This window comes from Serinus canaria, chromosome 23 (genome assembly GCF_022539315.1).
Source record: "Serinus canaria isolate serCan28SL12 chromosome 23, serCan2020, whole genome shotgun sequence".
In the NCBI taxonomy this organism is placed as follows: domain Eukaryota; kingdom Metazoa; phylum Chordata; class Aves; order Passeriformes; family Fringillidae; genus Serinus; species Serinus canaria.
In genome coordinates this window covers 2705234-2844695 of record NC_066336.1, presented here as the reverse complement: position 1 = coordinate 2844695, position 139462 = coordinate 2705234, and the positions used below count along the sequence as shown (strand labels likewise).

Genomic DNA, 139462 nt, shown 5'->3' with positions numbered 1-139462 from the left:
TGCCACTCTGTGTTCCCACTGGTCATCCCAGGAACCATAAAATAAAATAATAATAAAATAAAAAAAATCCCAAGACTCACAAAATAACACTTTTAATGACCCTTAAAAATTATTTACCAGCCCTTGAAGGGGCTGAATTAATGGGAGCCACGGCCTGGGTGGCCAGAGCCCAGGGAGAGATGTGTCCTGGCCCTGCAGATCCTCCAGGGCATGGAGCCGACCCCCCCTCAAAGAGCTTTTCCTCCCCTCATGGCTCTGCACCCACAGTTCCAATCACCCTGCTCTGGTCAGTGCTTTGGGGACTCAGTTTGTAGGAAAAGCTCAGTAAATCAGAGCCCAGAGAGTCCCTCCTGCAGGAGGACAGGGCCACATGTGGCAGCTGTTAGTCACATCCCTTTGTCTGTCTGTCGGGTCTCAGCAAGCCCAGCTCAGGGAGCAGAGCAGGCATGAAGGAACAGAGAAATTCAGCCAAAAACCTTGAGAGCTGTGCCTTGGATAACCCCTCAGCAACATCTCACTGCAGCAAAGTGTTTCTAGAAACACTTCTTGTGTTTGTCTGTGTTAAAAACAGGTTAGAAACTGTTGTAGAGTAGTTGATAATTGCTAAGCATGTACTGTTAGTTTGGTTATATTGTAAAAGGGGTTAAAAGGGAGTTATAAGAAATAAGGTACTCAATGTACCATAATGTCACTACAGGACACCAAATAACACAGCACGGACACGCTGCTCTTTCAAGGTAAAAGTGAGTTTTTAAATTTCTGACTCCAATATTTATAGATTCCTAAAAGTGACAGTGGGTTGGAGGGTGACAGTGCCACCTCTCCAATGACGCTGCACAAACCAACAGCCCATCAGATTTCTCCTCATTCATAATATAATGCAAAACAAAAAGTTACTTACAGAAAGTGTGTGAGAAAGTTCATTACAAGAATATCAACATCAGAAAGCTCAGAAAAACTTGAAAAATCAGGGCAACACCATAATACACCTCAGTGAAGTGCATCATTCCCCAGTGAAACGAGCCAGCCTGGACAGAACTGCAATGGCCAAACAAGCACCTTAAACCTTCATGCAAATGAAGGATACAAACAGAAACCAATCCAAAGGGACAAAGAACAGGATAAAAAGGGGCATCTGACCCAGGGAAGCTGTGCTGCCCCCCTGGACCATCGGGGCCATCGCTGCTCCATCCTCGATGGGAACGCTCCTGCCCGGCCCGGGCCCTGCTTTGGGCCTTTCTTTTATTGTAATAAATGCTGAAATCACTTTAGCACCAGGAGCCTGATCCTGTTTTTAACATGTCCTGTTAGTTTGGTTATGGTAAAAGAGGAGTTATAAGAAATAAGGTACTCACTGTACCATAACACACCTCAGTAAGAGCACCACGAGCCAGCCTGGACAGAACTGTCATGGCCAATCAAGGCCTAAAACCTTCATGCGAATGGAGGATACAAACCTAAAGAGACAAAAAACAAGATAAAAAGGGGCATCTGACCCAGGGAAGGCACTGGGGCCATCGCTGCTGAGCAGCCCCAGCACCATCACTGCAGCATCCTCAGCGGGAACGCTCCTGCTCAACCCAGGCCCTGCTTTGGGCCTTTCTTTAATTGTAATAAATGCTGAAATCACTTCAGCACGGGGAGTCTGGTCCCATTTTTAACAGTCTGGAAGCACCACAAGCTCCGAGCCCGTGCGGAGCTGCTGTTCCTGAGCCCCCCGAGGCACTGCGGGCACTCCGGGCAGTGCCACTCCTGGGGGAGTGCCCTAAATGGGGACAAGGACACCCCAGGCTGGTGGAAAGGAGGCACCCAGCTGCAGGCTCCCTTATCCAGCCCTGGCCCCAGCTTTTGTGTTAGTGGGAGGGAAATCTCCGAGGATTTGGCTGGAAGCAGACAATGATGCCATGAGCAGAGTTTTTCTCAGTGCCAATGAGTCTAACCTAATAAAAGGGGGAAATTTCCACTGACCGCAGGGGAGCGGGATGGTTGAGACGGAAAAAAGAGGTGGAAAATTATTTATGACAGTGTAATTGCATTTGAGACAACTTGTATCCAGCCAAGATTCCACAAGAAATTTAGGAAAGAACAACTTTAGGTCAATCTGATTTTTTTTTTTCTGTCCTGTGTGTAGGGGGGTGGAAACTTCCCTTTTGAAAATTGGGCTCTGCAACCATGTAAGAACTCATAATCAAAATTAATGTGGAAAATAAATTGCTGGCTGGCATCCCTGTCAGTGACAGACACTCTCTGCAACTCTGCTGCCCTGAGACAGCAGCACGTCCCAGCGTGCCCAGCCCTGCCCAGCTGGCATCTTCCCCTGGTTCCCTTAAAATCGGGTTTTATTGTGCCCAGGGCTGGAGGGAGGAACAAAAGGATGCCAGAGCTGTGGGCAGGGTGGCAGTGGCGAGGCAAGGAGGGGCCTGCTCACACCCTGGCCCAGGGTAGCACTCCCTGCTCTGCTCCTGGCTGTGCCTCATCCTCAGGGGCCCCCAGTCCCTCTCTGGGGGCACTTCTGGAGCAGTGGGGTTTCATGCCCAGCAGACACTGAGCCACTCTCCCTGTGGCCTCCTGGAGCTCCTGGCACCATCAGCTGCTCCCTGGCCAGCACGAGGCCAGGGAGTAAATGAGTAAATGATGAGTATGGGCTGCTTTGTGGTTCCTGGGCATCACACTTCCAAGTTTTCTCTGCCACCAAAGTAACCAGAAACCTTCATTTTTTAATACAGGTGAGACTTGATGAACTGCAAGAGCCTCTGGAGTCCAGAAGTTGGAGATTTCAGAAATCCCACCAGTTCCTGGGAAAAAAAAAAAAAACAGCATCATTTTTACAGCCAGAGCTGTTTGCTCTCTTCAGCAGAAACCTGGGCTCAGAGGAGTTCTCTGTGCCAGCAGGGCACTGAGAGGTTTCCAGAGCTGTTGCCTCTGCACAGAGGGATTCCTAAGTTTTAACCTGGCTTTGTTGGGGAATGTGCTGCTAATTCCAGTGGTAATTTTATTATGTGTCATTTCCCTCCATTATTTGGTTCAAAAGATGAAGACTAAACGTAGATTTTTAAATTATCCAGATTTCAGATCTTGCCTCTGGGAAAGCTTCAATCTCATCTTTTGTTTTCATTTCTGGATTTTTGCAGGTCTGCAAATGTGTTTGTTTTAATAATGCAGCTGCAGGACAGATTAAAAAAATCAAGCATTGCTGGCATTTAATATCTCTAATCCAGCAGTAAGACAAGTCTGCCGATGGTTTACTTAATGTTCAACAGCCTTTTCTGATTAAGCAAAAGGTTTGAAGTGATTATAGTTTATTTACAACAAAAGTGGACTTAAATGAGAGTTAATTCCTCCCCCTCCTCCCTCATTGGGCGGGGTGCCAGCCACCATGTGTCTGCTTCACTCCCTCCTCAAGAGCATCCACAGAAGCCACGGCCGATGTTCCCATCAGGCTCACCAAGAAGAGAGGTCCCAAGAAGAGGTTCTCCTCCAGGAATGGTGGTGCCCCTGGGGCCCCAGCTCAGCCTGGCACTGTCTCAGTTGGGAGCCTTGTTTGTTTCCCTGTGGAAGGTCCAGAATTTCCTCAGCTGATATTGTAGGAGGAAATTTTAATTTCAAGCACCAGCAAGTTTTATTTTCCTGTTTGTTAATCAAATAAGCTTGAAAAGCAAAGGGTCAGTGGGATGAGCAGTGGCAGCAGCTCCTGGAGCTGGAATGTCATGTCCCACCATGGCCCTGTAACCCAGAGAGATGGCAAGAAGGGGGGAAAAAGAAAGAGCAGGTGAGTGCTGGAAATGAGGAGGCAAAATTCACTCCCAAGAGATGCAAAAGCTAAGGAGATTTAAAAAAAATATTAAGTGGATTTTGGTTTGTTTTCTGGGCAAATTACTTCCAAGAGAAACTTGTGAATGGGTTCGTTTTCAGTAGACATCAACATCTGCCACTGTATAAAAAAGCTGGAGGGGCAGCACCAAGGGGCTCTTCCCAACGACTCACCTGGGACTCCCTGACACTGCCAGGTCCTGGCTCCACATGCAACACCTGCCACAGGTGCAAGGCACAGCTGGGGGCTGTGCCAAGGGCATTGTTTGGACCCTGATGGCCCTGGCTGGGCACAGAGTGCTGGGCACCTGCTGATGGCAGGGCTGGTGCTCACTGGAGCAGACCCCTCCCAGACAGGAATCCCCTTCCAAAAGCACCTCCTCCCTGGTGGGTGGGTGCATTTTCATGTTGGATCTCAGGTTTTCTGTGGTTGAAATGGCTCCTGAGGTTTCAGAAAGTCTCTTTTTTCCCAGCCTCACGACTGCAAAAGCCAAGATTCAACGGTTCTGCTTTTCAAGGTTGGTTATTTTCTCTTATCTATGTCATTCTTTCTCTGACCTGCTGAGGTCTGTCTGGCAGGTCAGGTTGTGGCACAGTCCCTGCCCTTGGGGTGGTGTTGGCTTTTTATACTAAGAACTACCTGTACACTATTTACAATAATTTTCCAATCCCTATCACCTGTGTTAGACAGTCTGTCTGTGCTCTAAACCAGTCCAGAAGTGCCACCATCACAGCAGAAGATGGAGGCCAAGAAGAAGAAGAAAGATAGGACATGCCCAAATCCTTCCATCTTGACTCTTGAACCCCCATTCTAAATCCTCAAAATTCTACTTATTCACCCAGTGACAAATTCACTGTCATTCTACTCAAACCCTTGTTGCTTGTAACTCTTCCCACAAAGTTGGGAATTGTTTCCATGGGCTAAAATGGAAGGCACAGGTGTCTGTGACTCCATGCCAAGGTCTCTGAGCCCCCTGCCAGGTCTTGAGTCACCCAGGGCAGCCAGAGGAATGTCCTGGGTTCCAACAGCTGGCAACCTGGAAAGTCTCAGACCTGCCTCGAGCACCGGCAGAGAGTGAGGGATGAGGTGGGGACACGGGGACAGAAGCCCTCTGATGCCCCAGGGCCAAGAGTCTCTGTCTGAAGCCCCTGTAGAACACTCACCCCTCCCCTGCACACCTATTTGTCACTTTGGTGCCATCCTTTCCCTGTCAATTGGAAGTAATTTTCCTGTAAAAATGTAAAAGTACTTCTCCAAACGAGCCAAGCTGTCCAGGCTCGGCGCCAGGGTCAGCAGGGCGTTGCCTCGGGGGGGGATTTGGCATTTCCCAGCAGCTCAGGGGACACAAAGAAGCCCCAGGGCCAGCACCAGGCACTGGCCCTGTCCCTACCTACCCCATCAATGGAGGGCCTGGCTCTCACCGGCAGGGAGTGCGAGGAAGAAAGACACAAAGGCTTCAGGGAGTGAATAAACTCAATTAGATCGCTGTAATTGCAACAAGAATTAGTGTGGGGGTCGGGCACATGCGCCGGCACAGAGCAGTAATTAAAAGTGCCATGTTTGCCATGCTGGGGAGGAGGCCTGCTGGGTCCCAGCAGTGCCCTTTGAAAAGCTCCATGATGGAGCTTCGAGCCTGGATAAATACAAATGTCAGTGCCTCGCAGCCTGTGGGGGGACTCTCAATCCACAGCTCAGTGGGAGAATCCCCTGCTTTACATTCCCATCAGTTGGGCTAATTTCAGAGTCAGGCTTTGATGTGCTTTGGGGAGCCCTGTGTGCTACACACTTTCCCAGCGAGGCATCCTCTCCCTTTCTCAAATGCTTTATTAATTTTCTCCTGTGGTTTTTTTCATCCTCCCTTTCTCTTGGGCCTGCCTGCAAGTTCTCTTTTGTGCTCACCCAGCGGGGTCCATAGCGGAGAATTTATATCATTCTGAAATATATATAAAGGAGGGATAAAAGAGGAGATGGGGGAACCTGCAGAGACCAGAGCAACGATCTGTCCTGGGAGCAAGGGTCCCCTTCCTGTGGCCACTGGCCCCATGTGGCCCCAGCACTGATGGCATCAGTTTCCCAGCTGCATCTGGAGCTGTGCCTCCCCACCTCTGCCATCAGCAAGGGGACAAGGACAAGTGATCCCCCAAAGAACAGCAAAGGTGGTCGTGGGCTGATGAGCTGGGCAGGGGGAGGGATGGAGCAGCTGCTCAGGGGTCCCTCTGGACCACCTGCCCACAGCCCCTGAGAAAGGCAGTGGTGCCAGGCACTGTGACATGCAGGTGGTGGCACTGCCATGGCACAGGGTGCTCCTGGCACCGCCAGAAGCAGCCTCACAGCCCTCAGCCCCCTCCCCAGGGCACTGGTTGTGCCCAGCACAGGGCCCTGCCCACGCTGCTGTGGAACCTGGAGGTTCCCTTGCCCCTGCACATCCCAGGTGCCCACCAGGAGCAGCCAGCACCCACTAGGTGCTGCAGCTGGGGATTGGGAGCATTGCTGCAAGGGGGTGTGCTGTGCTGTGATTTCAGGGTTTACCTCAGAACCTCGGGTCTCTCCCCTGAAGATTCCCCCCCAGGTGTGTCAGTCACCTCTCCTTTCCCCTCCCAGCACTGTCTGTCAGTCCTGGCATTCCAGAAGGGCTCCAGTGATTGGCAGATTCAAAGGATGCCCTCTACCCCTGGGGGGCACTGGGCCATCCAGGTGTCCTTTGTCCCTTGAGACCTCCCCTCCTGTACCTGGCTGGTGGCTCCCTGCCCCTTCCCTGCCCTCTCCCCGGGGTTAAAAGGAGCAGCACCCACGGGGTCAGGAGTTCTGCTGGAGCTGGGGCTGGGGTCAGAGGCTGTGGGCCAGAACAAAGCTCTGGATCCAAACCCTCCATCAGAACCCACTCCTTTCCTTCCCCATGGCCTTAAAGCTTCTCTGGCAGAGGGAAACCCGAGGAGCAGCCCCTGTGATGGGGGGAAGCTCCATCCTGCAGCCACCAGAGCTCCTGCACACCTGGACTTGTCCCCACATGCCAGCTGGAGCACCCAGCCAGCCAAAAGTGTCTGTGGGGTAAAACACCACCCAGCCAGCCAAAAGTGTCTGTGGGGTGAAACACCACCCAGCCATGGCCAAAAGTGTCCCTGGGGTGAAACACCACCCAGCCATGGCCAAAAGTGTCCCTGGGGTGAAACACCACCCAGCCATGGCCAAAAGTGTCTGTGGGGTGAAACACCACCCAGCCATGGCCAAAAGTGTCCCTGGGGTGAAACACCACCCAGCCATGGCCAAAAGTGTCTGTGGGGTGAAACACCACCCAGCCATGGCCAAAAGTGTCCCTGGGGTGAAACACCACAGTGCTGCTGTTTGGTTCAGCAGCAGGGCCAGACAAGCTCAGGCACGTCCTGTCCAGCTGTATTGGTGAATATTCCAATATAGGGGTGCAGCCTCCCCTTCCTGTCCCTCCATGAAACTTCTCTGTCCCATGGCCCTGCCCTCCCCAGCCTGGGATGCTGCTGGGTGACAGTGACACCCGCCCGGCCCGCACTGCCCAGCTCCTCTGAGGCTGGCATCCAGCTCCCTTCCTGTTTTGTATTATCAACTGGATTTGGCATGGAGGGGAGATCCTCTCCCCACATCCCATTGGCACAAAAAAGGCTCAAAAACCAGCAAAACCATTGTTTGTGCTCGAAGGGTGGGGACCAGGGTGAGGAGAACAGCATGTTTAGAGCCCAGAGCTAGGAACCAGAAGAGCATCTGGAACAGTTCTTGGGACAGAGGCGTTACAATTAAATCAGAATGGGCGATTACAGAACCATTCCCTGGCTCTGACACACACAAGGGCAGCTTCAGCACATGCCTGAGCACGCAGTTAGAGGGGATTCCTCTCCTACAGGCCCAGAATAAATGGAGTTTTCATCAGGAAAGGCTGAGGTTGGTGCGACTTCTACGCATGGAGCAGAGGAGCACGGCTGCCCTTTGCCAGGACATGGTGCAGAGGCATCTCCCACTGGAGGCACTGTGGGACTGTAGTGAAAGGAGCCACATTCCTGGGGGCCAGAGAGGCCCTGGAGGAGCCAGAGCGTGACAGTGGCTCCCACTGGCCACAGCCACTGCTCCCCACACACACTGGGGAGACTCTGGCACCTGCCAAGCTCCCCAGCCCCTTCCAGGGCACAAGGTGTTCAACCTTGGCTGTCAGTCTGCAGCTGGAATGGAGATTCTGAGCCAGCTTTCTCTTTTAACAAGTCCCCAAGCAGCATTTTTGCCCTGTCCCTGCAGTTCCTGCTGTTTGCAGGGATCTGGCAGGGCTGGACAGCGCAGCATTTGCAGATATACAAGTCCTGCAGAAAAAAAATCCTACTGTTCAAGGACCTCAGCCCCAGCCCCTGAAATGTGCTGTTTTCATTAAAGCAGTGAAATCGGATTTCAAACAACCCAGGCTTGGACAGTGGCCCTTGATTTGGGCCTGAGGAACAAGATCCAGAAGCAAAACAAAGGCAGTTTCCACAATGGTTGAAGGGGAAGGGAACCGGTCCAATTGCAAAACTTGGATCCTGGCATCGAGAGAGTCTTTGTGTGCAAGACCTGTGGCAATGGATGGCAGTGACTTTGGGAAATTCAATACTCCCCTAGCTCATAAACAGAAAACAAGGAAAATAAACTTGGGCAGAATGGGAGGAAGCAGAGAGCCAAACCATGGATTTCTGCCGGGCTGGAAAAGAGCCTGGCTGTCCCTGCATGACGGTCCTGGGCTCGATGGCCATGCCAGGGCCACTGGGCTGGGCAGCTGGAGGAGGCAGCAGCCACCCCTCTGCCATGGACATGGCTGGGAGGAGAGGCCACAGGGACTCAGGGCAGGAGTGGCATGGCAAGAGCAGGGGTGGTGACAGTGCCAGTGCCACCACATCTCACCCCAGGCAAAGTGCAGGGGAAAGCAGCAGATTGCCCTGTGCCTTTCAGTCTGAAAGCTGGAAACACTTGGCCATGGCAGAGACTGGGGTGGGAGGACCACTTGAAAAGAAAAGAGGTTTCTCTGCCAGCCTCCTCCCAGCACACGCTGGTGGTGCCACTGGAACCCTCCTGCAAATCCTCTACTTGTGCAACCTCCTGGGGCAGCTCCTGGTCTTGGCAGCGCCAACTCCTCCTGTATCTTCCAGCTGCTCAGGGGAGGAGAGCTGGGACCTGTGCATGGTGCCTGGGTGGGAAAGCAGAGTCCTTAGAACACTGACTGTCACTGCTGAGAGCCCTTAGAGCACAGACCATCACTGCTGAGAGGCAGAGGGGCAGCCCTAAAGCACTGAACATCACTGCAGAGCCCTTAGAGCACTGACCACCACTGCAGAGAGCCCTTAGAGCACTGACCATCACTGCACAGCCCTTAGAGCACTGACCATCACTGCTGAGAGCCCGTAGAGCACTGACCATCACTGCTGAGCTCTTAGAGCACTGACCATCACTGCAGAGCACTTAGAACACTGACCATCACTGCTGAGAGCCGTTAGAGCACTGACCATCACTGCTGAGACCTAAAGCACTGACCATCACTGCTGAGCCCTTAGAGCACTGACCATCACTGCTGAGCCCTAAAGCACTGACCATCACTGCTGAGAGCCCTTAGAGCACTGACCATCACTGCAGAGCCCTTAGAGCACTGACCATCACTGCTGAGCCCTAAAGCACTGACCATCACTGCTGAGACCCTTAGAGCACTGACCATCACTGCTGAGCCTAAAGCACTGACCATCACTGCAGAGCCCTTAGAGCACTGACCATCACTGCAGAGCCCTTAGAGCACTGACCATCACTGCTGGAGCCCTAAAGCACTGACCATCACTGCTGAGAGCCCTTAGAGCACTGACCATCACTGCTGAGAGCCCTAAAGCACTGACCATCACTGCTGAGAGCCCTTAGAGCACTGACCATCACTGCTGAGAGCCCTAAAGCACTGACCATCACTGCTGAGCCCTTAGAGCACTGACCATCACTGCTGAGAGCCCTTAGAGCACTGACCATCACTGCTGAGCCCTAAAGCATTGACCATCACTGCTGAGAGGCAGAGGGGCAGCCCACACCAGGCATGGCTGTGATGACTGAGGGTGCAACATGAGCAGGGAAGGGCTGGAATGAGGGCAGCACTTAAAGGTTCAGTGAAAGAAATTGCTTTTGAAAATGCTTTTGTGAAACAGAGCTGATGACTCCACACGGCCTCAAATCTGCTGCCAAATGATGCCAGTTCTTGTTCAAAAACCCAAGAGCTAACTCTTGGCCACAGGCAAGAGGAACCAGTATTTAGACCATTTATGGGCCACAGAAGATCAGTGGAGATTTGAAATCTGTGGATTCACTGAATTCCCTCAGTACCACAGCTCCACATTTGCAATTACACATTCATGGAGCTCAGCATCCAGCCTGCCACCAAGCACTGCCTGTAACCCTTCTGCAGCCCCGGAGCCAAGCTGGCTGCCCCCACCCACCTTAGGGGGACAGCATGACACAAAAGGTTCACCAAAATCTGGTATGGGGACACCTGAGTGTCCCAAGCCACCCAGCCAGCTCCACAGGAGCAGAGAGTGTGCGAGTGTAGGAAAACCTATGGAATTTCTATGATAAATTGTCTTTCTTTTGGCTCAGGAAGAGCAGCAGCATCATCCCCCTCAATTTGTGTAATTATCCGTGGTTATTTCAAGTTTTAAACCCCTGGCTCATAACAGAAAAGCAGCCAAGAGTGGAGCAGGATGAGCTGTGTTTGCTGGGACACAGCACCAGTGCCTGGGCAGCTCCAGAGCAGGGAGCAGGGCTGGGCAGTGCCAGCAGTGCTGCCCCAGACCCCACCCTGCCCCTGCTGTGCCTGCAGCACCAGGGCCAAGGGCCAGGACCTGCCCAGCCAGGGCTCTGACTGTCCCTGCCATGAAGAGGGCTTTGCCTGCACAAACAAGCACAAACCAGACTAAAGAAATCCAAGCCAGCCACCTACTGCTGCTCCTTGGAAATTCAGAGCAGTGACCTTCCTTTCTGACACAGAATCACATGAGAAATAGTAGGGATAAAATACAGTGGATACTTTGTTGGAGAAAAAAGATCATAAATCAGCACGAGAAGCACATTTGAATTTTAGAGGAATATGTCAGATACACTGTCCAGCCATTAAATTTCACAGGTTCAGATTAAGAACTTCAGGAGATTGCTGGCATTGCCTGAAAGGAAGAAGAAAATTATAAACATGTGCTGGGGGCTCTGAGTGAGACACAAAAATCCAAGGATAATCCTTATTGCTATCCAAGATATAACCAAAGAGGCACAATAAAGAATTCCATTCACCTGCCTGGAGAATGGCTGACCATAACCTCTAATGCCAGCAGGATTAAAGACATTTCTTCAGAGGGAATGGATCAGGTGTCTTCCCCAAGTTTGCCCCGGGCCTTCCCAGCCCCAGCTGATCTCCTGCCGTGCCACTAGTCTGCAGTGTTGCAGAGCTGATGCAGCCGAGCTCGGTGCCCTCCTGTGCCCTGGCAGGAACCCGGGGTGCTGCTGGGCTGGCTGCCCACCCCAGGGCGTGCAGGCACGGGGGGCAGAACAGCCCATCCCAGCAGGGACCATCCCTTCCCGTGGTGGCTTTGGGAGGGCACAGGAACAGATGGTGTGTGGCACATTCACATTCTCTGAAAAAAATCCCAGGATTGTTCTCCTGGGAAACTGAGAAGCCTCAGAGAAAAGGAAAACAATTCTTATCTCATTTGCTTCTCCTGTGTTGTGCTCATGTGGAATGTGTTTGGAGATTGTTCACCCACAGGTGATTGTTCCATTGCATTCTGCCGGGAGTTGTTTTCACTCTTTGGCCAGTCAGGGCCAGGCTGTGTCAGACTCTGGAAAGAGTCAGGAGTTTTCATTGTTATCTTTTTAGCCTCCTGTCTGTATCCTTTCTGTATTCTTTAGTATAGTTAGTATAGCATCCTTTAATATAATATAGTATAATAAAATAATAAATTAGCCTTCTGAGAACATGGAGTCAGATTCATCATTCCTTCCTCCATCAGGGCACCCAGCAAATACAATAATGCTGTTTGCCAGGGGATGCAGAGAAAACAAGGAGATGTAGTCCAAGTGCTTTAGGACATCTTTAGGCATAAACTGGGCCTTTGAGAAGGCAGAGGGAGGTAAGAACCAGGGAGGATGAGGCCATGCTGGCTCCTGGGACACGCTGTGCTTCACACATTGTCACAGCACCCTCCTGCCCTGCCTCAGGTGATGCTGAACACCCTTGGGGAGCACCAGGATGATGTAGCAGGGCAGTACCAGGACAGGAGCATGGACCAGCAGAGCTCCACCATTCAGGGTGATGTACCCAGTGAGTACCAGGGCTCAGGATGATGTACCCAATGAGTACCAGGGTGATGTACCCAGTGAGTACCAGGGCTCCGGATGATGTACCCAGTGAGTACCAGGGTGTAGGGCAATGTACCCAGTGAGTACCAGGGTGCAGGGTGATGTACCCAGTGAGTACCAGGGTGATGTACCCAGTGAGTACCAGGGTGTAGGGTGATGTACCCAGTGAGTACCAGGGCTCAGGATGATGTACCCAATGAGTACCAGGGTGCAGGGCAATGTACCCAGTGAGTACCACAATGCAGGAGGCTGGGCTATGGGAGGATGCAGCTCTGGAAATGTGTCCCAGAGCCCTGCAGATCCCAACTGCCAGGAATCAGGACCATGAATGGAGCAGTGTCACGTGGAAGTGAAGCACTGGGAGCTCAGGGGTGTCCATGTGGAGAAGCCAAGAGGCACCAGCAGCAGGGACTGCAGAGCTGGGAGACTCTGGATCCAAGGACATTGTTACTATACTTCAGATTATATAAATAACTCTCTGAACAAAACCACATGTGACCACATTCTGTTTCCCATCCCTCTGCTCTGCCGGCAGCACACAGGCTCTTGCAACACTTGTTTACTAGGGAGGCTGTATATAAAGAGAAAATAGTTTGCTGGGTCTTATGTTTTCACTTTAATTCTCAGTGTATAAAAAAAAAAAAAACCTGTGAATTTGCTAATGGGCCTTGAAAACGTATTTTTAAAGCAAGGGCAGCATGACTCGGTGAGCTGCTACAAAGGATTACAGAAGGAACAAGGTTTGCTAGGAAAATTATTCCCTTGAGAAAATCTGTAACAGCTGAAAGGCCAGGGCCTGCTTCTTTCCAAGAAAATAAACACATTTCTACATCCAAAATCAAGCTTCATCTCAGGTATGGAGTGTTTGTTCTCTGGTGTTGATGTGCTTCCCACATCTTTGGTGTTCAATTTGAGGTTTGGAGGCCAGACATTCACTCCTTTCTCTCCCCAAAGAAGATTCCTGTTGTGTCTTTAAAGCACACTTTTGGACAGAGATAAATAGCCATGAGCTGCAGGAGTGTCAGAGCCAGACAGTCAATTGAGATTGCTTGTGTGTTTCTCTATTTCACTTCAGAGTTGATCTTGCATAAAAAATATTTTTTTAGCATTAGCTCTGACTTGCAGCCTGGAGGGAACCAGGCAAACAGTCTGCTCAGGGGCCACAAACCCTCAGCTTGCTCTTTCCTGGTCATTATCATCCACGTGCTTTGGGAGTTTTGTAGCCAGGGGCAATCCAGAGCATTTGATTTGCTGAAGTTTTCTGTTAAGCAGTGACCATGTCCAGGGGAACAGCCCCTCCTGTCACTGGAACTGCAATCACTGTGAGCCTTGCTCTTCTCTGGGCAGTGAATTCCTTACTCACAGCCTAAACCTCCTGAATAGTCCCTGAAATTTTCCACAAACATTTGCCAGTTCTTCCTCTAACAGCCAAGAACACCTTGACAGTTGGGAAGGCAATGGGGGGTGATCAGATTGACAATTTTACAATTTAATTTTACAATCAGATCGACGATTTTCCCTGCTGGGGAGATATCCACGTCCTCTCCCACCACTGCTGTAGTCCCTGCAGAGTGAGCACTCTGCCCTTCCCAGTGAGGGCATGCAGTGCCCACAGCTCTGGGCAGGGTCACAGTAATCCAGATTATCTCCTGGCTCCAGGCAATTTTCACTGTTTTCCCCCTTTCCCTTTCCCCAGCAGAGTGGGGAGCTGCATTTTCTGCATCACATTAATCAGAACTGCATTTTCTGCACCACATTAATCAGAACAGCATTTTCTGCATCACATTAATCAGAACCAGGCGAGGCTGCTGCCCCTCAGGCTGTTGGGAGAGCAGGAGTTAACCCATCCCAAAGGAGAGGCTATAATTGCCCCTGGGCTCCCAAGATGAATGAGCTTTTAATGACTGCCAACTTCTGAATGGAGGCAGGGGGACCAACAACAGCACCGACTTCACAACCAGCAGCAGCAGCAGCAGCAGCAGCACACATGGAGGCAGCGTGCTTCAGCTGGAAATAAACCCTGGAGGTGTCAGGGCAGTGCATAAGGGCTCTCCTGGCAGCGTGGAGGTGGAAAAGATGAAATTCTGGCTGCTGGAGAAACAAACAAGGCTGCCAGGCTGGATGTGCGTGTGAGCCCTGCCTGCCTGCTGCTGCCTGGGCTGGGGAGGCTATCCCAGGCTCTTGCAAAACATCTGCAGGCTCCCAGCTCTACCAGGACACAGCCCTGCCTGGACTTGGATTGGTTTAAGTCAGCGGAGAGGCAGCAGAGACAAACAGAAAACCAGGAGCAGGGTTTGGCCTCAGGAGAGAGCAGAAAGGCAGCACAGCCTGGGACCCTGCAGAGCAGCACCTGCAGGGCCAGGGGATGGGCTGGGGCTGCTCCTGTGAGCCCTGCTGGGGTCACCAAGGGGCACCTGCTCCTCCAGGCCCTGTGGCACACAGGGGACCTGCAGTGGCCGTGGCCTGTCACAGTCACATTTTCTGGAAAAATCCCTTTGCCCAGGATTTTTCTCCTGGGAAGCTGAGAAGCCTCAGAGAAAAGGAAAACAATTCTTATCTCATTTGCTTCTCCTGTGCTGTGCCCATGTGGAATGTGTTTGGGGATTGTTCACCCCCAGGTGATTGTTCCATTGCATTCTGCTGGGAGTTGTTTTCACTCTTTGGCCAATCAGGGCCAAACTCTGTCAGACTCTGGAGAGAGTCATGAGTTTGCATTATTATCTTTTATCCTTCTCTAAGTGTCCTTTCTGTATTCTTTAGTATAGTTTAGTATATTATTCTTTAATATAATATAGGATCTTAAAATAATAAATTAGCCTTCTGAGAACATGGAGTCAGATTCATCACTCCTTCCTTCCTTCCTTCCTTCCTTCCTCCTTCCTTCCTTCCTTCCTTCCTTCCTTCCTTCCTTCCTTCTCCTTCCTTCCTTCCTTCCTTCCTTCCTTCCTTCCTTCCTTCCTTCCTTCCTTCCTTCCTTTCCTTCCTTCCTTCCTTCCTTCCTTCCTTCCTTCCCCTTCCTTCCTTCCTTCCTTTCCTCCTTCCTTCCTTCCTTCCTTCCTTCCTTCCTTCCTTTCCTTCCTCCTCCTTCCTTTTCCCCTCCTAGCCTTCCTTCTTCCGGTTCCTTTCCTCCACCCGGTTCGCTTTATGGATCCTGTTGCTTCCTTCGTTCCGGCCCATGTTCAGTATCTCTTGTCCGTTCCGCTTCTGTCCTTCCGTCCGGTATGTTGTCTCCGATCCTTCCGATCTTATCCTCCTTCCTATTCCTTCCACTTATCTCCTGGCCTTCCGCTTCCTTGTCCTGTCCTTCCTTCCTTATCCTTCCTTCCTTCCTCCCCGCTTCATTCCTAGATCTCTATCGCTTCCTAGTCCTCCTTTCCCTCCCACTTACCTTCCGTCCTTCCTCCTTCGCACCTTTCCTACTTCCGTCATCTGTCCTTCCTATCCGCTCTTCATCCTTCTCTGCCCTGTTCCTTCCTTCCTATCCTCCTTCCTTCTCTTCCACCACTTCTCCTTCCCCACTTCCTTCCCTTCCTTCCGCCATTTCTCCCCACTTCCTTCCTTCCTGCACTTCCCTCGTTCCTTCCGCAGCCACTCCTTCCTTCCTTCCGCCACTTCCTTCTTCCTCCACTTCGCTTCCTTCCTTCCGCCACTTCCTTCCGCCACTTCTTCCTTCCGCCACTCTCCCCCAGCAAGTGGCCCTGACTCCCAGCAGCTCTTGGGGACCTGCACAGAGTCTGTGAGAGCCTCACACAGAAGGTGAGAGTGCTGTGTCACATTCTGAGTGCTGCACATCACCCTGTGAGCAGCTCCCTGAGCAGGGACAGCAGGACATGGAGGAGCCACAGCTAAGCTTGAACATCTGGTTCTGTGCATTCCTATATTACAATAAAATAACTCTTCCCACAGATTTCACATCATCTTCGTCTGGGCATCAGTGAACTGTGACGAGAGAAACTTTTTTTCTTTTTTTTTGGTGTGGTTTTCAGAGGAACAAAGAGGCAATCTCCATCTGATGAGGTGTCCTGGCAGCCTCCTGTGCTCCAAGACTGCATCTCGTGCTGTCAGTGCAGCCCCGTGTCCTGGGACAGCTGCTTGGTCAACCTGCAGAGCCTGGGGGGACTGTGGTCCCCAAGCCTGGGGATGGAGAGAGACCCTCACTGCAGCCCACAAAGGCCAGGAGCAGCAGCTCCCAGCCAGAAAGAGGCACCAGAAACACACCTGCAATCTGCATCCCACCTTTCTGGTCCCTGCCCAAGTGAAAAGGCAACAAAGAACATAAAACAACTGCTTAAAGACTCACAGTCCCAGTGAAGTCCAGGGAGGACCATTCCCTGCAGGCTCCACAGGAGCAGCCTCAGCACCTCCCAGTGTGGGCACAGAGACAAAAAAGTGCATTTTCCCTGGAAAATGTGTACCTGCCTGGAGGGAGTGGGCATAGAAACCCATGGGAAATTACCAGTGCAAGGCTGGATGAGATCACACTTTCCATGGAGCATGGAGCTGTCTTTGCCCCCAGGAGCAGCCCTGAGGTCCCACAGCTCCTCCCAGCATTGCTGCTGCACTGTGGCTGCTTGTCCTGGTTTAGGGCAATTATGGGAGAAAAATCTCTAAAGAGGTTTCCTCTAGAAAACCAATTCAAGCAGCCCCTCCCCCAGCTGCATGGGGAAAAAGATTTTCTTGGAGGAAAGTGGGGAAAATTGTTTCTTTAACAGGTATAGCCTTCACCAGCACAAACAAATGATCAATGTCAAACAATAAAAATTCTTGCTGCTCCAGAAGAGATGACAAACTCAGAAAGTGCCCTCCGTGTGTAGCTCTGCTCACTCAGTCTGTTATCAGTCTGTTATCACTCTCTTATCAGTCTCTTATCAGTGCCCAGGCTCAGCCTGGTGGGCCACTGGTGGAGCTGCAGGAGTTCTTCTGGGTGTTCAGTCCAGAGCAGGTTTAAACAGGTCCAAAGTAAAAGAAAAACCACAGTCCAGGGAACTTCTCTGCCTCAGCTAGATAAAACAAACTAAAAGCAAAGAGAGCTCTGTCTGTCTGTGCTGCATACAGCACAGGAGCAGGGATATGGAGGGTTGAGTGCAGATTCTGATAACAAACTGCGCTTCTTCTGCCCCTCTTTGCTCTCAGAACGAGTCCTCAAGGTGAAAAACTTATTTCTGGGCTAAAAAGACAGATGGAGCTACGTGAAGCCACCCCAGGGCACTGCTCTGGGGCTCTTTGCCTTTGGTTGTGGCCTCCACTCGTCCTGCTGTGAAGAGCTCCTGTGGCTCTTGGCCTGCCTGTCATCCTGTGAGGACAAAAAACTCCACAGCACAACAGAATTGTGGAGAGAATCCCCTTCTCCTCAGCTGGCAACGCAGCCTGTAGCCCATCAGCTCACTGTGTTTGTTGGAGACTCCTCTGGGCTTATCTTAAGCAGAGGAGGAAGGCTCACAGGGCTCTTGAAGGTCAGGGGAACATTTGGCTCCAGCCACCCCTTGCTGATGACAAATGGCTGATGGGGGAATGTGAGGAAATGGGACAGATTGGATGTAAATGTGAGTGCACAAACTGGTTTCAGCAGAACCTGAGCATTTGGAGGAGGAGAATGTGGCCCCCACTCCCAGGGCTCCTCCTGCCCTGCTCTCCTTGCCCCTGTCCCCTGGTGCACCATGGAGCAGAGCAGGGAGACTCCAGCCAGAAATCTTCAGTAGCCATTTTTCAGTGGGATTGGATTACATCTATTCCATGATTTAGCAGTCTGTTTGGGAAAAGGGATTTCATTCCTTTGCTTCTTCTTGTCAGAATGGATTTGCTGATCCCAAACATGTTCCTCACACTTTATTTAGGGCTTATTATGCATCATTTACATTGCTGAGCTGTCACCAGTCTGTCTGCACGGAGCAGGCAGGCAGGCAGTGCACTTCTCTGCCCTCCTGCTCTCCTCCCAGATGTGCAGCTGGCAGGATGAGGCAGTCAGGAGATCCCTTGTCTGATACCAGTTGCCTTTTGGGGGGTTATTCCCCTCTGTGCAGGGGCCAGGCAGGCCCAGCACAGATGGACATCTTCTCTCAGCTGCATTCCCAGGGCCAAGCCGCCTGCAGCAGGCAGTTTGCTGGGACAAGGTTTGATTTTCTCATTAAGGGATTGCCCTGGTTTAGGGCAAATTTGGGAGAGAATCCCCAAAGGGGGGCCCCTCCCTAAAGCAAACCCACACGGCCCCTCCCCACAGCCGGTTTGGGAAGGATTCCCCAGAGAGAAGAGGACAGAACCTGTTTGTTTAACAGGCACAGCACCCCCAGCACACAGAATGAACAATTCCAGGTGACACCGCTCTGTCACCGCTCTGACAAAGGTGACAAAGTCAGAAAGTCTCTCTGGGGTGGTGGCTCTGTGATCAGTCCCTCGGGCGCTGGGGCAGCTGCTGCAGCCACAAGGTGCCAACTCTGGGTGTTTGCCAGGGCCCAGTCTGGAGCAGGCTCGAGTGGGTCCAAAAAAGGGAAAGGAAAACAGTCCAGGGAAAAATTCAGACTGTTTAGCTAAATTAACTAATGAACAGAAGCAAAAAGGCAAGAGCAAAGCAGGAGCAAAGCAGAAGCAAGAGCAAGAGCAAAGCAAAAAGCAGGGCAAGAAGCAAAAGCAGCACTAAGTACTGCCCTGTCTCCGTGTCCCACCAGCTGTGGGGGAGTGGCTGATAAGAAACCAAACCAAAACTTTCACTCTTCAGAGCCAGTCTTGAAGGCACAGCACATAATATCCAGCATACACAGCACACACGAATGGGGATACAAGCATCCTGACATCACCCTAGGACAGGGATGCCAAGTGATGGCTCTTGAGCCCAGCACCTTTTCCTGCCCCTGTATTTTGACAGGAGGTTCCCCAATGCCTGCAGTGCTCACTGGGGGGATCACAGCAATGTCAATATTCTTCCCTACATTACAGCCCTCCCTCGCTGTAATTTATGCTTACTGTAATTTATGTTTTAATGTTTCATGTTATTTAGTGTTTCCTCCCTGGCATGCTGCAGGGAGATCTGCCTCCACACCAGTACCCAGGATGAAAATGGACAGAGATCCCAAACCCCTCTCGCTCCAGAGCTGCTTTTTACCCAAAAGGAATCCATGGCTTCTTGCAGGACTCCATGAACTGACCTCTGGGAGCTCTGTAAGTAAAAGGAGCAGTGGCATCAGATGTCAGATCCCTGATGATCACATGGGAGGGGAAACACCTGCAGGACTGACTGCATGAGCACTGCAGGACTCACTGTTCTGTCCCATAAGAATGCTCTGTCTGATGCACTAAAAGCTGCATGGAGCATAAATATGGAATTTACTCACATTCATGGTTGCAGATGCCATCCTGCATCGAGGCAGGAAGTTCCCCTACATGCAAAGAGTAGAATTTGTACTTCCCAAAGCATGTAGCTTTACCTGCTACTGCCCAGGAAGGACAGGCCTGTCCTGGATTCTGCTCTCAAAAGAACAAACACAAATCTTGTTGGGATGCCAGGACCCATCCAGAAAGTTTTCAGAAGGGCAATTTTTTTCCAGTTAATTGACTGGACACTGTTTCTTTCCAGGTGAGTACCTGAACCAAAGGTGCCTGCAGATGTGGCTATAATAGCAGATGTTCCTGTTCAGCATTTGCCCTTTAGTTCAGAACCACTCACTCATGAAAGGACAGGAACATCAGCCTGGTGCCCAGCAGGTGCTGACCCCAAAAGGGCCTCAAAAGGAATAAGATGAGCCAGGGAGGGCACAGCCCTCTGAAGCTTTTTGAGTGAGGACCCCAAATCAGAGTCAGCAGAGCCTCAGGAGCTGTGAGGAAGTGACATGTGCAGGCTGCCACGTGGCCTGGGGCTCAGGTGAGCATCCTGGTCCCTGCTGCTCTTTGGCCAAGGTCTCCTCTGGCTCCAGTGATGCCTTGGAAAGGCTGAGCTAGAACAGAGGCTGGACAGAGCCAAAGAATAAAGTAGGGATTTATTGAAAGTCCTCAATGGATGCACCTTGGGCAGTGCAAGAGTCCAGCCAGGGCTACACCCAAGATGAACCAAAATGGTCACAAAAATGGACAATTGCTCATGGGGTCTCTCACTTTGATCAGTACTGGTCCATTTGCATATTGGAGTTCATTGTCCCATTCCAGCTTTAGGTTACGCAGTCCCATCGTTCTGTTTTTCTCTCTTCAGCCCATGTTGTTTGTGCTCCTGGGCCTGGAGATTTGGATCATTTGTCCTTGGTCCCCAGCTAGAAAAGGAATTGTTTTATCTCCCTAGTCTGTGCAGAGAGCTCACCATCCTGTGATATAAAGCTCAGACCCACACACTAAAGCAGCACAGAATCTGAAAAACAGAAAAGCTAAACCTGAGGCATCCCCAGCAGATGCTCTGCAAGAGCTGGCTCTCATTTCAAGGGATTCCTGGAGCACAGAACAGGGCTCAGCACCTGGAGCCAGAGCTGGGCCCCCCATCCAAACCTGCTTATTTTAGCCTATGATTGCCTGACTTCTGATAACCAGATTATCTTTCTGTCTGCTGTTAAATACTCATTGAAGTCCAGCATGTTTCACCTGGGTCAGGGCCCTTGTGGGCTGTGCAGGGTGGGAGGCAGGGCCAGGGCTCCTGGCAGGCTCTGGGGCACCTGGCAGCTTTCATCACACCTGGCAGGACATGCAGAGCCTGTTGAAAACAACTGCTTGTAAATGCAAAGCTCCATCTCCAGTTACTGCTCCCCTGCATCAGCCAGTCCCCTGCTCTCCATGAGATATGTTCCAAGTGATAGCATTTGTCTTTAATAAATGAGCACTACATAAACTGCCTCCCATGGGAAACCTGGGAGCTCTAAGCAAAACCTGATGTTTCCATTTCATTGTAATGCCTTTGCTCTGAGATGAATTCCAACCCATCCCCTGTTTAATATCAGCCAGAGGTGTGCAGTGAGTTTGTGTTGCTATTTATGAAATTCATATTGCTGGGCCTAGTCTGTTTCAGATCACCCAGCTGTCTCTGTGTCTGCTTCAGCCTGACCCAAAACAAGGATGTTCTTTTGCCATGGTCATTGGCATCACCAGCACTCAGGGCAAAGCTCCTTCCATGGCCACAAAGCATCTGAAAGCAGATATAAGGTTCTTTAGTGAAATATTTCCTCAGAATACCTTCTGTGATGTTTCATTTTAAGGCCAAATCTGCCTGTACTGGTCCCTACTCTAAAAGGTATCTGAAATGAAGGTTGAGTTTCCATGAGTCTGAAATGCAGGATGAGTTTCCACAAGTCTGAAATGCAGGATGAGTTTCCATGAGTCTGAAATGCAGGATGAGTTTCCACAAGTCTGAAATGCAGGATGAGTTCCCATGAGTCTGAAATGCAGGATGAGTTTCCACAAGTCTGAAATGCAGGATGAGTTCCCATGATTCTGAAATGCAGGATGAGTTTCCATGAGTCTGAAGTGCAGGATGAGTTTCCATGAGTCTGAAGTGCAGGATGAGCTTCCATGATTCTGAAATGCAGGATGAATTTCCATCCATCTGAAGTGCAGGATGAGTCTCCACATGTCAGAGCAGCCTTGCTGCCTCACTCCTGCCTGTGCTGTACACCTGAGGAACAGGCTGGCATGTGCCAGGATGGAACACCTTGGGTATTGGGGCTGTCATGTGTGCCCCTTGAATGGCTCTGGTGTCAAACACACTGATCTGTGTGCACAGCTTGGACCCTGGCATGCTTCAGCAGAGAAATGCCTGACAGGAAGGTGATGATTTCTCACCCCCCTGATGCCTTGAGAAGGCTGACCTAGAACAGAGGCCAGACAGAGCTAAAGAATAAAGTAGGGATTTATTAAAAGGCCTCACCTTGGGCAGTACAAGAGCACATACCCAGCTGCACCCAAGATGAACCAAAATGGTCACAAAATGGACAACTGGTCACAGGGTCTCTCACTTCTATAAGTTCTGCTCCATTTGCATCTTGGAGTTCATTGTCCAATTCCAGCTTTAGCCCATGCAGTCCCATCCTTCTTGTGTTTCTCTCTTCAGCCCATGTTGATTCTGCTCTTGGCCCTGAGATTTGAACTATTTATCCTTGGTCCCCAGCTGGAGCTGGAATTGTTTTGTCTCCCTGCTCTGTGCAGAGAGCTCACCATCCCCTAATATGAAGCTCAGACCCACACACTAAAGCAGCACAGAACCTGAAAAACAGAAAAGCCAAATCCTGAGGCACAATTCTCAGCAGACACCTGTCACAGCACCCCTTTAACACTGAGGGCCCAAAACCCACCCAGAGGAGAGCAAAGTGTCACAGGTAGGAGCACCTGTGTTTGATTAAACAGATGTAAACCATGCACTGAGAGACCCATCGAGTCCAGGGCTCGTGTTCTACCCCTCTGTCATGTCCTGGTGCTGCATCACCCAGGCACTTCTGACAAAAGCAATGAGATAATCTCTGCCTGTGGGAGCTGTTCTGCTGGTATCTTTTGTTGCAGGAGAGGAGAAGCAGAGTGCTGCTTTGTTACCTGCTCATCTTTGCAGAGATCCCTGTTCTGACTCAGCCTCAGAAGGGAATAAAAATCCCTCAAATAACCTCAAAAGATTTGGAAATCCTGCTCAGGGAGGCACCATCAGTTTGTGTCACTGCTGGAGAGGGAAGGGAAGGTATTACCTGAAGCTGTACAGCTGTGAAGAACTGGATGGGAACAAAGACATATTGCAGCTGGATTTCTCTGCTCCCTGCTTTTCCACGGCCACTAAAAAACCACCACCACAGACAGTAAATGATGGAAACCACAGTGCTTTTAGCTGAACTCTCTGGCCTCAAAACTGGGTCATTTGGGAAGGTCTGGACAGGACAAGCTCCATGTGCAGGGCTGGGGTGCAGGACTGTGACCTGCAGGGACCCCAGTGCACACTGACTCACAGGCTGGCTGCTTTCATGAGCCCTAGTGAGAACCTGAGTTTAGCTCACAGCAAATGCCTTTTGGGGATGGAAAAAATAAAACAGCAAAAGAGAGGCTGACCCATTTGAGTTCCATCTGTTGGGGTTTATAACTGTTCTCCTTATAATTGCCAACAGACAATGTGAATTGCAATTAGCTAATTGCTTGCTAACTTTGCATTCTAATAATAGCCATGTTCCAGAGTTATACAAGTTTGGAGGCTGCTGCTGTTCCCTTGCAACTGGCAATAATAAATAATATCATATTCCCTCAGCTTTGCCATTTCTTCCAAGTTTCATCCCCATGCAAATTGCTCCAGCATGTCCTAATCCCTGACGGGAGGGCAGAGGCATCAACAGCATTTATTTGTCGTTCCCTGCACTACAGGGAGGGTTCACCACATGCACAAGGATGTGGCACTGGGAAGCTGGGACTCCTGTGTCCCAGCAGGGCCAGGAGGTGCCTCTCACCCTGGCAGGGTGGCAGCAGTGGGGTTTGCATCCCTCGAAATCCAGCCCTACCCTCAGCATGTGCTTGGTTAGAGCTCTTTGAAGGTTTTGGGTTTTGTTTGGATTTTTGCTTTCCCTTCGCAGGCTTGGATGTGGCCCTGGCCCCTGTAGTGACATGTTTTATTACCAGTAGCTTCAATAATGTCAGCACAGACCCAGAGTGGAGCTTTCACAAGCACAGCCTCTCAGCTGTGCAGTGTCACCACGGCAGAGATAAGCAGGGGCTGGATCCCAGAGGGGCTCCCGGGGAGAACAGGGGCCAGGTTGGGTGCAGAGCCCTAGCATCCCCTGGCTGGGGGCATGGAGAGCTGCCTTCCACACAAGTGAACTTTTCAGCACCCCTCTCCTGGCTGTGTGACCTCCAGCTCATTACTGCCACGCAGATGCAGCTAATTGAGAAGCAGAGCAACAGCCTGATCCAGTGGAGTCAAGGCCAATGAAATGAACATCATTCCCTGGCACACGGGGAACTACTGAACAGGGAGCTGCCAGCAAGCTGACATCTCCAGAGCTTACAGACTAATCTCATTAAACCCGACCAAAAAGCCTTTCAGAGCTGGGGGAGATGTGTCCAGCCAAAGCTGGGCTGGATTATTCACCTCTGGGGCTTTTCCACATGCCTTCTTCCCTGTCCTCCCAGGGCAGGCAGAGGGTGTGGCACCCCAGCAGCACAGGATGGGCAGCACAGCCCAAACCCCCCTGTGCCAGGGCTCAGCCTCCATGAGCCCTGGGCTCCCCAGGTGGGGCTTGCACAGGCTCTGAGCTCCCCAGATGGGGCTCCTGTTCAGGTTCCTCATGAGCAGAACTTTCTCACTGCCTCAGGTGCCCCCAGCCCCTGCTTCCAGCAGAGCAGCTGCAGGCTTCTTGGTTCCAGAGCTGCTTCTCCTCTTGGCATAACTATACTGACTTTCTCAACCCTCACTTCTCCCCTTTCCTGCTCCTCACAAGTAGGTTTTTGAAGTTTAAAAGCACTCCTTGTGCAAGCCATGCTCCACAGCCTTGTCTTCCCTCTCACACAACCTGCTCTCAGCCCTTCCCTGGGGTTTGGGCAGAGGTACCAGAGCTGTACCATGAAAGGGAGTTCTCCTTGGCAAAGCCACAACAAGAGCTCTCCCCGAGAGCAGCTGGAGATTGCTGTCCCCTCCCCATGGTTCGGGTGCACAGGGCAGGTGAAGGTGGCTCTTGCTCAAACTGAGCAGTGGCACACAAGGAGCTGGAGGAATCCAGCCAAAGGAACAGCTTTGCTCACTTCTGCTTTGGCTTCATCTGTGAATGTTTTCTCTCAGCACTGGCTGATGAGTTTCAGACTGAGGGAACATTAGGAAACGAAAGGAAGAAGGCTGTGACACATTGCATGGTGTGCCAAGGAGCAGCGGTGATGCACGGCAGCTGCCAGGACTCTGGTGTGCACCTCACCTTTGCTGCCCCCTCTCTTGGTTTGGAAAGCCAGGTGCCTGCTAAAGAAGGCAGGAGCCTCCCCTGAAATGGAAAATGCAAACCCTCCCTACCCCTCCCAATTGCTATGAATTTTAAATTAAGGGGCTCTCAGGCAAAAATATGGGAGCAGGAAACAACAGTTCTTTAATAGGGAAGGAAAAAAAAAAAGGATAAAATAAAACAATGCAGTGAATTAAACCAACCCTGGCAGAGCCAGAGCACAGCCTGACACCCTGTGGGTCAGGGGGCTGGCAGCAGTGCCACTGGAATTGTGGCTCAGCCCTCCTGCAGGGCCAGGGCTGGTTCTGCTGGAGCAGGGATCCTGGAGAAAGGTGCACTCTGCCTCTGAAGGGCCAGGGGCAGAGGCAGCTGCTGCTCCTCTGGGAAATCCAGTGCAGAAGCCGTGCTGGTGTTCCAGAATCTCCAGATTCTATCCGGGTAGGAATGCTTGGCTCCTCTCCCTGGGCTCCCATCTCCCAGTGGGATGCTGCAGTTCTTATCAGCCATGCAGGGACATTCCATGGCTGTTATCAGCAGGGGTCTCCTGGGCGGAGGAGTGGGTGTGATCACTCAGAGAGAGATAAGGAAAATTGCCCACTTGACACCAGACAGCTGCCACACAGACGGTAATAGAATAGGTCTTGCCTTGCAATCTGGAACACCACAGGACTCCCAGCCTTACCCTGGCTGTCCCAGCACACCCACAGCTGGGACAGCTTCTCTGCTCACCCCAGCACCTGGGGACCATTGACAAGGTCTCTGGTGTGGAGATGACCCTGAGGTGTTGGAAAGTCTCTTTTTCCAGCTCTGAGACCAAAGAAGAAGTCAGGATTCCTTGGCTCTTGTTCTCATTTATTTGCTGTTATCTAATACTTCTGACCTGCTGAGGTCTGTCTGGAAGGTTGGGTTGAGGCACACTGACTGCCCTCAGGGTGGTGTTATCTTTTTATACTAAAAACTATGTGTACTTTATTTACAATAATTTTCCAATCCCTATCACCTATGTTAGAAAGTCTGTGTCTGCTCTAAACCAATCCAGGAGTGTCACCATCACAGCAGAAGATGGAGGCCAAGAAGAAGAAGAAGGAGAAAGACAGAACACGCCCAGATTCCTCCATCTTGCCTCTTGAACCCCCATTCTAAAAACCCCAAAATTCTACATTTCCACCCTATGGTAAATTCACTGTCATTCTCCTCAAACCCTTGTGGCTTGTAAATCTTCACACAAAGTTGGGAATTGTTTTCCATGGCCTAAAATTCAAGGCACAGGTGTCTTTGACTCCATGCCAATGTCTCCAAGCCCTTTGCCAGGGTCTCGAGTCACCCAGGGCAGCCAGAGAAACGTCCTGGGTTCCAACAGACCATCCCCTGCTGCCCCACACCCCCACGGTGGCACTGGCTGGGTCATGCCAGGGGGACAGACACGGGGTTTGTAGGAAGCCTCTCTACTCAGAGCAGGAGAGGAGGTGGCAGGAAAGCTGCCAGGGCATGGCAGCTGCCCAGCACAGTGTCCCCAGGGCCACTGGCAAGGTGCAGATATTGGCACAGGAGGACAGGGTGTCACAGGAGCATGCTGCATCCAGGGGAATATCCCCCCTGCTGCCCCCCACATGGATCATTGCCAGGTGCCTTGGGACATGAGGCCATGAGGTTTGGCCAGCTTGAATTTATCTCCCAGCCTCAGGGGAGCAGAGCAAAGGTCCTGTTGGGCTCAGTGTGGGGCTGAGGCTGGTCCCTGGCTGACAAGTGGCCATGGACTACACACAAAAATGCTCTAAAGTTGACAGCACCAAATGTTTCTTCTCCATCTAGCACAGTTGTTTAGGATTCAGTGAGAAACAAAACTGCATCTTGTAGATTTTAATAAAGCTCTTGGCCAGCAGTTCAAACACCAGGGGAGAAGCTGGAGAGAAAGGTTGAATTTATGGGAGCAGGAGGAGATCGTTTGCTTTCTTAGGAACTGGAAAAGATTAATAGTGTGCAAAGGCTCTTGGATTCATTCCTCACATAGCAGAATGGTTAGGAGACTTACTGGCTTGATGCTCTTAGTTCTGCCTTCCCCAGGCAGCCTAGAGACTGTCTGGGCTGTGGAGAGAAGGACCAGGGAGAGCAGGGAGCCATCCCACAGCAGCCCCAGGGAAGAGGCAGCTGTGGCAGGCTGGGAGACAGAGGGGAACCCAATCTCAGGGTGATTTGTTGGGAAATTAGATAGGTGCTTAATATTTCTGTATGTTGTGATGTGTGGGGAGGCACTGGTACCTGGGGAGGTGGTGGAAGTACAGGACAACAAGGCAGGGTCATCCTTCCAGCACATCCCCACTCCTGGACCCTGGGTGCCAACAGCACTGAACTATTCCCCACTCACTGCACACCCATCAGATCTGCAGAATCTGCCCCTCCTTGGAGCTCAGCAGGGCCAAAGCTGTGACACAGTCACAGGCACTAGAGAAACACTGAGCTAAGACTGGGGAACAGCAAAAAAGCCAGCTAACAGGTAGTAGAGAATGTTTGCTGTATTTCAGAGCAAATAAGTACTCATGCAGCCCCTCAGCAAAGTCACAAAGGAGTTCAGCTTCAGGCCAAGATGAAAGTCTCAAAGAATAAGTTCAAAAACCACAGGGACTTGTGAAACCCATACTTGGTTTGTTAAATTAATCATAAAGCTTTTTCTCACATATTTCTGCCTCTGAGCCACTTTACACTTCAGTTCAGGTGCCAAATCCTTTGTCTTCTCCATAACTGTGGGCTCTTGTAACACACTCAGTTTTGAAATCTGTTTCAAATCCATGAACTTACGCTGAAGCAAAGCTTTTGTGTTTGTTTTGGAAGTCTGGTGTTACCAAGAGCAGGTCCCCATTTCTAAGCAGAACTACAAAGGCCTCACAGCACCAGAAGCCAGTGCCCACCCCTACAGGAGGAAAAAACCAACCATACACGAGTCAGGTGCTCTTATAAATGTTTGTGGGCATTTGAATTTAGTTTGTACTTTTCCTCTAAGTGAAGAATAACTGTTTTCCAATGGAGTTAGCAGGAGGTAAAGCTGAAAATCAAAGTGTGAGCTTTGTGTTTCCTGACAATTTTCCTTTAACAAGGAAGCTCCAGCTGCTAACTGCATTTTATTGCATTCCTCAAAGACAGATCTCTGTGCAAGAATACTTTAAGAGCTCTACTCCAAAAATAAAGGTACTTGGATTTATTTTTATGGTTACATATAATTTACCAGAGCCCTTAGTGCTGTCTTATCCAAAGCTTCACTAAGACACAGCACAGGCTGGAGCCCCTTGATGCCATGACAAATTTTTGCTTTTTATATATTTTTTATAGATCTTTTCTACATATTTTATGTATTCTCAATGCTCTTAGAACACATACTTGTAATTCCTTAAATCTGATCATTTAATATAATCCTGGCATTCTGCTAAACCAGAAAAACAAACATCCTAAAGGCCTTGTAGATGAAAGCTGGAAAGCCCTATGCTATCTTGAAAATCCAAGGTCCCATCTAAAATACATCCTATAACCTAAGATTAAGCCCATCCTAAGAAGGAATAAGCCCACCTAAGAAGGAATATTTTGAGATGAGAAAATGTCACACTTTTCATTCAAGCATCTTTATTAGATATAGTAATTTGTAAAATCTATTAAATTGTATACACAATCTCTTAGGTGTACATTTCAGTGTACTCCACCTTGATGAAGTGTTGCACCACAAGGATCCTTATTAAATACCAAGATAAAAACCCTTTATCCCTTAACTGTGTCTGGCTCTTAATTTTAGGACCAAGGAAAAGGCACCACCCTGAACCTGCATTTGGCTCCCCAGGCAGCTACAGCAGCAGCTGCTCCCACTCACCTCCCTCCTGTCCCAGTAGCCAGGAAGGTGCTGAAATCTGGCACCCAGAGACATCCCTGTGCTGTGAGCAGGGGCCTGGCTCAGCCCTGCAGGCTGTCAGGCAAGGAGGAGCAGGAGTGGCCTTTGCACCTGCCTGCTGACACGTGTGACACTGAAAGGCTGAATGGCCACCCCGGCTCTGTGCATGGGGGAACCCTCGAAGCCACAGTGACTCCCAGGCTGAAGGGAGCTCTGCACACATGAGGAACCATGTCCTCCTCAGCTGTGGGGTCTCTGGCAGCCATCCTGACATAGGATGCAGATCTGCAGTGGAACAAGCCCACAGCTGATCCCAATTAGAGTGCTCTGATGCAGAGACTCACTCACACCCCACAGAGTGCTGCAGACAAATGCAGCTGATGACATGGCCCAGGAACAGCACAGAGCAATTAATCACACCAAAACTTCAATGAGCACCTCCTTCACCCCATTTCAGTCAGTCAGAGTCAGGGCATGGCCACTTTCAATGCAGAAAGCTCCCTCAGCACTTTTAGCAGGGCTCACAAAGACAGACAACAGGGGCGAAACATCTGGGAGAAGCAGAAGGGCCACCACTGAACTGTGCTGAACATCTCCCAGACTTTAAATCTATTTGCTCACTGGGCAGCTGTCCTGAGAGAGGCTGACAGAAGAGGGGTGTTGAAGGGTTGTACTGCATGTACACATGCAAGGACAATTCTGCACCCAAGCTCACCATGACCTAGTGGTCTGCAAGGATGACACCTCTGATTCACCCTGATTCATCAGCCGTGCTCCAAACCCTGTGTAAGGAGCACAAGGCTGCACAAACACATGAGTCCCCACCAGGAGCAGAATCCACCTCACCTCCACCCTGGGCAGGGTATTGTAAAGGCACAGCAAGCCCCGTGGCAGGGAAGAATGATGCATCTGACTCCATGTTCTCAGAAGGCTAATTTATTACTTTATTATACTATATTGTGTTAAAGAATACAGAAAAGATACTGAAGGCTAAAAAGATAATAATGAAAACTCCTGACTCTCTCCAGAGCCCTGACACAGCTTGGCCCTGACTGGCCAAAGAGTGAAAACAACTCCCAGCAGAATGCAATGGAACAATCACCTGTGGTAAACAATCTCCAAACATCCCAAAGGAGCACAACACAGGAGAGACAAATGAGATAAGAATTGTTTTTCTTTTCTCTGAGGTCTCTCACTGCCTTTCAGCTTCACAGGAGAAAGCCCTGGGTGAAGGAATCATGTTCAGGAAACGTGAATGCCACAGGCAGGGGAGCCAGCACCAGGAGCAGGTTTTCTTTGCAATTACAACTCTGTGTGTGAAGAACTGCAGCTAGAACTCATGATCCCCTGTCCCTGACAGGAGCACTGGCAGCCCTAGCCCTGAGCCAGCCCTTTCCCACCCTTGGCACCCTCAGCACCCAGATCTGCTCCCCTCCCCCCAGGGTTCATGGGACATGCAGTGCCCTCAGGTGGCCACAGGGACAACCCAGGTTGGGGACACAGAACCCTGAGCACAAACACCACACCCACAACCTGTCTCATGCAATTCTTTACTGGCTTTCTCCAAGAAGCTGCAGTGTTACTGTTATATTTTCTGAAAAATCTCCTTGCCAGGATTTTTTCTCCTGGGAAGCTGAGAAGCCTCAGAGAAAAAAAAGAAAACAATATTATCTCATTTGCTTCTCTTGTCTTTTGCTGCATTGGAATGTGGTTGGAGATTGTTTATCCAACATGTGAATTGTTTTTACTTAATGACCAATCACAGCCTAGCTGTGTCAGGACTCTTGAGAGACTCACAGGTTTTTCATTAATATCTTGTTAAGCCTTCTGTAAGTATCCTTTCTCTATTCTTTAGTATAGTTTTAGTATAGCACAATATAATTAATATAATTCATATCATATCAAATTAGCCTTCTAAGAACATGGAATCGATTCATTTTTTCCTGCCACAGGGGACCCCAGAAAATGCCACCCTGCAGCTCCTTACCAAATACACAGCTGAGAGACAAACACCCCACAGCTTCCTGGGAATGTTCAGAGGATCAGTGCCAAGGCCACCAAAAGGTGTCCCTGAAATCTCAGCAGTGGCTACCAGACAGTGAATTTTAAGATTGATTTCAGTGGTAACAGAGCAGTGTATTGCTCACCCTAGAAAGCTGCCCGTGTCAGAACTCAGGCATCCTGCACCTCTGGAATGACATTTTCAAGGCAGATTTGCTTCCTTCCTCCTCCATGCCCAGGTGGGATGAATGCAAACACACTGCTCAAAGACATGAGGTGAGCACTGTTTCTAAACCCTAATATGGCATGTTTTCTTTATTTGTAAGGACTGAGCCCAAATATCTTTCATGGCACCAGCCTGAAGGACTCCATTACACTCACACATCTGCAGCACCTCATGTAAGTGTCAACATTTTTACCATGACACAAAACAGGCATGTCAGAAGAGGGAAAGGACAAGTTCCACAGCTGGAGGTGACTCCTATCTTCATGGCTTTTTTTGGCTCAGCCTCTTCTTCAGAGACCAAGGCCATTTCCCCTTGAAAATGGTATAGTTCAAGCATTTCATGCATTTGAGGCCAAGACTCAACTCATTCAGCTTCCAAAAAGCACCAGGAGAGCTCCCTCAGCTCCTCATCCCCTCTGCAGCATCACAGAACGTGCCAGAAGTTGGGCAGTGCCAGTCCCTGCTGCCTGTCAGGAGCCAGGTGAGCAGCTCACCTCGTGATGGTTCTCCACAAACAGTGAGACCTTCAGGAGTGTATCTGAGGCAGAGAGAAAACAACAGCCCTGTCAGCTGAATATGCTATACCTGCATCCTGTGCTCCCAAAAACTCATTCCTAAAGGCAATAAAAAAAAAGTGTGGGTAGAACTGAGCAGCGAAATAGATCACAGAGCCCTTGCCACACTGTGAGGGAGGACGTTGCTTCCAGCTGTCCCCAGGTGTGATGGTGAGTACTTCACCTGAAGCTGACCCAGATTTCAGAGCAGGGTCACAAAGATCTCAGAGCAGGGTAACCCACTGCTGCAGAGACCAGCAGAGCCATGCCAGTCCCCAGCACGGAGCCCTGGGAAACACCCCTCAGCTCTCTGCACACAGAACTACCTTGAACGACATCGTCCTCTTTGTAACGCTCCAAAATCCTCTCCCAGGACTGCGGTAGGGCTTCCACGTCTGCCAGGCTGTCCAAGCTGAGGCGCTGTAGGAGCAGTTTGCTCTCCAAGTACCTTCGCGCCTGCTAAGGACAACAAGGACAAACCAGCCCCCCCAGCGCCGCCCTGACACCCCCAGGAGAATGGATACAGATGCCGGTAGTAGCGTTCCACGTCCTGCAGCCCCTCCAGCACGTCGGCCAGCGAGGGGCAGCGCGGACCCCGCCGCAGAACCACGGCCAGCCCCAGCTCGGCCGGGCCCCGCTCCTCCACGAGCCGCAGCACAGCGCTGCCGGCGGCCCCCACGGCGTCCCGCACGGCCCGCAGCTCCTCCCTGCCGGCACAGCGGGGTCAGCCAGGCCCTGGCGCACTGCCCGCCCGGCCCCGGCCGCCTCCTCACCGCCGCTCGCCGAGCTGCTCCAGCAGCGCCTCGGCCGCGCCGCGCTGCTTCCGCCACAGCCGCGCCCGCAGCTCCGGGAAGGCGCCGAGCGCAGTCGCGTCCCACGGCAGCCGCCGCGCCGCCCGCATCTGCGCTGCCAGCGCGGCCAGCGAGCCCAGCAGCGGGGTCGCGGCTACCAGAGCCGCCCGAGCCGCCGCCTCCCCCCGCGCCGCCGCCTCCGCCCAGGCCCGGAGCGCGGCCACAGGCGCTGCCATCACCGCCGCCATCATCGCTGTATCCGTCCGGCGTCGCTGCCTTGCGTCATCGGGCCGCGCCGCGCCGCCATTGGCCAGGCGGGCGGCGGTTGCGTTTAAAGGAGCGAGCCCTCAGCGAGCCCGCCCGCAGGAACCGCTGAGGGAGAACTCGCAGAACCCGTTAAAAGAACCTGCAATGGCCCCCACCAAGAAAAAGGGCAGCTCCAGCGCCCGCCGCCGCAAAATGGAGGCGTTCCTCCAAGACTTCGACAGAGAAGGTAGGGCAGGGAGAAGGAGGGGATCGCGGGGAGGAGAGAGGCCCCGGGCCCGCAGCTGGGCTCACGCCGCGTCTCCCCGCAGTGCAGCGGCGGCTGAAGCGGATCGAGGCGGACGGGGAGCGCATGGTGCAAGAAGTGGAGCACATGTACGACATGGCCATCCTGCGGCTGCCGCCGGAGATCCGCGAGATGAACTGGCTGGAGTTCTTCGGTGCGGAGCGGGGCCGGGGGTGCTGGGCTGAGGGACCCCTTCCCCCAGAGATAATAATGAACCCCAGCGGGTGTAAGGGAGGAGCTGAGATCTACCCTGCCTGCAATCCCCAGGGAAAGATCCTATGGGCTGCCCGTGGGTGCTGCTTCTGGAAACTGGTTTGTGCTGGGTTTTGCACGCCCATGGTGACAGCCCTGCTGTGTGAGTGTCCCCGACGCGTCCTGACGTGTCTGATACATTTTCTTTCTAGCTCTAGCAAGAAGTGAAAACACGCCAGAGGATGTGGCTAAGGTAAGTTTCCAGAACACCCATAAAGCTCTCTAGAGCCATCCCACTCTGCTCCTCACGCTGAAGCATTACAAGAGAAACAGTTACATCAATATTTTCACAAATGTTTCCTTAAAATTCACCAATAAGAGAGGCATGTTGTACCAGAGGTGGGATTTACCTGGTGCTGCTCCTCCCTGTTGATCTTTCCTTATCTGCTAGATGGCACTCCCAAATCCCTGATGGCACATCCATTTTGCAGTAAAGGACAGCATTTCCAAGCTGGTTGGGCAGCAGGGTGTAGGAAAGGCACACCTGCAGCTGCCAAGCAGGCACTGAGTCCTGAGGGAGGCAGAGATGCATGAAAGGGCCCAGTTTGAGCACAACAGCAAATGTGGAGCTTATCTGGCTGTAAAATTATTGGGAATTTGCTCTACAACTTTGACTTACGTTGGGCTACCAGCAATGGTGCCACAAGTGTTTTTCATTTTAGGCAGACATGGAAATAACAAAAATCCGCAGGCTGAGCACAGAAGTCATCGATCCCCTGTTAGATGTTGCTGAGAAAGGTGAGTTTAAGCATTGTGGCAGCATTGGTAAGGTGGAAGCATGCTGTGGTTACTTAATGTGAATAATAATTCAGTTCTTGCTCACATCCCTCAGTATGTTTAAACCAGGAAAATAATCCTACTTTTATCCCTAGTACCTGCAGTACCTCTAATTAATTGCATTAAAGCATCCAAAATAATCCAAAGTGGTGCTCTGGCAACCATTAGGATCGCATTGGAATTTGGATTTTGGAAGCAAATCATTGCCAAAACTGCTTGTAGCTATTTGCCTTCCCTGCTAAATAATAATTTGAAGTTGTTATTATTTACTTAGGTAGCACTTTCTCTTTCTAGTGAGTAAAATCAAAAGGAGTGTTGAAGCTGACGAAGAAGCAGAGCCTCCATCACTTCCACTGCAGAAGAGATCTCGACTTGCCAGCCAGTGTCCTTCAGAGGCTGAGAGCGGGGATGCAAGGACTGCCAAGGTGAATAGCTGTTCTCTGGGGTGGCATTATTCTCAGGATAGGAATTCCTGACTGAGCTGATGCCTAGGGCTGCCCAGGATGCTCTGAGGGAGACTGCACACAGCTGGGGGAGGGTCCCAAAGGCTTGAATGGTGATTTTTCTGGGCACTTGTGCCATGGAAAGGCACTGAGCATTTTGTGTGGAAGCTTCTTTGTGTGGACTCAGCTGTCCCACGAGAGGGAAGTAACTGATCTGGTGATGATGTGTGCTGCAGGTGAAGGCATCCACCAAAAAGCCACCTGTGGCCAGAAGACCCCCCTCAGCGAGAGTGAAGGGCATGAGCAAGAGGTAAAGGGGATGTCTCCGTCTCCTCTCTAGAAATGGAGAGTGAGAGTGCAAATATAAATATGTCTTTGGTGGGATGGGCTTTGGTTCAGTAGTGGTGAGGGGGAGAGCTGTGCCACACTGCAGGGCAAAATTGATGTGAATGAAAGATGGACAGCTGCCTGTCCTGGGAGAACAAGCTGTCCCCAGTTTTGGGGGTCACTGGTTTAGTGGTGGTCACCTTCCTTGAGCCTTTGACAAGTGCCTGTACACTTGTTAGAGGTCGTGTTATGTGCAGATGTTTATTTCCCTTTTACAGATCAAGCAAAAACAGCTTCATCACTCCAGCTACTGGCAGAGCGGTTGATATGTGTGCTCGGGGAGGCACCTCCATGGTTACACCCAGATTTGATCCCAGGTTTGTTAACAGAGAAAACAAATACATTTCCCTTCTCTCTCTGCTCCCATCTGCTTCACACCATCTGTTTACAACACAGCCTTTAGTGGCTCTTTGGACCTGAAATTAAAGACTTGGACTATGTTGGGAAGGATGGAAGTTTGATAAGAAAGTCTCACAGATTTGTATGCTTGGCAGAAAGATTTTTGAATGTAGAATGTGAAGAAGGAATAGAGTTGGAAGCAAGTTTTGATACAGAATAAAAGAATTGCTGAGCCAGTCTTAGTGGATAACCAAGGAGGCAAAGGGTGTGTGAGTTAGAAGGGGTTTTTATGGCTTAGAACAAAGGATAAACCCACCCCAAACAAGAAGATGTTTTTACCAAGCAGGAAGGAGAGCACAGGCAAACAAGCCTGCTGATGTTGCAAGAAAAAAGGTCTCAGAATTTTCCACTGCAAAATAACTGAAAACCAACTTCAGGCTGAAACTGTAATGTACTGACTGTGAGTGATTGGAGAGCAGTAACATGAATATGGTAATTACAGTAGTTATGAGAGGCTATAGATAATAGTTAAGGTATAGATTGGTTCTACTGTATCAAGATGCTCAGCAAAGTATAGAATGCAATGTAACCAAAAGAAAGGTATAGAATGCATTGTAATCTAAACTCAGGGTCTCCAGGTCTGCCTGCAGCTGGAGCTGACAGCTGTGGGCACAGGCTCTTACTGCTGTAACACCTTGGATGTAACAAACTGCATTTTGAGGAGCTGCCTGGAGTCTCACATCCCTCATTTAGGCTCTTACTGGACTGGAAGTGCTGTGAGCAATCATCACTCACTCCTATCTTGTCCTTTCAGGGTGTTCAAGACTCCGGGGCTGCGCACTCCCGCCATCAACGAGCGCGTTTACACCTTCTCTGCCAAGGGCAGCCCCCTGGCCGAGCCCGAGGATGTCATCCTCACCCTGCCCCTCGGTGGGGGAGAGGTAAATCCCAACCCTACACTGCCCAGGCAGGGCTGCAGGGGTGCACAGGCACCTATTGGAGCCTCACCTGCTTCAGTTCAGCTGCTCTTGTCTCTTTAGCTGTGCCGTTTATCTGAGGGGTTGATTGAGCTTCAAACAAACCTGAAGAGATTTTTAGCCAGAAGTGGGGCCTGCTCAAGCTGGTTAAAACAGAACAGGAGGATGTTTCACTGTGCATTTGCTTTATAGCCCTTACACTGACACTACTGCAGCTTTAGTGGGTTTGATGGTGGCTGCATGCCCGTGCACCCACAAAAAAAATCATTCACTCACTGGCTTTATCCCCCCTCACCACAAATCAAGCTATTTAAAACCACCACAGCCAGTAATGCATTAATGCACTGCAGGAAAGGTTTGAGATGAGCTGCTGTTCCAGCTGAATGTAGTTCTCTACCTGTCTATACTTAGATCTTAATCTTTTTTATTTTATTTAACTCTTTTACTGTCTCCAGCTGTTGCAGCTGGCCAGACAGAAAACCTGAGATTTGGGTTTGTTTCCACAGAGCATACGTTTGACAGAAAAGGATCTGACCAAGAAGAATTTTCTTCAGCTGAACCCCAAGGCCCAAGGGCTCATGAAGAAGCTGTCAGTAAGTCTGGGTGTTTTTGTGAGCCATGGCTGTAAGGCAGTGCTGTCCCTCTGTCATCAGTCAGGGGATTGTTGAGCTGCAACAGAAACTCCTAATTTCCCCCAGCCCCTTGTCTTGAATTTTGGCTGATGTCAGAGGTGAAGAAGCAGTGTGGAGCAGGGAAGGGAGAAGCAGGAGCTTTACATCCCCTCTGGCTCAGTACAGAGTGGGGAAAAGAGCTGTTGTCACTCTGAAAATCAGAGTTGTGCTTTGGGCTGGAGCTGCAGGTGGTTGTGGGCTGTAGCAGTCTCTGAGTACTGATGGATTTCTCTTTCCTTTCAGGTTTGTCTCACACAGGCTTGCAATGAGGCAAAAATTCCCCAAGAGGGAAGTCAGTGAGCAAGACATCCCTCTGTAGTTCTTGTTTTAATTTGTATATTCCTTTTATTGATCTACAAAATAGAAGCTAAAAACTAGTTATTTTATATATGATATGTAATGGGAGAAAAATAAATAGAACTTTGGAAAGAAATAAAATTAAGTTGGAGAGAAAAAACACTATATTTTTTTATTTCCTTTAAGTTGAAACCATTAGACTTCTCTTGACTTGCAGATTAGCAAGTGGGCAGCAAGCCTGATGATTGGCATGTTAAGAGCCATGTTCACAGTCAAGAACTCTGCTTCTCTAATTTTGTCTAGAATTTTCTAGACAAAAGCCTATTTCTTTGTAAGCTGGTGCACTGTCCTTTCCAAAGATGCCTTTGTCCTTGATTTAAGCCTCTTTATGGGGCTATAAACAAGGATGTTAAGACTTTGAAACATTTCTATATTTGAAAAGTTCTACTTTTGGCAAAAGCAAGCCTGCAGCGTGGTTAAAAGGGAGACAAACTGCAATCAGAGCTCTTTGGTGCAGGGTGTGGCAAAGCTTATAGAACAGCATTTCCACATGAATTTCCTTTGGAGAGCAAGCATTTTATTTTATGGAATACCTCATGTATTTGGAAAACTCTCTTTGAGAGGTTTTAGCAGATTCTGAATCCTAACTGCAGGTGGCAATAACATATCCCACTCAGCTGCACATACACCTGACTTGCTCTGCTGTGCACATATTAATTAATTAAAGGCATCAGTTAGTTGAGCTGTAAATTAAAAAAATGGATGTGTAAGTTGAGATTCTGCTTTAACTACACCTTTACCAGGAAAACTAAATTAACTAGAATTTTTAGCCTGGCTAGAGCATTCTTTTAAATCAACACTGATTTAAAAGCTCTAATTGATCAATCAACTCATTTAAAAGCTCTAGTTGCAATTTTTAAGTAAAAAGCTCTTCCAAAAGAAGTTTCCCTTAGGAGAGGGCAGGCTGCAGAGGGGGAGCAGCCAGCAGCACAGGGAACAAGCATGTGGCTCTTTCTCCAGGGCTGGGTAATTCAGCCTGGCAGGAAAAAAGCATTTCTGCTTCCCCTGGCTGTGCCAGAGCTCAGCCCTGCTTCCTTCAGGGCTTCCTGTGGCCTGGGGGGGCTCAGTGTGTGCTGAGCTGTGCTGTGAGAACTCCACACTTCTGCTCAAATTATTAATGGAAATGTGAAACTATTGATCTGGAGAAATAATGAGCCAGGGAAGCTCCTGTGCTGGCTCAGCTCCTGACCAGCAGCTCCCAGCAGCCTGGCAGAGCTGCACTGGCAGGTTTGTCATCCTCAACATCTTCCAGGTGGCCTTTGATTCATTGGCACTGTAAGACATAAATAGATAACAATTCCTGGCTTGCTGATGGAAGGGATGATGGTTTGGAACAAATTAGAGCCATCTCCAGGCAAATTTTTCATGCAGGAGTTCTTGATTTGAAGGTGTAGGACAGCACATGCAGCTCTCTCCCCTGACCTATGTAATTCTACAAAAAATCTGTGTTTCCTGGGCCAGCTGACTGAGTTGGGAGGCTCCATTGGTCCTGCCCAATTTCTAGCAAAATGGGAATTTGCTGGAGAAGTTTTTCTAAAGGAGCTGCTGTCCTGGGGCCCCTGAGTTGGGGCCCAGAGAGGGACCACTGGTGCTGGCTCCCCTCAGGTCTCACCAGGGCTCAGGGTTGGGAGGCTGTGCCAGCACAGCCCCAGCACATTGCCTCAGCCTTGCTGTGCCCAGTGAGCCAAGACATCCTGGACAGAAAAGAGATTTTTTGCTTCTACTCTACCACCTTCTGGAGGTTTCCAGGGTGGGGACAGTGAAGCACCTCTTGGGGTACTTGTTGCTGATTCCACAACTTCTTGGACTCTGGCTGGGCTCTCCTAGGAATGGTATTGGGTCAGGAAAGAGAGACACACTGGTTTTTTTTTGGTCTTCAGGTTTTTGCTTCCATCCAGTACATACTAAAAATCCTGAAACCTAAATTTCCCACCTAAGTGATACATCTACACTACTCTCTACAATCTCTTTCACACCCTAGTGGATCCTAGTCTATTCTGGAGTTTAAGAAACTTTCTCCATGAATGAGGGTCAAAGTCAGTGCTCCCCTAGAAGTCCAAGCACCACAGAGCAGACAGGGAAATATTCCCAGTGCCCTGGGTTTCCACAAGCACCCTTTACACCTGGTGTGCTTGAATGGGGCCATTCTGCCCTGTCCCATGGCTCAGGGAGTGACAGTGGCTCTGCAAGGTGGGACCACAGCTGCCTGCAGGGACCCAAGTGACGAATCACCAGTGACATTGTTGAGGGGAGCAGGCACAGGCAGTGATGGGGCTGTAATGAATTAAGTGCTGTTGAAATTGCTGCAGGACTGCTGTAAGGAGTGTGTGTGTGTGTTGTGAGGAGTAGGACACAGGTGTGATGAATATTGTCCATCAGCTGTGATAAAAAGCCCATCATCCCAATACATATTTTCAAAAATGAATTTAAGGCTGAAAGAGATTATTAAAAATGAGGAGAGGAAATTGTCTGGGATATATTTAGAGTCCCTTGCTAGGTAAGATGAATTCCAGAAGTCAAAATACTGCCTGTGGGGTGAAAGGGATCGATGCTGATATTGTGGTGGCTCATGATAAGAGGATAGGGCTGAGGCAATTCTCCTTCAAGGGAGAGTGTCTGGGGAAGGAGAGCCCTTGCCTGGGACTGCTGGGTGTGCTGGGCTCCAGGAGGGACACACAGTGCAGGGACTGTCCTGGAGCCATCAGCCCTCCCCCAGAGCGCAGCTGGGGGTCTCTGCCCCCAGCCTGGGGTCTGGCTGGTCCCTTCCCACCTCGGTTTCCTTCCTGAGCCTGTGGGCACTTTGCAGCTGGTGAAGGATCCTGGGATCCCAAGAGGAAGAAGGCTCCTGCAGAATGAGGTTTATCAGCAGTCAAGCCAGCAGATGCTGAGGAGAGAAGCCCCCAGCACTGGTGCTGGGTGGGCTCAGGCTGTGTCCCTCTGCATTTCATTCCCTGGTACTGAGGACACGGCCCTGTATCCTGAGAGCTGTGCCAGTGTGGGTCTGAGGAGATGAGCACAGCCAGCCTGCAACCTGCCATGCCCTGGACATCTGGAGAGCTGGGTTTGATCTTGGCTCTTCTCTCACTCTTTCATTTATCTCTCTCTGCTGTTCTGGATGACAAGATCATTAGAAACCCAGTTGCTGTTGCTGAGCTCTTCCTCCCGAGCTGTGTGGAAGCGTGGACGATGCCTGAAAGACAAGAGGTTTAATTGTGTTCTGCCTGCAGCTACAGGATGTCAGCCAGGCAAATTTAAAGCCAGGCTGCACGGGGGTGGGAGATGCACCTCCATTACTCACCAGCCTGGATTAGGTTCAGCTTTATTGTATCCTGAAATAGCCAGAGCCTGGGAGGTGCTGATTGAAGCCATTTGAAAACATGACAACATCCCCAGGACAAGAGGTGTCTAATCTAATGAAGCCAGAAGGCATTAGATAAGAGCTGTGCAAAGCCAGGAAAACACAATTAAAGCATTCCTGAGGACTGCTGTCGACCTGCATCAGGAACACAGGGACAGAGATATTGGTACAAGTCTAATGAAAACAAATGATGTTTTTGAAACATTCCTCAAGTCAGTGACAGAGCCCCTGCTGGGCTCAGCTTTGAAGGGTCCCACCAGCCACAAGCTGGTGCCCCCAGAGCAGGGCTGGTGGCACCTGCCTGTGCTGCACTGGGGGCATGGGGTTTTGTCCTTGCAGCAGAACAGCCCAGGAGCCTGTCACCAGGAGCATGTCACCATCCCATCCCCTAGAGATGGAATTAGGGAGCTGTAGGAGTGTCGGGGGTAGGATGGTAGGGAGGGATGGAGACCAGAGATCTCTGGAGCCAAGGCGTGGAACTTGTGGGTTATTGCACAGGGCCTGGGGGCAGGGCCCTGCTGGGAGCTGCCAGCCACAGTCCAGAGCAGGGCTGAGAGAGGAGAGTGGGAAAGAGGATGAGAGCGAGGTTCCCATTCCAATACCATAAATCTTCTTCTGTGCTGAATATTCTAATTCTCACTGACCAATCCAGTCCAAGATACAAATCCTACAGCATTTACATACAGCCTATCAGAATCATTACATTACCACCCTGTGTTCCATTTTAAACCCCAAAAACTCCTCTCTGGGCCCTCCTGCCAGGCCAGCAGGGTCTGCTCTGCCCCTTGGAGCTGCCTGCAAGCAGAGGGTGTTGTTTGATCCCAAGGGGATTCCCTTCAGCTGGCCATGCCATTGTTTTCCAGGTGTTCAGTAACTGAGGGATCTCAGAGCTGCTTTCATTCCCATCTCACTCACAGTTTCCATATTCTCAAAATCTTTTGCCAGGCAATCCTATTTATAAGGCTTTCCTGTTTCATCTTCCCCAACATGGAGCCACTGGTATTGGTGCCATGCATGGCACATCAGGGCTTTCTCCAGACAAAGGCCCTTCCCCAGGCTGGCACTCTGATGCCTTTCTCTCAGTTTGATAACCAGGCAGGACCCCTCCCTCCCTGCAGAGTTTTGTAAGATTTTGTCTCTAAATAACCCCTTAAAACCCCTCAGGGTGGTGAGGTGCAGGGGCCAGTGCTCTGGCTGGGGGGGCATATGTCCTGCCCAGAGTTCCCCTGTGTCACCACCATGGTGTTGGGGAAGTGGAAGTGCAGGAAAGGCTCCATTTCCTTCAATGCTTCATGCTGCCTCCTCCCAGCTGTGCTGCATCAGAGCTGCATTTAGGATCTGGGTTTCACGTTGGACCTTTGAATAGAAACACCTCCTTTTAGACTCTTGCTATCAGAAATAGTGATTAAACACACCCACCACTGTAAATCACTGGCAAGAGGAACCTGTCTCAAATCATGCTCCTTTGGCAAGAGTTTAAATTGACAGTGACAAGCTTATTTCTGGAAGAAAGTTTTATTTTGGGGAGTTGGATTCATTGTGCCACTTCTCATTTTGATGCAGTGTGATGTGATACCTAACACATCCTTTTTCCCCTGAGGCAAGGCAGGGATTTGTGCATTGCTGTGAGACAGTGTGTGCCTCACAGACCTACCCAGCTCTCCTCAGGAGGGACAGCACTTCCAACAATGATTTTAACCAGCTCAGGGAAACTCTCATCATTTTTGAGGTGCCTGTTTTTCCCCAGGGGTGTACAGCATTCCTGATGTACATCTCATTACCCTGGCAGGCTGTATTTACAGTCACAAACAGCCATTTATCCAACACAAAATTGCCATCACCCAGGAACACCTAAATCTCACAAAAATCTTCTTCATTGCCTTTTAAATCTTTTTGCCCTCTAGTGTTTAATAGAATTAAAAACATTTAACAGCATAAACCCCCAGAGCTGAGTGCCACCCCTAGGGCTGCCTGAGGGGACAGCCCCACCACCTCCTGCTCAGGACTCCAGGAGTCCCTGGCCCTGCAGCCACAGGCTTTGTGAGCCAGGTCTGGCAGCACTGGCTGCTGCCCCACTGCTGCTGCTTCCACTGTCACAGCCATGCTGTGACAGTGGCTCTGGGACACACCTGCACTGCTGGCAGAGCACAGCTCCTCTGCTTTTGTCTGTGCCCCTTCAGGGGTGGCAGCTGCCCAGGAGGAGCCGCTGTGCTGAGTGATAACAGCTGCTCTTTGTCTGCTGCTGAAGGTGCCTGTCAGCCCCAGGGAGGTAAAAAGGCTGAAGTTGTTTATAATTGTGTCAGTCAATGGCTCCTGTGCCTCCCAGGCTGCTCTTGCTGCTGTGGCCCTGCTTTAAGTGGCAAACCACAGGTGCAGAGGCAGCTGAGGGCACCCATGGTGGCTTGGTGGGGGCTGCTGGCTGTGCCAGTGTCACTCAACCCTGTGCCAGTGTCACCCAGCCCTCTGCCAATGTCACCCAGCACTGCTCCAGTGTCACCCAGTCCTGTCCAATGTCACCCTGTCCTCTGCCAATGTCACCCAGCCCTGTGCCAGTGTCACCCAGCCCTGCTCCAGGGTCATCCAGCTGTGCCTCAGCTGGGCCACAAACCCCACATCTGTCTCACCATGCCAGTAGAGGGGCACCCACCTAGTCCCGGCTGAGGTGGGTGGTGCTGGGCGCTGGGGACAACCCAGGGTGGCGCTGGGGACAGCCCAGAGTGGCACTGGGGACAGCCCAGGGTGGCACTGGGAACCCATCCTTGGTGGGGCAGGAGGGGCTGCGGGGTCTGGCCGTGTCCCAGCCTGGGCAGGGCTCTCCAGGCACACGTGGGAGGTGAACAGCAGGAGGAAAGCAGCTCACTTGAACTGACAGATCGCTGATTACCATGACAAATGGCACCTGCTCTTCCTGAGAATTACCCATTATTCACATTCAAACCTTGCTCTTCCTCCAGAGCCAGGTTCTTTTTAACCTTCCCAGGGCACTGCCCGGGACAGGGGGCAGCAAGGCCAGGCTCAGCTGAGCCCTGCACCCTGGCTCTGGCAGGCTCTCTGCAGTGAGAGCCCACAGGAGCAAGGGGAAGGTGATGAAGTTCATGTCTGAGAGGGAAGGGGATGGATTTCATGTCTGAGAGGGAAGGTGATGGATTTCATGTCTGGGCTGCTGTGGGGCAGTGAGGGGCAAGAGGAGCAGCCCTGGCTCCTGCCTTGCTCTCCCCAAACCCAGCCCTGCTGGTGGTGCCAGCTGGGTGCTGTGGCAGCTGCTTTCACCAGCACCATGCAATGAATGTTAAGGAGTGGTGGCAGGGATTCCCACCTGCCTGACAGCACCTGGCCCCCAGGCCAGCCCATGCACCTTTCTGACACCACAACATGCACCAGCAAAGCAAGGGAGGTGCTTTTTCCTCCCCACAAAATGTCACTAGCAAGAAACCACCCCTGCAGCCCCTCTACAGATGTCAGCCCACCTTAGCACAGATGTCATTTAACAAAACAAGGCACCACTTCACACCTTGATGCTACTAAAACTGTCCCTTACTCACCACATGCCACCTTTGATAAAGTGGCATTTTCCCCCAGAATATTGAAATGACCCACACAGACAAACCAGGGCAGGATTACTGGTTGGTTTTACTCAGGTATTTAGATTTCTCTTTATTGCCAGCTTCAACCATGGTTCAATAAATACAAAATATTAAAAAAATGTCAATAGATTTTTATTAGCATTTATAATAACTATTCTTATTATCATTATTAATAAATATTCCAAACCAACTAAGATTCCCTGGAGATGTCTGACTATAGTTCAAACATGAGATGCACACAGAGTCCCTTATAATATTATATTACATTTGTCTCAAGCTTATAAAAATATATATTGACTTCTCAAGTGTGTATTTACAGTACTTAAGATGTGGCTAATGAATATAAAAGCATCTGGAGATGAACCACCTTGATTCCCATTTGGTTTCTAGTGAGGGGAGTGTTGCAGATGCTGCTCCTGCAGGACTGGGCTCTCCCAGCCCATGGAGAAGGCAAGAGCCTCATGACTTGCCAGAGGCTGGATGGGAAGAGATCAGGGTCTGCCCTTGCAGCTGCAAAACAGCCTTGCTGATTAATTTAATTATACTACTTCCCCAAGGAGAGAAGCTGAGAGGATGCAAGTTAAATTTAATATCATAACAACAATCTATAGCTTAATCTACAAATTTTGTTCTCTTGTGTTGGTGAGGAGCTCAATTAAAAGTGTTTATTCTTGCAAAACCTGGGCTAGGAGGCTGCTTCCATGGAGGGCTTTCCTTTCCTTCCTTGTAGGAGAGAGCAGGGAAGATGATGTTTCCTGTTTCTGCTGGGTCAGAGCCCATCCCAGAGCTCAGCTCCTGTGGGACCCCTCCCCACAGCCATAGCTACTACAGGAGCCACCACCACGGCCACTGCAGCCCAGGGACACAGCCATGGCCACAGATAACTGTGCTGAGGTTCATCCCTTTCCAGCTGGGCAGCATCCAGAGGGACAGAAAAGCAGATTTTAGTGGCCACAAGTGGCACCCAGAGCTGGCCCCTTGTCACACTCCTTATTCTGGGGGCAGGGTCTGTTCTGGTGGACTTGAGGGAACACAATGCTGCCTGCTCATGGCCAAGTTTGTTTTCCAAACTGAGGCACACTGTCACCTCACCACCAAGCCCTAGATGTCTCCAGATCTCCTTGAACCAGCCTGGAGCCAGCTCCTCCAGGAGCAACTTCCCAGCATGGCTCCTGCATCCCAACAGGGAGAGGGCAGAGAAGATCCAGAATCAAGCTAGTTCAGCCTAGAGAGATGTCATATACTTTCCCTAGAGATAAAATGTAAACCCAGAGAGCACACAAATTGCACTTGATCCTTGGGATCAGGCATTTCACTGAATGCAGGGCTTGGGTCACTGCTATTGCTCTTCAGGCTGGAAACAGCAGGATGGCAAGGGACCAACCTGACTGGAATGGGCCAGGCTTGGAGAAATTATTTCTGTTAAAAACACTGACCAAGAATCTGGGAGGGAGCATGGTTTGAACTGCAGAGGGGGCAGGAAGGAGAGATCTTGTTTTCCCCAGTGAGCAATAAAGTGCCCAGAGCATATGCAGCACTCTCCTGGGCAGAGTGGTCACCCTGCCAGCCCCAAGAGGCCCTTCACTCAATCCTCATTCCCATCCTCAGCCTCTCACAGCAGCCAACAGCAGGGTCTGACTGGAGCAGATTTCCAACCAGACTCTGAGCACCTCCCACAGCCTTCATCCCCTATGTAAATCTTTGCCTTTCAGCATTAATAATTCACTTGAGACACTTACAGATCACAATAAAGCCTTACAAAACTCCATACAGAGCTGCAAATACCCATTTAATTAACTAACTCCAAGGAAAGTTGTATTATTAAGATGCTATTTATGTCTTCTCAGGGATCAGGCTGCAGCTCTGGGAGCTGCCAGCGTGCCAGGCAGGCAGCACAGTGCTCACAAAACAAAGTGTGGATTGCATGGATGCAGCCAGCACCATTTCCTCTGTGCTTTACTGGAGAATATTTGGTTTTGTTCACCAGCTGAGGTGTCAAAACTCAGTGAAGTAGCTCATGGAGCAGAAGGGATGCAACTGGGAAAGAGTTTCCTTCAGCACAGATGGGGAAAGTCACCTTCCAGGAGTTGGGCATTGGATGAGAGGCTGCTCTCTAATATAAAAGCAATACAAACTCCTTGTGGGGTTGCTGTGATCTGTCAGGCTGTATAAAAGTCCCCATGGATTCACCAGCAGGATACAAGATACAGAAGTGTTGGCTCTGGATTAAGACAGTGCAAAAAGGTCCATCCCACCCTGTGAACTCAACTACCACATGAAATGGCATCAGTACAGTTTGACTCATCTTACAAACAGTGCTGGGGAGAGCCACCTCCCCCCAGGCACCTCCCCAGGAACGCTGGGCTGCCCCAGGGGACAGAAGCTCTGCTCTCTCACCACGTGTTTGGCAGCAGCCAGCAGTTCCCACAGCCCAGCTGAGACCCCCTGGTTTCAGAGGTGGGGCTGGCTGGGGCCAGCAGGTCTCTCCTCCCCGGGAGCAGGGGCTGCTCTGCACCTTTGCAGACGCGGGCTCACACCTGCACACCCCGGCCGTGCATCTGGATCACCTGGGCCCGCAGGCTCTGGATCCCACTCAGGATGGTCTTCTGGTGCTCTGACAGAGTGATGCCCAGGCTCAGGATGTCCCTGCAAAATGAGCCCCACATCAGCCAGCACACACAACCCTTACAGACAAACTCAGCTTGCAGCCTCCCCCAGGACACAACCTTCTCCCCTTTGCTGATAGGCATGGGTTAACTATCACTGGGTTCACCATACACACTGCTCAAAGGTATATTTACAGTACTTAAGATGTGCTAGTGAATATAAAAGCATCTGGAGATGAACTAACTTGATTCCCATTTGGGAATCATTGCACCCTTGCCAACGGTGCAAAGACAAGAGGAACCAGTGCAGGGCAGCCCCAGCCTGGCACCCTCAGCAATAAAACTGTCATTGCTCCAAGAAACTCCTGAGCCTCAGCTGCTTGGGTAATTCCCAGCCACCATCTGCATCTGGAGACTTGACAGCTCAACAAGAGACATTGATTTAGAGCAGATTACAGGATTAATTATCCACATTCTTGATGTGCATTTCACATCACCTAGACCACCGTGTGCCCCAACACTGACTGCTTCCAGGCCAGGCAGCACCCATTCCACACATGCACAAGTAACAAATCCCCAAGCTTCAGCCCCAGCCAAAGCAGCACTGACCCTGACCAGGCATTCTGGGCTAACAAGAGCCTGCAGCACGCCAGTGTGGGGCAGCTCTGAGCCCACCACCCTGTGCTGCAGCACCACAGGCTACCAGTAAATCACTCTGGATGTGGCTCTGCTCTCTGGCAGGAGCAGGGACTTTGCTCTCACTGCACCCACACACAAGCTTACAGCCAGGAGAAGGGGTCACTTACTGGGCTGTCATCCTGGCCACCGACTCCAGGTAGCAGTAGCCTGCAGCAGTGAAGTTGTCCTTGTATCTGCCCATTTCTATGGCTTCCAGCCACTCACCCACAGAGCTGAACGAGGGGAAGGCTGAGAATGTTCTCTTGGAGAGGGGGATGGACGTGCCATGGGACCTGCCAGCAGAGAGGGTGGTGAAGAAGGAGTGAGGCACAGCAGGGTCGGGGGGGACGGGCACATGCGGTCACCTGGGGCACGTGGAGCTGGGGCATTCTGGGGGCTCCAGGCTCTGCACCAACTTGCTCAAGGCATTGTGGATCTGCGAGAACTTGGGCCTCTGGCTGCGGTCCTTCTGCCAGCAGTTGAGCATCAGCTGGTGCAGGGGAGGCTGGCAGTTGGCTGGGGCAGGCAGGCGGAACCCATCCTCCACAGCCTTCATCACCTGCAGGACACGAGGGGCTGGGGTCAGCTGTTGCAAGGCAAACCAGAGGCAAACCCTGGGGCAAACCCCTGGGGCAAGCCTCACAGCCACTCCTGCAGCAATGGCTGCAGCACCATGCAGCTGCAGGGCACTCACGTCCTGGTGGGACATGTCCCAGTAGGGTCTCTCCCCGTAGGACATCACTTCCCACATGACGATCCCGAAGCTCCACACGTCGCTGGCAGGACTGAAGTGCTGATACTGCACGGCCTCAGGGGCTGACCACAGCACCAGGCTCTTGCCACGCTGCCCAGGCAGAAGGGCAGGAATGATTTACTGGCCCAGCAGGATGTGGCCAATGCTGGCAATTCCCAGGTAGCCATTTACTGTTCATCGTGCCCTGCCTGGCATCACAGGGTGGACACCGAGCAAACGCAGGTGCCATGAGCATGTTTAGTACTAAGAGAAAACTTTTTCCTCAATTTGTTTAAAATGTCACTGCAACTGTATGCTACACTGGAGTGTGAATCCTGAAATATTAATGGGGGAGGAGGAAGAGCTGATGGCATTTTGTACACTGATATTTAAGGAAAACCACCTCACAGCTGGACAAACACAAGTCCCTCTCCCTGATTTGTGCAGCGGGATTGTGGCTGGAGGAGGTGTGGTGCTATGAAGGTCCCTGACCAAACACACTGGATTTCTACCTGAGAAAGAAGTCCAAGGTGCAGAATCCCTGCTCATACCTGAAGAAGGAGATGGGAGCCTAGGAAAAGCATTGACAACAGAACGAGGAAATGCAGCTCACCATGGTGGAGAAGATGGTTTCCATCTTGTCTTCCTGTGGCTGTCTGAACCCCGTGATCTTGCATGCCAGGCTGCTGCTGACGAGGACCTTGTGGGCAGCGAGGCTCTTGTGCACATAGCCCATCTCTGCCAGGTAGGCCATGCCAGAGGCAATGCCCTGCAGCATGCAGATGAGCTGCGTGCCCGTCAGCTGCCCCTCGTGTTTCTGTGAAAGCAGAGGAGGAAAAGCCAAAGGGCAGCCATGGGAACATGGCCAGGAGAGTCCAAGCTGGGCAGACACCCCAGTACTCACCCTGAGGAAGGAGTCCAGCAGGCCGTTCCCCATGTACTCCATCACTATCATCATGGTGCTCCCTGCACAGACAGACAAACAGCACGGTGTCAGGGCTGCCATCACTCAGACCCTGCAGAGGTTACAAATCCAGGTGCCAACCCCTGCACTGCCTGGCTTTTGGGGGAGATAAGGACATTATCTCAGCCAGGTTATAATGAGCACTAGGGCCAAGGCTTCCCTGCCATTCCCAGCTGGGAACGGATTCCAGGATCAGAAGCTCCTTTCATCAGGACTCTGAATGAAAAAAGAACAGCACAGCCCAGTGAAAGCAAAAGCAACCAGCTCAGCCAGAATACTTCCTTTCCTAATAAAACCCCTAGGGTTATAGGGTTAGAATCAGCTCACATGTTCTGGTTTCTTTGGATTTACACAAATATCCATTTAACTGTCTCATCCATAGCCTGGTTCTGCACACGCACTCATGGGAGAGAGCTGCAGCAGTCAGTCTCATCTGTTTTACTGACAGAATCTCACTTCAATTGACTTCTATTAAGAGCACACGTGCTTGGCTGCTAAGCCAGTCCCACTACCTGCACTTATTAATCTAGCTGGAAGCTTTTTATTAATCACCAGAAGGCAAACCCAGCTAATGCATGTGGGAACAGCTGCTCTCTAGGCAGCCAGCTACACCTCTAGCCCCAGCTTACCTCTCCAAGGCAGCAGCTTAAGCCCATTCCTGTCACTGTCATGTTTTCTGAAAAATCCTCTTTGCCCAGGATTCTTCTCCTGGGAAGCTGAGAAGCCTCAGAGAGAAATGAAAACAATAATTTTCTGATTGCTTCTCCTGTGTTTTGCTGCTTTGGAATGTGGTCTGGAGATTGTTTATGCACCTGGCCATTGTTTGATTGGTTTCATGTGAATTATTTATACTTAATGACCAACCACCATCAGCTGTGTCAGACTCTGAGGAGTCACTTTTCCTTATCATTCTTGTTAGGCCTTCTGTCTGTATCCTCTCTCTATTCTTTAGTAGAGTTTTATATAGAATTCTTTAATATAATATCATATCATAAAATAATAAATTAGCCTTCTAAGAACATGGAGCCAGATTCATCAATTCCTCCTTCATCCTGGGGACCGAGCAAATACCAGACATTCCTGCATGGGAGCCTCCTGGGACCCATGTACTGTAGGAATTATTAAAACAACTTGCAATAGCTAATGCAAATCCAACCTGCAACAAAATATTACATACATTGCCTTCAGCTGCACGCAAAGCCCTCCCTCCTCCCTTCTTCCACCTCTGCTGCTGGTACAGCTGAATTTATCTTTAGGAAAACAAATGACAAAGAATGACAAAACCCTAAGCCCACCCCAACACAGCTAGAGATACTGGGTACCCCTGAACGTGCAGCAGCCATGCAAGCAGAAGTGCTAGGGAATGCCATCACAACAGCTCAAGAAAACACCCTAAAGCGGAAAAAAAAAAGCCATAAAAATCCAAACACAAACCTTAGCAGAAATAATAACAACATTTGAAAAAGCACTTGAAAACCAACAAATTCCAGGAAACGTGCTATTCCTGCAGTCCAAGTGGGCATTTTAAAGAAAATGTCCAAGAATAAGAAAGAAGCCACCTCCAAGAAACAATAAATACAACGTATGTTGCATTGTGATTTCAGCGTTTACCTCAGAACCTCGGGTCCCTCCCCTGAAGATTCCCCCCCAGGTGTGTCAGTCACCTCTCCTTTCCCCTCCCAGCACTGTCTGTCAGTCCTGGCATTCCAGAAGGGCTCCAGTGATTGGTAGGTTCAAAGGATGCCCTCTACCCCTGGGGGGCACTGGGCCATCCAGGTGTCCTTTGTCCCTTGAGACCTCCCCTCCTGTACCTGGCTGGTGGCTCCCTGCCCCTTCCCTGCCCTCTCCCCGGGGTTAAAAGGAGCAGCACCCACGGGGTCAGGAGTTCTGCTGGAGCTGGGGCTGGGTTCAGAGGCTGTGGGCCAGAACAAAGCTCTGGATCCAAACCCTCCATCAGAACCCACTCCTTTCCTTCCCCATGGCCCATGCAAGCTTCTCTGGCAGAGGGAAACCCGAGGAGCAGCCCCTGTGATGGGGGGAAGCTCCATCCTGCAGCCACCAGAGCTCCTGCACACCTGGACTTGTCCCCACGTGCCAGCTGGAGCCCCCAGCCAGCCAAAAGTGTCTGTGGGGTGAAACACCACCCAGACATGGCCAAAAGTGTCTGTGGGGTGAAACACCACACAGCCATGGCCAAAAGTGTCTGTGGGGTGAAACACCACCCAGCCATGGCCAAAAGTGTCCCTGGGGTGAAACACCACCCAGCCATGGCCAAAAGTGTCTGTGGGGTGAAACACCACCCAGACATGGCCAAAAGTGTCTGTGGGGTGAAACACCACACAGCCATGGCCAAAAGTGTCTGTGGGGTGAAACACCACCCAGCCAGGGCCAAAAGTGTCTGTGGGGTGAAACACCACACAGCCATGGCTAAAAGTGTCTGTGGGGTGAAATACCACCCAGCCATGGCCAAAAGTGTCTGTGGGGTGAAACACCACCCAGCCATGGCCAAAAGTGTCCTGGGGTGAAACACCACCCAGCCATGGCCAAAAGTGTCCCTGGGGTGAAACACCACCCAGCCATGGCCCAAAGTGTCTGTGGGGTGAAACACCACCCAGCCATGGCTAAAAGTGTCTGTGGGGTGAAACACCACCCAGCCATGGCCAAAAGTGTCTGTGGGGTGAAACACCACAGTGCTGCTGTTTGGTTCAGCAGCAGGCCCAGACAAGCTCAGGCACGTCCTGTCCAGCTGTATTGGTAAATACTCCAATAAACATACCTCTGGTGATGACCCCCTCCAGGCGGATGACGTTGGAGTGGTCAAACTGGCCCATGGTGCAGGCCTGGGCCAGGAAGGAGCGCTGCTGCTTCTCGGAGCAGCCGGCCCGCAGCGTGCGGATGGCCACGGGCAGCTCGCGCTTGCTGGGCAGCTTCAGGCACCCCCGGCACACCTCCCCAAACTCTCCTGCACAGCAGAGAAATGGGTTAAACACATCGCTGGCAGGACTAAGACCAGGGTATCCTGAGCACTGTGCTGCTCCTCTGCATGTGTGCACTCCATGGGCTTGTGCCAGGAATCCAATCAACTCGTCACTCCTGACATCTGAATTCTGTCTTATGTTGCATTGTGATTTCAGCATTTACCTCAGAACCCCGGGTCCCTCCCCTGAAGATTCCCCCCCAGGTGTGTCAGTCACCTCTCCTTTCCCCTCCCAGCACTGTCTGTCAGTCCTGGCATTCCAGAAGGGCTCCAGTGATTGGCAGGTTCAAAGGATGCCCTCCACCCCTGGGGGGCACTGGGCCATCCAGGTGTCCTTTGTCCCTTGAGACCTCCCCTCCTGTCCCTGGCTGGTGGCTCCCTGCCCCTTCCCTGCCCTCTCCCCGGGGTTAAAAGGAGCAGCACCCACGGGGTCAGGAGTTCTGCTGGAGCTGGGGCTGGGTTCAGAGGCTGTGGGCCAGAACAAAGCTCTGGATCCAAACCCTCCATCAGAACCCACTCCTTTCCTTCCCCCTGGCCCCATGCAAGCTTCTCTGGCAGAGGGAAACCCGAGGAGCAGCCCCTGTGATGGGGGGAAGCTCCATCCTGCAGCCACCAGAGCTCCTGCACACCTGGACTTGTCCCCACGTGCCCAGCTGGAGCACCCAGCCAGCCAAAAGTGTCTGTGGGGTGAAACACCACCCAGCCATGGCCAAAAGTGTCTGTGGGGTGAAACACCACACAGCCATGGCCAAAAGTGTCTGTGGGGTGAAACACCACACAGCCATGGCCAAAAGTGTCCCTGGGGTGAAACACCACAGAGCCATGGCCAAAAGTGTCTGTGGGGTGAAACACCACCCAGCCAGGGCCAAAAGTGTCTGTGGGGTGAAACACCACCCAGCCATGGCCAAAAGTGTCTGTGGGGTGAAATACCACCCAGCCATGGCCAAAAGTGTCCCTGGGGTGAAACACCACAGTGCTGCTGTTTGGTTCAGCAGCAGGCCCAGACAAGCTCAGGCATGTCCTGTCCAGCTGTATTGGTAAATTCCAATAGTCTTACAACTGTTGTCTATAAAATTATTGCTGCTCAATAATCCAGAGTAGCCCTAGAAAACAAGGCTGTTTGCTCGTGTTCGTGAGAAGCTGACAATAATTTATACACCCCATGGAAGCTGCTGACCCTCAGGCACCTCCAGAGCCTCTCAGTGTTCTCTCCATGCTCTGCTCCAGTGCATGTTGTGTTTTAGCCCAGGAGAGGAAGAGTAACCCCTGTCATCAAGGGAATGCTCTGGGCCTGGCTGGTTCTGCCTCCTGGTTTGCTTCTTACAGAGCTGTACACAGCAGGGCTGTGAGGGAGGGTTCCTGCAATCCTTGAGGAAGAACATCCCACTGCACAGCCATGCACTCCACAACAGGAGCCACAGAATTCCCAAGATAAAAAACCAATATTGGCTTGACAGCAAAAAGCGTGTAGCTATGAGCAGCTTTATTGATTTGGAAATCAGGTTATTGTTAGGTCAGCAGTGAGACAAACACACTCTCAAATTCCTTAGATTTAAATGTCTTCCTTACTAATTTCTTCCTTGATTTTTCAAACACCAGTTTGCTCATGAAAGGTACATGGGGCTCCTCTGAGCTGCTCCACACTGCAGTTCAGAGGCAACCTCATCCCCTCTTCAATGTCCTCTCCTCTTCAACACTGTCCTTCAGCTGCAGGCAAAGCCCTCCCTCCTCCCTTCCTCCACCTCTGCTGCTGCTCCAGCTGAATTTATCTTTAGGAAAACAAATGACAAAGAATGATCACGTTTCCCACATTCTGCACACAGCAGCCATTAAGGCTCTAGGGTCCAGTCAGGGGATTTTAATTTGCTTTTAAGTTTTAGGCAGTGAAGTTGATGAAAATCGATAAATCATTAGATTCACGTATTTATAAATAGTTTTCATGCTGCTGTCAAACTGCCCAGATGCAGAGAATTGCTGATGCTTTCTGGTCTGCGTGGTGTTTGCTTGGCTGTTCTCAGTTCCTCAGGAAAACACCAGGAATGAGGAACAAAGCTTCTGGATAAAACCCTCAGCACCCCACTGCCATCCTCTGCTGCAGGTGGGGACCCCCAGGACTGGAGCAATGGCCCAGTGGAAGGGGAGCACCCCAGCACAGCCACCACCCCAGGGAACTTGCCTGTCCTGATAATCCTCTCAATTTTGATGCTGGCATTGTCCAGTTCCTTGGCAAAGAGGTGCACAGCCTGCATGGGGTCCTCGCAGGTGCTGGGGTCAATGTAAGTCCTCCTGGTTGGTATTTTAACTGCAGGAAAGGCAGAAAGGGCAGGTGAGAGGGGTTCAGCAGAACTTCTACCCACCCATCCTGGGAAACACCATCTCAGCTCATCCATCTCCTGGTCGGTGGGCAGAACCAATGTGCCACCTTTCTATAAGCATAGCAAAAGACTCAGTTTTAAGGTTTCTAAGATTATTTTTTTTTAGGATTGGGTGAATCCAGCTGCTGTGCTCCATTGCCACAACCCTGGGTAAAGCAGAGCAGCCCCTTTGCTCCAGTAAAGCTCCCACCCTCCACAGCTGAGTGAAATGGTCAAGGCAGGCTCTTCTACTTCTTTGGGGAACAGAAAAGCATGTGTGCACTCCATGGGCTTGGAATCAAACTCATCAGTCCCAACATCTGAATTCCCTCTGACAACTGCTGTCTGTAAAATTATTGCTGCTCAATAATCCAGAGCAGCCCCAGAAAACAAGGCTGTTTGCTTGTGTTCCTGAGAAGCTGACAACAATTTATACACCCCATGGAAGCTGACAACAATTTATACACCCCATGGAATTTAAACACCCCATTTCCTCTGGCACACAGTGACCCCCACACAGCAAGGACAGACACTGGCACATGGAGCTGACAAGCCCACAGTCCTCAGAGAGCCTTGCTGAGCTGGCCCCTGCTCTGGGATAACACAGGGTGACAGCACTTGAGAAGGGAGGGCTCAGGGCTGCTTTGGTGGGTTATTAACAATGATGAATCAGGGATCCCCACAGTCACACTGGCTGTGACAGCTGGGTGCCACTCACAGTGGAAGTACAGCTCCTCATCTCCATCCTGGCTGGCTTTGCTGTACCCACACTGCCTGTAAAGAGAATGAAGATGCACAGCATCAGAACCCAGGACATTCCTCTAACTCAAGACCCTGGCAGGGGGCTCAGAGACCATGGCATGTGAGTCAAAAACCACCTGTGCCTTCCATTTTAGCCCATGGAAACAATTCCCAACTCTGTGTGAAGAGTTACAAGAAACAAGAGTTTGAATAGAATGATAGTGAATTTGTCACTGGGTGGGAAAGTAGAATTTTGGGGGTTTAGAATGGGGGTTCAGGAGGCAAGATGGAGGGATTTGGGCATGTTCTGTCCTTTCTCCTGCTTCTTCTTGTTCTCCATCTTCTGTGTCATGGTGACACTTCTGGATTGGTTTAGAGTAGAGACAGACTGTCTAACACAGGTGATAGGGATTGGGAAGTTATGGTAAATAATGTACACATAGTTCTTAGTAGAAAAAGCCAACAGCACCCCAAGGGCAGGGACTGTGTCACAACCTGACCTGCCCGACAGACCTGAGCAGGTCAGAGACAGAATGTCATGGATAAGGAAAAATAAACAACCTTGAAAAGCAGAACAGAAGAATCCTGACTCCTTCTTCAGCTGCTGGGCTGGGAAAAGAGACTCTCTAACACATCTCGGGGTCATGCTGACCACAGAGACTCCAAGAGCACAGCAGCACCTGGGCAGTAGCTCCTCACCCCAGGTCAAACCCCCCCGGACTACACCTGGCCCTGCTCACCTCCTCCAGACCATCACACCAACCACCAGGGACAGCAGCACCGTCAGCCCCACGATGGCCACCACGGCAATGATGAGGACGGGGCTCTGCTCACTGGAGGCCACTGTCACTGCAGGAGGGAAGCAGAGCCACTCATCAACCAGGTTTGAGGAGAGCACCTGCCTTGGTCACTGCTCCCATGGCCAGAAGAGCTGTGGGAGTTTGGCTGCTTTTCACCATCCTCACAATTCGTGCTCTGGTTCAGCTTTTAGAGCCCAGGCTGGTGGGATCAGTGCAGCAGGCTGGGCAGTGCTGCAGGCAGCACAGACAGAGCAGCACAGCACTCCTGCACCAGCTCCTGGTGCTGGTAATCAGAGCTGAGGGAGAATCCTGTTGATCAGAGGAACATATCAAAATTTATGGCCTTACAAATAGTTTTCTTTCATCACATTAATCCCTTTTCCTCCTGCTTTTGCAAACAGGGGTATTAGATAGCTACATTCTCTATAAAATTTTTATTGGCTTCAATTAATTCTGAAATGTCTTCTGTGTGGCAAATGAAGGCAATTTAAAGCCCTGTTAAACACAATCTGTGGGAGCTGTTCTGAGCCAGCCAGCTCAGCCTTGCTCTTCCAGCCAGCGTGGGGGATTGTGCTGAAGCCCAACATCCCTCCAGCCCTCTCCTGGTGAAATAAGATGCTTTTGGACCACAGTTATGAATGGGAATTTAAAAGGAGAAGTCTCAGCAGATAACACTGTTGCTGGCTGCCTGAGCCAGCCAAGGAGCAGGCAAGCCAAGTGCCTCCTGAGCCAGGACAGCAGCAGGGAGCAGTCATGAGCTAAGCGTGGTTTTGGGCAATCTCAGCCAAAGAGCAGAGCCTGTCCCAGCCTCCTCATGAGAAAGGAGCCAGAGAGCAACTGCCCTCATTGAGTCTTCACGGAGAAGAGACAGGACCGGCTCCCCCAGGACAGGCAGGACCAACCTCATCAACATCTAATGGGAAAAGCAGATTCCTGGACAGCAGTGACCCTTAGACCTGGAGCAGCAGAACCAGAGGAACAAGACCAGGAGCAGCTGCAGGCACAGCCTCCCCAGAGCTCAGCTCAGAGCCCTGCTGCACTTACACTCTGCCAGTGTCTCCACTTCAATGCCAGGGTTGTAGTCTGCAGAGGAAGATGCTCGGATTTGGAAAATGTAGAGGGTACCAGGCTTCAGGTTATTGACTGTCACGGCCGTTGATGTGGTTTTCACAGTTGAGTAACTTTGATCTCTCTGATCCTGTGAAATAATGAGATACCTGAGATGGAGCTGGACTGACAGCTGTGACACAGAGCAGCACGGCACAGCCGTGTCCTCAGCTCTGGGCCCCGTCAGGACAGCCTGTCCAAAGAAACAACACATTCACTGCATGTCTGAGCAACAGAAATTACATGGGAAGGTCACAGGAAATGGCAGATGGAGGTGGATGGCACTATGAGGACATGAAGGCAGAAGATTCGGTAGTGGGGAGCAGCTGTGCCACCCCTCATGGCAACTTCCCCATGCCAGGCTCAGCTGTGGCAGCAGCCAGCCCTTCCCTGCTCCCCTGTTGCAGCTGCTCCAGTACTGGAGCAAATCTGTGAGGATTGGTGAATGGCAGGTGGAGCCCCGAGGGCACCCCAGCCCCACAGGCTGCCATGGGCACAGGCAGTGTCCCCACCCCAGGGTCCAGCACAGGCAGTGTCCCATAGTCCCACATTTCAGCACAGGCAGTGTCCCCACCCCAGGGTCCAGCACAGGCAGTGTCCCCACCCCACAGTTCAGCACAGGCAGTGTCCCACAGCCCCACAGTTCAGTGTCCCAGCCCCATTGTCCAGCACAGGCAGTGTCCCAGCTCCACAGTCTGGCACAGGCAGTGTCCTCACCCCAGGGTTCAGCACAGGCAGTGTCCCACAGCCCCACAGTTCCATGTCCCAGCCCCACTATCCAGCACAGGCAGTGTCCCAGCCCCACAATCTGGCATGGGCATGAGCAGCAGCCACTTGCTGCACTGCTCACATCACTACCAAATGTGTTTCCATTTGATATGTTTCCCTCTTTGAATCTTCACAGTACAAACAAAAGCTTTAAAAGCAAAGATTAGGAACTAAGTTGATATCCATGTCAGCATCAAGAGCCTCATTTCAGTGAATAACTGCTAAACTGAATTTAAATTCTCTGCTCAAGGAGGAAGGTTCCTCATTTCATACCCCAAGTATCATGTTGCTGTAGCCCATTTGCACAGGAATTATTGTCTTGGGCTCCAGCATTTGCCCTCCTCCACAGATCCCTCCTCTCAAATCTATCAGATGCTGCAAATCACATTAATATGAATCAGCTTCAGGGTAGCTTGTTTCTAAATACAGAATGCTGACATGTCACCTGCACAGTGTGCCTGACACACCATCAGCTCCAGAACGAGCCTGGGCACACGCAGATAAGGTAATTTGCAGAACTGTGTCATAAACTGCATTCTTTTTCATTTAGAGCCTTGTCCCTGCTCTGCCCACTGATATTTCTCCTAAAATTCCCAACCTACTGCACCTGTCAAACAGCAGCAATTTTTAAAATCAAGAAACTGTCATAAAAATATTTACTGGGTCTCCTCCCATGTAGAAGGGCCACCCACAGTCACAGGTTTGTGGCTCTCAGTCCTAAACCAGTGCAGACCCCAAGGTCCAACACTCTCCTGGAGAGCAGGCTGGGAATACAGAGAGCATCTCCTCCAGGATGCAGGAACCACTGTGCTGTCAGTGCCTGCCTAGCTGGAGTCACAGATGGATGGGCACACACAGCACCCCGGCTCCTGAGAGGGGCAAGGGAAGGACACAGAGCCAGGGGGCACCAGCAGAGCCCTTGGCAGTGCCCAGTATTGCCAGCCAGGGGCTCTGTACAAATCACCAATGGGATGGGACTGCTGGGGAATAGCCTTGAGCTGTTTGATTTTCCAGCATCACTCTCATTCCATAGTTGTGACAATGGGAAGATGCCAGCAGCTCACATCCCAGGCAGCAGACAAAGAACTCAATGCTACAACTCACTTTAAAAGTTTTTTGACCAATCACACAAAGCAGAAGCACATTGACAGTGGTTCCATCCAACACTATAAGCACAGGTACCTTTGTTTAAACAATGCTTGCTTATTTCAAATACAACACCTGCTTGTAAGCCTTAAAACACAAGGCACAGAGCTCCATTATTAAGGTTAGAACTTCCTAATATCTTGCCAGATACACTTTTCTGCAGCTTAGGGAGTTATTCTAGACTCCTTAATACTTAACACTCATTAAAAATAACTCCTTAAGCGTTAATACACAGACCATGTTCTATTTGTCCTTACATTTCTTCTTCCATAATTTTTCTGCTGACCAATCTCATGGCTCCTGCTTAGCTCCAATCACAGTTCTGCTGTCTCTGAGGCCTGCCTTCTGCAGCTTTCCCAAAACCCTGTGATTTTAAGGATTCCCACACCCAATCCTACCTTCTCAAAGTACTTGACCTCGTACTCGGTGCCGTTGGCAGTCAGCAAGCCTGGTTCCTGCCAGGACAGGGTGACACTCTTCTGCTCCACTCTGTCTGTGCGGATGTCAGTGACAGGAGTTGGCACTGGAAATGCAGAGAGGAAAAGGGCACTGACTGAGGGGCTGCTCCAGTAAAACTTTTCACTTAAACAGCTGCAGGGTGTGTGGCTTCTGCAGACACCAGTCCCCTCTCTCTGAATCAGGACTGGAACAGCTCCAAGATGAGCTGGTGGCCATCCAATGGGAGAAGGTAGTGGTAAAACACAACAGCTCTGTAATCCATGGGCAGCCTGCAACACCCCAATGGAAAACTGGCCAAAATCCCAACAGCACCCTCCACCCTTAGTGCTGCTGAGGGGTCTGAGGATGGGCTCATGTCCTGGGCTCTGAACCCCTGCTGAGGATGTCTGGGAAAGGTAAAACACAATCTTTGATCAGGAGGGCTGGTGGGACACACCAAGACCTCCTGAACCACCTCACACCAGATCTACCCTGGACTGCTGGGAGTTTGACCCCTGCTCTGAGAGCAGGCTGTGCCTCAGGAGGTTCCTGTGTATTTCTGGTCAGCACAAACTCCCTCCCCAACATGCATGCACCCATTTAGTTCAAGATGCACTTGCCAATATTCCCATTTTAAACCAGGTTTGGCTCCAAACAAGTCGCCAGCCTATGCAGACAGCAGCTCACAGCCCTCAGGCACAGCAAAAGCTGCCCAGGGACATTGGCTGTTTCCAGCTTGTCCTACTTCCCATCAAATCAGGACATTTGCTGGACCCACCTTTGTCCCGCCAAGACTCCTGTGGAGAGGAGCAAGTCCCTAGAAAGTAAACTTAAATATCTGTGAAATTTTGTATTTATTACTTAGCTCATTAATCTTTGCTGAAATAAAAAGCCCTCATGCTGTTTTATTCATGGTGATTTGCTCCTTGATTCCAAGTCACTTTGGCTCCCTGTGAGAGGAGTTAAAGGGGCTCCTGTGCAGCTCCCATGGCCCACACACAGCTCCCTCTGCTCTGACCCACCCCAGGGTGTGGGACATAATCCAACATAATCCCCCAACACTTGCATGGGTCCTGCTCCTGTGAGATAAGCTAAGTGCTCCTTACTGTGTTGTATGATCCCCATCAATAAAATATCACCCAGCTGCTCTCCTGTGTCTCTGAATCCTGGAAATGGACTGGAGAGACCTGACTGTGTGGTCCTGACTGTTAACAAAGTCATCAGGAAAAATCCTCCTCACTCACACATGTGCTTTAGAGCAGAGCCCTTGGTACATGACAGAAAAGTAGGTGCCAGCCTCAAACATGTTTAAAAAGCATTAAAGAACATCACACAGTCTATAAAGCATTTCACACTGTGAAAAAAAAATGTGTTTCCCATCAATATTTTAAGCTCTCCTATCATTGCTTCTATTCGAAAAAGCAAACATTAAATTATTCACCACTCTGCCTGATTTTATAAACTCCATTCCACTCTACGTGGGTTTTCTCCTGTTGATTAACCAGGGTAGCAGCAGAACAGGCATAAAACTACAGCAGAACAGGCATAAAACTGCACGTGGCACCGTGTCCTTCCCCAGAACAACTCTCTGCATCCAACAGCTGCACTTGGGCACCAAACACCAAACCGCTGCTCGTGCCAGAGAGAGCCACCTCTCCCCTCCCTCACCAGTTACTAACATCCAAACAGTGATCATGCCTCAGATATCTACATTCCAAAGCAGAGGAGGCACCTCACCAGGCAGCAGGCAGCCCTTTCAGGGCAAAGACCCCAGGAGCTCAGACTTTTGCCCCAGAGCTGGCTCATCCTGCAGCCCCACAGCCCCACAGTGACTGAGTCAGCCCTGGGCATACACAGGCAAATCTACTTTGAGGGACCAAATCCAGCTCAACCCCCTTCTCCAGCCTCAGGAAGGAGGATGCATTCTGGCACTGGTTGCATTATTAATCAGCAGCAGATTTAAAAGCTCTTTAAGGCAGGAGCCTTGTATTCCTGCCGGGAATACAAATGACAGTGGCCTGGAGTGCACATTTACATGGCCAATGCAGCTCCACTCCTGCAGGCAAACAGTTCCTCTCACTCCTCAAACACTTTTATTTAGTTCCATGCTGGGGACAGATTAGAAAAAACACAGTATTAATTTTGCCACCTGCAGACTAAATTGCATCTCTTCTTTTGGCTGCAATTACAAGGAACAGTGGACAATTCCCTCTGGTGACTGCTGGAGGGGAAGGACAGCACGGAGCTGGATTAGAGGAGCAAGATCTGACAGCTAAATAAGGTCTTGTTTCTTGTTTAATTTTTCCTCTGAACCTGCTTATCAGCAGACAGAGCTCCCCTGCTGCTGCAAACGACTTCTGAGACCACAGCATGACAGCCAGTATTGAAGGCAGCACTTCCTGGGCATCCCTGAGTCTCCTTCCTCCTGACCTCTGGCCCCATCCAGCACTGCTGTGGTGGGCTCTAGTGACAAGGGGCTGCAGAGTCAGCACCCGTGTGCTCTGAGGAGCAGCTCCCCACGCTGTCCCTGCCAGCTGTGTCTCTGTGTCCTGCCCACACAGGGTCCCCTCCTTGCAGTGGGGTCTGACAGACAAACTCAGGACACCACCTTCTCCCCACCTTCTCTGCTGATAGGAATGGGTTAACCATCACTGTCACCCCTTGCCAAGGGTGCAAAGGCAGGAGGAACCAGGGCAGGGCAGCCCCAGCCTGGCACCCCCAGCAATAAAAGCTGTCAGTGCTCCAAGAAACTCCTGAGCCTCAGCTGCTTGGGTAATTCCCAGCCACCATCTGCATCTGGAGACTTGACAGCTCAACAAGAGATATTGATTTAGAGCAGATTACAGGACTAATTATCCACATTCTTGACGTGCATTTCATTTCCCTCAGGAGTACACACTATCGAGCAAGGGGCTGAGATTTCCCCCTTCCCCAGGGGAAAAGCTGTTCTGAGCTGTTCTGAGCAGCCAAGGCATGGCTGGCATCACTCACTTGCTGCTTTGCTCCCTAAGAGAGCAGGGCACTCATTGCCCACACCTGAGCTTGTGCCAGCTCAGACCTGGGGGCCCAGGCACGGTGGGAGCTCCAGGTCCCTCTGCCTGCACCAGGCTGGAGGAAAGGCTTCTCATCAGATCTCTCTAAGCTCACCACACCCCAGCCTGCTCTCTGTGCCCCTGGCCCGAGCTCAGGAGGCAGAAGACCTTCCCAGAGCTAAATCCATCCTTGAACAGCAAAGATCCTAATGAGGAGTGACACCTCTGCTGAGGAGCAGTCTGCAGCACAGCATCCCTCAATGGAGCCACAGGGATTATGGTGTGAGGGAAGGGAAAGCAGCAAGGTGCACAAAAAAGCATTTGATCAAGCTGTGGGGAAATTATTTCTAGCAAGATCAAAGTTTAATCTCTTCAGATGAAATTGTTGGCCACTTCTTGCCAAGAGGTACCTGAGGATCATCTGTCTCCATTAACTGTGGCTTGGGAAAGGGTTTTCATGCAAATTAATAATGTAACTGCAGAGGAACGGACAAGGACACGACAAGCCAGAGCTGACTGTCCTTCAGCATAGCCAACAGCACAGGAGGGACCTGAGTGTCCTTTGGCACAGACAACAGCTGAGGAGGGACTCCTGAGCCAACCCCTCTGGTCAGGAACCTGTCCAAGGCATGGGCACTCACTTCCCCTTACCTGAGGGAACAGAAATGGCAAACTGGAAATGGAAGGAGACAGTTACAGTAAGAATTGTGTTACAGACCAGCGCAGGATAGAGAGAAGAAATCAATTTTTTTTGTTTCTGAAGGATAGCCAACATTTGAATTATCTGTTTTAAGGAGGGTTTTTTGATGAATGGGCTGGAAATGCTGCTTCATCAAAAGGGGTTTTATGATTTATAAATTCAAACTGCAGCCAGATCACAGAGCAGACTTGTCCCTTCACAGCCCAAGCTGTCACCACGTTCACTCCTTGTGTAGCAGCGATGGGGGTAAGATGGTGGGGATGGACAGAGACCAGAGATCTCTGGAGCCAGGGCTTGGAAGTTGGGGTTTATTGCAAGGGGCCTGGGTGCAGGGCCCTGCTGGGAGCTGCCAGACACAGCTCAGAGCAGGGCTGAGAGAGGAGAGGGGGAAAGGGGATGAGAGAGAGAGTAAAAGAGGATGAGAGAGCGAGGTTCCCGTTCCAATACCATAAATCTTCTTCTGTGCTGAATATTCTAATTCTCACTGACCAATCCAGTCCAAGATACAAATCCCACAGCATTTACATACAGCCCATAAGAATCATTACATTACCACACTGTGTTCCATTTTAAACCCTAAAAACTCCCCTCTGGGCCCTCCTGCCAAGCCAGCAGGGTCTGCTCTGCCCCTTGGAGCTGCCTGCAAGCAGAGGGTGTTGTTTGATCCCAAGGGGATTCCCGTCAGCTGGCCATGCCATTGTTTTCCAGGTGTTCAGTAACTGAGGGATCTCAGAGCTGCTTTCATTCCCATCTCACTCACAGTTTCCATATTCTCAAAACCTTTTGCCAGGCAATCATATTGATAAGGCTTTCCTGTTTCATCTTCCCCAACAACACCTTGCCTCCCAGAGGGGTGTCAGACACCACATGCCAGAGCAAAGCAGCCCTAGGGGGGGCAAACCAGCGACCTTTCCCCGTGTGTGTCACCCACCTGCTTGCCCAGTGGACACGTTGACCTCGGCGTACTGCTGCCCGCCCAGCGGGCTGACGCCCGAGACGCCGTTCTGTGCCAGCACGCGGATGGTGTAAGTGACGTGGGGCAGCAGGTTCAGCAGGGTGGCCGTGGGCTCCACCAGCCCCGTCTGCTGCGGCACGAAGCCCACGCTGCTGCCGCACTGCTGGCAGTGCCCCGCTGGCACCGCCGGGCACCGGGCACACCACAGGCTGTAGGTGAGGTCGCTGCGGCCGCCCGCGTCGGCCGGGGCGCTCCACTGCAGCAGCAGGGAGGACTGGCGCAGGCTGTACACCAGGTTCCTGGGGGCAGAGGGGGGGCCTGGAAGGAAAAGAGTGTCAGTGCAAAGGTGGTGGGAGAAACGTGGAGGGATGTGGTCCCTGTGGTCCCTGTTCCCTTAAAAAAGGGAAAAAAGCCCACAGGTTTCTCTCACAGTTTGGACCTTGTGGACTTCACCTCAGACCTGGGGCTGTCCAGTTGGACTTAGTTAATTCACTAGAAAAGGAAAAGAAGAAAGGAGATAATCACTTTTGTGGGCTGTTTTAGCAGGAGGAAGAACCTCTTGCCCCTGGCTCAGTTTTTCTCCGCAAGAGCTTTGTTGTTTTGCCTTTTATTAAACCTTTTTTTCTGTTTCCAACACTATCTCAGAAGCCATCCTGCTAATTTTATGCTGTTGAGGGTAGCTGAGCTATCTCAGGTGTGATGGGTTTCTCTGAGAGCTCATAAGACCTGGCTCGAAGAGTAACACATCACAAACCTAAAGGTCCTCTCTGGGAGCAGCAGAGCAGGGGTAGAGCACAGGGGCATGGTCCTGGACAGACACAGCCAGGGGTGGCATGAGGGGACACAGAGGTCCTGGACAGCCACAGCCAGGGGTGGCATGAGGGGACAGTCCTGGACAGCCACAGCCAGGGGTGGCACGAAGGGACACGGAGGTCCTGGACAGCCACAGCCTGGGGTGGCACGAGGGAACAGTCCTGGACAGCCACAGCCTGGGGTGGCACGAGGGGACACGGAGGCATTGGTGGGATGTGGGACAGAGGATCCCAGCTGCAGGGATGTGTGTGCAGCACCAGCCACAGCTCACAGCGTGCATGAGGAGCACCTGGCTGGATCCAGCACCTCCCTGAGCAGCACTGGCCCCAGGAGCCCACTCCCAGTCAGACACTGCCCAGCCATGCTCAGCAGAGACAGAGGGTTCCTCATCCCTGTGCTGGCAGCTGGACAGCATCCATCACCAGAGCAGCTGGAGTCCAGTCCAATTAACTAGAGGCCATTTAAAACCTGTGAATTATAGCAACTAAATGACTGTGCCCCAGTTTATCAGGGAGTCTGCAAGCCTGACTGCACATCTGCCTCACTAGTCTGGGTTGCAGGCACAGCCCCTCCATCCCCTCCCCAGTGCAGCATCACCCCAGCACAGACTGAGGTGAGCACACAGAGCAGGCAGGCACAGCCCTGGGCACTGCAGGACAGACAGAGTGCCTGGGCAGACAGACAGAGCGCCTGGGCAGACAGAGACATACGTGTGCAGGAGGCAGATGGTGGGTCTGAAGGAGACCTGGAGTAATTTGTCTGGCACAAACAGAAGGTGGAGGCTTCCTCATGTGTGAAGCTGTGCTCAGGGCATGGAGAACAGAGAGGGAGACGGAGGGAGAGCTTGTAAAATCCTGGAAGGCAAGCTGAAAGAGAGAGAGGCTGTTAAGGGGAGAGCAGCACAGGATGGATGGGGACACGTCTGATGACTGCATTTCCCTGTTTCCTGGAACCTCCTTTGCTGCCCCTGGCTAGCAGACACCACCCTCTAAGCTGCTTTCCCTGAGCACCTGCATGATCCTGGCACCAAGGAAGATGTCCCTTGGTTTTACCCATTTGGGTTGTGTAGCTCTGCACTGACTCTCACAGTTAATGTCATTCCCTATCTAGAGTGCTGGATAAACCAGGAAAAAATAGCAAATGTTAAAATTATTCCCAAAACTTCCAGTTCCCTCTTTAGAGATGAGAAACCAAATCAAACTAGTAGTGTATGCATAGAATGGAGACAGAGTGTGCTTTTTTCCTTTAGTTAGGCAGCACTGACCACCACACAGGGCAGAAATATCACTGCATCAGACACGACAGGAAAATCAATCCTGTTTACAAACATGATGGGATCCAAGCACTAAACCCAGAGCCCATCCCTTGGATGTGCCTGTCACACAAACCTGACATCTCATGGCAGCAAACTGAACATTTCCAATTAGAAGTGCCTTTCAGAATAGTCCACCCTGTTTTCTAACAGCCAGAAGTAAGTTTACAGAAGTGCCTGTCATTATTAATGGCACAAAATGCCCCAATTTGCGTGTCCCGGGGGCAGGCACCACAACCCCATGTGAGTGTGTCCCACAAGGAGCCATGGGCTTTACTTGCTATTTTTTTTCCTTGGCTGTCCAAAACTTGCCCTTGAGAAGAACAAAAGTGCCCAGCCCATGTGATGCATCATGTGTGTGTCTCTGTTTCTTTTTTCAGACAAACTCCCACCCTCCTCCACCTCATCCCACGAGTGTTTTTCTTGGTCTCCAGCTGGTTTAGGTGTCCCTGTCATTTCACAGTGCTTATTTCTGCAGTGGGTATGTGACAGCTCTTGGGGGATCAGGTCATCAATTTATAGAATGAAATTCTCTATTTTTGTACACTGCTTTCTATCCTTTTCCTGGTCCTCTGGTGCTACCACAACTAAATTATTAAACAATAAAATTCAATGATTCATTGTCCCAGAGCCAAAGAGAAGTGGTCAGATGGATCAACTGCCTCTCTCCAGCTCCACCACTGCTGACCACAGGAGCTCCTCAAGAGGGGAGGATCACACCTATGATCCCTGTCACTGCCAGAGAGAGCACAAACCCCCTGGGTAACACTGGCTGCACACTGCCAAACCAGCAGCACCACGAGCTGCACTCATTTGTGAGGCAGCTTGGCTGATAACCCAGCATGAAGCAACCTTGGGAAAGGCTTCTCTTAGCACCTCATGTGACACAGCTCCTGAGGCAGAAGCGGGTGTTTTTGGAGAGAGCAATGTCCTCTCTCATTCCCAGCCTGTGCCACAGGGAAAGCAGGGGGAGCTGAGGATGCAGACCTAGAAAATGCATGGTTTCCTACTCCAGTGGCACAGGACAGCTTTCCATTCCCCTTCCCAGTGAAGTTCTACCAGCAGAAGTGCTGTGTGTGCCAGCATGAATTAATAACAGCTGCAGCCTCACTCAAAATGCCTATACAGGCATTTATAATTAACACTACAACTGGGTTGTCTTCCAAAATCAATTCCTTTCCAGTTTTGGTCATGGAATTGTATTTGACAAAGTTCATCTGCTTTAATGTGTGTTAATTTTCTCTGTTGAAGCAGACATTCATAAAAATGCTCTTTAGGAAAGCCACAGCTGGGGAAACAGGCAGCCAGCACTGGGGGTGCCCCAGCAAGAACCAGGACAGCCCCACAGGCTGAGGCACCCTAGCAGCCTGACAGCCCCAGTCCCTCCCAGTATGGGCAGACTGGGAGCACTGGGCCCTCCAGCTCTTAGATTTGCATCCAGCCCTCCCTGAGCAGCACTCAGACCTGCAATCCCACCTCTGTCATCCAAACTGCTCACAATGCATCTCTCACAGGAGCTCCTGCTGACCCCTTACTGGACGAGGCTGGCACAGCCCTGCTCCATCTATCTAAATCCCATTATCAAGTCACTGTTTATTATGTTCCAAACATTTCATCAGTGCTTCAGAGGCAAAGTGCCTCAGGCCAGCACAGGGGGAAGGGGGGAGCAGCAGCCCCAAGGAGGGACAAATGCTGCCAGGCAGTGCCCATGGACAAGGACAGGCTGCCCAAACCAGACAGGGCACCCTGTGTAAATCACTGACAGAACAGAGCTTCAGTGGTGCACTGAGGTGGCCAAAGAGCCTTGCTGAAAAACATCCTTGGGTGGCAGAGAGGCTGCTGCCCCCTCCACACTGAGTCTGAGGTCTCACCTTGCCTTACTGCACCAGCTGTGGTCAATACAGGCAGAGAGGAGGGACAGCACTCCTGTCCAATCTCTGTGCCAGGGTGACAGAGACAGTCAGCATGAGGAGCAATCAATGCAAGCACTGAGTCAGGCTCTTCTCACCTCGGCTCCATGGCTGCCAGGATGGGAACTTTAGGCTGCACCACCCCAGAGAATCCAAAAGCACCTTGCCTTCCACACAGTTTGGAGGTTTTTAATAACTGGTTTTCAACAAGCAGCCTATGGTCCAATACATTGCTAGGAATTCTGACACCTCTAGACAATGCTACTCTGTAATTTTTGTCCTTGTTAAATAATTGGTGGAGTACTAAAACAAAAATCTGTGTCCAAGGGCAAGATCCTTGTGCATCCCCAACAACGAACTCTTAACAGCAGAAATTAAATTTAGTGATTTAGCCCAGAAGAAAGACAGTCTGAAAATATCTAGCAGAGTGCATTTGATGAATCCAGCCAGGACTGACAGAACCTCATTGCTATTTATGCCAGAATGTTCCTCAAGGACACACTGAAGCAGGCACATCCGCTGAGCCAAGTGCAATTCACTGCTGTCTCTCTCAGCTCCCTAATGCATCCACCAAGCAGTTCCTGGTGAAGGACTGGCTAACCAGTCAGTCAGACAGACAGACAGCCTCTACAGCACCCTGCTGAGCACTTCAGCTCACACAAACCCCCTCAGCTGTGGGCAAGACACGTCTCCTCTGGATTTCAGCAGCCCATCCAACACGTTCATCCAGCAGCCAGATATCCATGACCTTAACCTCACAGGAATCCTGCAAACAACTTGTGATGCTTGTAATTGTCAGAGCAGCTTGCTCTGAAATTAAATGTCACGGAGCAATTTGTGCCTGGATCTGTCACGACTTCCAAAGCCAGAATGATTTCAGACACACTGGGAGCAGCAAGGGAACGTGCAATCCCAAATGATGAATACCCCCAAGGCTGGCCATTACTGCAGAGAGACTCCTTTTGCTGCTCCATGTGTGTGGCTGGTGGGCAGCAGCACCCAACACCCAGCTGATCCCACCTCACAGCCTCCCCTCAATGTGCCCAGCTCCAGAATTCCTCTGGAATTTCCTCCAGTTCCACCAAGCAGCAAGCACAGGGCCTGACTGTGGGATGCCTGTGGCTGCATCTGTGATGAAAGCAAAACCTGGTGCTTTGTGCAACTTGCAGAGCCCCAGGGGGAAAAATAAATGTATGCATAATCCTCCAGCATCAGTCAGCAGATAAAGTACACTCCAGGAGCACTTACAGGTTTGTAAGCTAATGTATAAAAGATGAAACAAATCAAAAGCTCCAAGTGCTGTACATTTGGATCCATCTTTTTTCTATTTAAACAGAAAAGCAGACCTCAGGCTTCAGGAGGTATCTTTGCAGTAAATGACAAAATATTGTCATTTTTGTTTTAAATTTCTCCAACTTTCAATTGAACTTTTTTCCACCTAAGGACACTGCAGTGACACAGTGCTGTGGTGGGACACATCCAATGGACAGAAGAGCATCTGACTCTCCCCACATCCCACTCCCACCCTAAACCTCTGCTTTCTCCCTAAGAGAAATACAAATAAATCTTCCTCGTGTCTTGTCCATAGCAGGTTGAATTCAACATGCTGCTTAAAAATCCACCCAGTGATGCAGACAAGGAGGGGGAATTTCTGTTATTCCCCATTTCAAACAGCACCTGTGGACAAGGCTGTCACTGAAGCTACCTCCTGTGTGAGGTTTTAAAGAGATGAGCAACACTCCTCTCTTTAGAAGGTCAATTAAAAATCCTGACAAAGCACTAGAAACCATTTCAACTCCAAAACTGTTTCCAGTGATGTCATTTCCATGTAGACAAGGGACAGGGACACTAATTAGACCATCATAGACCAGACTGAGCAGGGCTCCAGGTGCTGGAGAGGGGCAGCAGAGCATGGGACACAGCAGCAGGGCAGAGCTGGCTCCTGCCAGGGCTGTCAGAAAGGGAGGAAAATGAATTGAGGAGGAAACTTTGCCAGAGCACAAATTTACGTTTCTGTCAAAGAAGAGTGGCTGATAGCTATTTTTGGTAGCTGGTCTCCATCACATTAATGCAGTGTCTGGTTTAAGTTGTCTTATTTGCAGCAAAGCTGGCTGGTAAATATTAACCTTGAGCTTTGTTGAAATTCTCCTTGCAGATATTACCAGGGGTTGGATAGAAGAGAGGAAGCAGAAGGAGACGACTTTGAATGAAAATGTCAGGCAGATCTCCCAGATCATGGCTTCATTGACACAAAAACTGTTGCTACACACCACAAAACAACCAGCACAAAGGGGCTACAGCTCACACCTGACAAAATTAATGGCAAAAAGACATCAAAGCTGAGAAGGCAAGTGAAAACAAAACAGGGATGGGCAAGGGATCATCCACAGAGCACAGGACTGCCCAACTGCCTGCTGTGCATCTTCTGGGAAGGATTTTATGGTCAGAGTAAGCACAGAGCAGCAGCTGGCTACAGAGATACATCAGACAAGACAAGTCTGAGTGCATTTTCAGTGACAAACTCCCCTCTTCCTCGTGAGTGGATGTTAAACAGACACTAAAGCTGTGCAGTCCCACCCCAGAGATGGCTGCACTCCACCAAACACCACAACAATTCATCAGAAACATGCAAACTTGTCAGGAGGGCTGGAGCAGTGGTGCAGGACAGGAAGATGGACATGGAAAGACTCAGCTTTCCTGCAGCCAGAATTAGCAGAGTCAGAAATCCTATTGGCCTTTTTGTCATCTCTCCCAATTTCAGAGTGAGGACACCAACCTTCTCTTGGTACAGGATGCTTTCAGTAATTAAATCAGGGTTCAAGCTCTGCCACCAAGGTTAAACACCTTCACCAGTTCATCTCCTGCTTCCTCCACTGCTGCCACCACGTGGCCCCCGTGCCACCCCACAGGCACCAGCAAAGCCCCCACCACCCCCAGGCCACCACCCAGACCTCTCAGGCTCACAAAAGCTGCAAAAGAGACTGTGGCCAAGAATTTTCATGGGCCAGCAGGATTCACACCCTCAGAGCCCTCCAAAGCCTCCACAGGATCACAGAGATGGTGCCAGGTGTGTTGTGCCATCACCTGGCTGGTTTCACACCCCCAAACTCCCAAAGCATCCATCTGCCTCCAGCTCAAGGGCTTTTGTCCTCGTTGAAGAATTTCCACAGCCCTGGCAGCTTTCATCAGAAATCTTTTAAAGCTATTCACTTAGCACTATGCTAATGCAGGGCTGCAAACAAGCCCAAAACTTTCAACCCTTAAAAAACTATTTTCTGATATTTGACCAGACATCAGACGCTGCTCCACAGAGAATGACTAATGACCTGCTTTCTGTGAGAGGGGAGAGAAACTTAATTATGTCTATTAAATTACTTCAAATATTTTTCCTCAGAGAATATGAATTATTTAAACTCAACACAGAGAAACCTGAAACATTAGCAAAAGCCTTCTGGGACTCACTATGTAAATCCCCACTCCAAACAGATGTGGAAAGCATGGCAAGCTGCCACACAGCCACTGAAGCAATCAACAGCACTGAGATTTCAATTTGATAGCTTTAATAAGGTCTTCTTAAGGAGAAGCCACTGCCCAGAGCACTGGGAAGGGCATCCCACCAGCTGGAGGGAGGCAGTACCACCAGCACAATGAGAAGCCTGGAGGTGCTCCTGAAGGACAGAAAGTTCATTCTCCCACTGCACCACCTGCCTCCAGTGCAGGGCAACTCCACCTGCCTGGGACTTATTTAGCTGGTTTCCTCTCAGTCTGTTTTTGAGGTGAAAAGGGACATCCAAGGTATCATCTGGACACCAAGCATGGGTAGCAAAGGGTCTTTTCAGATGTGTTTTACTGAAGAATTCACCTCCTCTCCCAGGTCCCAGCTGGCAAGAAGGTGCCCACCGGTGGTATTAGCCCAGCAACTCTCTTCATTCACAGGCTGCACACTCTGAGCAAGAGCATGACAGCCAGCATCCCACACCTGGCTCTGAAAGAGAGGTGGAAGTGGTCACAGCCCCAGGTTCATTAGTGGGATGCCTTGTTAAGGCAGAGAGTGCATCCACTTTTGCAGGTGTCCTTAAACACAACCTTGTGAGCTGTAAAGTCACCAAATTATTAAACCGTGTCCAAAGCATATCAATAGAGATATTAATGTTCTAGAGTAATTTTAACATTACAGATAAAGCTGTGGGAAATGCCTGACAGCATCCAGAGCTCTGACACGTCTGCCCAAGCAGCATCAGGCTGCAGAGCAGTCCCATGCCCTCCAAACAAACCTCTGGTGCTTCACTGGGGAGCTGCCATCACCCAGAGAAACATATTGCTGCAAAAGACAATTCCACTTATCCAAATATCCAATATCCATTTATCCAAACTGTGCTCAGGCACCAGAGAGGTCTGGCAGCAGTTCTCAGCCCACCAAACCTGCTCTGACATGTCTGCAGAGCAGCCCCATGCCCTCCAATTACCACCCTCCAAACAAACTGGGGCTTCACTGGGGAGCTGCCATCACCCAAACATATTGCTGACAAAAGACAATTCCACTTATCCCAACTGTGCTCAGGCACCAGAGAGGTCTGGCAGCAGTCTTTAGCCCACCAAACCCACTCTGACACATCTGCCCAAGCAGCACCAGGCTGCAGAGCAGTCCCATGCCCTCCAAGCAAACCTCTGGTGCTTCACTGGGGAGCTGCCATCACCCAAACAAATATATTGCTGACAAAAGACAATTCCACATATCCAAAATGTGCTCAGGCACCAGAGAGCTCTGGCAGCAGCATGGACTGACACAGACAAACCCTGCCAAGACACCAATGGCCACTTTTACCTCTGCATGCCCCGTCCTTCTCCTCAAAGCCAGGGCTGCACATGCATTTCCCTATGGGCACCAGCCACTCGCCCTCTGCGCTGCAGTGCATCCTTGGGGGGTTATCCACATCCACTTCAGCATGGGCAACACAGGTGCCCTGCACCTCCACTAGCGTCACAAAGGCCGTCTCTGCCACCGTGTCTGGGAACAGGGCCAAGTTCTGCACTGTGCTCAGACACTTCTTGTAGTAGACCCGCACGGAGACCAGCGCCACGCAGGCACCCACGTCCTGGAAGCCCAGGTGGAAGCCTCTCTTGCTCAGGTGCCCAATCTCCCTGAGCTCAGTGTTGAGCTTCATCTTGCGCTCGCCCAGGTCCCCCTGCGTGAAGCTCTCGTCGGCAGCGATGGTGTCGATCTTGGTGTGCTTGCCCTCGTGGACACTCCAGCCCAGGTCAGAGTCAGACTCCACATAGTACAGGTTGAAAGTCTCCTTGCAGGTGCTCGTCACGCCAGGGATGCTGTTGCAGTCCCTCAGGGTGAACTTCAGCTCGATGAAGATCCTCTGGCCGTCACGCCTGGCGATCCAGCCCGTCTGCAGCCAATTGTTCTGGTTGGGCTCCATGACGTTGCACACCTGGTAGGTGCGGATGGGCTTGTAGGTTTCATCCACGCCACTGATCTCTTCCCACTGGGGACAGAACACAGAGCTCGGGAGCTGCCCCAGCAGAGACACACCAACCAGCATAAATGTCCCTGCCACAAGCCTCCCCAGCACAGGCCATTGTGCTTTAGGCACTGGAAGTGCTCAGCCCACCAAACCCACCAGCTGCTCTTGGACCACCCAATACCTGAGCTCTCCACAGAGGTACAAATGTGAAGATGCAACCAGAAAGATATTGGAAAACAAAGCCTGATTCTGGACACATCATCTGCATCTCCCACACACTCCTCGGATTTTCCATCCCTGGGAAGGTGCATCCACACAGTGTAATGCTGGATGGGGTTGGGCCACCAAGAAAAATCCAAGATTTCCAAGAAATCCATCTCTAAGGAGATGTGACACCAGTCACATCAGCACACGAGGATGTCAAACGCCTTCAGAACAGCAGCAGCTTCTCTGCCAGGAGAAGTTTTAGCTACAGCAGGGCAAATCCTCCAATCCTGCAAGTGAAACAGTGTTTCCCCAAAGCTATCAGCAGATATTCTGATCAGTGAAATGATGATTCAACCCTCACAGCCTGAATGACGACCTGGCAATTTCCCTAAGCAATTCTTTCTGGGGGTAAATTTATGCAAAACAGTCAAAACATACCCAGAACGGAGTTTCTTCTGCAAACAAACAGCTGTGCCACACAGATGACTCCGGGACCTATCACTCTTCCCTCTGAACACTTTGTTTCCATTCAGGAAAATGAACCCAAAGCTGCAAGGAGCACAACTCCAAGCTTACTGAAAGTGGCTTTAGACCAACCCCAGCAGCAAAGCCAGGGGCTGATGAAACACACATGACACGGCACAGCTCCCAGTGACCTCCCCAGCCACAGCCCTCGATTCTAAGAGCTGGACTGACCCTTGGTGCTCATGCTGGTGTGCAAACCACAACACAAAGCCTTAACTAGCCAGTGTTTACTGGCTTGCTTTATTAGTGTAAAATCCCTTTTGAGGAGGGACCTCACTCCTCGCTCTGCTGCCAGGGGCTCCTGGCACTGATCATTCCAAGCCACCCATCGACCTTGAATGAGGAGGTCCCGTGGCTGCCAGCCCCACCCCAGCTCTGTGTAAGCAAAGCTCTCATAAGCAGGACTTCAAATGCTGCTGAGCACGAAGAAGCTGACAGACCCTTTCACCCTCTCCAGTGGTGCAGAGGGACAGTCCCACCCCGTGCTTACCCCGTTCGATGGGTGTGAGGTCCAGCCCAGCTCCGCCTGCGATTCCTTTGAGTCCAGCAGGACAACTGCAGGGAAGACAGCGTGTTAGGAAAACCCCTGACACAGGAAATGCTGGTGAAAAAAAAGCAGGTAAAACTCATCAAGTCCATGCATTGGGAAGCTTAGTGCCATGCTGTGCCAGGTCTCACGGGAGCAGCTCCCACCCCGGCTCCAGCAGCCATGGCATCACCGTGTGAGCACCGAGCGCCACGGAGCTGTCACTGCACACCCAGAACAAGCTCGCAGGTGCCTGATCAATGCCCTAAGGACTGTGCAACCCCAGGGACACCACAGACAGCACCGCCACGGTACCATGCCCACAGACAGCACGGTACCATGCCCACAGACAGCACTGCCACTGTACCATGCCCACAGCGTGCGGCTGCCGGATCCGAAAGGCACCATCAGCTGCTTTGAAAGAGGGATTTCCCTGGCAAACGACACCTTTTTGCCACAAAACAGCCAATTCTGTCTTTGACAGGAAGAGTTATTTCCCTCAGTTCGCAGCTTCACGATCCTTCTACAGCCAGATAACAGCCACAGCCCCGGACCGGCAGGTTGAGCCTCGTTCTCCGACACCGGGAACGAGGAGCGCGGCGGCGCATCCCCGGCGGGCACATCCCTGACACCGCTCCGGGATGCTCCGGGACGCTCTTCTCGCCTCCGGGACCAGGGGGGTCCTTCCGTGGCAGCGCAGTCCCAGCGAACACGGACCCCAGGGCTCGAACCGTCTCCCTGTCAAGGCACCGGCAGCGCGCTGCCTCGTGCCTCCGGTGATCGCGGGAACCGGGACACCCCGGGTTGACCCGGTCACTCCACGAGGACCTGTCTGTCTTCTCCCGCTCCTCCAGCAGATTTCCGCGCCCCGGAGAGCGGCGGCACACCCGCCCAACAACCCGTCCGGCCAGCCCGGGAGCGACCCCACCGCCGAGCCGAGCCGGCCGCTCCCGGTACCGCAACGCGCAGCCCGACCCGCCACGGGCAACCAAAGCCGGGGCCGATGCGCCGAACCAGCCGGGCACGGGGGACACGGCGGTGACGGAGCACCGGGGACACGGCGCGGTCGGGGGCGCGGGAGCGGCGAAGAAGGGGGAGGCGCCGGAGCACCGGGAGGCGCCGCCGCCCCGGCCGGCTCACCCTGCTCGGCGGCGGCGCGGGGCAGCACCGGCAGCGGCGGCGGCAGCAGCGGCGGCAGCAGCAGCAGCAGCGGTAGCAGCAGCGGCGGCAGCGGCAGCGCCGTCTCCATGGCGCCGCGACTCCGCGCCCCGCGCCGCCGCCGCGCTCCCGCGCCGCGCCCCGCCCCCGCCGCCGCTCGCCAACCGCCGCCGCCGGGGCGGGGCCTCGGCCGGCGCTGCCAATGGGAGGCAGGGGTGGGGCGAGAGGGGGCGGGGCCAGGGAGGGCGGGCGGTCACTCTGGAGCCTGCTGAGGGAGCGGCCCAGTGAGGGCTCGGGCTCGGGCTCGGGCTCGGGCTCGGGCTCGGGCTCGGGCTCGGGCTCGGGCTCGGGCTCCGTCACGGTCACGGTCACGGTCACGGTCACGGTCACGGTCACCAGGCCGGCTCCTGAGGGAACGCTTGGCCGTGCTGAGCCTTATGCTGCTGGAACTGCTGCCCTCGCTGATGGCGAGATGCTGCGGCCACAATCAGCAGCCCTTCGCCCCCTCAAGCCCTCAGGGCCCGGGGGAGCAGCGGGACAGTCTCATCCCTGCCCTGGCTGCAGCCGATGCCCGGGAATGTCGAGCCCTCTGTCCTGCCTTTCTGTCTTGAAATTTTATTCCCGGCTTCATGTCGAGGTCCTCCAAGCCCAGCAGCTGCTGTGAAAGCAATAACGCGCAGACAGAAAGGCCAGGAAAGGCAGCCCGGGCAGGGTGAGTCCTGCCAGACCCACACCCAGCGCTGTGCTGTGGCCGCCTGGGCTGGGGGAAGCAATTCCTCAATTCCTGGCTCACCAAAGCCAAGGTATTTACCACCAGCCTCCTGTGTCAGGGAAGGAGGTTTGATTATTACTAATTGTAGGTCTTGCAGGTTCTTACGAAGTTGAGTCAGGCTGAATACCCGCCGGTTATCCCCCTGATGGTGGGTACGATGATACCAAAGCAAACATTTATTCCCGTGGGATGTTTCTTTTGCTGTGATTACGTGTCAGATGTAAAATATTGCAGTATAAATTAAAAGCATTGAGCCTCTATCCAGCACAGCCCGGCCAGGCTCTGTTAGCCCATGCCAAACCCTGCTCACAGGTGTTGGTGCTCAGACTTCAGGCCAAGCCCAGCTGGACATTTGGAGCCAGAGGATGTTTCCAGCTCTCTTTCTCAACATGGTCATTACCTTTCCTCTCTGTGTTAACTTTACTGGTGAGGAAATCCATTTATCAATGTTCTTCCCATCTAGGACAGCTCAGCGTGGATCAGTGCCTTGTGTGCTGCTGCACCAGCCCTGGAGCCCCTCCTGCCGTGCACCTGCAGCCCAGGAGCTCCTGATGAGACCAGGAACAGCCATGCTGACTGGGGACATGTGTTCATACCATCAAAACCCTCCCTCCTTCATGTTACAGAGCAGGGAAGCAAAAGACAGGGTTTATTTATAATCTTCCTCAAGTGGAAACCAAAAGAAGTGACCCGTTATTACTGAAGATTTCTCAAGCCACCCAGGAAGAAAAGTGATATTTAGTTGTCGTTAAAGGCTCAGAACTGCATAACAATTTCATGCTATGTTAACTTCTAGGTTTTCTTTCGCATATAAATTTTTAAGGAGCAAAATAGAAAAACCCAGGCACTTGACCTTTAATCACAGTTATTTGTGTGATCACTCAAGTGTGGGAAAAAGCTAGTTTGTGCTTGAAAGATGCCCTTTAAAGCCAGATTGCTCTAATATGACACAACTCTCACAGTGTAATATACAGGATCTGGCTTGCCTACCTCCAGGCACAGCAGCTTCCTTTTAGTATTCACACACTGGGTCTTGCTGCTGGGACAGTGGAAGGTATCAATGTCATGGAGCAAATCAATCCAGACCCCTGGGACAGCTCCATTCACCACCAAGCTCCACAGGCATGTACACTTTCCTGTCACTGAGGAGCCAAGCAGGGAAGAGGATTTTGGGAGTATATGGAAGATTTTATGTTAGATATGTTTTACAAGAAGAAGGGTCTGTCTTTAAAAGCACACAGCTTATCCATTTATCTGAAATATTATTCCAAGCACTTATAAAATCTTGGTAGTAGAACAGCCAGAGGTATTTTAATTAAGATTTTAAGTATCATGCTTTGGGAAAAATGATCTCATGAATTTTGTTGCAGCAGCAGCAGATGACAAAGCCATTGCTGGTGTGAGGAAAACAGAGAAGCAGAGCAGCCTTTAATGGATACTACTGGATTTCTTCACAAAGTCACATCAGGGACAGGATGGAGGGATGCTGTCCCCAGGGTGGCACAGCCCACCAGCTCCTTGAGGGGCACAACAAGGGGCCAGTATCTGCAGGTGAAGGAAGAGGAACACCAGGTTGTCTGGTCATTTCTGTCACCATGATATTTTCTGAAAAATCCCTTCGCCAGGACTTCTTCTCCTGGGAAGCTGGGAAGCTTCAGCTTCTCCCTGTTTTGCTGCTTTGGAATGTGGTTTGGAGATTGTTTATCCAGCATGTGAATTGTTCTTACTTAATGGCCAAGCACAGCCAGCTGTGCCAGACTCTCTGAGTCAGTCACGAGTTTTTATTATTCATTTTTGTTAAGCTTTCTGATGTATCCTTTATCTTTCTTTAATATAGTTTTAGTATAGCATTCTATATTATAATATAATGTAATATAGATCATGAAATAATAAATCAGCCTTCTAAGAACATGGAGTCAGATTCTCATCTCTCACCTCGTCCTGGGGACCCTGACAAACACCACAATCTCTGCTGCTCACATCCAGCTCTGGGGCTGCTGCCCTTCCCCACTCCTGCCTGGAGCCTGCAGAGATAGCAGAGACAAGAGCAAAGGGAAAGCAAAGGCATCAGGTCAGCCAGGCTTCAGATTGTCAGAGGAGCTTGTGCAAAGAGCAGGACTAGCCCAGAAAATGTGTAATTGGCCAAGCTGAGCTATTACCTGCTGTAAGTGGAGACAGAAAGATAGTTTTGACACCACGGTGAAAATAACCCTCCTGGGGAAAAAAAAAATCAATACAAACACCAAGGAAAGAGAATCAGAAACCAAGACCATCAATTCCTGAGATAAAGAGAGTTGAAAGTCTCAGTGGGAGGACAGCCAGACCTGTACTGAAAAACAAAACTTTACTTCTTCTGCTGACAAATTACTATCTATGCTAAAGGACAAAGGAGCCATGAGGATGCAGGCCTCAATGTACAGCTGGAGGAGCAGTCCTTGACAAAAGATGGAGCAGGCAGAAACCTCATGGAAGCTTTTGCACCTCTTCTTTCTCTTCCACACTTGCAAGTATTATTATACAATAAAAACAAAGAATTTCTGCAGTTTTGTAGTGGTTCTGGCATGTTACTCCAGGACTTCTGCTGTGACAAGGGCAGAGCCAGAGCAGAGGAAGCAGCAGCAATACAGCACAAGTGTGCCTGGCATTAGGGAATATCCCACAGAGGAAAGTGGCTCAGACATCAGGTCCCAGTGGCACCTCACCAGTCTGCCACCCCCAGCTGATCCCAGGGCTCAGACACTGCTTCCCAGGGGCACAGCACTGCATCACAGCCAGTGCTGGCCCAGCCCTGCTCATCCCCTCCTGCTAACTGGCAGAAATCACAGTGAAAATGGAAGTTAATGTAAAGCTTCCCCATAAATCTCATCCTCAAAGCTGGCCTCAGGGCTGCAAAGGGAAAACCCTTCTACCTTCTGGGGTGTTTGTCTGCAAATACAAAGCTACCAGAGCTGTGCACTTGTTTTTTAACAGCTCTGTCTTTCTGTCAGATCTGTACTCTTTGCCTCTCAATGTCTGCACTAGAAATGTTTTGCAGCAGTTCTTTAGCTTTTAACGTAATCACATAAAAGACCCTTGACTGCATAAACACAGCTAATCTGGGTAAATGCCTTTAAGCATCTTTACATTTCTTGCTAATGGATTTCTAGACAGCCCACAGATATCCACGTTCTAGAAAATAATGTAAAATAGAGTGTCTAATTTTTTTAAATGCCTCACATTTATCATATGCTGAGAAAATCCAGAGCTCCAGGCAGCATAACATCATTACACTTATGTAAGTCATACCCTGTTCTGTCATCATCAGCACGAACCCTGCCTTTGGCTGGTCCTGCTGGTTGTGTGGTTCTGAGGTGAGTGTCCAGGGTTCAGTGCCAGGAAAGAAACTCCAGAGCGGCCACAGCAAGGGCCAGTGCCTGCCCTGGTGCCAGAGCCTGAGTGCTTCCCAGACCTCCCTCAGCAGCTCTGAGTTGCACTGCACTGAACCTGCAGCCCAAACCTTGGTTAATTTGAAGACTAAAGTGTGCCAGTCTGGTTCACACTGCTCCTGAGGAGAGCACCCCAGTGCCCCTTAAAGGGGGACCCCAAAGTGCCAATGCACCTTGGCCTGGATTCCCCAGTTTCATGGTTTTCCTTTATTTATTAAGAGTTTTTTCATGTTTATGTCTGTGTGCTGATCACCATTTAAAATGCATTACCAAGATTTCTAACTTTCCTGGCCCCTCAACAACGTGGCAGTAAATGCCCCTTAACAACAACAAGGGCACTGAGCTGCTGTGGATTTCCCTGGAGTGATTCTGCTCTGGCTCTTACTCACCAGGCAAATCAGAAATACAACTTGTGTGACACACTGATGAGGAAAGACACTTCAGGACTCACTTGGTAACTCAGTCACCACAAGACATTCACCAATTATCCCCCCCAGTCACAGGGTGAGGGTGATGGGGAGGTCATGCAGAGTGAGTCTTTTTCATTTGTCCGTGACAGAAGAAGGGAAAACACTTTGCAAATTATAATTAGCAATTTAATCCAGCTGTGGCTAATTCATAGATGCATTTTGCACTCCAGGACTCAGCACTTGGGCAGACTCTAAATAAGGCACCAGCATGGTGTGTCCAGCTCCCTGAAAGCTCTGCAGTAATTACAGATTGCTCACTGCTCAGCAGAGAACAGGACAGCTTTCCCTGCCTGCAGGTGCCTCTGCTGCCACCCTGCCAGGGTGAGATGCAGCCCTGGAGAGAGAGAAGAGACTGCCAGCTGCCAGCCACACCATCCCCCGGGATACCTGCATGGGGGTCCTGCCAGCCCTGTGCTGAGGATGGAGAGAGGGATCCTCACATCCCAGCCTGCTCCCATCCCAGCTCAGCACTGGCCAGTGGTGGAAGGGGACTGGGGAAGGAGCTGCAGCTCAGGGGAGCCATAAATTCTGCTCCATTCTAATGGGGACTCCAGGCCCAGAGAGAAATTGGTGTATAGGTTCACAGAAATCCTGCTTGAATAAACAGAAAGGGAGGGAATGCTGGAGAGAGCATCCAATCTGCATCATAATTAAGGAAAAAAAAAAAAAAACAAATGGCAGAAACAACCTGTTCCCATCTGCAGCTGCAGTTTGCTCCCTCTGTATTGAACAGCCAGGCACCAAGCCTACCAGGAACCTTCTCTGGAAATGTATGAGTGTTCCATGCCACAAAAGTGGGAAAAGAACCTCTTTTTATGTGTATTGCAGAATCTGCTGTAATGAAGCATCAGAGAGGATTTTATCAAGCAGGCACTGACTGCTGTCTCCCACCTGGTAGCAGAAGTGGGGGGCTCACCCCTGGGAGAGTCTCCTTGAAGAAAGCCCACATGGGGACAGCAGTGAGGCTCCATATCTGGGGGTCACCCTGGTGTGGGGCTAGGCCTGTGCCCAGTGCAGGGGTTCAGGTCACTGTCACACTGTCACATTTGGCTACCCAGAGCAGGAAGATGCAGCTCCTCAGTGGAACTGAGGACATTTCAGACATTATTCAATCCCAGAGTGACTAATTTATCCATAAACCTTCCTAATGAGCCTGATAGTGTAGAAATGAGAGAAAGCAGCATTGTTATCTGTAAACAGCAGCAGCTGACAGCATGTTTAATCACAGGCTGCATAACAGTGACATCGGTGGAGAAGAGGATTAGACACTTCTCCAATTAGTCAAACAACAAAGGCACAAACACAGAGCCTGAGGGTCACTGAACCCAAAAGAGCAACAAATATCAGAGCTGGGGAGTCCCAGTGCAGGGGAGGCACTTGGAGCCAGGGGTAGGCTGTGATGGAGCCCTCCCCAGCACCCTGAGGGCAGCCAGCAGTGAGGAGAGCCCTGGCACTGCTGCAGAGCCAAAGCCACTACTAACACTGCAGGCTCTGCTCTGCCTCGAGATCTGCAGGCTGCCTGTGCCTAACAGGATTTTGCAATCCATGGCAAACATGCTAATGGGATAGAGAGGTAAAGAGTTCATCCTACTCACTTTTCTCTGCTTCTTTTCTTTTTTTTTTTTTTTCCTGAGCATCTCTCTCCCGGTTTTCTCTGGCTCATCTCTCTCTGAGGTCTGCAGATTAAAAGCATTAATACGAGCCAGAAGTTATTATGTGAATCCTACTTATCACAAAGTAAATGGGATCCAGAGGGCTGCAGCCCTGGAAGCCATAGCCATTGGTTAACAAAAAGTTAACCAGGGTTAACTCAAGGCCATGAGGGTTTTCCTTCCCCAGCCCCCAAGTCTGGGGATGCAGCTCAGGACTGGGGGAGCACAGGGAGAAGGGAGCACAGCTGCTGATGTGCCACTGCATGTAAGGGAGGAGTGATGATGGGAAAAGTGCATTGCTGGGGGCTAGAGGCTCCGCACAAACTGTGGGGAGGTGCTGGATGTGCCAGACACCACCAGGCAGAAGGGAACAGCTCTGGCACCGACATAACTGGAGCTACAGCATTGCTGCTGCCACCTCTGCTTCCACAGCAGGCAAGGTTTAGCATGTGCCCTCTCTTCTTCCTGATTCCAGCTCTTGGGTTAAACCAGTGGCTGCTCCGTGGTGGAGTCCAGGTGTTTTGATTTATCTCTGAGATCTCATTATCAGCCACAGCAGCAGACTTCAACCTTTCAGGGCAGGGCCCCTTTGAATTTCCTTTCTGCCCCAAGGTACAAGAGGAACCATGAGAAATCAATTTTCTTTCCTCCAAGACCCCCTAGTTTTCAAGAACTTTTAAAGGGCAGACAAACCATAACTGGGACATCTTTTACCTTTAAAAAGGTCCTTCATCATATTAGATTTTGATTAATCAGCCTCCTACTCTCCTGTCACTTTCACAGTGGAGAGTGCTGGAGACCTCCCACCAGCCCCTCTCTGCAGAGGGAGAGGGAGGGAGGGAAAGGGAGAAGGAGGGGAAGACAGAGACTTCCATGGCTGGGGGAGCCAGAGCCAGCTGTGGGGAAGGCTCAGCCCCAGTGTTCTCCTGCAGCTCCTGTTAGCAGGGAGATGCAGCATTGCAGGTGCAGGCAGCTGGTGCCACTGGCTGCCCTGTGGCTGCCTCCAAGCTTTGAGAATTTCCTGGGGCTGCAAACCCCCAGATTACCTGACTTGGCCAACCAGTCACCAGGCCCTGGGCACAATCACCAGGCTCACAGAGGAGCCTGACGCTGTAGGAGACAAGGTGCTCATCCCAGCCCAGGCCTCAGTCAGCAGGAGTGGGGCCAGGGGAGCCCTGCAGACTCTGAGTGGCAGCAGGCAGCCTCCTCTGCCTGCCAGATAACATACATAATTCAGCTGAAATATTCATTTAAGTCTGTCTGAGCCATGGCAATAACCTAGACATTATGACAATACAGATCAATAAGCCCAGAGAGGATCCCTCACTGAAACATGCTGCAATTGTTCAAACCAAGTCTTAATTGTGACAAGAATTGATTTCTCTTTTCTAATATCCCTGACTTTTAATTAAAAAGTAGTTAAGTAGACAATGCATTTCCAGGATCATTTAGAGGCAGGACGACATCAAGGAGCACACACTTAAAATGCAGAAGTGGTGCCTTGTTAACACAATGGGACCAACCCCAGCCTGGGGAGTTGCTCTGTGCAAGTCAGATGGGCTCAGGGACCCCCAGGACCCCCAGGCCAACAATCATAGCCAGTGCTCCTTCCTGGCCTCAGCAGAAACATGGGCACGTCCCCACTCCTTCTCTCCTGCTCCCCAGGGTCCTCCAGCCATCTGCATTTCACAGCCTCTTGCACACACGAGTGCATCTAATAGCTCTGATTATCCAGCAGACTCCAGAGCTTTGCTTTGCCCTTGTCCATGGCACATGGCAGAGGCTGGCAGGGAGGGCAGGACCAGGCAGGGAGGGCAGCACCAGGGAGGGCAGGACCAGGCAGGGAGGGCAGCACAGCTCCCACTGCATGAGGGCAGGGCAGAGGCTGCAGCACCAGCTGCCCCAGGAGCTCACTGAGGTGAGCACAGCCTCAGCACAGCCTTCCCCTACTCTCCATGTGCTTCTTGGGATGGTCTCAGGATGTGCCCACAGCTCACAAGGGGTTGGTAGGAGGGAATGCTGGAGCCCCTGTGAAGGGAGGGGCTGAACTCCTCCAGCCTTTTTGGGTTTTTATTTCCCAGCAGTGTCTCAGTGGCAGCAGCTCAGCACAGTGAGAGTGCAAGGAGCCATCTGTGAACCAGATATTTCTCAATCATCCTCCATTAGAGTAAAATGGGCCAAAACACCTTAATCTGATTGGAGGGAGGCCATTAACACCAGAGACTCCATTAAAAGAAGAAATGGCCTTTTATCTACTAAGCAAGAGTCATAAAGGAAAACACTTTGGAAGACACCCATAAATGCTCATGAGAATGAAGGGGCTGCACACCCCCTGGTCTGAGTTCCTCATGTACAGATCCTGCTCTGTATTGATGAACCCACCTGCAGAGCCTTGCTCAAGGCCAGCAGTGGTGGAATTTGGAGCAGCAGCCCAAAGCAGGGAGAGGTGCAGGTTCCAGAGATCTCATCTCAGCCCTGAAAGGGGCTGGAATAGCTTTTGGCCATTCTCACAGAACATGTCAGGTATTTACTCTGCTGGTGGGTATCTAAGTGGTCAAACAAATCCTGTTTCCCTGGGTGTGATTAGATTAGAGAGCAGCAGTGCTGGAGTGCTTGCTGATATTGCCAGGAAAGGAGAGTAAAGACTGAAGAAGATTCTCAGAAACATCCCTGCCCACTATTCCCCCCCCACAAGCCCTTGTTCATGGCAGTCAGAGATGCAAAAGCATCACCCTTGCAAACACAGCCCATTTATTCATATCTCTTGACTCATCAAATAAAAGTTAAACCACAAGCAGTGAGAATTGGTATCCTGGCTCTTTGAACCCCCCAGCAGCCACACAGTGCTGCATCCCTGCCAAAAGCCACCATCTGCCTGCCCCTAAAACCTCTTTCCTAGAAAGGGTAAATCCAGCAGCCAAGTACTGGACAGCCCCAGAGGGAAGGACACTGCTGGCTGGCAGTGTCACTGGTTTCAAGGAGGAGTGGGACAGCCCAGACAAGTTCCCTGAAGAGTTTGTGGGGCCAGAATACCTTTTCATGCTGTTAAGCTTTTAATTCATCCAACTTTGTTGCCTTGGGTTATTTTATTCTCTAAATCAAACAGCCCCCATAAAGATAAAACCCTTTGTTAACATCACTGGGCTCTTGCCTAAAACAGCAGCACACGATCTCCTGCCTTTTAGTTTGATTCTGCTGTCACTTGAGACAGGATTAAAGAGAAATAGCTCTACTAAGTCTTCCAATATCCTTCAGCAAACATCAGCTTGGACCAAAGAGCACACAGGGTGCCACTGTTAGTAATTCTAAAGAAGCTCTTCCCTTGCAGGTGGCTGGGGACCCTCGATGGCAGCCCCAGCTTTGAGATACCACACGCCTGGAGCAGCTGCCAGCCAGCACCACACTCAGGTATTTAAGCAGCCTCTCTTCTTAACAGGATGTTTTATCCCTGTTCAAGCCCTTTGCAGAGGTGCACACACACAGAGGGGCTGATGGACAATTTGCAACTCATTTTGCTCAGACAGAAATCAGCATTTTGCCTTTGAAGGGGTGGAGGCAGTGCTACCTCCTGCTGCAGGACTGGAGCCAGGAGGATCTGTCCCTCAGCAGCTGAGGGGCTCTCTCCTCAGAGTCCGACACAGCTGGAGAGTTATTGATCATGAAGGCAAAACAATTCCCGTGAAACCAATGAAACAATCACCTATTGGATAAACAATCTCCAACCACATTCCAAAGCAGCAAAACACAGGAGAAGCAAACGAGATAAGAATTGTTTTCTTTTTTCTCTGAGGCTTCTCAGCTTCTCAGAAGAAAAATCCTGAGCAAAGGGATTTTTCCAGAAAATATGATGGTGACACCAGAGTTTTCCAGCCAGACAGCTCTGGCTTTGTGTCAAGTTCCAGTTCCCCAGCCAGCAAGTCAGGACAGCCACATGCAGCCATGAAGCTGACATCAGCTCTCAGGCCATTGCTGCAGGGCCAGCATGGCTGTGGTCAGTGCTGGCAGCTCCCCACCCTGCAGAAAGGTTTGCTTCCCCAGACATCCCCAGAAGGGAACATGGCAGTTGGTATGGGGTGGTTTCCCATTCATTCCCATCTGATGGGAAGGCAGGAGGAGCATTGCCTCTGTTGCTGCTGGCCACAAACATGACATGGGCCACATGGAGCTCTGCAGCAGCACAGGCAGAGCTGAGGAGGCAGCCTGTGCCCTGCACTCGCTCTAGGGCCTGCTCTGTGCTTTGTTTCCTTCTGTAATTCCCTGTTCCTGACCTCACCACTGCTAACTCTCAGAATCTGACCTTCAGCCTCACTAAATGAATTTCTCCTCTGTGTTACAGTAAGGGCTGTGCAGTGCCAGGAATGCTGTTCAGTCAAGGCGTGCTGGAGGAGCAGGGCTCTCAGCAGGGCACAGCTGCACAGGGCAGGGGCTCTGCCAGCAGCACACACCACGGAACACTTCTGCCTCCCTGCAGAACAGAAACCTCCAGGAGCTCTGCTGGGCTGGGCTGGGAGGCAGCAAGATCCACAGCTGGAGCCCAGGGCTGTGCAGAGACCACAGCAAGGAGATGGGCAGAGCTGGGCCACCAACCAGGACATGGCACAGAGCAGAGCTGGGCCACCAACCAGGACATGGCACAGAGAAGTGATGGGCCACCCACCAGGACATGGCACAGGGGCAGAGCTGGGTCAAGGTGGGCAGGACAGGCACAGGCTGAGAGCTGGCTGCCAGGGCACAGCAGCCTCAGGATGTGGAAACCCAGGGCACTGGGAATATTTCTCTGTCTGCTCTGGGGTGCCCTGACCCCCAGGGCAGCTCTGACTTTGACCCTCATTCATGGAGAAAGTTTCCCAGACTTCAAGATAGACTGGAATCCACAAAAGTGTGAAATAGATTGTAGAGAGCAGTGCAGGAGTGTCACTGGGTGAGAAATTGAGGGTTTGGGGTTTTTAGTGTGTTGTGGATGGCAGCAGGATGGAGGGCACAGGGTGTCATCCTGGGCTTCTTCTTCCTCCTTCTTCTTCCTCCTTCTCCATGGGTTTGGGTGGCATTTTGTAATTGGGCAGAAAAGTCCTCATTGGGGGCTCTGTGGGATCAGTTATTGGGTTAAAAGGGAAATAATTCAGGTGTCAGCTCTTAATGGGATACTTTAGTCTGAAAAGACCTTGTACCAAGAGATTGTTGGGCATTTTGTGCCTTCTAATGAAAAGCTGCTGAACTCCCAGCAGTGAGACTGTTTTAGTGATAAGAAATAACAAACACCTGAGTGTGAACATGAACTGCTGCCTCAAGTGCCTTCAATCCAGAGCCAGAGAAACCCACAGCTGGTACCCCCACAACAGGAGACTGCTCTCTGGCCCTGGCACTGGGCTGGACCACGGGCACATCCCAGCTCTGGTGATGTCACTGCAGGGAAGCACGAGCCTTCAGAGAGCAGTGAAGTCATTGAGTATTGACTGAGATGTCCCAGGTGAGCCCTGGGGGCACATTACATCCTGCTTCACTCAAGAATTACCATTTATATTATCCCTTCCCTCACTCTGTTAAGCTAAAAGGTCTGTAATTAGCTACTTGGTTTAAGTGTAAGGTGTTAATTAATTCATGTCAGGAAGTACAATTGTTTCTTGAAGATAATGTTGCACATTCTATCACACTGCAGCCCTCTGCAATGCTTTAACCAAAATACCAGCCTGTCCCAGGGAGTGAGCAAAGGTGCTAAAATCAGGCACTGGATGCAAAACTTCCTGTGCAAAGCCAAAAGGAAACAACAAATGAACAAATAATTCAGTACAACCCCTCTCAGGGCCATTTCTGCTCTGAGCCCCAGGAGCACATGCCAGGCTGCAGCTCCTGCATCATCCCCAGGCCACCTGGAGCAACCACAAATGCATTGAACTGCTGATTCATCTTTGATTCCATCTAACTTAGTTGTTAGAAGAGTTTTAGTTTAGGACTTGGTGAGTTTATGGAAAAGTGTCAGCACAGCACATCAGCCCAGGGTGGGTTCAGACCAGACAAATTCTCTCACCATATCATAACAACTCTGAGATTCTTCTACAAATGCAAAATCCCTAAAACTTCCCAAACAAACACCAGCCATAGAGAGACCTAGAGAAAAACCTTGCAAAAGGCCCAAAAATTGCTGAACTTTTGGCACTGGGCTGAATTAAAAGGAAAAACTGAAGTTTTTGCTTGCTGAAAGCTGTTTCCATGCTGCTGCAGCAGCAGATGGTCTTTCCTGTGGAGGTGAAGGATTTTGAAGATTTGCCAGTGCAGGGAGAAGCAGAGGTTTAACATATGTACTGTGAGATGTAAGAGGAGAGCACCTGGAGGTGCAGCTCAGAGGGTGGGCTGACCCAATCTCCTGCTTTTGGGGTCCCTTGAGAATTCCTCAGGAGGGGAACCCCAGTAGGAAAAGCCTTCCCTTCATTCACACCAGCAGCCTGTTCTGGCTCTGGTTTGTGAGCCATTAATTCCTAATAAGTAGAAAACTGCCTGATGGGCTTTGCACAAGAATATTTACTGCATCAGAGACAATGATACCATGTAAATTTCCAGCTATAAACCAGAGTTGGAATGCTGACGTATCTTTAATAATGATAAATGAAGAATTTATGGATGCAGCTAAAGTTCACATGAGGATTTTGATTCATTATCCCGCCGAGCTCAGGTGGAGCCATCAAACCCAGAGCCAGCATCTTGTCCCAGATTTGGACACCACAACATCCCTCACCTGCCCCCAGGGATAGCCAGCCCCCCTTGCTCCTCCTGTGCTCTGGGGCTGCACAGTGACCACCCAGGGCCTGATGACCTTCCCTGCCAGCCCCAGAAAGCTGTGCCAGGGAGGCACTGAGCTAGGGCTGAGCCAGGGCTGTGACAGCTCCCCAGCCAGCCAGCCAGAGAAATGCTAATTGCAAAGCAAGTAATTAGTGGCTATAAAATATGACCAATACAATTACACTGAGGATTTTTTTTCCTCTGTCTGTCCAGAGTCTTGGCACGGAACAGTCTTATAATTAGGTGACAAAAGTGACAGGCAGCTCCAGTGAAGCAGCCTGTCCTCACCCTCTGCAGAGACTCCCCAAGTGTTCTGCACCAATAATTACTAATCAAGTTATTTCTCTCAAGATTAAAAAAGCATTCTGCAGGTAATCTGCCCATAATAGCACAGGCCTGGTGCTGGCAAAGAGCCCAGCAGGTCTGGGATGGCTCCAGTGCCAGCATCACAGCCCCTTGCTGAGGGACACCCTCCCCACCTTGGCACCCTCCTTGTGTCCCCACGGGCTCTGAACTGCTGCTCCATCCCCCAAAATTGCCACACAAGGGTTCTCAGAGCATCCCATCACCAGCAGGTGGCATGAAGGACTGCTCTGGGGTCACCTAAAGAATCACCAGCAAAGGTGATCCCAGCACAGCCACAGTGGGCAATGGGTGGGACAGGGGGAAGAAGTCATTGAGTATTGACTGAGATGTCCCAGGTGAGCCCTGGGGGCACATTACATCCTGCTTCACTCAAGAATTACCATTTATATTATCCCTTCCCTCACTCTGTTAAGCTAAAAGGTCTGTAATTAGCTACTTGGTTTAAGTGTAAGGTGTTAATTAATTCATGTCAGGAAGTACAATTGCTTCTTGAAGATAATGTTGCACATTCTATCACACTGCAGCCCTCTGCAATGCTTTAACCAAAATACCAGCCTGTCCCAGGGAGTGAGCAAAGGTGCTAAAATCAGGCACTGGATGCAAAACTTCCTGTGCAAAGCCAAAAGGAAACAACAAATGGACAAACCATGATCCTGAAATGCTCTGGTCCCTCCAGCCTGTCAGTGGGCACATGCAGCCACAGCTCTCTTCACAGAGAGCAGGCAGGCTCTCTTCCAAGGATGTTTTCCCAACAACTTCCCAAGGATATTTTCTGGGAATCCCAGTGAAAATCCTCAGAGAAGAAAAAGAAAACAATTTTTATCTCTACTTGCTGCTCCTGCTATTTTCGCACATGTGGAATGTGTTATGGAGATTGTTTACCAGGAGGGATTTGTCAATTAGATTCTGCTGAGGATTGTTTTGTTTCCTTGGCCAGCTGGGTCAAAGTTGTGTCCTGGCTGTCTCAGACAGTCACGGGTTTTTCTTTAGTATTTTTAGTACCTTTTGTATGGTATAGTATAGTTCTAATAAAGTGATTATTAAATATAATATAGTTTAATAAAGAATATATATAAAAATATATAAAGCATATATATATATGTATATATATATATATATATATATATATGTTATAGTTGAATAAAGCAATTGTCCAGCATTCTGAATCAATTCTGAGTGATTATTCTCTCCAATTGTGCATTATTCCAATTATTGGAATATAATTCCAATAATTCCCCATATTATTCCCAATATGTAGGGAATAATATTATTATTGCCTACACTGGGGAATGTAGGGAATGCCACTACATTTGCCAATTATTCCCTACATCAGGAGCTCCCTGCCTGCAATCCTGCTCAGCCCTGCAGACCTGCAGCAGCTGTACCTGCCACTGGCCCATGCTCTGCTCTGGCAGCTCATTGTCCATGCTCTCCTGCATCCAGGGCCTTTTGTCATCATCTAACCCCTGACAAACCCATTGTGATAGCAAAGATCAGAATCACTGTAACCCCAGGCAGATGCCCAGGAGTGGCCCAGAGGAGCAGCAGTGTTTTGCACAAGACAGTGACAAATTACTGAATGTCACCTATGATTTATCACTGCCTTGCTTTCCAGACAGTGATAGTGTTCCCCCCAGGGAATCAGCCTTGTGGGTGCCAGCACATCTGCTCTGACTGAACCTCTAACAGTGATGATTTTGCTTATTTTATTGGATTGGAAGCATCCCCAATAAGCATCTTGTCTCCTTGTCTAAGTGATGCCTTTGCCATATGACACTGAATTTACATCCCATCTGCACACAACTGCTCTGACAACTGGAAAAGCACCATATGGGGTGGGGACACACTCCAGGAGCTCAGTCCCAGCAGGGACCAGTCTCTGCCGTGCTGGTGAATGTGCCAGAAACGTCTGCAGGTGACAGGCCCTGCCAGAGATAAGACTGCACAGCACTGTGTTGTGCTTTCATCTCCAAAAATCCTTTAAGATGCAAAGAAATTAACAGCAGCTTCTCCTGGGCACAGCTTTTGGCTGCATGGGGTCTGAAACACCACAGAGAGACTGCTGGAGCTGTCTGCAGTCTTGAGCTGCTCTGAGGAGGAGCAGGGACAGCCCAAAGGGCACAGCTGCCTTGGGCACGGGTGTCACCAACATGGTTCTATGAAAAATCCTTTCCTTGGGATTTTTTCCTCCTGAGAAGCTGAGAGGCCTCAGGAACAAAGTGCAAACAATGATTCTCTGCTGCTGTGGGATGCACCAGGTGGATCTGGGATTGGTCTCATCTGGTTGTTTCCAATTAATGGCCAATCCCAGCCCAGCTGTCCAGACTGTCTGGGTCACAGACAAACCTTTGTTATTCATTCCTTTTCTATTCTTAGCTTCCTTCTGCTGAAATCCTTTCTTCTGTTCTTTTAGTATAGTTTTAATATAATATATATCATAAAATAATCAATCAGCCTTCTGAACATGGAGTCAAGATTCTCATCTCTTCCCTCATCCTGGGACCCCTGTGAACAATGCATCACACGGGCTCTTGGGAGCTCCCACTGCAGCTGCCAGGGGGAATGGCTGAAGTGGCACTTGAGTAGTTCTGCTACTCAGACCCCTCTGAGCCAGCCCTGCCTCTGTCAGCACCCCAAAATGGGCTGGGGGACACCAGCAGGGGCAGGACCGAGGTCACCCAGGGTTTGAAACACACAGCAAAGCCTCTGCTCCCTGGATGGCACCTCCAGCTGCTGGACCAGGAGCCTTGTCCCTGTGTCCCTGTGCCCCACTGGGACAGCAGCCTGGCCTCACCAGCAGCACCTGGCTTGTCCTTGCCACTGGCTGGCAGTGGGGATTGTGGCTCCAGGTGTCCCTTTCATCTCATCAGGGGCTGCTGGATTTAATTCCCTGCACTTCAGTACAAAACGAGGGTCCCATCCAGAAAGCAATTTGTGTTTCTCAGAGCAGGCAGTCAGAACCTTTCCCATTAAAATGTAAATTTAGCCCTATTTTCTGGCATCCCTTTTCCTTCCTCAAGTTAAGAGGAATATGAACTTGTATTATTTTTTCCATCAATGATATCTTCCCCTCTGTTTTGTTTTAAGAGAAAAAGCTGCCTGATATACACCTTTAGCAAATTAAATTTGAATTGAGTCTGACAGCACAACAGGGATCCAGATTACAGAGAGATGTCCTGGCCTAATTGGAGTCATTGCCAGGAAGATATTTGCAGAGTGTTAACCACAGAGGGCCCAAGGAGAGCAAAGAGGGTCTCTGCACTCATCTCAGCAGCATTCCCAGCTGGCTGCAGGACCAGCCTGCTCCCAACACCAGCAGCACCTTGGTGGTGTCTCTCAGGAACATCCTGGATGTTGAATTTAGTTTTACTGCAATCCCAGCCCTCCTCAAGCCAGGCACCACAGAGCCACTGGCCACCCCTTCTGCCAGCCCTGGGGCTCCCACGTCAGCCAGGTGTGGTGGTTCCTGCCCTGCCAGCAATCCCAGCCCCACCTCCATCCATCCCTGCCCCACCTCCATCCATCCCTGCCCCACATCCATCCATCCATCCATCCATCCATCCATCCATCCATCCATCCATCCATCCATCCATCCCTCCATCCATCCATCCATCCATCCCTGTCCTACCTCTCATCTCCCCACAGCTGTAGAGGGGAGTGGATGTCTGGGAACCAGCAGAGGATTTTGGCCAAACATGCTCAGAATAATGAAACCAACTGTCCTGCTCACTGCAGGGGACAGATAATGTTTCATGATTAAAACGCCAAATCTCTGTGAACTGACCATTTCTTTTGCTTTCTGACACCTGGAGGCAGGGAAGGGCTCTCTGCACGCCTGGGGAAGCCTGTCAGCATTTGAAGGGTGTTCAGAGGGCACAACCACACAGCAAGGAGGAAAACCTGAAAATTCCCCTCTGCCAACACTGAGCAGGTAATTGCCACAAGCTTGGGAGCTCCTCATTCCTCAGAAATCTCAAAATCTCATCCAATCAAGCTGTGGCTGATGGCAACTTGCACCTGACAGAGCTGCAGCCAGGCCACCCCCAGCCCCTGTGAGCAGAGATAATGGGGAGCATCACCCCAGACCCCAGGGAGAGTGGGCTCATCCATAAAAATGAATGGTTTAATTACCAGGGGGATCTGACCCAGTGCTTTCGCCATCCTGAGAACCAAAGTGCTCCCCATGGCTTTCCTACAGGACTGCCCCTGGAGCCCAGCACATCTTGGACTGCAGTGGAATGCTCTGTCCCACAGCAGCAAGTGAATCAGCAGCCTCAGCCAGCATTAATTATGCAGAGAATAATTTGCTGGTAAGGAAAAAAAAGTTCTAATTTAATCAAAATTAAATTAATAGTAAATTTAACAATTCCACAGTGAAAAGCTCTTGACCTCTGGACTTCTCCTCCCTGCATGCAGGAACTGCTCATGGCCCCTGCAGTGGTGACATCCCCTGGCACCCCAGCATTTCCCTCCTGCTCTGCCCAGAGCCCCCTCCCCAGGGACTCCCTGCAGCCACCCCCAAGGTGGGTGAACCACAGCTGTTCTGAAATAGGGGAAAATGGAGAAGAAGTGGATGAACACAGACCATGTTAGCTTTAATCCCCTAAAAAATTCCAGCAAAAATAAATATTTTTTTAAGGAACTGGAAAATAGGAAGAAGAGCAGCCAGGCAGAACATCCTCCAGAAAAGGGAGCTGAGAGCAAACCTGACAAATGTACTTGGGGTGACCTGGAAGAGGGAATGCTGTCTGAGGAAACAGACTCTCCAGATGACCTCAAGGTCCCTTCTGCCTATATTATCTACATTTCTACAGACTAATTCATTAAATCAGTATTAATAATTAATTAATTAATTCCTTAAACCAGCAGGGTAGGCTGGGCTTCATCTGGAAGCATCTCCCCAGGCAGTGGACTATTTCCTAGTCAAAACATTACAAGAAAATAAACCAGCAGAAGATTAACATAAATATTGTTTGAAAGACTTAATCAGCTGCAAATTGCAATTTTGTGTTTCCAGCTTAATTAGCATGAGTCTGGTTTTCATTGTATTGGGAAGCAGAAGGAGGGCAGTAGCAGCAGCATCACAGATCTGTCTTTGCAGTGATGGAGGAAAACCCTGTTTAGGGCTCTTGGATGCCTCAGATATTTGCTGGATTTCTCCAGAACTAAAGCTGCCAGCAACTAGGAGCCTGCAAGTCCTTAGAGCCCCAAAGGGCACCTCTGTGCTGATACCCAGACCCTGGGGAAATTATTTCTTTTTCCCATGGAAAATGGCTTACATTTGCAGCCACCCTGGCCGACAGGGCAGTGCCAAGCTAGAAATTGGTAAGTGTAGCAGCTAGCTACGAGGCGACCTGGTTCTCGGGTACCGCACGGTGACCCAAATACAGAGTCACTCGGTCCATGTGCTGCGGACACCAATGTGGTGGATAGCAAATGGCGTTTATTCAAAGGTTTCAGGGGTATTTATGGCTTAGGTAGTTTGTGTCACTTCCTCTGCCCTTGTCCTGGGTGCAGCCAGGTAGCCAAGGTCAGACTGAAGGTGAGGAGGGGTCTTCCTGTCTACGCGTAACAGCCCGAGATCTTCCGGCCGCAATCCCTAACTCTCCCACAGGTAAGCTTTGCTGGATTTCTCTAAAACTAAAGCTGCCAGCAACTAGGACCCTGCAAGTCCTTAGAGTACCAAAAGCCACCTTTAATCTGATCCCAGACCCTGGGGAAATGATTTCTTTTTCCCATGGAAAATTGCCTCTGTTTGTGGCCACTCACCCTGGCAGACCACGCAGTGTCAAGCTAGAAATTGGCAAACTTTGCTGGATTTCTCCAAAACTAAGCTGCCAGCAAGCATTTCCACCAACTCCAGCAGGGTTGGAAAGGGGCAGACACCAAGCAGCTCCCCCTCCAACACCAGGCTGCACAGGCAGCATGGCCTGGTGCTGCTTGTTTGCTCCTCGAGTTTGAGCTGGCTCTGCTAGTGAGGTCCTTCAGATGCATTTCTGTTTGCTAATTAAAATGCAAACCACGGATCCCCTGCTCTGAGTGCTCACAACAATGTGATTTCCACAAGGGCTGCAAGCACAAGGGTCACCCTGGTCTGTGAAGGTTTATGAAGGTGTTTCAGTCCTGCCTTGCATATTTCCAGAGGTACCTCCTCACTCCAGCAGCAGCTGTGTCTGATCCCCCCGTCCCAGCTGGGCTGGGGGTGTATTTTCACCATGTCCCCAGACAGGTCACTGTGTCCTGGTGACACCTACAGGTCCCAGCACCACGTCCCCAGCTCCCAGCACACCACAGTCACTCGGTGTAGCAGCAGAGTCCCCATTTGGGAAGCACCAAGGACACCTGAACAAGCAACAAATCCTGGGTTTGCTCTGTGCTGGCACATTCCAGAGGTGCTGACAGCGCCCTGACCCTGGCACACAGGCTTGTAACCTCAGCTGGTGCCAAGCTGACAGCACAGTGCCCCACAGCCAGCCAGGGGAAAGAGGGGATTTATAGTGCCTGCAGTTTCTGCAAGGCATCAACAGAACTGGCCCTTTCACCCTGCCTGATGCATGGCTCATCCTCTTGTGCTGCTGGTACAAATAAAACTTCTGCAAAGGAATATAAAATATATTAAAAAAATAAAGTTTCTGCAAGGGAATGCAGGTAGTCCTGCATAACAGATTGGTATGCTGGTGTGTCAGAGGCATAGAGCAAGTGTAAGGGGCAGAAAATTTTTTCATAGTAAGTGCATTAGTTGGTCATATCGGAATCGAGGGTAGGAGGCACGAATTCATAGGAATCCTGCTGACAGCAGTAGGACTTTAGTGGCTAGTACTACGGGGAATAGTTCTTGTGGCAGGTTTAGTGAGCTTGGGTTAAAGAATAGGATGGTGGTAATGGTGTTCATGAGTATAATATTAGCGTATTCTGCTAGGAAGAATAGTGCGAATGGACCTGCTGCATACTCTACGTTGAATCCGGATACTAGTTCAGATTCCCCTTCTGTTAAGTCAAAGGGGGCACGGTTGGTTTCAGCAAGTGTGGAGACATATCATATTATAGCAAGAGGTCAACATGAGAAGATAAGATAGAGGGGCTCTTGGGTAATTGCGAGAGTATTGAGGGTGTAGTTGCCACTGAGAAGGATGACAGAGGCACTTTAACCCCTGCCTGATGCATGGCTCACCCTCTTGTGCTGCTGGTACAGATAAAGCTGTCACTTGCAGGGACACTGAGCAGCAGGGACATGAGCAGAGGCACCAGTTGAGATGGTGACATGTTTCCCCAGTTCTCTGCTCACAAATGCCACTGCAGGTTGTGGCCAGGATGAGGCCCTGGGCACCCCAGAGCAGCCAGCAGAGCCAGTCCCATTCAGGCAGGGCAGCTCTTCCTTAGGGCTGTGCCTCACCTGGGGAGCATCACTCCCCACTCTGTGTGGGAGAGGAGCCCTTCCTGGCTCAGCTCCTCCTGCGTGGTCAGGGTCCCCATGGGATGGAGGAGGAGGAGCTGCTGCAGCAGAGCCCACCAAGCCAGGGAAGCAGCTCCTGGAGGCCCCTGAGCTGCATGGTGACCATGGCTCCCCTGGTGCAGGTCAGAGCCAGGTGCCCCTGCCAGCACAGAGGGCAGGCACAGCTGCACCCAGCTATCCATGGTGCAAGAGCAGCTGGTCTGAGCAGGGAAATGCATTCCTGGGAGAACAGCAAACCTTTGGAAAGTGGATGGCAGGTGAGAATGATGGATGAGCCCAGCAAGGATCACTGAATAGCTAATGAGCTGAGGAAAGAGGCAGGGGTTGCCCACTGTGCAAATCCAGCAGGGAAATTGCTCACTGAGCTGGGAGGTTACAGCCAAACAGCCCTGACACCCCTGCAGGCACCCCTGGGGACACCAGGGCAGCAGCTCTAGCTCTGGTGTGAGCTGGGGGATGAGGAGTCACCTGCCCAGACCCACTGACCCCCAGGGCCCACAGGGGCACCCCCCCGGGCCCCACTCTGCCCCCTCCACTACACCAGACCCTCTGCTCAGAGCAGCTCCCACCAGCACTGGGACAGGCAGGCAGGACAAAGGCTCCTGGGCAGGCTAAAGGAAGGATTTCCTTCAGATCCCTCTGATTTCCCTCAGCCCCTCCATCCCCCAGGATACCTGCCTGGGTAAGGCAAGGTAAGAGCAGAGATCACAGACCCACTGTGCAAATGACAGTAACTCCCCCAGCCTGGTGCTTTGGGAATTTACAGCAGAAGCTGCAAGCAGGCAGTGCTGACTCTGGGGTCAGCTGTGTGTGCAGTGCAATCCATCAGCAGTGCCTGAGACTGCTGCTTGAGAGCAGCAACAGAAAACTCCATGGCTCTCAGGACCCTGGGAAAAGCCATCCCAGTGCAGGCTGTGCAAGGGCTGGGTGCAGGCAGGGCACTCCACACACGTCCCAGGGGCAGAGCTGTTCCCCCAGGGACAGGAGCCTGGCCCCACACCACCCCCTGCTCACTTCCCAGTGACTTCACTTGTCAATCAATGATCAACACCAGTGGACACTTTCATCCATTCCCTGTTTACTTCAGCTTAGCAGCATTTCAGAGCAAAACCAAGAGAGAATCTACATTCAAACAAAGGAAGATCATCACACCAAGAGCTTATTTCACTCTCTGCATGAGGAGGAAGCAGGTTGTTCTGAGCAGCTCTAGCCTGAGGTATCTGAACACTGAATTTTCAGAAGCATTGACAGTTTAATCTCAGTATGAGGTTTTGAGCACATTTAGAATAGAAAACAGCACAGCTGTAACACCCTCAGAGCTCCAAAGCCCTCCATGCCTGCTTTCCTTCCAGTGCAGATGGCACAGGATGAGCTCTGGGCACACAGGGCCTTCCCCACACCACCCTGACAACAGTTTAACTTCACTGGATTCACAAAGCCTGACCAGGATAACAGAACAGACATTTGGGAACAGTACAGCAGCACAAAAAAGTCCAAAAGGGTTATCCAGTCTTTCTTTTTTAATATTTATTTAATTTGCCTTGACATAACCCATCGACCTTATTAAACAAGGCCATGATCACCCACTCCTAAGTGCACAGGCACACAGTGCCCAGCTCCAGCAGCTCCCAGTCCCAAGGGTTAGGAAGGTTCTGGTACCAAGCCATACTTCTTCTTCAGGATTTCAACTGTGGGCATCAGTGCACTGCAGGGAGAAACAGAGCCATGAGAACAAAGGGTTTGGAGCACTCAAACTGCATTTTCTGGGGAAGAGCAATCAGCAAGGATTGCACTTAGAGCCAAGGAGAGCACGACCTGCAGGAACCACAGCTTCATACAGAAGCTGTGAGAAAGGGGAATTTAAGAGCTCCTGAGGATTTCTGTGTGCCCATAATTAGGTTAATATTAATGGGAAGGTGGAACTGCTGTGGGAAGTGAAGCAAAGCAAAGCAAAAAAAGCAAGGCAATGCATGCCCCACCCCTGTCCAAAAGCTTTGTTTTGTTTAAAGCAAAGGAACAGCCCCAGCTACACTCACCAGCCAGGCCGGATGATGGAGAATTTCCCTGACACAGACAAGTCAACCACAGTTGAGCCCAAGCGACACTCTGGGCTCTGGATGTCTCCTATGGGGCCTCCATCAATGACCAAGGACAGCTGAGGCCACAAGTCCTGGAATTCCTGCAGGAGAGCCATGGATAACAGTCCTGACAGCAGCTTGTACCATTTAAATAAAATAAAAACACAGCAGCAGAGCAACCCTTGGTTTATTGCTAAAGCTCAGCTGAGAGAGCCTGGGGCTCTGGTAGACCCAGGGAGATGGCAGAGGGGGGAAGGAGCCTCACCAGCACGGTCAGGGTGCTGCCCTGGGAGCTGATGTTGGCACTGGTCAGGGCCAACGGGCCCGGGCAGGCTCGGGCTAGGTCTCTCATGAAGGGGTGGTCTGGAATGCGGACACCAACCAGCTGCAGGGAGGGACAGCGAGAGTTACACACACAAACTAGCTGGAATTGCCTGGAGCTCTCTTGGCTGAAAGCTGAAACTCTGGAGAATTGGCAGATCTACTGGACCTGTGGTAACACAAGACTTAAGTGAGGCGCTAACACTGGTTAGTGCCACGTCCAGGTCAGTCCCAGGGAGCAGGAAAACAGGGGGACCCCCTTCTGGGGACAGCTAAGTGTTGTCATCTTAGTGCAGGGGCTCCATGCTGTTGTCTCCTTACTGCAAAAGTTTCACACCTTTTTGGTGTTTCTCATGGGCAGCTCCTCAGAGCACTGACTCTTCCTTCTTCACAAAGCAGCCAACTGACCCCAGCTCCCTTCTCCACCAGCCACCCCATTCTTTTATAGCTCTCTTCTAATTGCTTACAGCTGAGCCTGTTAAAGTCAGGCCTGTTCCTAATCTTTCATAATTGGCCCAGCTGCAACTCCTTAGGGCTAAAATTACTTTCTACACTATCTTTATTTTCTTATAGTCTATCCCCCTACAGCTACGGACAAAAGTTACAGCAGCAGCACAAACCCAGCCCCTGCCCCCAGTCCTGCAGCCATGACCTACCGATGTGAACGGATTCAGGTCCTTATTCAGCTCTTCTGAACGCTCTAACACCAGGGTCACTGGTCCCGGGAGCAGGTCCCGCAGCAGCTCATCGGGAACATTGACGCGGCAGTACCTGCAGAGCCAGAGAGAGCAGATCAGGGCGGGCACACGGAGCGGCCCGGGCAGCTGGGGCAGCTCTGGCACGGCCTCCCATCCCTTCCGTTCCCGGGGCTCCGGGCCCGAAGGGATCTCCGCGCACCTGTAGAGCCGCTCCACGTCGCCGAGGCAGATGGCGAGCGGCTTGGCGCCGTTCCGCCCCTTCAGGCTGTAGATGCTGCGCACGGCGGCCGAGTCCTGCGCCAGGCAGGCCACGCCGTACACCGTGTCCGTGGGCACGGCCACCAGCCCGCCCGCCTGCAGGGCACCGGCCGCGGCCGCCACCGCCTCGCTCCAGTCAGCGGGGCGGCCCCGCTCCCGCCGCCACCGGCCGCGGCCTCCATCCTCCGGTGCGGCCCAACCCAGCTCGACCGGGGCGCTCCCGCCGCCGGCCCAGCCTCCGCCCTCCGCTGGTCTCCCGCACGCACCCTGAGGGCCGGGCCGGGCCCTGCGGACCGGTGGCAGCAGCACCAGGCGGGCAGAGCCCGGCCCCGGGCCCAGCCCCGACCCCGCCGCTCGCTCCGCCGCCAGCGCCAGCAGCCGCGCCGCCCGCGCCATGCGGCGGCACTTCCGGCGCGCGGCAGTGACGGCACAGCCGGGGCGGGGCGGGGCCGCCAGCGCCGTTCCCATGGCGACCGGTGGCGCGCGGGAGCCGCGCACGGGGCGGACGGAGCCGGCGGGAAAGCGGGCGGTGCGGAGGGGACGGGGGGACACGGAGGGAACGGGAGCGGCCAGGGGCATCGGGGGGTCAGGAAGGGAATGGGAGCGGTCGGGGGCATCGCGGGAGGAACGGAGGGAACGGGATCGGACGGGGAGATCGAGGGTCAGGGAGGCAACGGGGGAAACAGGGAACGGGAGAGGCCCGGGGGTCCGGAGAGGGGACGGCGGGACAGGGGGGAAAGGAAGGAACGGGAGCGGCCAGGGGGATCGGAGGGTCAGGGGAGAGGACGAGGAGACACGGGGGGAACGGGAGGGTCCAGGGGTTCCGGGGGTGACCGCTGTCCCCGCCGCCTCCCCGCAGGTTCCGGACGGCCTGCGGAGGCTGCGGGAGCTGCTGGAGCTCCGGCAGCGGCAGCTGCGGTCCCGCATCGCCGCCTGCGAGGAGTTGCGGGCGGAGATGGCCGCGCTGCCGGCTGCACTGAGCCCCGGCCCGGCGGGGGGCGCGGGGCCCCGAGGAGCCCCTGAAGGGACCGAGGATCGGCCCCGCCGAAGCGACCGAGAGGTTTGGGGCTCCGGGAACGCCCGGGCGGTGCTGGGGGCGCGCAGGGAGCGGTGACGGCCGCACCCCCGGCCTGCCCTGCCGTGGCCTTAGAGCTCGCTCGGTGTCGGCGCGCTCGTGCCTTATCGCAATAAATTTATACACTTCAAAATAAAGCGAGACTGGCTCGGTCTGTACCTCCCCACACCCAGTGCGCTCCTGAGGAGAGGCACAGCCCCAGCGGCCGTGTGTCCCCAAGGCTGGGTCGTCTCTGGCCGCTCGGGGAGCGGGGCCAGCCCGAGCCGGCGCTGCGGAGCTCGGCACGGACCCCGCACTGTTCAGGGCCCCTGCTCTGCCCCTGGCGAGCCCGGCCCGCAGGCAGAGAACCCAAAAGCGCCGAGCAGGAAGCAGCTGCAGCACGGGGATGGAGGGAGGGCTGCGATGGGAGAATCCCCAGCTCTGGGTTTCAACTCCCACCCACATCTCACCACACCTAAGCGGCCAAGTTGGGCCAGTGCTGGGAGAGGGAGGAGGGTGAAAAGGCAAACGCTGCCTTTCAGGGTTGGAATGCTTCGTCCCAATGGGACAAAGCAGGATGCTCACACTCCTCTCCCACAGAATACTCTCAGGAAAAACTATTATAACACAATGTTTAAATAAGCATTTAATTAGGATTCCATTAGTATTAATATTGCTTTCAATTCCAAAAAGGTTAATTTCCACTTCTTTGCAGATATTTCAAAGTACAATATTAACTTCATACAAAATGAGCAATTAAGCAAACACCATTATTTCACATTCTTCAAAAAATACAAATTCATATTTACTCTTTTGGGTTTTGGAGATGCTCTTCCTTTGGAAGTACTGTACCTGTAACTAACATCTTCACATTGCTCAATGTAAGCACATTTGTTTCCATGTTTCAGAGTTAAATAAATTCCTTTATTACCATACACACAATCTTGAGAAACTGGGATTTAGTTCAGCTGTCTCCAAAGCCCCAGGCAGTGCAGCCCCCCAGCCCCAACAGCTCAGCTGCAGCTGGAGCTGCCCTGGTGTGGAGCCAGGCTGGGTTTTGGGCTGGGTGAGGCAAAAGAGAGCAGGGTCAGCCCGAGCAGCAGGAGGACAGGAGAGTCACAAACCAGGAACACCAGCAACTGCAACTACAGCACTGCAAACACACCCTCAAGTCTGCTGGAAAAGGCCATGTGAAAAAAAATCTTTCTTTAAGAAAAAGTAGAAACTGCATTTATTTGAGAAAGTGTACACTGCATAATGAACCAAATTTTGGCCAGCTTGCACACCACTGCAGCATGGTGTGGGGTTTCACCTAGTTCCAAAAACACACACTTAGACTATGTACACTACTACATAAATATCCAGTTTAATTTGCATTTCTCAGTGCAGACACAGAATCCAACTTCTAGAACATGTGATAGATATCGAGACAAGACACAAAAAAGTTAAAAGTTGAGCCCTATCCATGAGAATTGACTACAGGTAACATTTATAAAAACTTGACATTGCTTCCAAAATATGTTACGGAAAAAATAGTATACAATTAAAAACTCTGCAGTCAGAAATTCATAGGGTTTATTAAAGACATGCTCTTCTTTTTTTGCCTTACAGTCCAAACTGACTCCAACAGTTCTGTCCAGCTAGCTCAGGTAACTCCTGCCAAGAACTTTTCACCCACAGATCTCAAATCATTTCATGGAGCCAACACCCTGACCTGGTTCCGTGGGGAGGATCCGAGGCTCTGAGCCCTGCCTGGTGTCCCCCAGCCAGTGGTGGAAGTGATTTTGTGACACCAGAGCTCCCCTGCTCTGCCCCACTGACCCGGCTGCCTCGCCTCAGAACAACCCAGCAGCAGCTGCTCATCTCCAGTCACTCCACGGACAGCCACCCTGGGCTCAGCTCCATGCTGAACCCAGCTTATCTGGGAGCAGGAGGGCTGTAAACAGCTCACAGCCTCGCTGCAGATCAAGGACAACGTGGATGGCTACAGCCATGCCACCCCCGAGAAATAAGGCAGTAACAGGACATCAGAAACCATCTTGAAGAGAAATTTCAAAGGTGCAACATGCCTGTTTGAAAGCAGCTTGTCACTTGTGTTCCCACGTGGGTGACAGAACGAGGAGAGGGGAAGAAGGACACACGTCAGGGGACACAGCATGTCCAACAGGAGTGACAAGCAGCCCCCAGAAAGCGTGAGAGAAAAGGCTGCTGAAGCACAGTGCTCTCAGAGGGTTATTTGCATAGATTGGACGTTTGCTAACGATGCATAATTTGTCTGGGGCACGGGGGAAGGGCAGCACAGCACCCACCACACCTGTTCTGTCAGACAGACACACAGACCACGCAGCACAAGGATCTTTAGCTACAGCTATTGCACCAAGTTAAGTGCTCATCTTTGCACACCCCTGTTAACTTTTACTCAGAGCAAAAATAAACTTTGTGAAAGTATATACAAAAGAAATTGCAGCAATTGGGTTAAAGATAAAATAACCTAAAGTGCATTTTAGATACCAGTATGAGGTTCTGCAAACTTGTCTTCCTGGGGACACTCGGCATTACACAAGTGTCCAACTCGTACTTTGTTCCATGTAATTCAGTACCAGCATTCAATCAGTGCTGATTTTCCACCCCACCCCCCACCCCCCCACCCCCAAGCACAAAAAGCAATTTCTCCAACCTTCAGCTGCACGCCAAGTCTGCTCACTTGGGTCCTTGCTTGGTGACCCAAGCTACCAAAGTCAGTAACTCAGCCCTCTCTGCATATTTGAGCTTCTACACCCATCTAGAAACTATGAGTGACCAAGTAAACCCCCACAAGCACAAAACAGGTGACCTAGAGCAGTGCACTTTTGCTCTCTGACTGATAATTAAAGGGGTTCATGCAGACTTTGTAGAGGCAGGCATGCTGTTCCCAGAGACTCCAGCATGTTAACCCTTTTCTGGGAATCCAGGGCAGAAACTCTCCCTTTCATTACCCATGTAATAGTGAATATGCTAAATGCTGGGGCAGCAAGGAGAGGACAGGAAAATCTCTGGCCTTGCAGAATCTCAGGGCTTTGCTGCAGCTGCCCTTGGATCTCCTTCCATCCCAGCATGGCACAGACTGCCCTGGAGCCAGTCTGATCACACACTACTGGGGATGATGCAAATGTGGAAACATCTCAGACACACACAGCACAAACACTCAGGGAAGCAGATGGACAACAAACAACAAAAGCACACACCTGTAAAACACAGTGGATGCACAGCCCATGTGCTCACAGCATCACATGCTCCTGCCTCAGTACAAGCTCTAACCAGTTCCACCTGAATTGCAGCCTGCCTGATGCATGTAAAAGAGGGAAATGGCAAAGCCAATGCACCAAAGAAACAGCAGGACATAGTGCTTTTCCTGGAACACAACAAAAAAACCCCAGCAGCTGGGAAGAGAACAGCAGAGATTGACCCTGGGCACTGGTGCCCATCACTGCAGCTTCACATTGAGCTTCCCAGTTCAGAGACTTTGGTAGTTTCTTCTCCTCATTTCAGTCACAAAAGAGTTTCTGAAGATGCTCTCTGGTCCAAGCAGGAGCATGTTTTAGGTTGACTGATTCATAAGTAGCAAAAGTAAAAAAGCCTCCCTGAAGGCTGCGAAGGCTCAGAAGCAGTTGCTAAATTGCCCAGCTGTCACAGTGCAGGCCACATCTGGGACCCTTGTCCCCCATCAGAGGTAACCCCCACAACTCCCAGGGAATCTTCACACTCCTGCATCAGGCACACATCCACACCCACTCACCCTCAAACACCACAGCTGCACCTGGCCAAGGAAATGCCCAAGGCCACAGGGAGAGGCACCAGAGGAACCCCCAGGCAGCACTCAGTCCCCTCCCAAGTGGAGCTCTAGGCAGAGCAGCTGGCAGGAGACTCCTCTGTGAGGACAGTCCCAGCCATGCAGACTTGGGACTATGTTTTTTGTGTTCAAAGCAGTTCTTGCTGCCATGCAACTCAACTGCAGCACAAAATGAAGCTGTAGGAGAAAAGCAAAGGAGCCACCACCTCGCTGCCCTCCAAGGATTGCCATGACAGGAACAAAACAAGAAATGCTTTGTTAACCTCTTCTGTGGATGCCAAACCTTGTTGCTGCACAACAGCCCTGCCACACACCCAGAGGAAACACCACCAGCATGTGTGATGCCCTTGAGTTCCTCCCTGCAGGTGCCAACCCCGAGCTCTGTGCCCTGGCACAGACACACGGCATGTCCCAGGCACGGAGTGTTCCTGGCACACCCGTCTGCCCTCATGGGACACGGCTCTTTCCCTTCTGCACCCCACCAGAAGCTGTGCAGGAGGGCAAGGCCAGCTCCCTTCAGGCCCCTTCCACCCATGCCTGGGCAGTGCATTGTCAGGGAACAGCACGAGAGGTGGCTGAAGCCAGGCTCACTGCTGACACTGAGCATGTCACAGGAGGATTAAACACCTGGGTTCTCCCCTCCCCAGAGGTACAGAGAGCAGCTCTGATCAAACACAAAGAGTGAAAGATCTCTATCCACTACAGTCTGTATTCCTAGATTGAGTGCATGGACACTCCCCACTAATTGGCTTACAGTCATTATCTTTGTATCTCACTAATGACAACACTGTAAACTGAATAAAGACTATTTAATATTCTTTTCCTTTAACAAAAGAAAACTGACAGCCAAAGCCAGAAAGATGGATAAAAACTATAAAATTACATATTTTAAAATAATGCAGCATAAATAAACCATTTAGAATGAGACTGCATTTATTGCAACATTACAGGCTTTTTGGTGGAAGGGGGGGTTTGGATTTGATTTACCCTGAGTAGGTTAGAATATAGACTCTCAGTTTGATATGAAAAACTATTCTGTTGAGTAACATCTTTTAGTCAAGAAATAGCCCCGTGCACAAAAAGCTGGCATTGCAGCAGGCTGGAGGCAGAGTCAGGCAGAAATTATATAGCTCACTGGAAAAAAAAGAAGCATGTACGGACAACTGAAGGACAGACTCACTGAATTTCAACTGAATTTATGTTGAATCTTTCTTAAAATTTTCTTAAGGGTTGTTCTTCACAAAAGATGAGAGTAACCAGCAAAGGCACCGTGCTCCTGATTCAACAGTCCCAGGGTTAGGGTGATGACTTGTTGCTGAACAGAGCCTAAGAACAAAAAGAGCAGCGGGCACCAACCTGACCACACCTGGACTCACTGCACCCTTTGGAGAGGCCAAGAAAACAGACTGGAGCCAGAGACAGCAGCAGCTCTGACTGTGCTTCCATGTTCTGACAGTGTCTGCAACACACTGGAGTCCTAGTGGAATTAAATGAACAGATCTGTTCTGAAATAAACTCCCCCAAAGCTCCTGGAGGCTTCAGTAAGAGCAGCAGTACACAGCAAAACCAGGCACCAGCTCCTCATCAGGTACGTGACCATCGCATTCCAATCACACTGCAGATGAATCCTCTCCCCCAGCTATGCCATCTCCTCCCCCACAGCCTCCTTTCCTGGGCTCCCCTTTAGTGCATGGTTAGTAGAGACATGAGAGACAGGAGAAGATTAGAGACCCAAGCAGTTGTAACAAAGACCCACTTGCTGCCAGTACCTTAATCCCAAAAGTAAGTGATGTGCAATTGGAGAAAAAGTTACCCCCCTTTTCCTTTTAAAAAATCTTTGCACACAAGTAACCTTAACTTCTGTGTTCACATATGACAAGCAAAAGTGACAGACAGTGCAGCCAAAACAGTTCATATATAACTTAGCTATTTCTTTTTTTTTTTTTTTTTTTACCTTTTCTTTTTTTAGATAGAATCTCAAAGGTGGATGTACCTGGGACGTGACTAAGATGACATCCGTGAAGCAGAAATAAGCCACAAAACTTCCAAAGAGGAAGGAATAAGAATCGATCCTTCAGTTTCTGCTTCAAAGGAGAAGGGTTTTACCCTCCAGGTGCAAAGGAAAATCTGGAACATCTTCACTTAGAGAAGTTGCTATTCAAACCAATTTCTTCCTCACCCTGCAGTAGTGCTTCAATTGGAATTATATTAGACGGGGTTTCAGGGCTTTGGAGGGACAGGAAGTCCGATACATCCATGGCACTTAACGTTTCAGTCTGGGAGTCTGAAGGGTTAACTATCTGACTGCTCTGCCCACAAGGAGGAGGAGCACAGGAGGAAGGAAAGGTCTGAGGCTGCAGCTGGGAAGCTGGCTGCTCCAAAGCTTTTGAATCAGGTGAGGAACATTCCTTCTTCACGGTGGAGGTGGCTTTGTCCTTGGCAGAGTCTCGGCAGGCACACTGGCACTGGCAGGCCTCCTCCTGCTTGATAATGATAACAGGAACACTGAGGCCAATCTGCTGAACAGGGTTTCCTGAAGGTGAAACAAAGAAAAAACACAATGGAACTACAGAATTTCACAGCAGGGAGAGAGAAATCAGCTTTGTTCAATCAATTTGTTCCGTGTCACGCTTACCTGTGTTACCAGCTACTGGTAATGCAGTGGTAAAAAACACCTTTTCTACTACTTTTGGAACTTGTGGCTTTAAAGAAAAAAAAAAACAAACAAGAAAAAAGTGTGAATTGACTCAAATTAAATTTCTGTTCAAACTCTAAACAGCTATATACATATTCCAGAGACACACAGGAAAACTGGGCTCAAACTATTGTTTCAGTGGTCCTAAAGACTGGGCATAACATCCCCTGCATTATTTGCTGATAAACTCAGCTTGTGGGTTTTGACAATTCAAAGACTGAATTCCTAAACAGTGCTGTGTGTGCTCCCACTGCCTGTACCTGCAGCCACTCACTCGTGTCCACCTACAGCTGAGAGCCTAAAGTGGCACCAATATTGTCAAAGAGAAAACTCCTGAAGTTTTAGCTATCCAGATTTTCTGGAAAACCATAAACATTGTCTTTTCAGAAAAACTCATTTCATTATCAGTCAAAATTAGGCAGAGACAGAGATTACAAAATGCCTGAACAGAATGCCTTTACAGAATCTTTTGTGCTTCTATACATTAAAAGCAATACATTAAGGCCCATGTATATCCTCAGGCATGGTGGTGCCCTCTCCTGGATAAACACACTGACACCTGCTGGCAGAAGTCCCCATGAGAGGAAAGAAGAAAAAAAAAAATCTTTCTGCACCCTGGGTTTCTCTGTGCTCTAATTATTTCCCTGTCTATTCCAGGGGCTGCATTGGTGATATGTGTACACATTAACGTCACAGGAATTACACCAAACTGCATTCTGAGGTTAATCTTAGAGGTTTGACCCCCCCCCCCCTTTTCAAAAGCAAGGGCTCCAAAGCCCAACTGGATGTACTGACCATTTGTTCTTGGCTTTGTGGGGAACCAGTGGCACCATTTAAGATCCATTGTAAGTTCTGCTCTCCCATGACAATGCTGGGCTGCAGAATGGTGGTGCTTGGAGAAGGAGTAATGGTTATAGTGGGGTTACTGGTCAAAACGGGGTTTGCACCAACAGGCACAGTCTGAACTACAGCTGGCAGGGGCTCAGTGGCACTCGAGGCTGTTGGGGCAGGAGCCCCAGCAACCACTGACAGTCCCTGAACGATGGGCTGCGGCGGAGGCTGGCTGTGCTGCAGGAAGTCTTGGTGACTGGCTGCAAACGGTGTGCTGTGAGGAACAGGCACTTCTGGGGATTGTAAAACAGTTGCAGGATTCCCAAACGCAGCTGGCTGTGAGCTGGGTGCGATGGAGGAGGGAGCAGCAGGCGCTGCCGAGGCTTGCAGAGCTGCCTGCGCTGGCTCGGGGAGGCCGAGCTGCAGGACCAGGGGGAGGGACAAGGAGGCTGCGTCTCCTGCCGGGGGCGGGACCGCAGCCACCGAGTCTGCGTCGCCGTTAAACCCTTCAATCAAGGAAGCTGCTGAAAGAGAAACAGAAAAAATATAAATACATCCGTTCTCATTAGGTCTGAATGAACTGATTTTTTAATGAACTAATCAGCTAGCTGATGGATTTTTGCCAAGTAAAGCATTACCACGTTCCTCACTTCAGAGTAGTGCTTAAAAAAAACCCCTAGACAGTGAAATCTAAAAGTAGCTGCAAATTTAGAAAGTTGGTAACACTGGGCTCTACACTGAGCCTGATCAGGCTCATCAGCTCTCTCTGATAAGCCTTTTATCAGCTGTGCAGCAACTTCAAGGATGACATGGACTGCTTGAGAGCTCCAGTGTCAGTACTGCAAGACAGTGTGCTGGGTCACCTCCCCACCACTGAGTGTCACACAGTCTGTGCACACCATGCATCCCAACACCAATGAATTTCAACCCTGCAGTTAAAGTTCTTTCTGCTTCCTAGAATTACATTAGGCATTAAGCTTCAGTCTGAAATGCTGAATTCAGTACATGCATGCAGAGCTGCCAAAAAGTTCTCTTTGACAGCAGTGCAGATACAACTGGTACCTGTCTGCTGAGAGTCATCCTGATTTGCAGTGTGGTCTGGGCTCTGAAACATAGACTCAAAGATGCTTGCTGGTGAGATTGTGCTGAGGTCCTGTCCATGTGTCTGACAAACAGAAAACAAAGAGGAAGACATCAGACAATGTTGTATTTCAGGTCTCCACAAACCCCAGTCAAGCAGTGTGTGCATGTCAGAAACACTTCACCAAAGAACCAGCCACCCTCAGGAATGGCAACACCAATTAATTACATGCTGTAAATTTACACCTATTTTTTATTACCTGTAATCAAATTTACCACCATAATAAGCAACCCCTACAAAAATAAGTAACTTCCTCAAAAGTAAAATATATTCCTCTGCATCCACTCTTTATTTAACCCATATTTCTTGCAGTACTCCATCAGAAACAGACATAATTGGCTGCTTGCAGAACCTTTTCTGAAGCAGAAAAAAACAGCTCCATTTTAAATCCTGGACTATGCAATTCTAGTCATCCACAGGAGCAAATACACACAGGAGCTGCACCCTGCTCGCACAGCACAAAGAACAACACAGCCTCCTCATTCTCCTCTATGTAAAATCCAAGCTCAGTCAAGACTCATCAGTCAGATGCAGAGCTTCCTACAGGAGGTTGAAATAAGCACAACACATTTTGGAGGACAAAACCAAAACTCCAATGAGGATGAGGCAATTCCAGGACAATAACTCACTGGATTAGAGTTCTCCCGTAATTCTGAATCTGTTGATATGAGGCTTAAATCACTCAGACAAAGTGAGTGACTTGTATCCTGTGAAAAAAGAAAAATAATTTGAATTATATATTAAAATAATAATGTCAGAAATGTTTTAAATTACTTTTGAGAGTCCATACTCTGCTTATATGAGACCCAGGTCTCAGCTCTAAAATCAAAGGAACAAGATTTTTAAGCAAAGGATATTTAGCAACTATCAAGAATTCTTAACATCTCAAAGTACTTCCAAAAAGCCATATAACCCAGAATTTTAAATTAGCATAGGAATAAATAAATTTTTAGAAAATAAAAAAAAATTAACCTTCCCAGTTAGTATTTGAAAACCCCAGTCTTAAATGTTACACCTTAAGAACAAGGTGCAGACCAAATTATTTCCTCCCCAAGGTATGGTTTATATCCACCTAACATAGAAGCATTAAGCAGAAGTGCTACTCACCTCAGACACATTGTTATTGGGAAGTGCATTATAGGTATGTCCCTTCTCATGACCCTTCATGTGACTCTTGAGACTGTACTGGGTGCTGAAAGTCTTCTCACAACCATTGCTGGGACAGAAGAAGGGTTTCTCCCCTAGAGGCAGCACAGAACACATTTAACAGACTTAAAAACATCCCATCAGACACACACTTTTAAAGCACCTGGCAGAGCAGTATTTCATACAAACAAGACATTTTCTGCCCCTTCACAAATTCAGTATTCCTGCAGTCCTGCAGGTGAGTGCTTCCATCTCACCACGGGAACTGACACACAACACAATATTTTATTCTTGTGCATCATTACTGGTACCTTTGTGAAAATGTGTTCATTGAATTCAAGACCTGTCAAGCATAAACATAACTGCATAAATGGAAAATCTGGATTGGCCTGGTGCAGGAGTTTGTACTTGGCCTTTTTTAACTCATGAGGTTCACATGGGCACACTCCTCCAGCCTGCAAAGGTCTCTCTGGATGCCATCCTCTCCCTCACAGGTGTCACCTGAGCCACTCAGCTTGGTGTCACTCCCATATTTTATGTAACTATAAATTCCTATTAGGATTCTGAGAGTTAGTATAAACTTACTAAGCTATATTAAAGAAAATTTAAAAAAAACCCAAACACAGAACTTACCAGTATGTGTTCTAACATGAGTTTTGAGGTGGTGGCTTGCAGCAAAAGCCTTCCCACAGCCATCATGCTCACACCTGAACCACAAGAAAGTCAGCATCAGCCCCCTTCAATGCATTAGCTAGAACTTTAAATCATGCTTTGCAATAGTCCCAGGACTCTAAAAAGCAGGCCTAAAGCTAAGCTCTGTTAGCTCCCAGCAGCTGCTGTGCATGCTACACACATCACAGCAGGGCTCTGAGCAGGACTTTAAAACCCAAGCATGAAGGCAGTATTTGGGGTGTCTCCTCCATGGAATACACATTACATCCCAGCAGTGAGCAGCAATATGTTTTAAAAGATGCTCATCATGGCATAGGTTTATGTTTAAAAAACTACCTTAACTATTCTTGCCTTTTAGGACAATCACTGCACTCACTGTTAAAGGCAGCTGGAGGAGCTCAGAACAAAAAGGCTCCAGTGCCAGCCAGCCACCTTCACTTATTTCTCAGGAGATCACCATTCCATTCAGAGCAGTAACAGCTGCTTTTGGGCACAGGTGCCTCATTACCTGAGCCACAGGAGTCAGCACAGCAGCCAGCAACTCACCGAAATGGCTTTTCTCCTGTGTGTGTTCTGATGTGCTTCCTCAGGTCACTGTGCGTTGTGAAGTATTTGCTGCAGCCTTCTGATTCACAGTTAAATGTTTTCCCTGTGTGAAGCCTTTGATGTGCTTTCAACCTAAAAAACACGTCCAAAAAATCCCTCTTAGGACTGGTAGGATAAGACAGACTTGGCCTGAGGCAAGCAAGCCATTCTTTCAAATGTGCAGGACAAGATCAAAGGCTGAACATATCCTGAGCAGAAGGTACTGAGCTCATGGAAGTGACTGCTATCAGTTCAAAGTCCTCCAACAAGGCTGAGAGACCCTTGTGTTCATCCACCACCTTCAATGCTACTGGAATAGAAAGAAGGCACCAAGGCACCACAGCTCTGTCATCCTACACTTTGGACAGCACTGCCACACTTGAGGGGTTTGTATTTGTACCTGCACATGGAAGAGGCAAAACAACTGTATTCAAACATAAACACAAAGTAGATGGAACCTGCAGAACAGCAACAGCCACACCTACAAGAAAATTCACCAGAGCCTTCTCACCTGGAGTGTTGAACACCAGCCCACCTGTACAGTGTTGGAACACCTTCTCATCTGCGCAGTGCTGAACACCCCCTCACCTGCACAGTGTGTTGAACACCCCCTCACCTGCACAGTGTTGAACACCCCCTCACCTGCACAGTGTTGAACACCCCCTCACCTGCACAGTGTGTTGAACACCCTCTCACCTGCACAGTGCTGAACACCCCCTCACCTGTACAGTGTGTTGAACACCCCCTCACCTGTACAGTGTGTTGAGCACCCCCTCACCTGTACAGTGTGTTGAACGCCTTCTCACAGCCCTGCACGTCACACTCGAAGGGTTTCTCCTTGGTGTGCACCCTGACGTGGATTTTGAGGCTGTAGGAGGTGAGGAAGGCCTTGCCACAGCCCTCCTGGTTGCAGACGAAGGTGTACTCCCCCCTGTGCGTCTTCTGGTGCGTGCGCAGGTTGCCAGCGGTGCTGTAGGTGCGGGGACAGCCCTCAAAGGTGCACTGGTAGCGCTTCACCTGAAGGACAAAATGCTGCAGGATTAATAGCTTTTAATAATTTCTGGAATCCAGATACGGATGTAGTCCTTTGATGCAGTCATACAACAGATTTTGACCCCAAAGCCCCCCCAAAAAACTTATTGTCACTTAATTCTCTGACAAGAACATTTCTGCGGCGTTCTGAGAGGAAGGAGTGGCACATGGGGAAGCAGCTGGGCTTGCAGAACAGGAATCCAACAGAAGGGAAAAAAGGAAATACATTATCAGAAATTTTTCTAGCCAAAAATCTGATAAAACAGATGGAAAGAACATGGAGGAGCCATCACACCTGTCCACTACCCACATGTGTAGCAGCTGCATTTTAGTCCAGGGCTTCCTGCAGAGCTGCTTATTTGTGGAGCAGGGAGACAAAGGAAAATGCACTGTCACAATGCCCCAACCCACTGCCCTGTGTGCTGAATTCCCATCAACACCTTGAGCAAAACAGTTTTTACCACCTTCCATGGTCTAACCATCAGTCCATTCCTTACTTCACTCCATCCCAAAACAGCCTCCAGTGAGCCTTGTTCTTTCCTTCTGTGGCTACTGACACAGGCAGGGCCTGAAGAGTAATGGATCAGACCAGGTCACAAGGACACCCAAATACAGCCGTCACAGATTTCTCAGTAAGCCACTGAGATCCCCAGGACAACTTCTCATGGAACTCCACTTGGTACAGGCACAGGGGTCATTTAGAAGCTTGTGCAAGTGGTGACACCTCATGAAATTTCATCCTCTCTTGTGAAGCAGAAGGAATACACCCTGATCTGCCTGAATAAAGTTATTCTCCACCATTAATTACCAGACTGATGGCTTTCATTTGACTGTTAAAGTTCAGACACCTCAACACCTCATAGTGATTGAGGAGCCCAAGAGAGGACTTGGCAAGTCACACCAGCTATAAATCAAGTTCTAGACAGTTCTCCATAACAAAACAGAAGTAGCTTTTGGTTACTTCAAATGTGTTTTTTAGGGGACAAATCTGCCAGCAGGACTCATTTAGGAAAATTCTATAAAGCTGAGTGATCTTATGTGTATTTCAATCTATGTCTCTTGTTGCTCCCACAACAGGCTGGCATTCACCTTCACCCTGCCTCAGTAAAACCTTCCTATTTGGAAAATGCTAAGCTCTTCTGTGAGACACACAAGAGCCCTTTACACAGGGCAGAAATACCATAATGTGCTGGGTTTGGCTTAGACAGAGTTCATTTTATTCACTTGTATAGAGCACATTCTGGATTTGTGCTCAACACAGGGCTGATGATAGAGTTGGATTTTTTTAGTGCTTCTCATTCTGCCCCACCAGCAAGGGGCTGGGGGTACACAGGGAGTGGGGAGGGGACACAGCCAGGACAGATGACCCTGACTGACCAGGGATACCCCAGACCATGTGATGTCATGCTCAGTATGGAAAGCTGGGCAAGGAGGAGGAAGAGGAAACATTTTGTGGTCCCCAGTCTCTGTTAGGTATGTTAGGCTGAGCTCCTGCCTGCCAGGGAAGCAAGGAATTGACCCCTTCACATTTTCAACTGGTCACTCAGAGAAGGAAAACAGTAATTTAACTCTAAGCAATCTGCCCTTAATTTACAGTTCAAATCAGGCAGAAATCCTTGGGTATTTATTACCACTAAACACCCAAGAACTGCAGCATGGTTACAGTGCAGTTAGGAAGTCCGGCTGTGCTGAGGCTGCCACAACAGAAGCACAGAGCAGAAACACACCAGCACAGAAAACACATTTTATTACATGAGGAGGGTGCATCATATCCTCCCCCAGGATCACCAGATCCAGCACAATTTGTGGATCAGTGCTGAAGTAAATGTTCCTTGTTACAGCTTTAAGGCAGCTGGAAATTAACACTTTACACAACATACCCCATGGTACACAAGGGATCTGACACAGGCAGGAACTACCTGAAAATCAAGGGAGGGTTCTGTTAAGCTCTCCAGGTGTTTACATTTAGGTCTAGAAGAAAAAGGACAGTATTAATTACAGATTAAGCTGTTTGGTTCCCAGCTGTCCCTGCCCATGTGTAAGGGAAGGTGGCAGTATCAGTTTACTGGCCTGAACTCTGACAATGGCCTTGCAGTGCTCCCCCTCCCTCAAAGGCCAAATCTTTATTTCACAAACCTTCCAAGCACACCACAGGCAGCAGCAATATCACCACCACCTTCTGAGCTAAACAAACCTTTCTGTGAAGCACCACAGCATTTAATTCTCTTTTCACATCAGCACATCACCACTGCATATTGTTCATACACACAAAACCAGCAGAGATTGATCTGAAAGCCTCACAGAGCCAGCAGCAAGGGCTCCAGGCTGCCCCAGCACCAGGGCACAACAGAAAACAAACAAGGCAGCAGAGGCCAAGCCCTGGGCAGGCAGGACTGGGCCCAGGGACTCTGAGGCCAAAGGCTGTGGCTTTTGGCCAGGGACAGTGAGGTGCTGCTGGAAGAGACATGATCCAGCATTTACCTCAGAAAACTCGTTGTGCAATAGCCAACAGGGCTGGAGAAAGCAGAGCCTCACACCCTGGTTCAAAGTCTACAGTAACTGCTCTGTTTGCCTTTAACTCTTCCTGAGCTAACCACGTTCCCCCCAAATGGCTACATTTTCTGTGTCACTGCTGAACAAATAACTGGGGTTGAAATAAGAAACTGTAATCGTGTTTGTTCTTAGTGTGATGTACAACAGAGTAAAAAAAAGCCAAAGGTTCTAAAGTGCAAAATCCCCTTTCAGCTTCATAAATGTCTAAGGCTGACCTGAAAATCTAAAACTTTAAAACAATTACCTCAAGTGTTAAAACCGTTGCAGACATTTTGCAAGTCCCAAAGAACAGAGCTGTTGATTTTCAGAGATGGCTAAGATGTTTGGGACCTTTAGAGCTTTCCTTTCCTCACATCCAGACAACTTATCAGACCTTTGAAACAGCAGCCAAAAAGGCCTTTCACACGTGCTCAGGGCTCAGTGCCACTGCTTTCACATTATGGGATCACTGCCCTCTGTTCTGGAAAATCAGCTCCAGAAATGGAAAATAAATTCATATAAAGCATTTCACTCAGAAATTCCACATCCTACAAGCCTTTCCTAAAAAGCAGAGGTGAAAAAATGCAGCCACTTTAATTGCACATGCAATTAAACACATGCACATTGACCCTGTTAGCTCCCACCCCCTGCTCTGGGAGCAGCTCAGGGTCCCACAAAGAGGAGAAAAAGTGAAATACCTCAGCAGCTGCTCAGGTGAGTAACTGACAGCAGGAGACTCAAACAGGCTCACTGAACACAGCTCAGCCCAGAAGAGGACTGAGACTCCCCAGCTGCAGAGCTGACAGCCCTCCCCAGCCCCATTTCCCAGCTCTCAGCCTGATGGTGACAGCTCTGTGCTGAGTGTCACAGCCTGTGCCACTGGCACTGCCACCTGCACTCATCACCCCTCACACAACTCAGGCAGGCCAAAGAAGGAGCACTAAGCCATCCCTGAGCTAGTGTCACAGCCAACTTCCATTTGCTCCTGCACCCAAAAAGAAGAGTCCCAGGACAAGGTCTCCCCACTGTGCATCCAGATAAAATTCATTAGGGAAACAGAATTAAGAGCAAACTCCATTTTAACCATGCAGCCTGGCCTGAGCTTTCAAAACACATCAGATGGCAGCTTAAAGCTTCCATCTTCTTCTCACAGTCTCCCTGTGACACAATGAAATTAAAAATAACTTAAAATTTGGCATCTCACATTTGGTGAGATGCTCCAGCAATGGCCTGGGCCTTAACTGTGACCTGAATGTGCCTTCCTTGAGAATGTGGCCAACCCCAGAGTAACAGCTCAGGCTGTTTCAGCTGCTTCTGAACTCACAAAACAATCACCCAAGCAGATGAAAACCTGAAGATCACTAAAATGACACACATCACTGACACAAAGGTGTGCCACTGCCACACCCTCCTGCCATCCAGTGTCACCACCTGCCTTCTGGCAGGTTCCTAGGGCAGTACGTGGTGTCAGAGGGAAGAGGGATGGCCCTGGCAGCTCTGCTGGGACACGGCTCTCCCCAGCACACTGAGAAGCTGGGGATGACAACCAGAGCAGGTTTACACAAAACTCCTCAAAAACAAGCAAAACCACTGCCCCCTCATGAAAAAACAGCAAAACTTCTGCCTCTCTCCCGAAAAACAGCCCATTTTCAAAGCTTTTAAGGTGCACAAAGCCCAGAATCACGTTTAGCTACTCACTTCCTTACGCTTGGTTTCTGGGCACTCAGACTGCAGAGTGAGAGTTGCTCCTTCGATGTTCCTTGGCATGGGAGTTGAACCAGGATTTATTGTTAGATGAATCTGATCTGGAGAAATAATGTGTTGCACGTAACCCTGTGACATCCCTTCATGATCTGCTATTAAATGAAATCCTTCTTCGTGACCCTCGGGTAAAAAAGGCAAGTGGTCACCGCACTGTCCTTCATCCTCCTCATCCTCCAGCACGCTGTGGTCCTGCTCGATGAGCACAGTTGTCCTGTCATACACCGTCCCGGACGAGGAGGACACCAGCCCGTTTTTGTCAGCAAACCTCATCATATTTTCATCTTGGGCTAAGTCGTCTTCCTCCGCTTCATAGTAGATGGCGTTGCCCTCGGGGCTGTTCTCGCCCATGGCTCCGCGCCTCTCACCGCGCTACCGGGAGCTCCGGCCGGAACGGCTCATCTGCAACACAACGATGAGCGGAGAGGGGGGTCAGGCGGCTCGGCCGGCCCGGGCCCCGTTCCGCTCGCAGGCACAGCCCCAGCGCGGCCGGTGGCGGCGGGGCCGGGCCGGGCCGAGCGTCGCGGTCCCGCCCCGAGCGCGGCGCTACCCTCACCCGGCGAACAGCTACTGCCGGTGCCTGCGCGAGCCGCACCGCTCCGGCTCGGCTCAGCCCGCCCTCCCTCTGTTTCCCCGTCCCGCTCCCCCCCGCCCGCTCACCAGATGCCGGCGGCGGCTCCTTCCCCGCCCCAGCGGCACCATGATCGCCGCGACCCTGCTTCCGCTTCCGGCCGCGTGCGGCACGCCGGGAGCGCCGCGCCCGCCGCGGGGGCTGACGGGAGCGGGGAGGGCGGGAGGAGCATAGCGCCCCCTGGCGGCCGCCCGTCCCTCACGGCCCTCAGCGACAGCGGGCACAGGCCGCGGGAAGACCTTTTTATTTAAATAGCAGGGATTTAAAAACTCTCGTCGTTTTAACAAGTTAAATAAAATACAGTGTAAATATCGGCTCTCTTTTTTTTTTATCTCGTCTACATACAGCTTATTGGGAAACTTTATGTACTTTACAGCGTCATCAGGTGTCAAACTGCCTGATCTCTGCCTTCGAAAGCAACAGATTGTATAAAACACCGTAATATCAAAAAAAATTGCCAGTATAATGTACAAAAAAAATATTTTTTACAGTAATTCAGTGTCTACAAGTCAGATATAACTGCGTCACGGCAAATCCTCTTCCCTGAGGAGGAACTGGTGGATAAAGTGCTGCGCTTTCCTCTTCTCAGCGATGTCGGGCGTGGGGTGGCCGGGAGGAGGCCGCAGTAACAAACCCCCGAACACGCTGGCTGTGGGGAGAGCACACAGATGTCAAAAACGCCTATTTTATCATTGGCTTTTTGCAAATATTCAAGTGAATATTATATGTGTTGTGTTAGAAGGTAATGCTGTGTTGATTCTCTTAAGTGGTGTGTTACGGATGTTCGTAACTGTGTTTCTGTTGACTCATATTGGCCTAAATCCTAATTGTCCAAATAATTATTATTCTAATTGTACTACTATTTTATAACCATTTTATTACTATTACACTTTTAAAATTTTAAAAACAAGTGACTGGCGTTTTTCACACTGGGGTTCCTGAATGTCCTGCTCTCACTGTGTGTCCGTGTGGCTTTCCCTTTACACAGGTCCTATTTTAACCACAAAAGTTACCTTTTAACTACAAAACTACATTTACCATCCTATTAAAATGTTAATACAGCACTACTAATCAATACCACAAAATACATATAGGAAGCATCTGCGTAGAGCCATATAATATGCACTTTTCACATGGGGATTATCAGCTTTATCCTGCCTTGCTCCCAAGCCAGGCTCTCTTCCCAGTGTGAAAAATGCCTATTTTATGATTAGCTTTTCACAAATATTAAAATGAATATTATATGTGTTGTGTTAGAAAGTAGTGCTGTATTAATTCTCTTAAGTAGTGTGTTAAATATAGTTTGAGGTTATAACAAAATGTTAAAATAGAAATTATGCTATGTAAGATACTTTTTTTCTGAAGAAAAGACTTGCACTGAGATAGCAGCCACAGGACACCTGAATCTTTCAGAGAAAGAGAACTTATTGCTCCATTATCAGGAGAAACAAACTTCTTCCTGCCTTGCTCAGCCCTGAAGACACCCTCAGGATTCAGAGGAAGAAGCTGGCACTGCCCAGACAGAATCCTGTGTTTGAATGGAATTTATGCACCATGGATGAGGTGTATGAATATGCAACAGGCTGTTGCTTTTAAGGGTTAATCCTCTGTTAACGTGGGGCCTTTTTCAGGCTTATGCTGCCCAGGAAACGTACCCAGACATCCATAACTCTTTGTTTCTATTGTCTCATATTGTCTTAATCCAAATTGTCCAAAATTTTTATTACTCTAATTATATTGCTATTTTTATAACAATTTTATCATTATTAAACTTTTAAAATTTTAAAAACAAGTGATTGGCATTTTTCACACCCCACATCTCTGGGTCACTTTCCCAGATTCCTGCTTTTCTGTGGACTATTTGCTAATAATAAAAGGTTCAAAGCACTACAAGCCACCACTGCACCCAGATATGAAGTGTTTTGTGCAGCCCCTCTGAACAGAGGTTTATTTTGCAGGCCTTACCAAGAATATTCGCATCCAAATGGTTTTTCCCTGAGTTCTTCAGTAGCTCTCGTAGAAATGCCATCAGATATTCAAACACATTTCTATGGAACACTGGTAGGTCAGAGATAATCTGAGGAGGCAAAACCATCAACATTTATATTGCAGACACAGCAATGCCTTCCAGCTGCACCTGCCCCCAAAACCCCTCAGTCTGCAGGTGCCAACAGCTCTTTATAGCCTAAAATCACCAGTTCCAGATCATTTCTATTAAGAGGGGATTAAGTTACTGAGAGCAAAACCGGGTGACTGGTGAGAGGCCACTTTGCCTGCCCTCCCTCTGGACTGGTGTCACCAAAGGCCACTTTGCCTGCCCTCCCTCTGGACTGGTGTCACCAGAGGCCACTTTGCCTGCCCTCCCTTTGGAACTGGTGTCACCAGAGGCCACTTTGCCTGCCCTCCCCATGGAATTGGTGTCACCAGAGGCCACTTTGCCTACCCTCCCTTCGGAACTGGTGTCACTTTGCCTGCCCTCCCTATGGAATTGGTGTCACCAGAAGCCACTTTTCCTGCCCTCTCTCTGAACTTGTGTCACCAGAGGCCACTTTGCCTGCCCTCCCTCTGGACTGGAGCTGGTCTCTGGGGCAGCCAGCAGTACCTGGCAGCTCAGGCTGTAGTTGCTGGCACTCTCCAGACAGGAGCTGTAGAACCTGCAGCAGATGACAGGCTCAGGGAGGCTCTCCAGGAACAGCAGCAGGGCCTCTGCCACTGAGTGGTTGCTGCCCACTGATCCAATGGTTAAGGAAGAGCACAGCACGACTTAGGCTGGTCCTATTTCTGCTGAAACATGAATGAACTTTGGGTTAGGTGTCCCAGAACTCTGCCCCCAGCTCACAGCTTTGGGTTGATCCCCTGGCCTCCACACGAGCTCTTGCTGTTAGCAGTTGGGCACATGTGTCAGTCATTGACATTGCCAGCACACAGCAGAGGATGACAGAGAGCCACAAGGAAACGCAGAGCTCAGGGACCCCGGGAGGAGAGACAGCAGCTTAAAAACCTCTCTCAGTTTTGGCACTCTGGCATGGTGAGCTTTCCTGGACATCAGTCTAAAAGGATACAGAAAGTATCGTACATTCCCTTGTCCAAACAGTCTCGGATTTGCTCAAATTCAGATCTGAGGCCTGGCTGCTGAAACAGGTCCTCCTGCAAAGAAAACCCTCTATCAATCCAAGGAAAATGGGAGAACTGTGGGTAAATACAGCAATGTCCTTATAATCTGCCTGGAAAGTCTCTCCAAATTGGTGGTTACCACCCAAGTCTGCTTGATACCTGGACACTGCTGATACCTGGACACGCAGACACGATCACTAGCACCAAACAGTACAACCTGGGGCATTAGGACCACTTATCTCCCATGGCCTTTGGCCAAACACACCCAGCTCGTGGTGATTGCTATGACCAGTATCTTCTTCAAAACTTAACCCAATGCAAACATCTCATTTTGTGTTTCCAGTGCCAACCTGCTGGGAAGCGTTGCGATTCAAGTGATCCACCATCATCCACAGCTCTTTTGGGATGTCCATAGGCTTTTCATCTTGGGCAGGATCATCACTCATGTCTACTGGCATCAGGGTCTGAGGGAGGGCAGTGTGGGCAGGAGGGAGACAAACAAAAGGTAGCTAGCCAAGTTCTTATTCAACTCGGCAAAAATACTTCACAAAGCTTATACCTGAGAATTGAGACTTCTCAGTAAAAACAGACAGGCCTTAGCATCTAGTTTTAATGCTCTTGTGTGTTTGGAAGGGAATCTTGTCTTTAACTCACAAGTCTCCGAATGGATTCTGCTGACATGTCCTGGATCGGTTCCCTCATGTAACACAGTGTATGGATGGGAGACCCAAAGCAACTTGGCAAATAGTTGCCTGTTACGGATAGAAAATAATCCTTCCCTCTGACAAGATGCAAGACTAAGATATCTTCAAGTTTTTCATCTCCAGAGTTTAAGCGAGTGGCTGTTGATTTATTAACAAACACCTCCAGCTCAACTGTGATCTCAGCATCTGCCAGAAGATGATAAAAAACCAGACTCAGTTACAACCAGTAGGAAACCAACAGCCTGCAAAGAGGCACAGCACTCTCAGAAGTGTAGAGGGAACTAAGCCAGAAGGGGACAACATCAGCTCATGAACATGAGACAAAAGGAGGAGCTCACCTGAGAGCAAGAAGCCCTTGCTGGGATTAGCAATCAGCCACTCCTTGCAGTAGGTGTTCTCATCTGGTTTGCTGATAAATTCAAACTGGCAGGGCACTTGGCCATTGCGGATTGTAAACCTCTCTACCTGCAGCTTCATGTATTTAACATCCTTAAAATGGATCTAGAAACAAATGTCAGTCAACACCATCAGCCAATTCCACCTTGCTGGAGCAGCAATTCCTGTTCTGTGGTTTAATTATTAAGCAGCAAGACAAGCAGATTAACCCCTTGCTCCCACCCCCATCTCCTCCAGGACTGCAAAGGATCACACGTGCATACTCTGAATGCCAAAGTCCTCTCCATCAGGGGGCCCTTTAAAACAAATGCTGCCCTCAAATAACTACAATAAAATTGAGAATGAGATAGCTGTGGCCTCAAATGTCTCCTGGGCTTATCTTTATAGTCCCAACACACAAAGCAAATGTTGGTTTGTGACCTTCTCCAGACCCTTACAATTTTACATTTTATGTTTGAAAGCACAAGTCAGAGCAAGGGTCACAAACCACCTTTTTACTTTCTCTCTTCCCACCTCAGGGAATGACACACCTTGTGTTTCAGCCTTGGACTGTGAATGGAATTCACCAGCATCTAAATAGGAACAAAGATTCCTAGGGCTTGTAAACAGAGAGCAGGTGGAAGTCAAAATAATCTGCTTTTTGGAACCAGACCCAAAGGTCTAGGATCTGCTGGGGTCTAGGGCTGCTGAGTTCCCTCAGGGAGTGCTGGCACATGACCATGCCCTACCTCTCTGCGGGACAGTGTCACCGAGGGAATGTTGGCATTCTCCAGCTTATCCAGGGAGCGCACGATTTCCTCAAAGGCTTTGCGGTACAGCTCTTCATTCACAACCTTCACCTGGAAAGGACACACGCTGCACCAGCTAGCACTGACTGTGCCTCTGCAGGACAGCTGGAACACAGCTGCAAACATGGGAAGTCATTTGATTTTAGCAGCACACTAGAGTGTGCAACACAGGGAATGGGCAGAGTTGTTTGGAGCACTAATCTCCAAGATCTTCTCATGATGCCACAACTAACAAGAGTCACTACTGGATCAACCTTTTTTTTTTTCCCTCAGAAAAAATAAGTTTGACAAGACACTACTGTGCTCCCAAAGAACACTGACAGATATTCAGGCCTTGTCCAGCTTAACTGCAGTATCATTTACACAACCCTTGCTTAGTGTGGTCAACAATCCCATCTCCATATCTAATCCAGCCCAGCTTTCAAGCCATTGTTCTCTCTGGATGCTATAAAAGCAGGAGAGAGAAACCAGCACCCAGGGAAAGAGGTCAGCAGAGTTACTTCATCCAGCACTGACCTACTTACCCCAATATCAAACACAGAGCTCACTGGCTTGTGGTCACTGAGCTTCAGAGCCATGTGGCTGCGATAGCTCAGCTGGGCAATGTTCTGCCCTTTCCAGAGTATCCGATCACACCAGGCTGGAACACGACACTTCTCACTAAAACAGACAGGAAAATCCATTTGCAGGCACAGTGCAGATGCAGTAACAACACAGGGCAGAACTCTGCTCACCCAGAGATCAGGCTTTCCTCCCAAGGCCTGGAGCTCATTCTCTATCAAAGTGGTCTTTTTAACAGTTTCTTCACATAGATATAAAACATTTGAGTGTCTGCTATAAGGTATCTCTAGCTCATGCTTTACTTCCTACTTCTTCAAAGGTGCAAGATACAATTAACATACAAAGTAATACTCAGGTGTTTTTGACCATGAGAGCCATGAAAAACAAAAACTCAGGCTCTACATTAAAGTTTGCATTTATTGTTTCCACTGACAGCTGCAGAGATGTTCCTGGTTTGCTAAGAGAAGCTGCTCTGTGTAGAGCATTACAAGAAGGATGGCTCTCACAGGCTTTTGAAGAGCTGCACAGTTGACTCCATGTCAACCCTGGCAGGTCTCACCTAAGCAGGTACAGGAGAGAGCAGCAAAAATGAGATCCTAAAAATTTTGCTTGGGGAAAAAAACCAACAAACTAGACAAAAATAATTTAACTAGCTAAAAGGATTCATTAACTTTATTAATGAATCACCTCTAAGAGGGAACCTAATAGGGTAATTACTGGGAAAAAAATATTAGGAGTATCTGACAAATAGCTCTGTGAGAAAAACAAGGTAAATAGATGTAAACAGGAGATGAATTTTGGAGCAGGGAGAGAACCAGAAATAATCTCACAACTGTTCCTATTTACAGCCATTAGACCTGCAATATTTTTTAACCTTGTTTTTATTTCCCTCAGTGATAACATCAGCCATTTGTAGCATCACATCTGAGACAATCACTGTACCTTGTGTCCCAGTCATCACAGCCAGCATCATACTTGTATGTTGGCTGGAAAGAGATCTCTCCTTCTGTGAAGCCTTCAAAGGCTGCATTTGCCTTCATTTGCCTCTTCAGCTACAAAAGAAGAAAAGATGAAAACTTTAATTTTAGATAATCTCAAGCACAATTTCCATATGGAGTAAAAGGGAGACAACGAGCACAGAAAAGGCCAAGGAGCTGTGTGGTTTGTACCAAGCACCCTCAGCACCATGTGCAGGTGAGACACCAGTACCTGGTCATACTGGCAAAGCTCTGGAAATGCTTTCTCCTCTACAAGCTGCTTCACTTTTGCCACATCCAGTTCCTCCAGACGGTAGTTGAGGTCCCCCAGCCACAGGATCACACTTAAAGAGAATATACACCACAATGTGCAGAGGCCTGGAGCTGCCCCAGAGCTCAGCCAGCCATGGACAGCAGTTCCACTCTGCAGCTCTGAGGCTCTCCCCATCACACCCCCTCTGCTGAGCTGCTCTCATCAGAAATAACAACACTGGAAACTTAACAGGGAAGCTACCTTTTCTATTTTTGCTGTTATTAATCACTGTTCTGCATGTTTGTCACTATCCCTTTGTGACTGGTGCTGTTATTGCTCCACAGTGACTGAATCCCACAGCTGGGGAAGTCAGTGCTTATTCCTGCCCCATCCCCACTCCAGGCTTGAGAGAGCATAAGGTGACAAGTGACCTGTCCAAACTAAAGCTTTTCTGACCCCTCCAGCTGCCATTTATGGCACTGGGCCCCCTCCTCACCCCCCCAGCACATTCTCAGTGCTCCCTTGCACATGCCATGACTCCCCCAGCCAGATGGGAAGCATACTCGTGCTTGCCAATAGTGAGAGGGGGCAGATTTGGATCCGACTGGCAGAACTGCATCCGAGAGCAGATGTCCTTGAAGTCCTGGTTCCTCCGCTCGTACTCCTCCGTGTGAGCTGCCAGGTGAGAGTTCACAATGCACACGCTGGTGTTGTGGAATTTAAACCTGATGGCAACACCACCTTTGTTACCCTGAAAGACAAAGACATTTGTCAGAAGTTTCTACACTGCAGATGAGTCACTAGCAGTGGACAAGCCAGAAGATTTTGAGACAGAGTGTTTAATTCCAAAGGAATAGGCAGAAAATGCTAATTAGTGATTGCTGCTTTGAACATTGGTGCACAGCTGGCAGTGCCCTGAGCTGGCATGGAGATAGGACTGACTATCTGCTTCTAGAGGAATAACCACTGCATCCAAGGAGGGGGGCTCTTCCAAATCTCACCCCTTCTCATGCACATTTGCCATTCTTACCATCCTCCCCATGATTCCAGTCCCCACAGTCTCAACTTCCACCTCGGAGATGTTCAGAGCGAGTTCTGCCTTCACGTACAACAGGAGCATGATCCCCACCAGCCGCACAAGTTTCACCTGAAAAACAAACCCTGCTCCATTCAATGCTGCAATGGAAGAGGTTTGCTGAGAGAAGACACATCCATCCACAACATGGGTCACCAAAGAGAAAGTTTCAGGATCATCCAGTGCTCCAGCAGGGCTCACAGTGCACAGGCCCTGTGGAAGCACAGCCCAGGAAGGAGCTGGGAGCAACATCAGTGAAGGAAGTTGAAGCCCAAAGCAAGAGCTACAGCACAGACACAGGCTCATGGAAGGAGATTCCCTTCAACAGCAGAGACAAGAGATGGAACGGAACTATGGAGCAGGAGCCAAAACAAAGCAGTATTCCTACCAAAATACCTTCACAATTCATTCCACCATACACTGTAGACAGGCATGGAAGAAGGTACAGAGCTTCCTATTCTCCTTCCCCAGGACAGCAGGAGCTCCCTTTAAGTGGGGAAGCCTGGCTCTGTTTCCCATCCTGCCCCTGCCTCAGCACCCTGCACAAAAACACCACCTATAGAACCTGCACAGCCTCTGAAGACACGGCCATTGAGAACAGGAGAAAGCAAAGGGAAAAGAGAGCCAAGTGGGAAATGATTCCACACTCACACCTCCCCAAAAGCCACATTTACCTTTGCATATTTGGCATCTGGGTGAAGACTATCAGTTACAGCTTTAAACCATTCTTCTTCCTTCGGTGTGTCATTGAAAAAGAAGGCTTCTTTAGTCAGATCAAGCTCCTGGAAACTGTGTTAGAGGAAGGAACCCATGGATGCATGCACTTCTTTATAGCTCTCCAACCCCTTCTCTGGGAAAGAACTAAATCAGCTTATACTCACTAAATTTATAACTGAAAACTCAAATCCAGTTATGCTGACTATAGATGTATGTCAAATGTAAAGCTCAATTACTGTCATTATTACATCAAATGGCATTAAGGATTTTGTAACAGAGAGGCCAAACCCTACCAGACCAACAACCCTTACAGGCTGTGGACACACCCACCCTGGAGCTGTGCATGCACCACACCAGTGCCAACATTCCTGTGGTGTCCTGGCTGAACTCTGGGTGACAGATCCACCTGCACAGCCCAGGTGAGTGAGGATGGCCAGGGACAGACACTCACCCCACACAGTAAATGTCTGGAGGCTCAGCATCACACCTCAGCCAGGGCTGGAGGCTCTCCGTGGGTGACTGCCCATTCACGTTGTACGTCCCCACAAAAACCCTGCAAAGACAGGGACAGGATCCCAGAGCTGCAAACTGGGAGAGCAAACCTCCTGCAGAGCCCAGGAAACAGCACTGCTATTAACCAGTTTGTTTATTAACCACATTATGTTTATTAACCATATATAATGTAACATGTTGCCAGGGAAAATTAAGAAAGGTGACAAAGTTGAAATTCCTGAAATTATCTAACTAGAGCTGCGCCTTTACAGATGCATTTTTACAGAAGGACACATTTTTATACACAAAGTGGTAAAGAAATAACAGAAATAAGGCTGTAGCTGTGCAGTAGCAGCTTGAAATTATAAATTCACAGAATGAGATGCATAAAATTATTTCAAAAACAGTAAAGTTTTGGTCCTAATATATTTCACTCAAGCTCTTTCTTATGAGCTTATTGGAAAAACTACATGGATAAGCAGTGGACAGAAATGGAGAGGGAGAAGGCTGGAGTGCCCAGAGCTGATGCATTTCCAGACACTGTCTAAAATAAGCACCGAAAAGAAGTGATTTCAAAAGTGCATTTCCTCCACAAGAACCATGAGGCAAGTCTTGACAGAGACATGAATGAAATTCTGCTCTGCTCGTGCCAAAACATGGAAAGAAAACTGTTCTGGAAAGTATGGATCATATTTTCTACAGAATTTCCTGTTTGTGGGGACACAGGATGAAACAACAGGTGAGTTATTCCGACAGTCTGTGCTCAGTTCCAGCCCACAAAATAAGTTCTTCCCAGGAATGATCATTACCTGTAGTTCTGGATGTGTGTGTAGGAGTCCTGCATTTGTAAAAGCTGAGATTTAACAATGGTATCTCTGAGGCCAAACTTTGGCTCTGATAAGATTGAGGCTTTGTTCGAGGCCATGACACGGGAGGCCCGAACCTGTTCCGTTCTCACTTCAGGCTTGACTTTGTTTTGCCTGCAAATAAAAGCAAAACCACAGGTGAAGCCCAGGCTATCCCCACACCCTAGTTAGCATATTTCTGCCACTGAGGCCTTAATTCACATTTTTCTGTCTGTTCACTAAAGACAGGTAACATTTGGGATAAGCCAAGAAGCCTGAAAAGAGCATTTCTTAGCAGGGTTGAGATGTCCAGACAAAAGCAGTTTAACTAACTAAAATAACAAATGGCTTTCACCATGATGGTGCAGCCTGTTGATGCACAGCAGGCCTTACTCACACCTGGAAAATGACACAAAACCTGTACATCTTCCCTGCTCACTGGAGCAAGGAGAGGCAAATCTCATCTCCCTCTGCCTCAACCAGAGAATGAAGAACTGTGTTTGTTTATAAAACCTCCTGGTGGAAATCTTCCAATTCTGCCCAGAGTGGGTGGAGGTAGAGGTAATTTGATTTTGTTTCTCCTGGCTCTGCAAACTCCTTTTGCAAAGGAATAATGCCACAGCTTGGGAATTCCCAGCAGCAATAGGATGGTATAAATTTAAGGCAGCATACCAGTGCCAAGGACAGCACATGGACAGACTCTGAATGATTTGCATCAGGGTCCACAAAGTCCTGGGAACTGGAAAATGAAACTGTAACATTTTAAGAGTGTATCTATGAGACACAGTGGCTCTAAGCCAAAGCTCTCTGAATTCAAAATAAACAATGCTAGCAGGTCCTGTCCCACGAAACAGCCAAAATATGCCCAAACAGGGGACTGGAAGGATTGTAGGGAGAGGGAGTGGAATGAAATTCCCACTAATGTTTTGACAGCATGCTTATGCTGAACTTTCTTCTGTCTTAACTAGAACTTGCAGATTTTCCTCTCAAAAACTTGCCAGCTTCTATTCTAGAGCCCCCCACCTCTGTGCACTGACCTGGGAGAGCTTCTATCAGTGTTGTCGTGGCTGCAGCTCTGACCGACTGCAGCTTTTTTCCCATTTTGTTTGACACCTTCAGAGCCAACCACTTCTAGAGGAAAAAAAAAAAAAACAACCAACAGAAAGTTTCACTTTAAACACAAAGTGTTCTTCCATTTATCAACATGCTTATGTAAACACTGGCAAAAAATCTGTGGGCAGAAAATGATTTAGATTTGTGTGGAAAAACAAAGTACCCCACAGTCTCTCTTTCAGCTATCTGACAGTTTTAGCTTACTCTGACCCAAGTGTTGTGTGATGATGCAGCTTCCCCTGCAGAAGAAGGAATGACAGGAGCCACAGAGAGCAGCACTGTCCTCTCTGGGAGCACTTGCTGCTGGCTCTCCTTTACAGCTAAGCTGAAGCAGGACTTAGCAGCACAAAATCCAGGGCTTTACCCCAGGAATCTGAAAAATTTATGTTAATAGCAGATTTTTCCTTGCTGAAGCAAGACTGGAAGTTCAAAGAAAGGGGGGGAAGGGGAAAAAACAAACCCACAGTACCATTTAAAAGGTTTCTGCCTATCTGCAAACACCCAGCAAGGCACAGGTGACAGGACACCTCAAGGACCATAAAGAGTCACACCAGGGACCCACGGAACCTCAGCAGAAACATCTGCCTCAAAGCAAACTGCACACTCCTAAAACAGCAACAGGGCTGCTACCACACAAATCAAACTAAGCACAGCAGTGACACTAAACACATCACACTACCTTAGCAAAATTTGACCAGTCTTTCAGCACTTTGTTTCAGCTACAATATTCTGCTCCTACAAGTTGCAAAATAACAGTTAAAAAAGAGGATTCTGGGGGAGCTCTGTGTGTTTAAGATGCAAACCCAGCAATTTTAAAATCATGCTCCTTAGCACACAAATCTAATGATGATGTAGAAATTGTTAAGATTGTTGGGTTCTAGGCATTCAGCTGAGCTTCTCCAGTGAACACAACCCAGAAAAAATAAGATGTTATTGCTGTCACAGAACATTCTGCAGAACATGAGCACAAAACAGAAATAGAACTTGCAGTACTTCACCCAGGCCCTCGGGATACAAACCAGATGACAAGAAGTGGCCAAATTCTCAGCCTGGATAACCTCTTCTGCCCAAGAGCTTTCTGAGAATAGACTGTGTAAGAGGATTTATCAGAGCTTGGACGCAGAAGAGCACATGACTGAAACCTCACTGCAGATCACACAGCTCAAGTCAAGCAGAATTGAGCAGGAGCACACAGAGATGCACTGGGAAGTGTGGGCCCAGGGACACAGCAGTTTCTCCATGGGTGTTGAGAGCTCAGTTACTGCTCTTTGGACCTCTGCAAGCTCTCCCACTAACAACAATGCAACATCCCTTGAGAGTGAGTGACAGGAACCAACCTGAACCTTCACCTCAATGGACAATGGTTACTTTTGTGCCAAGAAAAGAGCAGATTCCCAGGCTTTACTACCTACATGGCTCCATGCCACTTGCCAGGGTGCAGAAGGCATTATTGCAGAATGGAAAGATGTGTGACCCTGCTGCTGTCACAACTCCTACCTGATCCAAAGATCACACCTTGCATTCTAACCTCATGGGCAGAAATCAGCTTTAGGTAGGATTGTCCTAAGAAAGAGATTAGCTTTGGAAAAGGGACTGTTTCCTCAAATATGTTTATATCTAGCCACAGATTTCTGTAGCCAGAGGGATGTATATGGTAGCACTCTGAAGTGGAATAATGACCTTGTTCAACAATTGAACTGAGCACAGAAATACAGAGCAGCATGCAGGGATTACAGGAGGTCTCCATTGCACAGGATTTGCAGTTAAATGAGATCCAAGCAGTAATAAAGGCATTAATGTTAAAAATGTCCAGTGATATTACAGAACAGCAGGAAAATGTATCATATCTCCTGGATAAAGAGGATTCATGCTCAGCGTCAAAAGGGGAGAATTAAATTAGCCTTCATGCAACCAGAGCAGTCCAGCCTAAACGCAGCAGGGTACAGCAAAACACCAACAGTCGTGTTTCGAGCCCCACACTGACTTCCAGGAATTGCTTTAGCTCTGAATCTTCTCACACGTGCGCTCTGCAAAGGGGGAAACCACCGAGCGCGGCAGCGGCGGAGCCGGCGGAGGAGGCGCCGGAAGAGCGCGGCCCGCGCGGCGGAGGCGACCCGGGCGCACGGGGCGGGCACCGGGCGGGCACCGGGCGGCGGAGCCAGCGGAGCCCCGGCGGTCAGCGCCCGGCAGCAGCTCCGCGCCCGCTGCCCGCGGCGGAGCTGCCCCGGAGCTGCCCCGCCGCCTCCCGGCCCCGGCCGCCCCGCAGAGCTCCGGCAGCGCCGGACGGGCGCTTAGCCCTGCCCCGGCCTCGCCTCCCCGGACAGACAGACAGACAGACGGCGGGGCAGCGCGGCCCACCCGCCCACCCCGGCGGGTCCCCGCGCTCACCTCGGCGGGACCGCCCGCCCGCGGACATCGCCGCAGCTCGGCGCCCGGCCCGGCCCGGCCCCAGCGCCCGCCCAGCCCGCCCCGATCCGCCCCCGGCAGCCGCAGCGCCGCACCCGCGCCCGCTCGGTCTCGGGCTCGCCGAGCAGCCGCTGCCTCTGCCCCCCGGAACACCGAGCATCGCTGCCGGGATGCTGACGGCGAGCCACGGCAGTTCCAGCCCCGGCGCCGCTCCTCCACACGCGGGAGGGACGGGCAGACGCCAGACCCGGCAGATCCGCAGGGAGGGAGCTCGTACCTGCGCTGCACCTGCTGACCTCCTGCAGGAACGTGCGCGTGTGCGAGCCGAAGGGCAGCTGCACTGTCAGCCGATCGTCTGCCGAGCCGATCTGGACAGTCACGTCCGAGCCTGCGGACATCGGGAGAAAAGAGTTCCTGAGGGTCGTGCTGACAAGCTTTCACAAACTGAGCTCTGCAAGGGTGGGTGTGCACATGCACACAGCCTTTGGCAACATCTCCCCGTGCTTTCTTACCATGTTCCTTTCCAAAGTTTTACATGAGAATGCCTCTTAAAAGATAAAAAATCATCATTTATAAATATTTATTCTGTTTGTTCAGGGACAATAATTCATCTTCTAGCAGCAGCAGTTTAAAGTTATATGGAAAATTAGTTCCCTTGGTTGAACGGGGATGCTCATGGGGATGCAGGTAACAATGGCCAACAGCATGGCAACTGCCCCAGGAGCCACAGGGCACAACCCCTCCCCAGTCAACTCCCCTGGGGAACAAGAACCCCCCAGTCCTGCCCCAGTGCAGGCACTAAAGAAACCACAGAACTCACCAATGACGTGAAGGTCACTGTCCAGTACAACTGCAAAAGTAAAACAAAGTTCAGTTGAAAGCTAAAGCAACAGATTTGCAGACAACACTGATACTTCTCCAAACTCCAAATGTTCCCAGCAGGAACAAATGCAGGCAGAAGAAACCTGCTGGGCAGGGGCTGTGGCTGGGGCCTGGTGGGACAGAGGCACTCTGCTCCTCGCAGGGCCCTGCCAGAAATGCCATGTGGTGCACAAGTTTCACCAAAGATAACAAACTTTAAAAATGTGAAGGCAGAATAGATTGCAAATTTCAGGAAGCAGGAAAGCAGAATAGATTGCAAATTTCAGGAAGCAGGAGAGCAGAATAGATTGCAAATTTCAGGAAGCAGGACAGCAGAATATTGACACATACTCCTTCATCCCATTCTTTGGAACTGGCCACTGAGCCACCACAGTGTGTCAGTACCTTCTTCCACTGCAAACTCATCTGTGATGGGGATCACTCTCTCCAGCCAGACGTCCTCAGCTGTGATGGCCATCCGCCGGTGAGTGTACACATAGATCCTGCAAGCACAGAGCAGCACGGAGGCAAAGCCTCCTCAGTCCTGGCACGTCTGCAGACAGACAAGACCACACCCCATCCCACCCAGCAGCACCTGCCAGCACAGCCTCATGCAAATCCCAAACCAACTCCTCCACCGAGTGCCCACCCACCTGCTCCCCCCACCACTTAAATAATGTGTTCACATAACCGGCAGAGCAGAGCAGAGCAGCTCATGGGCCGGGGCTTCTCACTGGCCACCCATAACATCAAGGCACCGTGCCTTCAAACTGCTGCCCTACAGGGCTGCACTCTGGGAAAGCCCTTGGGATGGGAGGGGGATCTCAGGTGGCCGTGGAGGGACCCGCAGAGTTCTCTCGGGTGCCCTCCCTGCCCGCCCCGCGCTCCGGTACCCACGCGTGGTGCCCGCGGCACTCCACCAGGCCCAGCAGCCGGCTCTCCACGCTGTCCCCCGACGGCAGGAGGGCCTGCACCGCCTGCGGCCGCGGGTCAAGGAACCGTGGGGCAGCGCCGGGAGCGGGGACGCGGCGGACGGAGCGAAGATCGGGGCGGGGGACAGGCGGGAGGGAGCGGGGACGGAGCGGAGGGAGCGCGGCGGGGACGGGGCGGGGAGGGAGAGGATGGTGAGAGCCCGGAGGGAGCGACGGGGATGGAGGGAGGGAGCCACGACAGCAAACGGGAGGGAGAGGACAGGGACAGCCCGGAGCTGGGAGCGCGGCGGCACCGCCACACCGGGGCCGATCAAAGGATACGATCCGGCAGGTCGCCCCCGCCGCTAGGCTCTCCTGGATGGCCACCGACTGGTCCATGTCCGGCCCGGGGCCGGGAGCCGGAGGCTCTCCCGGCGGCTGCGCGCTCGGGGCGGCTGTCGCAAGGCGATGAGCGAGGCGGCCGCGGCTCCCCCCAGCGGGGCCGCCCCCGCTGCCGCTCCGTTATCGCTCCGCTCCGGGACCCGCCGGAAATAACGGGACGGGAACCACCGGTGGGAGCGGTCTGGCTCGGCAGGGACGGCGGCCGAGCGGGCGCTGCGCGGCGCGGTGCGAAGGACGGGGGAGGCACGGCACGGCACGGCCCGAACCCCGCGCCTCCGGCTGGCCCCTCCCGGAAGGAAAGGGGGACTGAAAGGGGGAACCTCTGGGGTCGGCAGACATGGGAAAGGATAATTTCCACGGAAAATCGCGAGATGATCTTATTTTTAGTAGCCCCTTGGGTTATTATTTGTTGAATATCAAGACGACCCAGCACAAAGCCGTTATTCAAATCAATTAATGCGGAGCGTGGGAGTAAGTGCTGTAAAATATCACCAGAGCTTTTTGCACTGTCGAGACGGATGTAGCTCCTTCCACAGATGCAGGAGAGGTAGGTCGAAAGAGGAAAAACCCGAGTGGTCTCGGTCAGTGTCAGCTCTGCGCCACTTCCCCAGTCCCTCTCTGCTCACAAAAGTACAAGGGAACAGCCTGAAAACGCTCCTCTAAGCACCAAACCTTTCAAGAAGTGTGGTGCTAGGCTGTGTTTTTGAGCTAGAACAACCCTGGATGTGAATACACTGACACTGAAACAAACAAAACACACAGCCCAAAGGCTGAGCTGCGGTTTTGCTGTACCAGAACAGGCACTGCAGCGTGGGAAGGGCCGGCTGTGGAAGAATGACGTGGATTTTTTCATCCACCCCGTTAGGGCTGGCACTGCTCCAGGAGGGCCAGCACTGCCGAGTCTCCTTGCTGGGAAAGCACAGGAGGCTCCAAGGGCTCAAACCCACCCAGCCCAGCTCTGCTGCCCTCCCACAGGTCACACTGTGTTCAGCCACACTCCACACACCAGCACCAAAGGGGGCTGACACAAAGACTTTTTAATATTTTGCAATCTTTTCTCTAAGGAACCGGTGGCAGCAGAGGACAGAGGTGGCAGGGAACAGCACCGTGCATTGACCACAGGTAATTCTGCTTGGCCATGCTCTGCGTGCTCTGTGTGCTCACCTCTGGGCTCTGCCTTCAGCAGCAGAGAACCACAGATGTGAAACAGAATCATCTAAAACATGAGATGCCTTTAGCTGAATCCCACTTCCCTGCCTGAGGCTGGGAGATGAAACACAGAATTACTATTTTACATACATGGGCAAGAAGCATTTCATAGCCAGAGCACCTTGGAGCTAACAGGGGGTGCAGGGAGACTGTGCCACGAGCAGGTCATTGATTAGAGCAGCCCCTGTGCCTCAGTCAATGCAGAATTTTTGGGGTTTTAAGGAGGCCTAAAACCCTCTTGTTCCAGCTCCTGAGGTCCCCCATTCCAGCAGCACTCCCAGGATCCACAATTAGCTTGCAGGCCTCTCAGACCTACAGGATTTGGGCAGGGTAGGGTAGAATCCCTTGATGTAGCTTTCTAAGTGCACAGGTTAAGTGCTTTTCCTCTGGGAAAAGGGGCAATCTTGTTTTCAAGTACTTAAACTTTACTGAAATGCCAGGACTCACCTATGCTGGGATGGTGCAGGATTCAGAGTGCAGCTTAGGGAGGGTTTAGGATCAACAGCAGGGTCCTATGCAGGGTGACCAAAGTGACCCCCAAGGGGGTGCAGCTGCCCATGAGCAGATGCAGAGGGCCCCAGACACCTTGTTGGTGGGACAGGGACAGTACAGAGGGTGTTTGCTAGCAACCTTGACTGGAGTCAGAGAGCAGCAGGATCCTACTTATCCTATAGGAGAGGCTGCAGAGCTACCTGGCTGCTGCCTACCCCCAGAGGGAAGTGGAGACCCTGTAATTCAGCAGAAGGACCACCCCACATGCCATGACCTTGAGGAGTGGGGCCAGTGTGGCCTGCCCAGCGCTGTTGAGGTGAACTTTGCCATCCAGTTTCAGACAGCTGCCTTTTGGGGTGGCTGGGCAGCACTCCTGGTAACAGGCAGCCTTCATCCCACCAGCACAGACTGGTTTGGCAGCCTTGCAGGCTTTGCTACATCCTGCCATGTAATTCAAGCCCATCTTCTTCATCTGGAAAGACAGAGACATTAGCCTGGGGGTCATGCCTTTAGTATTAGCATTACAGGAACACAATGCTCTGCAGCACCAGGCCATACCTCACAGAAGTCCTGTCCCAAAATACATTTAGTGATGGTCTTCCTGCCTTTGAAACACTGGTCCCCGTGACAGGAAAATGCTGCACACACTTTGCCCTGTGAGAGAAAGGACTGGGAGATAGCATCTGTCCATCAGGACAAAAACTGCATTTAAGACAGCCCTTCACTCCTCTCCACCCCCTTCTGTTCTGCTGGTATTTGTGCCATCAGGCATTTTAGATCCAGAGATAAAGGAGTATTCTGAAACTGCAAGAAACTACTGAAAGACCAGCAGAGCAAGCAAGTTTCAAGCCTCTTTTTCCTTCTTCTTAAGAGGGCTCTGCAAAGATAAGCACTGTCCCCTCCACCAGGCCCAGGAAAGGGCTGCAGAGCCCAGTGGGTTCTCACCCTCCTGCAGCTGCAGGAAGGCTCATCCCATGGTCAGATCAAACTGCCTGAGCTGATGTGAGTGCTGCTCTGGGGAACAGGACTGATGGACAGGCACAAGGCTCCTTAGGGGCTCCTTACTTCCAGCGCTCATTCAGGATTTGTTCCCTTCCAGAGTCAGCTTTGTAGCCCATAAATCAAATGGAGGAGGGACCTTTTCCTGTCCCCTGCTCAGGAGGGAGCTCAGCCATCCCAGCAGCCCCAGACTCCATGGAAGCAGCAGCCTCCCCTGCTGTGGTACCTACATTCTGGGGGGGAGGCCGAGGTGTGGTGCTGGTGGTTGTCGGTGGCACAGTGGTGGTGGTGGTGGTGGGTGGCAGATCACCTGCAGACACACGAGGAACCCTGTGAGCTGGGCACAGCCCACACAGGGCCAGATTCACCAGCACTGCTTGTGGTCAGAGCTGCCAGGGCCACCCTGCCCCTCACCCAACTCCAAGGACAGGGCGAGCCCAGAAGAGAGGCAGATGCAGCCACAACCCCTCTGGCTTCTGCCCACCAGGAGACAGCAGAACAAAGCTGGGCCATACCATAGGCAGTGGCGTTGAGCTGCAGGCAGAGAGGGCCAGCACAGCACTCCAGGGCACACTGCTGCCTGCTGCTGCTGCTGCTGTTGGTGCTGCATGGCTCCGAGCTGCACCCCCTGCTGCAGCCAGCCGTGTAGTTAGTGCTGGAGAAACGATAGAGCTGCAAGGGGCAGAGCCAAGGGATAACGTGAGTGTGGAGAGGGGCTGTCATAACAGAGCAGAAATAACTGACAGAGAGGAAAGGGAGATGGACACAGACTTAACAGAGCAGTGTGCATTGCTGAGAGGAAGAAAGGGGAGGTTTTCCCTGGTGCAGCCCCCCGGCAGCTCCGTACCTCGCAGTGAGTCTCGTTATGGCAGGTGGTTGTTCTGTTGGCATGGGCTCCATCCTGGTAACACCTCTCTCCCGAGCACTGAAAGCTCTGGCAGGTTTGCTGGAGAGACACCAGGGTGTCACCCTGCAGCAAAGGCACTTAGCACAGCACTGCAGGGCTGTCCCCAAGCACAGCCTTGCTGTCTGCAGGGGCCACCCCCACCTGGCCACCCTCTGTGCTCCCTTCCACCACAGGAGGTACTCCCATGGCACACCTGTGACCAACCAGCTGGGCACTGTCCATAGGATTAAAATGGCCCAGCAGAACCCCTCTTTCCATTCCTTGCCTTACCATTGTCTCTTCTGCTCCCTTCATAGAGGTGTTGGTGGCCACCAGAGAGGCATTGTTGGTGACCACCATCACCGTGGCATTGTTGGTGACCACCACCACTGAGGTGTTCTTGGTGGCTGCTAAAGCCTCCTTGGTAGTCACCACCACCACCGCAGCATTCTTGGTGGCTGCCGAGGTGTCCTTGGTGGCCATGGTCACCATTGGGATGTCCTTGGTGGCCATGGTCACCATTGAGGTGTCCTTGGTGGCCATGGTCACCATTGAAGTGCTCTTGGTGGCCGCTGTAGCCTTCTTGGGAGTTGCCACCACCACCGTGGCATTCTTGGTGGCTGCTGAGGTGTTCTTGGTGGCCACGGTCACCACTGAGGTGTCCTTGGTGGCCATGGTCACCATTGAGGTGTTCTTGGTGGTTGCCAATGCATTCTTGGTGGCCCTGACTACCACCAAGTTGTTCTTGGTGGCCATCGAGGCCTCCTTGGTAGTCACCACCACCATGGCATTCTTGGTGGTTGCTGAGATGTCCTTGGCGGCTGTCAATGAGTTCTTGGTGGCCACAGAGGTGTTGGCAGTGGCTACCGTTGCAGCATTCTTGGTGGTGGCCACCACCATAGCATTCTTGGTGACTGCCACCACTGCAGCATTCTGGGTGGCCACTGAAGTGTTTTTGGTGGTCACAGCCACCAACAAGGCCTTCTTGGAGGTCACTGTCCCTACCAAGGCTTTCTTGGTGGCTGCTGAGGTGTCCTTGGTGGCCATCCCCATGGTGTTGGCAGCTGTGCTGTGTGCTGAAAAACAAAAAGCTCCTGCTTGGTGAAGGAGACACCAAGGAAAAACGTGCTCAGCAAGCCCTGTGTCCCTTCCTGAGCCATGGCAGGGTCCAGAGGACCTGTGGGAAGCATCTTTTACACTGTTGCTGGGAGCTGAAATGGCAGTTGGTGACAGGATGTCCCCAACAGGGTCCACTTGCAGCCACCAGCTGGGCAGGCCAAGAAGCAGGTCAGGGCCAGCAGCCACCACAGCAGCACTGTGTGCATGTCACAACAGCCTCTCCCTCCCACTTCCAGCCTTATTTTCTGGGAGGAACAGGATTTTATGGGGGCTAAACCGTGAGGAAATGTTCCTCACCTGTCCTGCAGCTCTGTCCTACAGAGCACAGCCTGGAGAGGACAGACACAAAGCCCCTGCCTTTGTCCCACTCCCTGCAGCACCCCAGATTTCCTTTTGGGATCCAGAACTCACCTGCTGTGGCAGGAGAGTCCTGAAGACAGAGTTGCAGAGCCAAGATGCAGAGCAGCAAGCCTGGAATGGAGTGGGAATGCCTGAGAGCACCACACCTGCTGTCTGCTTTACCCACCCAGCAGCACAGGCAGCTCATCCTTCAAACAGATAAGCAGGAATACTCCTCCACCTCCCCAAAGCCCCAGGTGACCTCAGGGAGGCCTCTGGCAGAGCCCACAACAGCTGGAGCAGAGATGGACCCAGGATGGGGGACAGACAGACAGACAGACAGACAGACAGACAGACAGACACTGCTCCCTGTGCTGCACCACTGCCCCCTTACCTCGAGTGGGGGGCATGAGCCGTTGGTGTCCAGCCATCCTCATCCACCAGCAGCTGCACCCGGAGCTGGCAGGGGGAGAGGGGTCAGAGCTCACCCGAGGTGCAGGGGGGACACCCCAGGACAGCTCTGTGCTCTCCCTGCA

The 139462-nt window shown here is 50.6% G+C and overlaps 6 protein-coding genes across 9 annotated transcripts; 1 reads left to right on the top strand and 5 right to left on the bottom strand.

Annotated features, from left to right (window-relative positions):
* Positions 1-28621: 28621 nt before the first annotated feature.
* On the bottom strand, positions 28622-32730 carry C23H1orf109 (chromosome 23 C1orf109 homolog). The gene is made up of 4 exons (XM_050983429.1): positions 32455-32730; positions 32206-32388; positions 32008-32129; positions 28622-31665 (listed from the first exon to the last, which is right to left on the bottom strand). Exons 1-4 carry the CDS (start codon positions 32721-32723, stop codon positions 31598-31600), a joined length of 642 nt encoding a protein of 213 aa, XP_050839386.1. The 5' UTR covers positions 32724-32730; the 3' UTR covers positions 28622-31597.
* Positions 32731-32774: 44 nt separating this feature from the next.
* On the top strand, positions 32775-37327 carry CDCA8 (cell division cycle associated 8). Its single transcript, XM_009097626.4, has 10 exons — positions 32775-32965; positions 33048-33176; positions 33427-33467; positions 33937-34012; positions 34346-34476; positions 34731-34804; positions 35100-35198; positions 36035-36161; positions 36704-36790; positions 37112-37327. Exons 1-10 carry the CDS (start codon positions 32884-32886, stop codon positions 37166-37168), a joined length of 903 nt encoding a protein of 300 aa, XP_009095874.1. The 5' UTR covers positions 32775-32883; the 3' UTR covers positions 37169-37327.
* Positions 37328-44213: 6886 nt separating this feature from the next.
* EPHA10 (EPH receptor A10) lies at positions 44214-74957 on the bottom strand. The gene is made up of 16 exons (XM_030232785.2): positions 74898-74957; positions 73027-73696; positions 65690-65845; positions 64143-64484; positions 59440-59564; positions 57065-57218; positions 55961-56069; positions 55198-55253; positions 54302-54427; positions 51925-52110; positions 49089-49150; positions 48798-49001; positions 48146-48295; positions 47817-48010; positions 47580-47744; positions 44214-46813 (listed from the first exon to the last, which is right to left on the bottom strand). Exons 2-16 carry the CDS (start codon positions 73628-73630, stop codon positions 46699-46701), a joined length of 2748 nt encoding a protein of 915 aa, XP_030088645.2. The 5' UTR covers positions 73631-73696; positions 74898-74957; the 3' UTR covers positions 44214-46698.
* Positions 74958-98501: 23544 nt separating this feature from the next.
* On the bottom strand, positions 98502-100846 carry YRDC (yrdC N6-threonylcarbamoyltransferase domain containing). Its single transcript, XM_030230314.2, has 5 exons — positions 100300-100846; positions 100059-100173; positions 99347-99466; positions 99040-99182; positions 98502-98708 (listed from the first exon to the last, which is right to left on the bottom strand). Exons 1-5 carry the CDS (start codon positions 100824-100826, stop codon positions 98645-98647), a joined length of 969 nt encoding a protein of 322 aa, XP_030086174.2. The 5' UTR covers positions 100827-100846; the 3' UTR covers positions 98502-98644.
* A 1199-nt stretch (positions 100847-102045) lies between these two features.
* On the bottom strand, positions 102046-118406 carry MTF1 (metal regulatory transcription factor 1). Of its 2 annotated transcripts, none has more exons than XM_030232102.2 (11): positions 118297-118406; positions 117574-118038; positions 113090-113328; positions 112273-112404; positions 111688-111761; positions 111016-111149; positions 110538-110615; positions 109830-109932; positions 108732-109291; positions 107877-107943; positions 102046-107774 (listed from the first exon to the last, which is right to left on the bottom strand). In XM_030232102.2, the coding sequence occupies exons 2-11, from the start codon at positions 117985-117987 to the stop codon at positions 107380-107382; spliced, it is 2196 nt and encodes a 731-aa protein (XP_030087962.1). In that variant the 5' UTR covers positions 117988-118038; positions 118297-118406; the 3' UTR covers positions 102046-107379. The 2 variants fall into 2 exon arrangements, with proteins under 2 accessions (XP_030087962.1, XP_030087963.1); XM_030232103.2 differs by having other exon boundaries at positions 108732-109288.
* Positions 118407-118572: 166 nt separating this feature from the next.
* On the bottom strand, positions 118573-134029 carry INPP5B (inositol polyphosphate-5-phosphatase B). Of its 3 annotated transcripts, none has more exons than XM_050983418.1 (22): positions 133823-134029; positions 133467-133546; positions 132975-133072; positions 132529-132558; positions 131986-132096; positions 129227-129317; positions 128154-128324; positions 127304-127405; positions 126810-126924; positions 126091-126207; positions 125624-125811; positions 125040-125151; positions 124773-124882; positions 123794-123929; positions 123210-123320; positions 122424-122586; positions 122036-122271; positions 121732-121845; positions 121330-121414; positions 120870-120997; positions 120233-120344; positions 118573-118916 (listed from the first exon to the last, which is right to left on the bottom strand). In XM_050983418.1, exons 1-22 carry the CDS (start codon positions 133877-133879, stop codon positions 118792-118794), a joined length of 2592 nt encoding a protein of 863 aa, XP_050839375.1. In that variant the 5' UTR covers positions 133880-134029; the 3' UTR covers positions 118573-118791. The 3 variants fall into 3 exon arrangements, with proteins under 3 accessions (XP_050839375.1, XP_018778073.1, XP_050839377.1); XM_018922528.3 differs by having other exon boundaries at positions 129227-129320; positions 133823-134027; XM_050983420.1 differs by lacking the exons at positions 131986-132096; positions 132529-132558; positions 132975-133072; positions 133467-133546; positions 133823-134029 and adding an exon at positions 131691-131750 and having other exon boundaries at positions 129227-129320.
* Between the last annotated feature and the right edge of the window lie 5433 nt (positions 134030-139462).

Coding starts and splice junctions, on each gene's coding strand:
- C23H1orf109 (XM_050983429.1), bottom strand. CDS start 32,723: ATGATGGCGGCGGTGATGGCAGCGCCTGTGGCCGCGCTCCGGGCCTGG. Junction 32,389..32,454: donor GAGCAGCTCGGCGAGCGGCG/GTGAGGAGGCGG, acceptor CTGTGCCGGCAG/GGAGGAGCTGCGGGCCGTGC. Junction 31,666..32,007: donor AGAGGACGATGTCGTTCAAG/GTAGTTCTGTGT, acceptor TCTCTGCCTCAG/ATACACTCCTGAAGGTCTCA.
- CDCA8 (XM_009097626.4), top strand. CDS start 32,884: ATGGCCCCCACCAAGAAAAAGGGCAGCTCCAGCGCCCGCCGCCGCAAA. Junction 34,013..34,345: donor GTTAGATGTTGCTGAGAAAG/GTGAGTTTAAGC, acceptor TTCTCTTTCTAG/TGAGTAAAATCAAAAGGAGT. Junction 34,477..34,730: donor GGGATGCAAGGACTGCCAAG/GTGAATAGCTGT, acceptor TGTGTGCTGCAG/GTGAAGGCATCCACCAAAAA.
- EPHA10 (XM_030232785.2), bottom strand. CDS start 73,630: ATGGAGCCCAACCAGAACAATTGGCTGCAGACGGGCTGGATCGCCAGG. Junction 57,219..59,439: donor AGGTCAAGTACTTTGAGAAG/GTAGGATTGGGT, acceptor ATTATTTCACAG/GATCAGAGAGATCAAAGTTA. Junction 46,814..47,579: donor GTGGCCAGGATGACAGCCCA/GTAAGTGACCCC, acceptor CTCATTTTGCAG/GGACATCCTGAGCCTGGGCA.
- YRDC (XM_030230314.2), bottom strand. CDS start 100,826: ATGGGAACGGCGCTGGCGGCCCCGCCCCGCCCCGGCTGTGCCGTCACT. Junction 100,174..100,299: donor GACGTGGAGCGGCTCTACAG/GTGCGCGGAGAT, acceptor CTGGCTCTGCAG/GTACTGCCGCGTCAATGTTC. Junction 99,183..99,346: donor GCAGCACCCTGACCGTGCTG/GTGAGGCTCCTT, acceptor GCTCTCCTGCAG/GAATTCCAGGACTTGTGGCC.
- MTF1 (XM_030232102.2), bottom strand. CDS start 117,987: ATGGGCGAGAACAGCCCCGAGGGCAACGCCATCTACTATGAAGCGGAG. Junction 112,405..113,089: donor GCGTTCAACACACTGTACAG/GTGAGGGGGTGC, acceptor CGTGTTTTTTAG/GTTGAAAGCACATCAAAGGC. Junction 109,292..109,829: donor GGATGACTCTCAGCAGACAG/GTACCAGTTGTA, acceptor TTTCTCTTTCAG/CAGCTTCCTTGATTGAAGGG.
- INPP5B (XM_018922528.3), bottom strand. CDS start 133,879: ATGGACCAGTCGGTGGCCATCCAGGAGAGCCTAGCGGCGGGGGCGACC. Junction 133,547..133,822: donor CGGGGGCGACCTGCCGGATC/GTATCCTTTGAT, acceptor CCGCGGCCGCAG/GCGGTGCAGGCCCTCCTGCC. Junction 124,883..125,039: donor AGCTTTGCCAGTATGACCAG/GTACTGGTGTCT, acceptor CTTCTTTTGTAG/CTGAAGAGGCAAATGAAGGC.